At 41.2% G+C, this 144,179-nt stretch overlaps 1 protein-coding gene across 2 annotated transcripts; it reads left to right on the plus strand.

Moving 5' to 3' along the window:
* Positions 1-795: 795 nt before the first annotated feature.
* On the plus strand, positions 796-55,854 carry LOC124804729. Of its 2 annotated transcripts, XM_047265023.1 has the most exons (4): positions 796-1,252; positions 24,902-25,072; positions 53,532-54,862; positions 54,920-55,854. In XM_047265023.1, the coding sequence occupies exons 1-4, from the start codon at positions 1,093-1,095 to the stop codon at positions 55,613-55,615; spliced, it is 2,358 nt and encodes a 785-aa protein (XP_047120979.1). In that variant the 5' UTR covers positions 796-1,092; the 3' UTR covers positions 55,616-55,854. The 2 variants fall into 2 exon arrangements, with proteins under 2 accessions (XP_047120979.1, XP_047120978.1); XM_047265022.1 differs by having other exon boundaries at positions 798-1,252; positions 53,532-55,854.
* Positions 55,855-144,179: the final 88,325 nt, after the last annotated feature.

The raw sequence follows: 144,179 nt of genomic DNA on the forward strand, positions 1-144,179 counted from the left end.
CTGTTGAGCAACTTTTTATGAAGCCCCCTTGGTATTCACCTATTTGATGTGCGACTTGTTGCTCTCAACCCTCCAGAATGGCGAGTGAGAGAATTTTACAGATTCCCTGTAACAGGGGGATGTGTGTGTGTGTGTGTGTGTGTGTGTGTGTGTGTGTGTGTGTGTGTATAAAATAATTAATGAAATCATAAGCAAAACAAAAATTTTACTATTTTTTAATATGCTCCATATGCCCGACCAATTTCAGTTTTTGGTACAATGGATGAGACATAAGAAAAATTTTAAAGTTTACTCTTCATTGACACAGTACTCAAGCCACTGCTTTTATACTGCAAATATGCGTTCTTGTCGCAGAATTTGCACATATATATTTCGCCGCCCTTGCCCCACCTTTGATTAGTTTTTTTGCGGTAAACAGTCCACAACGACCTTTCTGTGTATTAACGTTTCCATAGTTGCTATCGAGTCAGTTGCGCCTATTTTCTTTATTAAAGATCTATAAGCAGCTGCTTTCTTAACTTGATCGCTGTATTTCTTGCTCTTAATTTCCCACAAATATGTGTGTCTCAGAATAGTTCAATAAATTCAGCAAGAAATTCTCTAGCGCACTGACGCGTACCCTCTACTTTCGAATTCACTGTGAACACACAACTGACTCGAAAACAATTTTGCTGTCATTATCTGTCCACACGATACGTTTTGTCTGCGCATTTGTTTTTGCGCAGGTAAAATGTTTCATTTGGGCCTGCGTAGTGAAAATGTAGTGTGAAGGAGCAAGGAATGTGTTTTTGCCATTATATACTTTCCGAATCTTATTAATATGAAGTGTAATTTAGGTATTACATATCAAATAATACTTAAAAATTAGATGAAGGTTAGTCATATAAGTTGTAGTTGCATATTTGAAATTGTTTGTGTATCTCTGATGCCAGTATTGACGAGTACCTAATTAATCTGACGTGTGTTGTGAAAGGGTGTGTTTGTACACAGAGTGAGTTTGGAAATTCCAATCCTTTGTGATCAAGGAAATAATGAAAACAGTTTGCTAAACTCTTATCACTAGTGATTGTGGATCATAGAGGGCATTATCAAATGGATGGAAGTGAGCAGGAGAGCACAAATTCCGAACTGTCGGACAGCTGGATGGTAATAAATGAAACTGCAACAGATAAGACTAAGGATAACGGAACACCTTCCGACGGAAGCGATGGTGAATCCGTGGAAGTCATCGACCAAGAAGAGTGTGATGAAGGTACGACTTTAGGAATATATTGTCATGCTTTGTTGTCAGAGTAGCAGTATGATTCCCAGATTAACGTTGTTATCAGTCACCCGATAAGTAACAGTCAAATCATCCATGTTATTGCTGTCATTCTGATCTTAAGCCCGAAGAATGGTTTGATGCAGCTCTATACATTAGTCTATCCTGTTCAAAACCATACATTTGTGCGTAACTACAGCAATTACATACATTTGTGCCTGAGTTCTGCATTCAAGCCCTGGTGTACCTCTACAAATTCCCCTCCTCCCTACTCTCTCTGTCTCTCTCATTACCCTTCCCCCATTACGTAGTTGCCGGTTCCTTGATGTCACGTTAGGCCTATGCCATAAATTTATTTTCTTCCCAGGCCAACTCGATACTTCCTCATTAATTACCATTAGCTATCTGACCATCAGCAATCCTATGTAAAGAACCACATTTCGAAAGCTTCGAGCCCTATTATTTTTTTTCTTTTCTTTGCTGTTTATTGCCCACATTTCACTTTCATTCAAGGCCACACTCCACACAAATACCTCCTAACTTCCTAACACCTAGGCCCTACATAGCAATTAAATTTGGTGTTAATAGATTTTACACTACACTATAAATGTAGGTTTTCCTTTCTTTAGAGTTTGCTCTGTGATAAGTCGTAGGGTCAGTATTGCTTCTTGTGCTCCTACATTTCACCGATACCCAAACTGCTTTTTTCATTTGGCCAGCTTCTATCGGTCTTGCCATTCTTGCATAAGTAATTGATGTTAATATTTTGTAGCCAAGACTTACTAACCTGATTGTTTGGCAGTGTTCACACTAGTCCACAGCTGCCATGTATTGAATTGGGATTATTATATACTTCTTGAAGTCTGATGGTATTTTTTCTATACCATGAACCTTGTGTACCAGGTAGAACAATTTTGTCATCGTATGTTCTCTAGAGACCTCTGAGTGAATATCGTTCATTCCAGGTAGGGGTCATGTTTCAACTTAGGTCTTTCAGGGTTCCATCAAATTTGTCTCATAGCATAATTTTTCCTGTCCCATCTACTACATCTCATTTTATAATATTGGCTTAGTCTTCCTGTATATTCCTATTATCTCTTCTTTGCTTAGTCCTGGATTGCTTTCTGAGCTCTAGTATTCACTTGTCTCCAAACAATTCTTTAATTTTCCTACAGATGGCATCTATCTTTCTCTTGGTGAAGTAGGCTTGTACAGCCTTGCATTTTTTCTTTGCCATCCCTGGTTTGCCATTTTGCACTTTTAGTCAATCTCATTTATTAAACCTTTTGAGAGAGCCAGAGTCTCGAAGATGATAAGACATATATGTAGGCCTATTCCCCTTTTGCGTGCAATTATATTTTCCCATATCATACATTCTATATCTTCTATATTATCCAAGGATTTGTAGTGAGCCTTGCCTTTTTACTTAAGTGAACCACTTCAGCCCCCACCATTTCATCTCTCAAATCTACCCGTTCATCCTCTGTTCTATCCCTTTTCTGATTTTCCACTCAGTTGTTGTTTAGTGCTCCCTCTGAAATTCTCCATAACTGCTGGTTCTTTCAATTTTTCCATCCTCCATCTCCTAAATTTCTTATCTCTTAAGCAGTTTATTTAGTTTTAAGCATCAGTTAATATTCCATAAACTCTGGCCAGAGTGCACATCTGCTTCTGGAAATGTTTTGAAGTTTAAAATCTGCTTTTGAAATATCTGTCTTGCTATCATACCATCTATTTGGTGTCTCTAAATCTGTTCCATGTACTGTCTGTGCAAATTAAGTTGACACTCTGCATGGCGGGTGATGGGAGTGACTTTAAAGGCATTTCCCATTTTTTTCTAGCAGGTTATAACTGTATTGATTTTCATCATTAAGATAAAATATTCACACCAACACGTTGGGGACAAATGCCATTTTGACACCTCAATCTGATTATGTAATAAAGATAACATCCTCCATCCTATATTACAAATGTAAATAATTTAATAAAAAATTTCACAGAAATCAGCAAATAATATCATATACATCACCATATGCTCTGGAACTAAATTGATCAAGTAATTAAATGAGCTTAGCTGAACTCTCACTGAATCACCATCTCCACTACACCTGTACAGGGTCTCTCAGGAAGATTGGTCAATATTTATTGATATAGCAGAAACACTCATTTGAAGCAAAAAAACTTTGTACATCCATAGGCATTTGCCATATTCTGCATGGTTTCCAAGGTACAACACATTTAATGTACATTTGTTTTTGGGCCAGTGGCGCATATCGTAATCGATGGATTAATCGTAAAACCCATGTTGTAATGTAAAAGATGTTTGATCTCGAAACAGGGCATATACCCATATGAAGTTTTTTGCTTCAAATGATCATCCCTGTCACATCCCCGAATATTGATCATTGCTCCTGTGACACCCTCTACAATACTAACAAACAACACAATCCAGCCAATCCACAGTAGATTGTTATTTCCGCTAAACCTGGTTAAGGCTAGTAAACAACACAATCCAAGTCACCCAGGCATGACGAGTGCCATCAACACCTGGAACAAGCTCCATGACACCAGTAACTCTGAAACTATTTTACACACTATTATATAAGAAACAAACATACATAAAAAATAAAAAATGACTCAACCACACACTCAAACCACTGCAATGGCATACAAAAAGCACTAAATGAATGTAGTAAACAGAACGTAAATTACATCTGCCAGAGCAACATATGAAGAAAAGGACATTTAATGTACTGAAATTATGGAAAGGATAGATAGCTACCCACCATAAAGATGACATGTTATGTTGCAAATAGGCATGACAGTAAGACTGACAATTAAGCTTTCACTGAAAGCCTTCATCAGTAAAGAAAACCACACAAACAAACTTGTCTCATACACCCGTGGCCTCTATCTGAGGCTGCTCAGGCCAAACTGAAACTGAAGCACTTCAAATGAGAGCAACAATCCGTAGTAGAGTGGGCAAAGGGAATGAATAGCAGGAAACAGTGCTGCCTGACGAAGTGTGCAGGGACTAGAGGTGGCCGACAAGGCTACCTGGTGCAGCATTGGGAAGGTGTGGGGGAGGGAGGGAAGGCGAAAAAAGGGTGTGGAAAGAAGATGAGTAGAGAAAGGGAAAGATTGATGGGTGCATTGGCAGAGAGCAGTGCACAGTGAGGATGATAAAATGTAAGTTGGGAGGAAGTTCTAACGGTCTTTGGACGACAGGAGAGACCGTGTGGTACTGGGGTGCAAGACTCACACCTCTCTCGCAGTTGACTCACTTATTGTGTGCAGCCAGTCTTGTTCTCAGGTCAGAGAGCTGTGTCGATCTTCACAAACACTTCTTCTCCGAAGAATCTAGGTTGTTAAGGGACTTTCAAAAAAAAAGGCTTATTTTCTACTCTTGAAATGATTCTGTACTCCCAGGATACTTTTGTTCAACTCTGTTATATTTTCATCTCCACAATAAAACAACTTCACAAGATTCAAACAAGCATTCAACTCTCATGAGTCAGCTCCGTCGTAGACCTTTAGAAACTAACAGATACAGTTATAATGTGTTTGGTTTCATAACCACTATAAAACCAGTTCTTACTTCTCGCAAGTCCAACATCCGAAAGTCAAATGTAAGTGTCTTTAGTTCAATACATGATTCATTTGTTCACAATAATACAGTCGTTACACCGTCAAGGACTAGAGTGTGCTTGCTCTTGTACTGGACATGCAGCTTCTCAGGCATGCGCTGCAAACAGTTGTCCACACCAATCCACCGTCACTATTGCCATATTCTCCCGATACGTGTCCATCTTGCACACACAAAATTGGCATTGAGGTAGACTCTCCACTCTCTCACTCTCGTATTTAAAATATTGGGTGTTCAAGACAGGGGAAAGCCGAGTGTCTCTAGAATTTACACTGAAATGCTCGAGGCACTACATATCCCTCCCCTTAGCTCGAACATGCAATATTTTATACATAGGATAATTCTTTACCTTTTAACGATGTCTCTCTTTCTATTAATAACCATTCATATTTTACTGTAATTATAATACATGACCCTTTCAATCCATATTGGAGTTAGCTCTGTTTTCTACTCCTCTTACAATCGAAAATTACAGGTGTTCATAACTCATGAATACTCTGCTGCATTGTTCTTACTTCCCGTACTACTTTTTCTAAGTATGTACTTTTTCATTATCTATTGTAATTTGGAGAAACTCTGGGTTGAATAAAAGTGTTCCCTTCTTGGATATTTGTAAACCCGAAACTTAATGAGGCTATTTATGCATAGAATTCAAACTTACCAGACTCATCCCGTTAAACGTGTGACTTCTATCATGGTACTGCCCTTTTTCGCTTTAGGAACAGTAGCTATATCTTACATAGATTGGTCCTAGGAGTACCCTTTCTCCTTCTGTTTTGGTGGGTACACCCTGTCCTCATTCCTATCCTCCTATGGTACAGGTCAATCCCCTTCTTGGTGCCCCTGTCCACGCAGTATAGGTCAGCCCTTCACAGGCCTGCCTATCCACCATTCTTCTGACCCACTAAATGTCGAGTGCGCCCTCCATATCCTTCTTGAGTAGGCCTCCTGGTTCATTGCCCTAGCATACATCTTTATGTATACTATACTTAAAGATTCTCTGGTAAAATTACAAATCTACTTTACACTCATATTCTGCTTTTTAATACTTCATCTTATACCCTAGAGTCCTCTTTCACTCCTCACTTTTACTGTATAAACAAATATCATGTCCACACATAGTAGGTGCTATGTCTGGCTGTATTTACCAACTCCCAGTAGATACTATGTCTTTTCTCAGAGGACTGGCACGGCACATGTAAATATACAGGGTGGTCCATTGATAGTGACTGGGCCAAATATCTCACGAAATAAGCATCAAACAAAAAAACTGCGAAGAACAAAACTCGTCTAGCTTGAAGGGGGAAACCAGATGGCACTATGGTTGGCCCACTAGATGGCGCTGCCATAGGTGAAACAGATATCAACTGCATTTTTTAAAATAGGAACCCCCATTTTTTTATTACATATTCGTTTAGTACTTAAAGAAATATGAATGTTTTAGGTGGACCACTTTTTTCGCTTTGTGATAGATGGTGCTGTAATAGTCGCAAATGTATAAGTACGTGGTATCGCGTAACATTCCGCCAGTGTGGATGGTATTTGCTTCATGATACATTACCTGTGTTAAAATGGACCGTTTACCAATTGCGGAAAAGGTTGATATTGTGTTGATGTATGGTTATTGTGATCAAAATGCCCAACGGGCGTGTGCTATGTATGCCGCTCAGTATCCTGGACAACATCATCCAAGTGTCTGGACCGTTCGCTGGATAGTTACGTTATTTAAGGAAACAGGGAGTGTTCAGCCACATGTGAAACGTCAACCACGACCTGCAACAAATGATGATGCCCAAGTAGGTGTTTTAGCTGCTGTTGTGGCTAATCCGCACATCAGTAGCAGACAAATTGCGTGAGAATCCGGAATCTCAAAAATGTCGGTGTTGAGAATGCTACATCAACATCGATTGCACCCATACCATATTTCTATGCACCAGGAATTGCATGGCGACAACTTTAAACGTCGTGTACAGTTCTGCCACTGGGCACAAGAGAAATTATGGGACGATGACAGATTTTTTTGCACGCGTTCTATTTAGCGATGAAGTGTCATTCACCAACAGTGGTAACATAAACCGGCATAATATGTACTAATGGGCAACGGAAAATCCACGATAGCTGCGACAAGTGGAACATGTGCAACCTTGGCGAGTTAATGTATGGTGCGGCATTATGGGATAATTGGCCCCCATTTTATCGATGGCAATCTAAATGGTGCAGTGTATGTTGATTTCCTACATAATGTTCTACCGATGTTACTACAAGATGTTTCACTGCATGACAGAATGGTGATGTACTTCCAACATGAAGGATGTCCGGCACATAGCTCGCTTGTGGTTGAAGCGGTATTGAATAGCATATTTCATGACAGGTGCATTGGTCGTCGAAGCACCATACCATGGCCCGCACATTCACCGGATCTGATGTCCCCGGATTTCTTTCTCTGGGGAAAGTTGAAGGATATTTGCTATCGTGATCTACCGACAACGCCTGACAACATGCGTCAGAGCATTGTCAGTGCGTGTGCGAACATTACGAAATGCGAACTACTCGCTGTTGAGAGGAATGTCGTTCCACATATTGCCAAATGCATTGAGGTTGACGGACATCATTTTGAGCATTTATTGCATTAATGTGGTATTTACAGGTAATCGCACTGTAACAGCATGCGTTTTCATAAAACTGAAATAAAATGTTCTAACGTACCTACGTTCTGTATTTTAATTTAAAAAACCTACCTGTTACCAACTGTTCGTCTAACATTGTGAGCCATATGTTTGTGACTATTACACTGCCATCTATCTCAAAGCAAAAAAAGTGGTCCAACTAAAACATTCATATTTCTTTACGTACTACACGAGTATGTAATAAAAAATTGGGGTTCCTATTTAAAAAAATGTAGTTGATATCAATTTGACCTACGGCAGCGCCATCTAGCGGGCCAACGATAGGGCCATCTGGTTTCCCCCTTCAAGCTAGACAAGTTTCGTTCTTTGTAGTTTTTTCGTTTGATGCTTATTTCATGAGGTATTTGGCCCAGTCACGATCAATCGACCACCCTGTATATTTGAGATCAACAAAATTAATGATGCAGAACCATCACAAATAAGAATAATACTCATAATAGTTCTTACATGTCAGTACGTACGTATATGTGATGCGGAACTGTCACCGCAAACAGCAATGTATGCATATTTTTGTGTGTGCAGATACTTTCCCCCTACAACACTTGACGGTTCTCACAACATTTCTATCTGTACTTTCCCTGTTTGAATCTTCGTGTTATGTTGTGTGTATGCTTAAGTGTGTTTGTGTATCCTGATTCTTCAGCTGACTTATGTGAAATAAGTTGAGGTTATAGTGAACCACAGAAATTGAGAAGGACTTCAGTGATAGAAGAAGGAAAGATTGATAGGTACTCAATAGAGAAGTAAGAAAGGAAAAAGTAGAGACGGTTGCTAAGAAGACAGCCTCAAAGACAAGAAACCCCCCCCTTCTCCAGGATCCATACTTCGCCTGTACTTGAGTGAGAAGCTGAAGGAGGTATGATGTTAAATGTATCCTACAGAACGGACAATTTCACTTTCACCTTTGAAGCCCCCGAAGAAAAATCGTAGCAACACCTATTGAATGGCAAATGGTGAAGAATCATTTACACTTGTCTGTGAGGGTGGTCTGAAAGGTGGGGTGTGTGGTTCTGCTTGTACTTACACTACCCACCCCTTCCAAAAGTGATACTAACCCTCCCCTTTACATTACATCTCACAAAAGGTATGAACTACTGTATAAAAATAGAAAATTATACACTACGATAATATAGTTGTTTAGTCATTCACTATATTTCATACACACATAAAGCACTCCATTCAGTTTCTGATGTTCAGAAGTTACTTAATTTGAATAGTACCCCGATATTACCTTTATACTAGTACTGTATTCTATTCATCTCATTTCATGTTTAGAGATCACTATTCATCTGTGATTCTCTTAAATTGGTCCTAATCTTGTAGTCATATTCGGTTTCAAAAGTATGGGATAGTTTAAGAATTCAAGAATACATTACAGAATAGTTTAGAATTGAAGGGAATCTGGTGCAGGAAAACTAAGTTTGAAGAAACACTGAAAACAACTAGGGATCAGATGGTCGTCACTCCGTCCATTAACATAGAACGTTAACATCCGTGGGGAATATACAACTTATGTCTTCTACATTGTATTTTCCTTTTTGTGACCCCGTTAGAGGGTCCACTAAAACTAAGGCTTTGGGATGTACCACCTTTTGCACTTGGTAAGGTCCCTCATACTTTTGGGAAAAAAAAAAAGTGTTTCTTTCTTCAGGACAGATCTCTGGAGATGCTGCCTTACTAAGACTAGGTCATTAACATTATACTTAGGTTCAACAGCCTTCTCGTTATATTTACTCACTAGTTGTCCAACTAAGTTCTTAGAAACTATTATTTGGTTAAGTTGGTAATCAACACTAGGTTGTTCCGGCCAAGTAAAATATTTAATAAGGGGTTCTCTCACAAAGGGTTTACCTATTCTTCCTAAGGAGTTAATCCAGTTGATAAATGTGGTAATTCATTTAAAATAAGCTCAAAGTCTTTAACTTTCGTTGCCCATGACGTATGTTTTTCGTGGCAGTATATACAGCAATAATTTCCCAATTTCTGTCATAACCCTTTCACATGGGTTAGAAGACGGATTGTAGTTGGAGATTAATACCTGACGAATATCTTTCTATGCTAAGAATTCTTTAAAGTCGTTACTAACAAATTGTGGTCCATTATCAGAGAGAAATCGTTTTGGTTTGCCCACCTCGAGAAAGTATTGTTGCAGACAGTGTATCACTGTTGGCGTATTTGCTTTCTTAATAGGATACAACATAACATACTTAGAATAACATTCTGAGAGAACAAAAATGTATGCAACTCCTCCTTTACCTTTTGGAATTGGTCCAAAGAAGTCCACTGCTGTAAGGGCGTGTAATGCCTTACGTATGATTGGATACATTTTGTATCTAACATGAGTGTTACTCTCTTCCACTTTTTAACAGGTTTCACAAGTTCTAATTAAAGATGCTACCTTATGCCCCAACTTTTTAAAATAATAGAACTTGTTCATGTGGGCTATACACTTTTTTCTTCCGAAATGTCCATACCCTGTGTGGACATACCGCACAATTTCATCCTCCATCAACTTTGGGATGCGTAAACGCCACTGTTGACAGGTTATACTATCTCTCCAAAATAAATTATTCCCTATAACTTTCCATTTGTCTGCTTGATTAGGAGACTTTCTTTTTAAAGACTTTCTAATACACATGGCATAGGCCTATATCTCTGTAAAATAGGTATCATGATGGATGTTATTCTTTGAGCCATTTCTTGTACCCTGTTGTGTGGATATTAATTGTCATAAAATTAATCACATAAATTATGTCTGTCTCATACATCTTGCTCACTAGATGGTAGAGTTTTGTTAGACCTGGCTCTTCCAAGGCTGTCAATACTTCTAACGGAATGTTGTCTACTCCCGAGCCTTGTTTCGACTCAGGTCTTTCAGTGCTCTGTCAAACTCTTCATGCAGTATTATATCTCACATTTCATCTTCATCTACATTCTCTTCCATTTCTGTGATATTGTCTTCAAGAACATCGCCCTTGTATAGACCCTATATATACTCCTACCACCTTACTGCTTTCCATTCTTTGCTTAGAACTGGGTATCCATCTGAGCTCTTGATATTCATGCAAGTGGTTCTCTTTTTTCCAAAGGTCTCTTTAATTTTCCTGTAGGCAGTATCTATCGTACCTCTAGTGATATGTGCCTCTACATCCTTACATTTGTCCTATAGCCGCCCCTGCTTAGCCATTTTACGCTTCCTGTCAATCTCATTTTTTTGGCATTTGTATTCCTTTCATTTACTGCATTTTTATATTTTCTCCTTTCATCAATTAAATTCAATATTTCTTCTGTTACCCAAGGGTTCCTACTACCCCTCGTCTTTTTACCTACTTGATCCTCTGCTGCCTTCACTACTTCACCCCTCAAAGCTACCCATTCTTCTTCTACTGTATTTCTTTCCTCCATTCCTGTCAATTGTTCCCTTATGCTCTCCCTGAAACTCTGTACAAGCCCTGGTTTAGTCAATTTATCCAGGTCCCATCTCCTTAAGTTCCCATCTTTTTGCAGTTTCTTCAGTTTTAATCTACAGTTCATAACCAGTAGAGTGTGGTCAGAGTCCACATCTGCCCCTGGAAATGTCTTACAGTTTAAAACCTGGTTCCTGAATCTGTGAATCTCTGTTCTACAATTATATAATCTATCTGAGACCTTCCAGTTTCTCCAGGTTTGTTCCATGTATACAACCTTCTTTCATGATTCTTGAACCAAGTGTTAGCTATGATTAAGTTATGCTCTATGCAAAATTCTGCCAGGCGGCTTCCTCTTTCATTCCTTACTCCCATTCCATATTCACCTACTACGTGTCCTTCCCTTCCTTTTCCTACTATTGAATTCCAGTCACCCATGACTATTAAATTTTTGTCTCCCTTCACTAGCTGAATAATTTCTTTTATCCCGTCATATACCGTATTTACTCGAATCTAAGCCGCACTTTTTTTCCGGTTTTTGTAATCCAAAAAACCGCCTGCGGCTTAGAATCGAGTGCAAAGCAAGCGGAAGTTCTGAAAAATGTTGGTAGGTGCCGCCACAACACTTCTGCCGTCGAATATATGTAGCGCTACACAGGAATGCTTTGTAAGCAAGACTGTTTGGGATGTTTGTCAATATGGCCAACTCTACGTTCTGAATTTTTTCCTACCTGTGAGAAGAGATGGTTGCTAATAGGAACCTGATGAAATGTGCATCACATGCAGTATTCTCTTCACCATAAGAATAATACGAATATAAACATTTTGTCATGTATTCTTTCGTGTTTGCTGCTATCTCATTTAAATCCTGTCTGCCTAATAAACTACGAGACTAGAGTGAGACAACAGCAAACGCGGAAGAATATACGTATCGTGTCATGCTTATATTCGTATTATTCTTAGGCCTAATAGTGATACAGTCAGAAATGAAGCACGGCAACTGACTAGATTTTTAAACCTAAGATGACTAATTTCTGTGCAGAATTTGATGTACTAAAGAAGCGGCCACAAAGATTTTCAAACTCAGAAAAATTTTCGCCTAACTCTTGTTCAGAACATGTTCTATCATACTCAGTCTCTTATTTGGTTCTTGTTGATCATTATCAAAGAAAGCAGCAGTGTAAGTAACAATAAATAGCAGTCTCTTGCCATTGTTTCGCTAATGAGACGATTCCTCACTTTTTTAAAAAAGCGCGGTAGCGCGCTCAAAAGCAAGCCATGCCGCGAGCGGCGACAGGCCGTAAACACGCACTATCCAGAATGCGACAAACAATGCATGACACAGTACAGTAATGCATTTTCAGCTTAGAGTGACGTAAACACCTGTAACAAAGAAAACGGCACTTATCAGATCAAAGCAATATAAGCAATCGATTCAAACCAGACGAAGCGGGTGAAAAAGGAAGGGTACCGGTATAAATACGGACGGAGCGCCTGACGCATAGCAATGGCTACCTGGTAAAGCTTAACTGCTAAGCTTACGACTCGAACCAAACTACTGTGGCTGTATCGTCATTCATTCGACCTAAATTGTCTCATATTACAATGGACCAACTTTGTTTCGATTTGGAGGTGCGGCCTAAAACTTTTCTCTCCCCTTGAATTTCGAGTCTCAAATTTCAGGTGCGGCTTAGATTCGGGAATTTTTTTTTTCCCTTTATTTCGAGTCTCATTTCTCAGGTGCGGCTTAGATTCGAGTGCGGCTTAGATTCGAGTAAATACGGTATTTCATCAATCTCTTTGTTATCTGTGGAGCTAGTTGGCATATAAACTTGTACTACTGTAGTAGGGGTGGGCTTCGTGTCTGTCATGGCCACAATAATGCGTTCACTATGTTGTTTGTAGTAGCTTACCCACATTCCTATTTTCCTATTCATTATTGAACCCACTCTTGCATTACCCCTATTTGATTTCGTATTTATAACCCTTTATTCACCTGACCAGAAGTCTTGTTCCTCCTGCCACCGACTTCACTAATCCCCACTATATCTAACTTTAACCGATCCATTTCCCATTTTAAATTTTCGAACCTACCTGCCCGATTAAGGGATCTGATATTCCACGCTCCGATCCATAGAATGCCAGTTTTCTTTCTCCTGATAACGACGTCCACTTGAGTAGTTCCCGCCCGGAGATCCGAATGGAGGACTATTTTACCTCCGGAATATTTTACCCAAGAGGACGCCATCATCATTTAATCATACAGTAAAGCTTCATGTCCTCGGGAAAAATTACGGCTGTAGTTTCCCCTTGCTTTCAGCCGTTCGCAGTACCAGCACAGCAAGGCCGTTTTGGTTAGTGTTACAAGGCCAGATCAGTCAATCATCCAGACTGTTGCCCCTGCAACTACTGAAAAGGCTGCTGCCCCTCTTGAGGAACCACACATTTTTCTGGCCTCTCAACAGATATCCCTTTGTTGTGGTTGCACCTACGGTACGGCTATCTGTATCGCTGGGGCATGCAAGCCTGCCCACCAACGGCAAGGTCCATGGTTCAAGGGGGGGTGGGGGGTCCAAACCGTAACACATTAAAATGATATGATTTCCCATCAAATAGAAACGCTGTAGTACACTTCTTTGAATCAAGATGCAGCCAAATTTGCCAATACTCAGCAGTCAGGACCATTGTGCTAAAATACCGTGATTTTTCAAATTTGGAGAGTAATTCCTCAATATTAATTGGTCTGTCTCGTTCTGTCTCTATGTGTTATTCAAAGTGCGTGCATCTAGCACTAACTGCACATCCCCTGTAGCCTTTTTTTACCATTACTAAAGGGTTATTCATAACACTCGTACTATGTGCTATTATTTTGCTGTCATTCATTTTATCTATTTCTTCTTTAACCGCCTCTCTTAAGCTCACTGGTATTGGTTACGGTTTACAGAAAAATGGAGTTTTATCTTTGATCTTAAATTTACATACGTAGTCACTAATACCACACGGACTATCAGAAAATACCATTTTGTATTCTAATAGAATTTTAGTTAAATCCAATTTCTGGTTGCTGGTTAAAATTGAGGATTCACTTACTTTATTTTGTATGTCAGCTCGGTGTGATGCATGACTTAAGTTTTCAATCTCTGGTGACATTTGTGCTGTCACTGTTAGTCATAAAAGCTGATTCTCAGTTATTTGTTTACTATTATAGGGGTCAGTGACAAACTTTACACAATATTTATCGTCACCTAGTCCAAAATAAAGACAATTGTCCTCAAAATTCAATTTGACATAAACTCTGATAGTCAGCCTAGACCAAACAACACATCCCTCTTGATATTTTCCTCTACTAAAAATGTCTGACGAAATGGGACAGTCCCAATGATGCAGTTTACCTGGGTTTCGTGTTTTACAACCTTACTTTTGGTCCCAATAATACCTACTATGTACACTCCTGTTACCGGTAATAGCGGTAAGTTATGTTTAGTTCCTATTGTATTAAAGAAATAATTAGAAATAAGTGACACTTCACTACCAGAATCAGTAAATATGTTAACTTTGAAATCTTCTACCCTTCCAACTATAATTGGTTGTGGATTAACGGTAGTTAAGCTAGGTTCTACTAGCAACAACCATTCTTGGGTCAGTACTTTATGCATAAAGCTAACATATTTATTATGAGCTAGGCCTCCTAATATATTTCTACGACTTGGGCCCCGGCCCTGGATCCAGATCGCATAACGTTTTTCTCATTGTTTGTAAGTACCGGCTGGTTACCAAATCGGGATATTGCGTTTTCATTTTGTACTCCACTGCCATTAGGTGCAAATTCCTGCGACATTACTGGGCGATGTACGTTCTCATTTCGGTCTTTATTCAAGGTGTCCACTGTGTCTACAAAGGATAACAATTCTTCTTCTGTCTTCCACCCACTACATAATATATCCTTCCTAGCATAGATAGGTAACCATCTTATTAAGATTCTAACTAAGCCCTCTTCATCCATTGGTTTATCCAAGTACTTTGCTCATGTCAGATGCCAGTCAAAATATCTTCTCCTTAAACTTTTTCTAGAAGTCGGCCCAAGACGAAAAATTCTGTGTTCACAGTGCCCCATTCTGAAGCTTCCCGCCGGCCGAAGTGGCCGTGCGGTTAAAGGCGCTGCAGTCTGGAACCGCAAGACCGCTACGGTCGCAGGTTCGAATCCTGCCTCGGGCATGGATGTTTGTGATGTCCTTAGGTTAGTTAGGTTTAACTAGTTCTAAGTTCTAGGGGACTAATGACCTCAGCAGTTGAGTCCCATAGTGCTCAGAGCCATTTGAACCATTTTTTTGAAGCTTCCCCTAAAAGGTACCCTACCGTGAATTCTATCTTTTTTGAGTCTCCCCAGTTTTTTGGCAAGGCTTGGTTAAATCGTTTCAGAAAATATGTTGGGTGTACGTCCCCGTCTGGCATAAATTTTGGAAACTGCCTCGATAGTCCTGAATTTGCTCCCCATCGTAGGTCGGTTATTGCCACAGTGGTTAACACCACGTTAGAAGAAGTCACTTTTTTGTTTACCTTGTCCCGGATAAGTTTGAATTCTTTCCATAAACTGTCTATGCCTTTTTTCGTATCATTAAGTTCCAAAGCTAAATCTGAAGAAATGTTGTTAGGGGTTACCCTCTCGGCCACTTTTCTGTCTATTAACTCTTCTACTTGTTCCTCCAGATTGCATATATTTAAGGTAGTGGATGTCGCTAGTTTCTCTTTAAAATCCCTTTCCATGGTATCAACTCGAGTGTTGACGCCTGCAATTTGTGATTGGACAAAAGGAATTAGCTTATCTTGTTTCTCAATACTATCCTTCAGGGTGTGCAACCTCTGCTTTACAGCATCGTAGTTAACATTGCATACGCTTTGAAATGATCCTAATTTTTCAACAAGTTCCTTTTCTACATAATTACATTTATCTTCAATGTCAAATTCTAATTTTTTAGTTAAATCTTGAAGTTGCTCATCCTTTCTCTGGTTAAATTCAATAAATAGTTGATTAACGTGAGTATTCAAAGATCTAGTGAGTCCACTCTTTAAATCTAACTTCAGATTTTCTACCTTATTATTAAGAAGGTCAAATTCAGTCTTTATTAAAACTATATTTGCAGCTTGACTATTCAAGGTTTCATGTTGATTACTTAAAATTTCACTCTGAGCATCTAATTTACTATTTAACTGGGTATTCACTGAATCTAACTTAAGGCTTAAATTCGCAATCAGTTCATCTCTCAATGAAGCGTTTTGAGCATTCAGTTCATCTCCAAACGAAGCATTTTGAGCATTTAATTTTTCACTTAAAGTTACACTTTGTGCTTCTAGTTTTTCACTTAAAATGGCAGTTATTAACTTTACTAACTCCGTCCAGTGTGGCACTCCCCTGTCGACTTCCCCAGCCCTGGCTGGCTCTGAAGTTGTTCCACGTTGTTGTTCCTGATCCATAGTTTTACTTATCTTAGATCTAGTGATCATCTAAAGAAAATTCACCACTGAATACAATAACTATAATAACAGTTTAACGTGCAATCGTCCCCTCAAGTCTACCAAAAAACTGTTGTTTTTTCACGCACCCAGCATAGAGTTCAAGCTGCATTGGTACGAAGATGTGCAATCAGCGCCGGTGGACAGAACTGGCGCCGGCAGCGCCGGACATTGGTTTCAGCGTTGTCATCAGCGAGTGGACACGGAGTCAGCACTGGTGAGCAGCAGCTGGTGCAGTCGGCATCGGTGGCTGGTTACGGCGACGGCAGCGGCGTGATGTATGTGTGTGAAGACTGCTTACTCTCCACACCCGACCTTCTTAGTCAAAAAGTTGAGGTCATCTCTCCAGTTCTCTCCGCTATTACTTTCTCATGTCTTTTACAGCGTTGCACTCGCAACTTTCTTCCATTTGTTCATTGGACTCTGCACGATTACTAGAAACAGTTCTCGTATGTTGTTAGACTTGGTTGCTATGGCAGCACCTAATATCTTTTTTCCGTTTCTGTCTTTAAATTCCAGTTTTCTTCGGGTCCTGTCACGTAGGTCGCCACGTTCTAACCGTCTTCGGAGGACAGGAAAGACAGTGTGGTACTGGGGTGCAAGACTCGCACGTCTCTCGCAGTTGACTTACATATTGTGTGCAGCAAATCTTCTTCTCAGGTCAGACGGCTGTGTCAATCTTCACAAACTCTTCTTCTCCGAAGACTCTAGCTGGTTAAGGGAATTTCAAAATAGACCTTTATTTCCACTCTTGAAATGATTCTATACTCTCAGGATACTTTTGTTCAACTTTGTTATATTTTCATCTCCACAATAAAACAACTTCACAAGATTCACACAAGCATTCAACTCTCACGAGTCAACTCCGTCTTGGACCTTTAGGTACTAACAGATACAATTATAATGTGTTTGGTTTAATAACCACTATAAAACCAGTTCTTGCTTCTCACAAGTCCAACATCTGAAAGTCAAATGTAAGTGTCTTTAGTTCAATACTGTGGTGTCACCGCCAGACACCACACTTGCTAGGTGGTAGCCTTTAAATCGGCCGCGGTCCATTAGTATACGTCGGGCCCGCGTGTCGCCACTGTCAGTGATTGCAGACCGAGCGCCGCCACACGGCAGGTCTAGAGAGACGTCCTAGCACTCGCCCCAGTTGTACAGCCGACTTTGCCAGAGATGGTTCACTGACAATTACGCTCTCATTTGCCGAGACGATAGTTAGCATAACCTTCAGCTACGTCATTTGCTACGACCTAGCAAGGCGCCATTACCAGTTTATATTGAGATTGTTATTAATGTATCAACAAGAGCGATGTTCTCCAATTATGTATTAAAGTTAAGTATTCAAAGAGCTTCGTCCTTTATTTATTTGCTACTATAAATTCCCTTAACTGTTCCAGACCTCACGCCAGTTGGCATGAGATTAAACGCGTGCATTTCGGCCTCCTTTAGCAACACGGTGTTGGCTCTTCTGCCAACACAACAAATACATAATTCATTTCTTCACAACAATACAGTCATTACACTGTCAAGGAATAGAGTGTGCTTGCTCTTGTACTGGACATGCAGCTTCTCAGGCATGCGCTGCAAACACTTGTGTGTGCTGATCGACCGTCACTATTGCCATATTCTACCTGCACACACAGAAACCGGCGGCAAGGTAGACACATCTCCACTCTCTCACCCTCGTACTTAAAATATCGGGTGTTCGAGACGGTGGAAGGCCAAGTTTCTCTAGAATTTACACTGAAATTCTCGAGGCACTACAAAGTGATAGGGGCAGAGTGGACAGAAATTGTTGGGTGGAGGGTGTGGGGACAGTAGCTTACCATAGGGTGAGACCGGGATGATTTCGGGAGTGGAGAATGTGTTGTAAGGATATATTTCATGTGCGCAGTTCAGAAAAGCTGATGGTGGAGGGAAGGATCCATATGGCCCATGTTGTGAAGCAGTCCTTGAAATCAGGCATGTTATGTTCAGCTGTATGTTGTGCAACAGGGGGTTCCACTTTGCTGCTGGCCACAGTTTGGCAGCGGCCATTCATCCTGGTGGATAGCTGATTAGTATATACCAATATAAAAAGCTGAGGAGTGATTGCAGCAAAGCTAGTACACAACATGGATGCTTTCACAGGTGGCCTGGTCTCTGAGGGTGTAGGATAAGCCTTTGATAGGACTAGAATAGGAAGTTCTGCATGGGTGGATTGGGTGGGTCTGCACCATTGTAGTATGCTGAAACTTCCTGGCAGATTAAAACTGTGTGCCCGACCGTGACTCGAACTCGGGACCTTTGCCTTTCGCTTGTCTCCTACCTTCCAAACTGGCAGAAGTAAAGCTGTGAGTACCGGGCGTGAGCCGTGCTTCGGTAGCTCAGATGGTAGAGCACTTGCCCGCGAAAGGCAAAGGTCCCGAGTTCGAGTCTCGGTCGGGCACACAGTTTTAATCTGCCAGGAAGTTTCATATCAGCGCACACTCTACTGCAGAGTGAAAATCTCATTGTAGTATGCTGTTCATTTTCAATACATTGACAAACACCTTAAACATATTGTAAATTAACAACATACTGCCTCATCTCAGTACCATATGTCTTAACACAAGAAATTGACATGTAACAGTAATTTTTCAGAAAGAAAATAAACCAACAAGTCCACTGAAGATAGTGCATAAAGTCCTGAAACGTGTTTGGGTGAAATGAAAATATAAACCAGTGTCTTGCATAAGGTGAAATTTTTCTTCAGTCTTTTCGTCAAAAGCGTGGCCATAAGAAGACCTGCAACATCCAAAAGATGACTAAAAACCATAAAGAACTGTGCAGTTCGTTTTTGTATTTTTCATGATAAATAACTCCATTTTGTTTGTACTTGACAAATCCTTTATTCTGGATAAAATCATACACATTACCCAGGTTAAAACGTATAAGTTCCATCTTCAAAAAAAAAAAAAAACAAACAAGGAAAACTAAGAGGGATTCTTCAAAAAATTAATTAACATTTAAATGACCCACACAGATGTGAAAATCGGTGTCATACCTTGATTGTGTACCGTACTAGAAAGTGGTACCAGTTATTTAAAAAATCCAGAAAATTGATCAAGTTGCATTTGAGATCCTGTGTGGGTGAGGTATGAAAAGGTTCTCTGAGTCAGTCACTACACACTGATAAATGGGGCCTAACTGAAAAATCTTGAATGTATCAGCAAATAAGGAGATATTGCCAGCCTAATGTAACCTATGAACCAACTGTGAATGACTAGATGTGTGATGTGGATGTAAGAAATGTAGGCATAACAACCATAAGATGACAATTCATGAACCTCAAAAGTAGCTTACCATACAAGTGCCCAGTCCGCCGCATGTTGTGGATGCTCAGCAAGGCCGGTCAACAGACTGCCGCATGAACTGCAGTGAGACACCTGTGTACACATACATCAAAGATAAGCTGCCACCAGAACTAATACTGAGGGCGGGAGGGACCACGAAAGAAATCATAGCTAGTAACGTGGTTGCACCCCTATGTTTTCTCATAAATGCCACCAGCTGTGAACAAAAACCACCTTACTTATGGATGGCATTATCTAAGATATGCCTGGTAACAACAAAAATGAGACATGCAGTGCATAATGCAATTATCAAGAAATAAAAATGTCAATAAAATTGTCAAGAAGTGAAATTAATAAAACCACAGTACAAAATATAAAATGAATAAAATCATTCTTTGAATGTCCTCAAGGTGCTTAGTTATTTTAAAAGGTAAGAATTCCAGACAGCAAGCAATACTCAGCGATCAATAATGTTGTTGCATCTCACTGTGCAGTCCTCGTGTAAAAGCCAAAGTTCTGTGTGTAGTCATTCTATCTTATGAACCTCGATTGGTGTCACTTTTGCTGGTATGTATGAGCTTATCATTTATTTTTGCACATACTGTAATGTCACCCTGGCCATCAGTTACTATGTACAGCTACTAATATTTGATACTAGTGGCTGCTAAGAGTTTGAATAAAAATAATGAGACATGATGGCAAAAGGCTTCTGGTCAAGGAAGTCATTCTCTGCCTCAGAGGATGTTGATGGCTCTCAGATTGTTGATGGAGTGGCAGACAGAGATTCCAAGTCCCTGCCCAACATTCTTCTACAGAAACTGCTCTAGGGCAAGGTTGCAGAAGAGGATAGAAAGTACTGAATTAAAGGCAGAGTCAGTGTATCCACAGAAAATGCAGTGGTGATTAACTCCATTTTTGCAGTATAATCCAAAGTGTATCTGATTTTATGCTTTTGTTTGGGTCTGTACAGGGTGGGTTTTCAGAAGTAGGATGAACGAAGATAACAATCTCAAAATGTGAACATATAATGTTAGAAATTATAGATGTCATGGAGAAACTGGTATGATAGTGAAATATTTACTAAGACTTCAGAGAAGAGTTAATTTGTTATTGGAAACAGTAGAAATGGGGGAGAAGGCGGAAGTGTTGCAGTAGCTAACAGATTACAATTTTGTAACAGAAAGTGTGCTACTGAATAGTAACCATGACTTAAGAGTGGCCAAATGCAATTAAAATATTCACTGTCTGGCCAAATAGTGCCTTTCTTTCTGATCATCTCCAGACACGAAAGTCATGCTCCACTCCTCACTTAATTGTTTACTGTAGAGGAAGTAACCATCACACCAGCTTCCAGTTCATGGAAGTTGTAGACTGAACAAGATTCTGATTGTATCTGATTTATTAAGTCACTCTCATATTCCAGCAACATGGAGTGAAAATAATTTTCATCTGAACATAATGCAAAAGTTGATTGAGCTACAATGATGTGGAATTGTGTGAACTTTCTCAAGATAGCACCACACTAAGCCTTCGAATAGAATCTACATCTATACCATCTTCAAGCCACCGTATTGCTTGTGGTGTAGGGTGTTTCTGGTCCCGCTATCATTTCTTCCTTTCTGCATTCTGATATTGAGTTGCATGAACAAGTTAGTGTCTTTGACACCTATCATGATGAGATTACAGGAAAAGTTTCCATGTTGCTGTGCATCCTGATGATGTACGTTAAGTATTGTCGTACTGCATATTCAGTCTATAGATGACATATTTTGCGGAGAGCTTATAGTTTGTGAGTGTGGCCAGGTTCATTGAAATAAGAGATAAGTATATGTCTATTGCAAGGAGATACAGGTACTCATTTTTTGGATCAAATCCATTTTCTGTTGTTTAGGGTCATAAATGTAGGCGCATATGGGATTTCACAGTGCATACATTGTTTCTAGTTATATTTTGCACAGAATATACTAGTCTGATAGGACTTCCTGCTTAGTCGCTTAAGAACGATGCAGAAGCTTCCCAATTGTTTATTTGTAATGCCTAAACAGCACTGATCTTACCTATTTGTGGAAAAAATATACTGCAATTTTTCCTTATCTTTCATTTAATCATTCATTCACATGTGGTGCCCAGCAAGTCCTATCATGAAGGAGAGCACTCAACTTTCAAAAAGTTTATTAAAAACAAATTGTGACTAGTGCTATTCTACCAACATTGTTAAACATGGTAATCACTTCTAGATTCCTATTTTTTATTTTATTTTTGTATGTTAGGAGAAGAACAGGTACTTTTGAGAGAAGCCACTGCTGCTCCTGTTATGCTACTCTGCTGCTGTTGTCAGAGATCAATGTAGTTCTCTATACATCAGAAAACTTAAAAACCTGTTTAAAGTGAACTTTAGTGTTAGTTGGAGTTCAAATATTCTGATATTTCCTACACTTCCCCCATCCTCTTAGTCTTCTGGCTTGTTTGATGTGGTTTAGCTTGACTTCTTCCCTGTGCCAACATCTTTGTCTCAGAATAATGTTCACACCCAATGTCCTCAAATAGTTGTTGGATGTATTCCAATCTTCGTTTTCTCCTGTAGTTTTTACACTCTGTTCCCTAATTCTTAACACTTTTCCTATCATCTTGTTCTGTCCATCAGATGCTTTTCCACACTGATTCTACATAGAACCTCTTCATTCCATATCTTACCAGTTCACTTAATTTTCAGCATACTCTAACATCTAACCCAAAATGCTTTGACTCTTTTCTGTTCCACTTTTTCCCCAGTCCACAATTCACTTCTGCATTGTGCTTTGCTCCAGATGTACTTTCTCAAGAATTTCTTCCTCAAATTAAGACCTATATTTGATACTAGTAGACTTCTTTTAGTGAAGAATTTGTTTGTTGCCTTTCCTAGTCTGTTTACTATAACCTCCATGTTATGTTATATTTTGCTTCCAAAGTAATAGAAATCCAACATTTAGTCTATTATGTTGCTCTCAATTCTGATTTCAAGTTTATCGTTATTGTTATTTCCACTACTCTTCATTACTTTCTTCTTTCGTTGTTCACTCTGTCTATAATCTGTGCTCAGTAGACTTTTTGTTCCATTCAACAGGTTGGGTAATTCTTTCACATTTTCACTGAGAATAGCTGTGCCATGAGCAAATCTTATCACTGATATCCTACACATTGAATTTTAGTCCTACTCTTGAACTTTTCTCTTATTTCTGTCATAGCTTCTTTGATGTACAGTTTGAACAGTAACAGAGAAAGACTGCACCTCTGCCTTACACCCCTTTTTTTACTGAGCCCTTGTCTCTATGGTCTTGTGTTCTTATTGCGTCCTCTTTATTCTTATATGTATTGTATGTAATCAATTTTTATCTCTAAATTATCCTTATTTTTCTGAAATTTTAAACATCTAACTCCATTTCCTCTTCTAGGTCAATAAATCTTAAGTAGGTATCCTGATTTTTCAAAAGTCTTGCCCCCATGATCAAATCTAGCATCAGAACTCTCTCCCTGGCGTGTTTACCTTATTCTTGTCAGCAACTTTGATGCATCAGCTGTTAAGCTGATATGTCTCCAGCCTCATAGATTCTATATGCTAACTAAAACAGTCATTTGTTTGCCACATCTCTCAATAATTTTAGATATTGTAAAGGAAAGTCATCTATGCCTTTTCCTTTATTTGATTGCAGACCTTTGAAAGCGCTTTCAAACTGTGGCTAATAGTAAATCCTCTACATCTTCCAAATCAACACCTATTTCTGCTTCTATCTTGTAAGTAGACTGTTCCTCCCCTTCATAAATTCTCCAATGTATTTTTTCCATTCTGCTGTCTTCTCTGTGTTCAGCAGTGGGATTTCTTTTGCACCCTTAATGTTGACAGATTTTCTTGTAATTTCACAGAAAGTTGCTTTGACTGATCTATGTACTGGGTCTGCACTTCCAGTGACCTTTTTTTCCCCGTTGTCTTCACATTTTTGCTCCAGCGACTTGGTTTTTCCTGTTAATTTCATTCCTAAATGTCTTATATTGCACTATTCCTTTTTACCCTGAACATTTTTGTATTTCCTGCTTTTACCAATAAAGTGAAGTGTTTCTTCCATCATCAAATTTTTCGTTGCAGTTATCTACATCTACATCTACATGATTACTCTGCAGTTCACATTTAAGTGCTTGGCAGAGGGTTCATCGAACCACGATCATACTATCTCTCTACCATTCCACTCCCGAACAGCGCGCGGGAAAAACGAACACCTAAACCTTTCTGTTCGAACTCTGATTTCTCTTATTTTATTTTGATGATCATTCCTACCTATGTAGGTTGGGCTCAACAAAATATTTTTGCATTCGGAAGAGAAAGTTGGTGGCTGAAATTTCGTAAATAGATCTTGCCGCGACGAAAAACTTCTTTGCTTTAATGACTTCCATCCCAACTCGCGTATCATATCTGCCACACTCTCTCCCCTATTACGTGATAATACAAAATGAGCTGCCCTTTTTTTGCACCCTTTCGATGTCCTCCGTCAATCCCACCTGGTAAGGATCTCACACTGTGCAGCAATATTCTAACAGAGGACAAACGAGTGTAGTGTATCTTGTACCCATATTTGACTGTTCAGCGTTTGTGGGTGCCCATTTTAATGATACCCATTCCAATTCACCAGGGCCACTTGCTGTATTCATTACTGTAGTTTATACAGCTTCAGAGAACTTCAAACGTATCTCATATTCCTTAGTACTTACTGTCCTACTGACTTACGCATTGCTTCCTCTTACCAGTTCTCTTACTCCTCAGTGTACTCTTTATTATTACAAAAGTGTGATCTGTGTCTATATCAGCCTCTCAGTATACCTTACTAGCTAATATCGTATACCTTATTCCTTATACTTGAATATCTTATTTTTGAATCTCTTTCTCACTATGTTACAATCCTGTTGATATATTCCTATGTCTCCAGGCCTTTTGCAAGGATACCTCCTTTTCTTGTGTACATTAAAGAGTGTATTTGCTATACTTAATTTTAAAAATGATGTGAACAAGAAACCAGTTTCACTGTGAACAATCTTTTCAGTTCTCTCTGGAGAGATGGACTATGATGTTGCACAGACAGATGAAGAGGTGAATGGACCGAAGAACAAAAAATATGTTCATCATCCCAACAAAGATGTTAATACAGCTCTCAACATACTGATGGTAATTGCAGCTTCAGTTGTTGTAGGACTTGCTGTAGGACATTACCTTGGTAAGATACCATACATTATAATCAATATAATAGAGGGAAACATTCCACGTGGGAAAAATATATCTAAAAACAAAAATGATGTGACTTACCAAACGAAAGCACTGGCAGGTCGATAGACACACAAACATACACACAAAATTCAAGCTTTCGCAACAAACTGTTGCCTCATCAGGAAAGAGGGAAGGAGAGGGAAAGACAAAAGGATGTGGGTTTTAAGGGAGAGGGTAAGGAGTCATTCCAATCCCGGGAGCGGAAAAGACTTACCTTAGGGGGAAAAAAGGACGGGTATACACTCGCGCGCGCACACACACACACATCCATCCACACGTATACAGACACACGTCTGCTTGTGTCTGTATACGTGTGGATGGATGTGTGTGTGTGTGCGCGAGTGTATACCCGTCCTTTTTTCCCCCTAAGGTAAGTCTTTCCGCTCCCGGGATTGGAATGACTCCTTACCCTCTCCCTTAAAACCCACATCCTTCCGTCTTTCCCTCTCCTTCCCTCTTTCCTGATGAGGCAACAGTTTGTTGCGAAAGCTTGAATTTTGTGTGTATGTTTGTGTTTGTTTGTGTGTCTATCGACCTGCCAGCGCTTTCGTTTGGTAAGTCACATCATCTTTGTTTTTAGATATACATTATAATCAGCTGTACGTGTTGTCCTCTTTGTGTCTTTTTTCTGACATCATGATTATACGGGTTATGGCAGTTAATAACAGCTTTTATGACTGTAATAAGGGTATTATTAAGACCAAATGTGATTTGCTTTATTTTAAAGCATTTTCAGTGGTCACTTTAACTTTTTTTTTTTTTTGCTAGAATCACAAACAGTTCTGAAGCCTCAACTTACTATTATTGTTACGTACAGTTTTTTTGTTACAGAATTCCTAACATTCTTCTGCACATATATGGTTGATTTTTGCGCACAGCACTTCCACTGATGACAAATATATTAATATTTTTATGTTGTGCAAGTCCACTGCCATCAGCTTAAATAGCACTTGGTTACTAGTGAACCATGGACCTTGCCATTGGCGGGGAGGCTTGCGTGTCTCAGCGATACAGATAGCCATACTGTAGGTGCAACCACAACGGAGGGGTATCTGTTGAGAGGCCAGACAAACGTGTGGTTCCTGAAGAGGGGCAGCAGCCTTTTCAGTAGTTGCAGGGGCAACAGTCTGGATGATTGGCTGATCTGGCCTTGTAACAATAACCAAAACCGCCTTGCTGTGCTGGTACTGCGAATGGCTGCAAGCAAGGGGAAACTACAGCCGTAATTTTTCCCGAGGGCATGCAGCTTTACTGTATGGTTAAATGATGATGGCGTCCTCTTGAGTAAAATATTCCAGAGGTAAAATAGTCCCCCATTCGGATCTCCGGGTGGGGACTACTCAGGAGGACGTCGTTATCAGGAGAAAGAAAACTGGCGTTCTACGGATCGGAGCGTGGAATGTCAGATCCCTTAATCGAGCAGGTAGGTTAGAAAATTTAAAAAGGGAAATGGATAAGTTGAAAACAATAGACTGGCTGGGTGAGATTAAGATATGTGAACACAAAATAAGCAGTCTTGCATATGTGAATGACTTAGTTGTGATGGCAGATTCGATTGAAAGTTTGCAAAGTAATATTTCAGAGCTAGATCAGAAATATAAGGACTATGGTATGAAGATTAGCATCTCCAAAACGAAAGTAATGTCAGTGGGAAAGAAATATAAACGGATTGAGTGCCAAATAGGAGGAACAAAGTTAGAACAGGTGGACGGTTTCAAGTACTTAGGATGCATATTCTCACAGGATGGCAACATAGTGAAAGAACTGGAAGCGAGGTGTAGCAAAGGTAATGCAGTGAGCGCTCAGCTACGATCTACTCTCTTCTGCAAGAAGGAAGTCAGTACCAAGACTAAGTTATCTGTGCACCGTTCAATCTTTCGACCAACTTTGTTGTATGGGAGCGAAAGCTGGGTGGATTCAGGTTACCTTATCAACAATGGTTGAGGTTACGGACATGAAAGTAGCTAGGATGGTTGAAGGTACTAGTAGATAGGAACAATGGCAGGAGGGTGTCCACAATGAGGAAAACAAAGAAAAACTGGGAATGAACTCTATAGATGTAGCAGTCAGGACGAACAGGCTTAGATGGTGGTGTCATGTTACATGCATGGGAGAAGCAAGGTTACCCAAGAGACTCATGGATTCAGCAGTAGAGGGTAGGAGGAGTCGGGGCAGACCAAGGAGAAGGTACCTGGATTCGGTTAAGAATGACTTTGAAGTAATATGTTTAACATCAGAAGAGGCACCAATGTTAGCACTGAATAGGGGATCATGGAGGAACTGTATAGGGGGGGCTATGCTCCAGACTGAACGCTGAAAGGCATAATCAGTCTTAAATGATGATGATGATGATGATGAATAAGTTAAAGTTAGATATAGTGGGAATTAGTGAAGTTCGGTGGCAGGAGGAACAAGACTTTTGGTCAGGTGAATACAGGGTTATAAATACAAAATCAAATAGGGGTAATGCAGGAGTAGGTTTAATAATGAATAACAAAATAGGAGTGCGGGTAAGCTACTACAAACAGCTTAGTGAACGCATTATTGTGGCCAAGATAGACACGAAGCCCATGCCTACTACAGTAGTACAAGTTTATATGCCAACTAGCTCTGCAGATGATGAAGAAATTGAAGAAATGTATGATGGAATAAAAGAAATTATTCAGATAGTGAAGGGAGACGAAAATTTAATAGTCATGGGTGACTGGAATTCAGTAGTAGGAAAAGGGAGAGAAGGAAACGTAGTAGGTGAATATGGATTGGGGCTAAGAAATGAAAGAGGAAGCCACCTGGTAGAATTTTGCACAGAGCACAACTTAATCATAGCTAACACTTGGTTCAAGAATAATAAAAGAAGGTTGTATACATGGAAGAAGCCTGGAGATACTGACAGATTGCAAGTAGGTTATATAATGGTAAGACAGAGATTTAGGAACCAGGTTTTAAATTGTAAGACATTTCCAGGGGCAGATGTGGACTCTGACCACAATCTATTGGTTATGACCTGTAGATTAAAACTGAAGAAACTGCAAAAAGGTGGGAATTTAAGGAGATGGGACCTGGATAAACTGAAAGAACCAGAGGTTGTACAGAGTTTCAGGGAGAGCATAAGGGAACAATTGACAAGAATGGGGGAAAGAAATACAGTAGAAGAAGAATGGGTAAATTTGAGGGATGAAGTAGTGATGGCAGCAGAGGATCAAGTAGGTAAAAAGACGAGGGCTAGTAGAAACCCTTGGGTAACAGAAGAAATATTGAATTTAATTGATGAAAGGAGAAAATATAAAAATACAGTAAATGAAGCAGGCAAAAAGGAGTACAAACGTCTCAAAAATGAGATCGACAGGAAGTAAAAAATGGCTAGGCAGAGATGGCTAGAGGACAAATGTAAAGATGTAGAGGCGTATCTCACTAGGGGTAAGATGGATACTGCCTACAGGAAAATTAGACAGACTTTTGGAGAAAAGGGAACCACTTGTATGAATATCAAGAGCTCAGATGGAAACCCAGTTCTAAGCAAAGAAGTGAAAGCAGAAAGATGGAAGGAGGATATAGAGGGTCTATACAAGGGTGACGTACTTGAGGACAATATTATGGAAATGGAAGAGGATATAGATGAAGATGAAATGGGAGATATGATACTGCGTGAAGAGTTTGACAGAGCACTGAAAGACCTGAGTCCAAACAAGGCCCCTGGAGTAGACAACATTCCATTAGAACTACTGACAGCCTTGGGAGAGCCGGTCCTGACAAAACTCTACAATCTGATGTGCAAGATGTATGAGACAGGCGAAATACCCTCAGACTTCAAGAAGAATATAATAATTCCAATCCCAAAGAAAGCAGATGTGACAGATGTGAAAATTACCAAACAATCAGTTTAATAAGTCACAGCTGCAAAATACTAACACGAATTCTTTACAGACGAATGGGAAAACTGGTAGAAGCCGACCTCGGGGAAGATCAGTTTGGATTCCGTAGAAATATTGGAACACGTGAGGCAATACTGACCCTACGACTTATCTTAGTAGCTAGATTAAGGAAAGGCAAACCTACGTTTCTAGCATTTGTAGACTTAGAGAAAGCTTTTGACAATGTTGACTGGAATACTCTCTTTCAAATTCTGAAGGTGGCAGGGGTAAAATACAGGGAGCGAAAGGCTGTTTATAATTTGTACAGAAACCAGATGGCAGTGATAAGAGTCGAGGGACATGAAAGAGAAGCAGTGATTGGGAAGGGAGTGAGACAGGGTTGTAGGCTCTCCCCGATGTTATTCAATCTGTATATTGAGCAAGCAGTGAAGGAAACAAAAGAAAAATTTGGAATAGGTATTAAAATCCATGGAGAAGACATAAAAACTTTGAGGTTTGCCGATGACATTGTAATTCTGTCAGAGACAGCAAAGGACTTGGATGAGCAGTTGAACGGAATGGATAATGTCTTGAAAGTAGGATATAAGATGAACATCTACAAAAGCAAAACGAGGATAATGGAATGCAGTCGAATTAAGTCGGGTGATGCTGACGGAATTAGATTAGGAAATGAGACACTTAAAGTAGTAAAGGAGTTTTGCTATTTGGGGAGCAAAATAACTGATGATGGTGGAAGTAGAGATAATATAAAATGTAGACTGGCAATGGCAAGGAAAGCGTTTCTGAAGAAGAGAAATTTGTTAACATCGAGTATAGATTTAAGTGTCAGGAAGTCATTTCTGAAAGTGTTTGTATGGAATGCAGCCATGTATGGAAGTGAAATATGGATGATCAATAGTTTGGACAAGAAGAGAATAGAAGTTTTCGAAATGTGGTGTACAGAAGAATGCTGAAGATTAGATGGTTAGATCATATAACTAATGAGGAGGTATTGAATAGGCTTGGGGAGAAGAGGAGTTTGTGGCACAACTTGACTAGACGAAGTGATCGGTTGGTAGGACATGTTCTGAGGCATCAAGGGATCACCAGTTTAGTATTGGAGGGAAGCATGGAGGGTAAAAATTGTAGAGGGAGACCAAGAGATGAATACACCAAGCAGATTCAGAAGGATGTAGGTTGCAGTAGGTACTGGGAGATGAAGGAGCTTGCACAGGATAGAGTAGCATGGAGAGCTGCATCAAACCAGTCTCCGGACTGAAGACCACAACACACTAGTGTTTGTATTTTCATTTATTATGTGTTTTGGAAGTTCTCTTATACAGTTCAAAAATGTTTCTTGCTACTGAATCTGACTATTTTCATGTCTGTTTTTGTTGTGGTAGGGCAGTGGGTGTTTTCTTGGAAGTGTTCTGCAAATGTTGAATGCTGTAACCTGCTGGTTACTACACCTTCTGCTAACAGCAGATGTAAGAGGGGCCACTGTGGCAAGATTAGTGTGTACTGAAATTCAAACTGTGTGCCCGCAACTACCTGAGATGGTCACCAGGAGCAGCCTGGTCACCAGGAGCAGCCTGGTCACCAGCTGCCATTATCAGATGCTTTGTGCACATCCAGCACTACACTATTGACACATGACATGTATAGTGTCTTTATAAAGGCATGAACGGGCCTCCATGCCCTCGGTTGGTAAATGGGTTTGAGACATGTAGACTACTTCTGTTGTACTCTTCTTGATGCCATTCCATGACCCAATAAATTGTATCTCTTTTACAGCCATGTATTTCCTTGTGTTCCTAATCAGAACACAAATGGCAACATTGAGGGTCAAATTTTTGTGTGTTTCGGATTCTGTGGTTTTTCTGGCATTCAGCTCCTCCATGGAGGCTTTATCCCCATAAGTTCTGCAACAACAGCAGGTGCATATGGCTATGTTGGAATGTTTGTTCGCCACGTTTACCCAGGCTCAGGCACCTACCACCGTTCGTCCCCCGTGATGAATTCTCGAAGGGCTGGGACATGTATGAGAAGAGACATAGTGAACATTTCATGGCATTCCAGGTGGTCAGCACAGAGGTCAATAAGGCTCTTTTATAGTGGTGCATACCTTGCGTGCCAGTTAGCTTCTCTGCAGAAACAAGCATCACTTTCTTTTGACGATATGCATAGTTTGCTGTCTTCCTTTCACCAGAAGTGTATGCAAGTGATTGCTGCATGTGTTGAATTCTACCAGTGTCACAAACAGCCACAGCAATCATATTGAGCTTGGACGGCCGAGCTTCACAGCCTCACTCATTAAGTGTTGGTTCGTGCCGGATATCTTATGCCGACAACATTGTCAGAGACAGTCATTTGTTTGGTCCCAAATAATGAGTTGAATCAATGTGCCCTTCAGCTTGAAGATGGTACATTAGAGGAGATTTTTATGGCATTGTTGACAGTGTGAAGCCCTGGTGCATGGAGCCTGGCTCACTGGGGGAAGAGGAGGGAGCCGCAATACAAAGAAGCCAACTGGGCTGACGTAGTAAAACATGTTACAAGCAGCAGGGAAAATGAACACTTCCATCATGCTCCTTTTCTTTTGCACAGTACCAGCAGGCGGCCTGCCCCAAGCAGTGGGCTTCTTAAATGTAAAAGAAAGGGCACGTGGCAGGGGTATTTCGATCTCCATCCCAACCTTCCACCCCAGGAGTCATTACAGGAATCAGTGAACATTGATATTCATGCTGTTTCATCATCGTTTATTATTGTCTGCAAGCCAGAACAAACTGTTCATTGAAGTTCGGGTGATAGCTAAACCATTAATCCTATAAGTTGACACGGTGACCGCTGTGTTGCCACTCAGCACATAGATGTAAGACAGGCTTGGGTTCCCACTGTTGGCACACATTGAATGTTGATTGGTAAGCTATGGCAAACAGCAGATTGCTGTTCCTGGTGAATTTACAGCCAAAACAGTTTACAAGTCAGTTCCATTACGTACTTGTTGGTTAACAATGCAAATACTGAAAATCTGTTTGAGTTAGATGCCTTTGCTACTTTTGGTTTTTGTATTGCAGATGCAGTGTACCTGGTGTCAGGCCAATTAACGTGTAACAAATTGGATATTTTGTGTTCTGAGCTTTTGGTTCTCTTTGCCCCAGGGTTAGGTTTTGCAAACAATTTCACGGGACCCCTCAACCTCAAACCCTCTGCCTGCCCTCCCTCTTTTTGGATGTAGCTGGTGCCAGTAGCTTCATGTGACCAGGTTAAGATGGAGCTGGATTGCTTAACATCATTGGGAATGATTAGACCAATTTCCTCAAGTGAGTGGGTTATGCTCTTAGTGATCGTATAGAAGCTGTCCAGTTGGCTTTGGCTCTGTGGTGACTTCGAGGTCACTGTTAATGCACAGTCAGTTGTAGATAGACCTTTGCAAAGTGGGCGGGGGTCAGTTCTTTTCGAAAATCAGCTTGAGTGAAGCCTACCGTCAGATCCTGTTGGATGAATCATCAAAACAGTTGCTTGTCGTTAATATGCCTTTTGGCCACTGTGAGTATCAACAGCTTATGTTTGGAGTTGCTAGTGCACCTGCCATCTTTCAACATCTTTTAGAAATTTTATGACTGTTTTCCCTCATCGCATTAACTCTCTTGATGATATTGTCATGACAGGTGCTATCATGGAGGGTCACCTATGTAACCTCCATTCTTTGTTACTATTTTGCAGACCACATGCCTTAAATGTAACCTAGCTAAATCCAACTTCTCCAAACCTTCCATTGTTTATTTGGGCCAAGTAATTCCCCAGCAGGAAGTGTGCCACTTGGAAGAATATGTTGCTGTCATTATGGCTATGAGAACTTCAGGCACTCCTTGGCAAAGTGGGGTACTGTCACAAGCTCATTCGCAGAGTGGGTACTATCACCCAACCCTTGCATCTGTTGCTTTGTGAAAGTGCTCCATTTGTTTGGTCTGCAGTCTGTTAGCATGCTTTTGTACAGCTTAGTCTTCACTAAGTGCCGTGTTTGGTCATATTTCAACCTGGCAAGCATCCAGTCCTGGCGATAGATGTGTTCCAGTATGTCCTGGTACATCACCATTCAGATGGCTCCGAACAGCCCATTGCCTTTGTGTCAGAAACACTCAACTCGGCTCAGCAACATTATTTTTTGATGGAGAAATATACTTTTACTATTGTCTGGGCCTTAAAAAATTCATGTGTGCGAAACTTTATTTAATTTCTAACCACAAGCCCTTACTTTCACTGTTTAGGCCATCAGTGCCTTACCGGACAAGGCCACTCATTGTCTACAGCATTGGGCTCTGTTCTTGTCCTGGTACAATTATGAGATCCATTGTCATCCCATGTCTCAATTATGCGAGTGCTGGTTCTTTTTCCCAACTCACGTGACTCCTTGTTCAAGCAGGAGGAACTACTTTGTTTCCAACTGGATATGGAGGCAATGCGCACAGTGGATGGCTTTCTCTTTATCAGTTCTGGTATTGCCTCTGCTTTGGCAGTGGATCCAGTGCTCCAGCATGTCGTATGCATGATACAAGATGGATGGCCCAATTTCTGCTGGGCCGGGCAGATCTGCTTCAGAATTTTTATGTGATCAGCCATTGCCTCTCCTTCTTGAATGTGTTATTCACCTGTCGATGGAAGGGGTTACTCCCCATGTTGTGGTTCATGCAGCTCAGAGATGGGAGGCTCCTCGCTTATTACATCAGGATGACTGGGGAATCTTTCACATAAAATTGTTGACACACTGTGATGTGTCATCGATCAGGATGATGTGTCATCGATCAGGAGGAGGAACGCCTCGTTGTGGCCTGCCCCAGTGTTCGGGTCGGGAAGCAGCGCTACACACTATTTTTTTCACCATGGCTGACCCCTATGCAGCCCTTCAAATATCTCCACTCATATGATTCTCTCTATTTCTTATATTTTCAGCCGCTTTAATTCTATTTAGTTAAATAAATTCTTTTTCTCCTTTAAACCTAATCTTATTAAAATAGCAGAAAAAAGAACAATTGAGATAAAAAAATCTAATCTGAAAATAACAACAAATTTATTCTCAACATTTGACCCATCTACTAACATCTACTAACTTATCGTTAAATTGAACTAGAACATTTCTAGGACTATTATTAATCCCATCAATATTTTGACTTACACCATCACGAATTAATATTATCTGAAATAAACTAAACTTAACCTTACATAATGAATTTAAAACATTATTAGGACCAAAATCATTTAATGGAACAACATTCATCTTTATTTCAGTTTTCATTATAATATTATTCAATAATTTCATAGGATTATTCCCTTATATTTTTACTAGAACAAGACTTTTAGCATTAAGATTCGCAATCGCTTTACCTATATGATTAAGATTTATACTGTTTGGATGAATCAATCACACTAATCATATATTTACACACCTTGTTCCTCAAGGAAACCCCTTGCACTAATATCATTTATAGTACTAAATGAAACAATTAGGAATGTTATCCGACCAGGTACACTAGCACTACGACTACCAGCAAATATAATTGCTGGGCACCTTTTATTAACCTTATTAGGAAATACAGGGCCATCTATAGCAATAAATTTATTTCATTTCATTCCTAATTATTGGACAAATACTTCTATTTATTCTAGAATCAGCAGTAGCTTTAATTCATGTTTTCTCAATTTTAAGAATTTTATAATCTAGAGAAGTTACTGAACTTATGTTAACAACTCCCTCAAACCACCCATGCCACTTAGTAGATTACAGACCTTGACCATTAACAGGAGCAATTGGAGCAATAGCTCTATATCAGGACTAGCAAAATGATTCCACCTATTCAATATTAACCAATTCATAATTGGATTTGGAATTACATTATTAACTATAAATTAAGGATTACGTACAGGATTTGTATTCATTGGATTACGATGAGGAATAATTTTATTTATTGCATCAGAAGTTTTATTCTTTGTATCATTCTTCTGAGCTTTCTTTAGCAGAAGACTGGCACCAACAATTGAATGAGGAATACTACGACCCCAAATAGGAATTCAACCTTTTTATCCTATACAAATTCAATTACTTAATGCAGCTGTTCTTTAAGCCTCAGGGGTAACCGTAACATGAGCACACCACAGTCTTATAGAATCTATTCATACTCAAGCACTACGAGGTTTATTCTTTGCAGTACTATTATGACCATATTTCACAACACTTCTCATCAAAAGAAAATCTTGAGTAAAAATTATTATCCCCAGATATTGAATAATAAAATAAATGAAAAGAATAAGAAGCAGAAGAACAAGTCCACATCGATTCTGCTGGTCCTTCTTTAGAAATTTTCGGGTTATTAGTAATTGATGCTTTGTCTTGTTTTCTGTATGTCACTCTGTGGCGGCAGATGCGAAAGTCGAGGCCCTTTTGAAGATATTCTCCATAGAAGACATGCCTTGCACCTTGGTTTTGGACAGTGTTTCTCAGTTTGTGGTGCAGTCTTTTAAGGATTTTTGTACACAGTGGTATTTGCCATTTCCATGTGAAGACAAATGGCGAATTGGAATACCTTGTCCAAACGTTTGAAATGAAGTTGCACAATTATGTGGAAGATTTCCTGGCTGAGTTGGCTCTCACATTTTTTTTAATTTTTTTTTATGCTCTTACAGAATGACAGCAATTGCGACCTAGAGTCCCACTGATTTCGTACACCGCTGTCAGCTGGATTCCACCTGTCATCCACAGCCAGCACAGTTGCCATATCTTTATGGTTTGCAGCGAAGATTAAGTCAAAGTATGCCACCAGAATCAGCTGTGTTCTAGGATGAGCACAGGGCCCCCCTCCTCAAGCTGTGGGCGCACCTCGTTCTTCATCGGCCCCGGCTGTTCCAAGGGTTGAGCAGGCCAATAGTCAGGGTTTCATCAGCACTGATGGCAAGTTTGCTTTCTGAGGCAGGTGCTGACACCTCCCACTGCACTGAGTTGGCGCTGCCTTCAGTGGCGACAGAAGCCAGGCCTCCATCAATAGTGCCTCTCCTTTCCATTCCGCCATCATCGCTGTCCATTCTGGTGCCCCTTGTTGTGGCTCCAAGATCTAAACTCCCCCCCCCCCCCTTCCCCCTCCCCACTTCCCCCTCCCCACTCCACTGTCGCCAGTCCTGGGGTCTGCGGGTGGTGGCGTGCCTTTCCTCCACTCAATTTTGTCTGTATGCATTATTCTGCACAGATCAGGAACTTCTCATGCCTTTGATGACCATCCCCAGCACCGCCATGGATGAGTCTTTGTGCACAGTGCACAGCATCATGGATGGCGACACCTGCTCCCCCACTGTCCCTTCCACCCACCCACCTACACACAAACACACACACACACACACACACACACACACACACACACACACACAAGGAAGGAGGAGTGTAGTAACCTGCTGTTTACTGCACCTACCGCCCACAGTGAACAAAGGCAGGCTACTTTGGCAAATGTACTGCACATCACCGTCAAACAGCGTGCCTGCAAATACCCAAGGCCACCATGAGGGGCAGCCCAGTCAGTGACTGTCATCACCAGTTCCACCGTGCACGTGCAGCACTACACGAACAACACTTTGCATTTTTGTTGACGTCACTCTGTGACCCAGTAAATTGTTTCTCTTTTACAGCTGTGTGTTTCTTTGTGTTCCTACATAGAAGATTAAATGGTTGGTGCCATATTTCCACGTTTTTCCATGTTCTTGCTTCAAATGTTCTATTGGTCTGCCCTAAATATAGATCAACACAACCATTACACTGGAGTTGGTACATGCCAGATTTTTTAATATCAGTCAGTGTTACCTCCCTTCTTTATGATCCTAGCAAACAAAATTGTAAGAAAAACCATATTGTTACATTCACCATTGAACATACGTTAAAATAAAGCAAAATACATTCAGTCTTAATGTGACTTTTATGACACTCAAAAAAGAAGGTATTAACCTATGTGACCAATATGAAGTCGCCTGGCAAAGACAAATAATTTTGACTGTTGGAAATATCAGTTTCAACTTTCTTCTCTTTTATGCATGTAATATATCTTATATATTTATTTTACACCAGTGAGTGGTCAGCATGACGGAATGTCATACCTAACAACCCGGGTTCGATTCCCAGCTGGGTCGGAGACGTTCAGGGACTGGGTGTCGTGTTGTCCTTATCATCGTCATTTCCTTCCCATTGACATGCAAGTCACTGAAGTGGCGTCAACTTGAAAGACTTGCACCAGACGATCAGTCTACCCGACACGGCATTTTCCATCCTGTACCAGTACCTTTCCCATTTTTTTCCTACAATTGACAAATTCATTTCATAACCTATTCTTGTTTCTCAACTTTCTTTATGAGTTGCATCTACCATATATTGTGTTACTGTTGAGATACAAGTGAGTGATGTGAAATATGACACTGCCCACACACAAATATCACAGATAACTCACTTTAACTTACCTGTCTCTTACCGGTGAAAGTTGACTGGGGTTCTTGCTGCTTCAGAATGTTTATGCTCATTGCCAGTCTCAGCTTTGTAACAGTATTGAATGCCATAGCAGTAAGTAGCCACTGTATCTTGTGTGGATTGGTGTGCAGTGTTGTTCATAGTGATTGATAATATTATTTACAAAAATAAGCAAAGTGTCTATACCTGGTCCTTCTAGCAACTTGCTATCAACTTTCATGCCACTCTGAGATGTATTCATCTATTACATTTTCGTTTTTTCTGAAAGCTAAAAGCTGGTTGCTCTGTGAGAGGGAGGTGGGATTGACCCCAACAGCCAATGCACCATGAGCCGATCACATGCTTTCACACCAAGCATCCTCTGCTGTAGGGCCAAGTTTAAGTGTGCAATCTGTACAGCAGTTGTAGGTGTCAGGTATACAACTAATTTTGTGTTTGTTAAAATTGTTGTTGTTGTTGTTGTTGTTGTGGCCTTTAGTCTGAAGATTGGTTCTTTTTAGCTGTCGGTGCTAGTCTATCCTGTACAAGCTTTTTCATTGCTGCATGATTATTGCAACTTATATCAGTTTAACTGTGCATACTGTATTTAAGCCTTGGTCTCAATTTGTACAACCCTCCCCCCCCCCCCCCCCCCACACACACACACACTTCCTTTCATAGTCAAATAGACAATTCCTTGGTGCCTGAGGATGTGTCCTATCAAGTTGTGGGGTGGCAGATAGAATTTTATCAATTTTATGCACAGGAAGTGCAAAATGGCTAAGCAGGGATGGCTAGGGGACAAATGCATGGATGTAGAGGCCTATCCCACTAGGGGTAAGATAGATACCGCCTACAGGAAAATTAAAGAGACCTTTGGAGATAAGAGAACGACTTGTATGAATATCAAGAGCTCAGATGGAAACCCAGTTCTAAGCAAAGAAGGGAAAGCAGAAAGGTGGAGGGAGTATATAGAGGGTCTATACAAGGGCGATGTACTTGAGGACAATATTATGGAAATGGAAGAGGATGTAGATGAAGATGAAATGGGAGATATGATACTGCGTGAAGAGTTTGACAGAGCACTGAAAGACCCGAGTCGAAACAAGGCCCCCGGAGTAGACAATATTCCATTGGAACTACTGACGGCCGTGGGAGAGCCAGTCCTGACAAAACTCTACCATCTGGTGAGCAAGATGTATGAAACAGGCGAAATACCCTCAGACTTCAAGAAGAATATAATAATTCCAATCCCAAAGAAAGCAGGTGTTGACAGATGTGAAAATTACCGAACTATCAGCTTAATAAGTCACAGCTGCAAAATACTAACACGAATTCTTTACAGACGAATGGAAAAACTAGTAGAAGCCAACCTCGGGGTAGATCAGTTCGGATTCCGTAGAAACACTGGAACACGTGAGGCAATACTGACCATACGACTTATCTTAGAAGAAAGATTAAGGAAAGGCAAACCTACGTTTCTAGCATTTGTAGACTTAGAGAAAGCTTTTGATAATGTTGACTGGTATACTCTCTTTCAAATTCTAAAGGTGGCAGGGGTAAAATACAGGGAGCGAAAGGGTATTTACAATTTGTACAGAAACCAGATGGCAGTTATAAGAGTCGAGGGACATGAAAGGGAAGCAGTGGTTGAGAAGGGAGTAAGACAGGGTTGTAGCCTCTCCCCGATGTTGTTCAACCTGTATATTGAGCAAGCAGTAAAGGAAACAAAAGAAAAATTCGGAGTAGGTATTAAAATTCATGGAGAAGAAATAAAAACTTTGAGGTTCGCCGATGACATTGTAATTCTGTCAGAGACAGCAAAGGACGTGGAAGAGCAGTTGAATGGAATGGACAGTGTCTTGAAAGGAGGATATAAGATGAACGTCAACAAAAGCAAAACAAGGATAATGGACTGTAGTCTAATTAAGTCGGGTGATGCTGAGGGTATTAGATTAGGAAATGAGGCACTTAAAGTAGTAAAGGAGTTTTGCTATTTGGGGAGCAAAATAACTGATGATGGTCGAAGTAGAGAGGATATAAAATGTAGGCTGGCAATGGCAAGGAAAGCGTTTCTGAAGAAGAGAAATTTGTTAACATCCAGTATTGATTTAAGTGTCAGGAAGTCATTTCTGAAAGTATTCGTATGGAGTGTAGCCATGTATGGAAGTGAAACATGGACGATAAATAGTTTGGACAAGAAGAGAATAGAAGCTTTCGAAATGTGGTGCTACAGAAGAATGCTGAAGATTAGATGGGTAGATCACATAACTAATGAGGAAGTATTGAATAGGATTGGGGAGAAGAGAAGTTTGTGGCACAACTTGACCAGAAGAAGGGCTCGGTTGGTAGGACATGTTCTGAGGCATCAAGGGATCACCAATTTAGTATTGGAGGGCAGCGTGGAGGGGAAAAATCGTAGAGGGAGACCAAGAGATAAATACACTAAGCAGATTCAGAAGGATGTAGGTTGCAGTAGGTACTGGGAGATGAAAAAGCTTGCACAGGATAGAGTAGCATGGAGAGCTGCATCAAACCAGTCTCAGGACTGAAGACCACAAAAACAACAACATGTTGTTTATATAAAAGTTAGGTTTGTAGAATGTTAAACCAATTCCTATTATTTAGAATGTTATTTATGCTGTCTTTCGCCGTTCTCAACACTGGCTCTCTAACTATAATATTGGCAACCAGAAAGTGATTAGTAAAACGTGAAGCCTGTAATTAGAATTCCTAGTGCCCACTTCATCTGAGAATACACTTATAGTTACAGCTTATAGCTCTGAGGAATTAGGAGATTGTCCGGGATTTATAATCAAAAACGATTTTCTAAAATAGTTGAGTATATTCTGAAAGTCACAGATGAAAAACAAAAGAATCCACACAACGTAACTAACAGAGCAGTTCAGAGTCTAATGCGCTGATGCAATTATTATTGTCCAAATTGAATATTTAAATGAATACTCGCCATAATTTGATGATTAGTTTCATCAAACGCCACGCTAAATAAAAGTAGAATGTTTGTCCCGCGACGGCACGTGAAAATACGACAATACGCAAACTGAAGATCGATAATTGAAGTCAACCCAGGATTAACACTTCACTCGCAAATGATTTCATGGTTACGCGTATCTCGAGTAACTTAATACGGCATCCGAGGCTGTTTGTAGCAATGATACCGACGCGACGCGACTCCCGACACAGATGACATGCTATTCAGCGTCTGGAGAGAACTGGGGCCTTGCCTCCTCGCGCAGCGTTCTTATATATAAAGCCGCGGTGCGGACGGCTAAGGGAACGCCTGATCAAATCGGCTCTCCCGAGTAGCCGCTGGGCTAGTAATGCACCACTTTAAGTCACTGAATAAATCATAGCTTCTCTTGCTGATGGCCGATGAAGCTCTTAATTTAAATGTGCATTCAGCACGCAGGTAAGTATTGATAATAAAATTTTGACATGGCTAAGTTAAATATTTTGGGCGAGAGAATTAATTTAATTACACTGCATGCAGTAGACGAGCTCTGAACTGGCCCTTTGGAAATACGCTATCGCTATAGTTTTATAGGTATTCAAATGAAACTTCTTACATCTTCATAGTTATAGCGGATCTCCAACCTACTTAAATATAAACATCCTAGCCTTCAGGGACTCACACCTAGTGAGTACGTGGCTGGCGACCACGGGGTCCCGAGCTGAGTCCTGGCATTGCTTCCACTTACTTATGCCAGGCTCCTCACTTTTATCTTTCCTATTTGGCCACCCTCGGCCAACTCTTGTTCTTTTCCGACCCTGACGCTATTAGGTTTCGAGGGCTAGGGGTCTTCCATTTCCAACCTATACTTCTACTGAGCCGAATATCTCCCGGGATAAGGAGATTACCTTCTGTCAAGTGCCAACGGCCTTCTAGGAGGGTGGATGAGCGGCTAGAAGGAAGGGCACTCTCTTGCCCTTGGGGTGGGAAACTGCTCCTAAAGGCGGAGGAGCCACAAGGTGGCCAACGGCATAGAATGGAGAAGGCAATGGGAAACCACTCCATTAAAGACCCGGGTGGGTATCCCAAGTATCAACAGCTTATGATGTAAAGCTCTTTGGTTAAATTCTCCGGAGGTAAAATAGTCCCCCATTCGGATCTCTGGGTGGGGACAACTAAAGAGATACCAAAACCCAAAAGCATTAATGTAAGAAGGATAGCAACATGGAACGTCAGCTCACTTCTTAAATGTGGTAGACTGGAAAACTTGAAAATGGAAATTAAACGAATGGATATTGATGTACTGGGAGTCTCAGAAATGAGATGGCCAAACGCTGGCGACTTTTGGTCAGGGGATTACAGAATCATACACACTGGAACAGCACAAGACAGTCCCGGGATTGCAGGCGTGGGAATTATCCTCAATAAAGAGATGGGGTTAAGAGTAAAAGGATTTGTTCAACATAGTGAGAGGATAATTTATGTCCGATTGGAAACTAAACCAAGAGACACAATCATAATCCAAGTATACATGCCAACTACGAGGCACGAGGATGATGAAATCGACATGATGTATGACCACCTTGAAGAAGTAATTGGCAGAATTAAAGGAGCTGAAAACCTTGTCATCATGGGAGATATGAATGCCGTTGTTGGGGAAGGTAAAGAAGAGGATGTGGCAGGGAATTTTGGATTAGGATTAAGAAATGAAAGAGGGGATAAACTTGTAGAATTCTGCCAAAGAAATAAACTTTGCATTACAAATACCTTCTTTAATCATCATCCAAGAAGAAGATATACTTGGAAAATGCCTGGTGACATTAACAAATACCAAATTGACTTCATATTACTGAAGCAAAGATTTAAAAACCAAGTTAAGGACAGCAGATCATATCCAGGCTGTGATGTGGAAAGTGACCACATACTCGTTATGATGACGACTGAACTAAAATTCAAGAACATTAAAAGAAGAAGTACATGTAAATGGGATTTGACAAACCTGAGAAACGAAAATACACTGAAGCACTATCAACTAGAAACAGACAAGAAAACAAATACACAGGGCTGCAATGACATCCAAAGCAGCTGGGAAAAAATAAAAACTGGTATTTTAGAAGCAGCAGAAAAAGTAATAGGAAAAGAAAGGACAGAGAAAAGGAAGGAATGGATCACTAATGACCTGCTAAATATGATGGAAGAAAGAAGGAAATTAAAAAATTCTGTGAAGAAGGAAGACCAAGAGAAATACAAGAGTCTGAAAAACAGAATCAACAGAGAGGCAAAACAAGCAAGAGAAAAATACCTTGTTGATCTCTGTATTTCAGTTGAGGACAACATGAGCAAGGGAAATATCGACAAGGCCTATAAATGTGTGAGACATTGCTTTGGAGACAGAAGAAACAAGTGTAGGGCTGTGATGGATGAAAATGGCAATATGTTGGATGACGATGATGAAGTTGCAAGAAGATCGAAACAATATATAGGAAAACTGTACAGCGGACCAGACCTGTCTGAAAACATCATGGAAGAAGAAACAGAAGTAGATGCACACAACATAGGTGAACCTATATTAAAGGTAGAGTTTGAACTAGCTCCGAAAAAATTGAAAAACAACAAATCGCCTGGTATAGACAATATCCCAGCCGAACTTCTGAAATCTGGAGGAGCAAAACTGAATCAGGAGTTGTATAATCTTGTTTTCAACATGTACGAGCAGGGTAAAATTCCTACAGACTTTGAGAAAAACATTATGATCCCCATTCCAAAGAAGGCAAATGCTACAAGATGTGAAAATTATAGGACACTCAGCCTAGTTACTCACGCCTCTAAAATATTAACCTCAATTATCCTAAAACGCATAGAACAAAAAGTCGAAGCTACACTCTGTGAAGACCAGTTTGGATTCCGGAAAGATAGAGGAACCAGAGAAGCAATATTTGCTCTAAAACTAATAATAGAGAAATGACTAGATGTTGTTGTTGTTGTTGTTGTGGTCTTCAGTCCTGAGACTGGTTTGATGCAGCTCTCCATGCTACTCTATCCTGTGCAAGCTTTTTCATCTCCCAGTACCTACTGCAACCTACATCCTTCTGAATCTGCTTAGTGTATTCATCTCTTGGGTCTCCCTTTACGATTTTTACCCTCCACGCTGCCCTCCAATACTAAATTGGTGATCCCTTGATGCCTCAGAACATGTCCTACCAACCGATCCCTTCTTCTGGTCAAGTTGTGCCACAAACTTCTCTCCTCCCCAATCCTATTCAATACCTCCTCATTAGTTATGTGATCTACCCATCTAATCTTCAGCATTCTTCTGTAGCACCACATTCCGAAAGCTTCTATTCTCTTCTTGTCCAAACTATTTATCGTCCATGTTTCACTTCCATACATGGCTACACTCCATACGAATACTTTCAGAAATGACTTCCTGACACTTAAATCAATACTGGATGTTAACAAATTTCTCTTCTTCAGAAACGCTTTCCTTGCCATTGCCAGCCGACATTTTATATCCTCTCTACTTCGACCATCATCAGTTATTTTGCTCCCCAAATAGCAAAACTCCTTTACTACTTTAAGTGCCTCATTTCCTAATCTAATTCCCTCAGTATCACCCGACTTAATTAGACTACATTCCATTATCCTTGTTTTGCTTTTGTTGATGTTCATCTTATATCCTCCTTTCAAGACACTGTCCATTCCGTTCAACTGCTCTTCCAACTCCTTTGCTGTCTCTGACAGAATTACAATGTCATCGGCGAACCTCAAAGTTTTTATTTCTTCTCCATGAATTTTAATACCTACCCCGAATTTTTCTTTTGCTTCCTTTACTGCTTGCTCAATATACAGATTGAACAACATCGGGGACAGGCTACAACCCTGTCTTACACCCTTCCCAACCACTGCTTCCCTTTCATGTCCCTCGACTCTTATAACTGCCATCTGGTTTCTGTACAAATTGTAAATAGCCTTTCGCTCCCTGTATTTTACCCCTGCCACCTTTAGAATTTGAAAAAGAGTATTCCAGTCAACATTGTCAAAAGCTTTCTCTAAGTCTACAAATGCTAGAAACGTAGGTTTGCCTTTCCTTAATCTTTCTTCTAAGATAAGTCGTAAGGTCAGTATTGCCTCACGTGTTCCAGTGTTTCTACGGAATCCAAACTGATCTTCCCCGAGGTTGGCTTCTACTAGTTTTTCCATTCGTCTGTAAAGAATTCGTGTTAGTATTTTGCAGCTGTGACTTATTAAGCTGATAGTTCGGTAATTTTCACATCTGTCAACACCTGCTTTCTTTGGGATTGGAATTATTATATTCTTCTTGAAGTCTGAGGGTATTTCACCTGTTTCATACATCTTGCTCACCAGACGGTAGAGTTTTGTCAGGACTGGCTCTCCCACGGCCGTCAGTAGTTCCAATGGAATATTGTCTACTCCGGGGGCCTTGTTTCGACTCAGGTCTTTCAGTGCTCTGTCAAACTCTTCACGCAATATCGTATCTCCCATTTCATCTTCATCTACATCCTCTTCCATTTCCATAATATTGTCCTCAAGTACATCGCCCTTGTATAGACCCTCTATATACTCCTTCCACCTTTCTGCTTTCCCTTCTTTGCTTAGAACTGGGTTTCCATCTGAGCTCTTGTTATTCATACAAGTCATTCTCTTATCTCCAAAGGTCTCTTTAATTTTCCTGTAGGCAGTATCTATCTTACCCCTTGTGAGATAGGCCTCTACATCCTTACATTTGTCCTCTAGCCATCCCTGCTTAGCCATTTTGCACTTCCTGTCGATCTCATTTTTGAGACTTTTGTATTCCATTTTGCCTGTTTCACTTACTGCATTTTTATATTTTCTCCTTTCATCAATTAAATTCAATATTTCTTCTGTTACCCAAAGATTTCTACTAGCCCTCGTCTTTTTACCTACTTGATCCTCTGCTGCCATCACTACTTCATCCCTCAAATTTACCCATTCTTCTTCTACTGTATTTCTTTCCCCCATTCTTGTCAATTGTTCCCTTATGCTCTCCCTGAAACTCTGTACAACCTCTGGTTCTTTCAGTTTATCCAGGTCCCATCTCCTTAAATTCCCACCTTTTTGCAGTTTCTTCAGTTTTAATCTACAGGTCATAACCAATAGATTGTGGTCAGAGTCCACATCTGCCCCTGGAAATGTCTTACAATTTAAAACCTGGTTCCTAAATCTCTGTCTTACCATTATATAATCTATCTGATACCTTTTAGTATCTCCAGGGTTCTTCCATGTATACAACCTTCTTTCATGATTCTTAAACCAAGTGTTAGTTATGATTATGTTGTGCTCTGTGCAAAATCCTACCAGGCGGCTCCCTCTCTCATTTCTGTCCCCCAATCCATACTCACCTACTATGTTTCCTTCTCTCCCTTTTCCTACACTCGAATTCCAGTCACCCATGACTATTAAATTTTCATCTCCCTTCACAATCTGAATAATTTCTTTTATTTCATCATACATTTCTTCAATTTCTTCGTCATCTGCAGAGCTAGTTGGCATATAAACTTGTACTACTGTAGTAGGTGTGGGCTTCGTGTCTATCTTGGCCACAATAATGCGTTCACTATGCTGTTTGTAGTAGCTTACTCGCATTCCTATTTTCCTATTCATTATTAAACCTACTCCTGCATTATCCCTATTTGATTTTGTGTTTATAACCCTGTAGTCACCTGACCAGAAGTCTTGTTCCTCCTGCCACCGAACTTCACTAATTCCCACTATATCTAACTTCAACCTATCCATTTCCCTTTTTAAATTTTCTAACCTACCTGCCCGATTAAGGGATCTGACATTCCACACTCCGATCCGTAGAACGCCAGTTTTCTTTCTCCTGATAACGACATCCTCTTGAGTACTCCCCGCCTGGAGATCCGAATGCGGGACTATTTTACCTCCGGAATATTTTACCCAAGAGGATGCCATCATCATGTAATCATACAGTAAAGCGACTAGATAAGAACCTGAAAACATACATAGCTTTCGTAGATGTAGAGAATGCCTTTGATAATGTTAAATGGGATAAGATGTTTGAGGTACTCAAAAAAGTAGGAATAGACCATAAAGATAGAAAAATGATATGGAACCTGTACAAAAACGAGACAGCAGTTATCCGTGGATGGACAAAACAAGAAGAGGTGCAGATACGGAAAGGTGTCCGACAAGGTTGCGCACTATCCCCTGTTATCTTTAACGTATACATTGAAGAGGTGCTGAAAAAAGTGAGGGAAAATTCACAGACAGGTGTAGTAATTCATGGCCAACGAATAGATATGATAAGATATGCCGATGATATAGCTGTCCTGGCTGAAAGTGAAGAAGATCTTGTAGTCCTACTGAATAGAATGGATAAAGTTATGGGTGAAGAATATAATATGAGAATTAATAAAGCAAAAACAAAAGTAATGACATGCGACAAAGAAGATCAAGTGAAAGTCCAAGTTCATGTAGGCAATGAACTGCTTGAACAAGTTGATAAATTTACTTATCTGGGCAGTAATATTACCAGGGATGGAAGGAGCAAGGCAGAAGTGAGAAGTAGAATAGCTCAAGCAAAGGCTGCTTTTAACAAGAAGAAAAACATATTAACATCTAATAACATCAGCCTTGAAACCAGGAAAAGATTTTTGAAATCATATGTGTGGAGTGTGGCATGCTATGGGTGTGAAACATGGACTCTCGGGACAGAGGAACAGCAGAAGCTAAATTCTTTTGAAATGTGGTGCTATAGACGCATGCTCAAAATATAATGGATCGACAAGGTCACCAACGAAGTGGTTCTGGAAAGAGCAGGTGAGAAGAGAAGCTTCTGGAGTTTCATTGTTAAAAGAAGAGTGCAATTTACAGGCCATCTATTAAGACATAAAGGACTCCTGAGCACAATCATAGAGGGATATGTCGAGGGGAAAAAGACCAAGAGGAAGACCACGACTGAGGTACATGGATCAAATCGTGAAAGATGTGGGATGTGACACCTATAAAGAAATGAAGAGAAAAGCTGAAAGACACACAGAATGGAGACAAGCTGCCATTGCAGCTGTTGCAAACCAATCCTTGGATTGACCACTACAGAAGAAGAAGAAGAAAGCCTTATTTATTAGCCTACTTAATCTATTTTGCTTCCTTAAGTTTTAAGACAAAAACCAGAAAATCATGAATTTCCACTAAAATTTTAATTTGTGAAACCCAAAGTACTGTTTTTATTAAATTATTATGAAAGATGAATATAATTATAAATTTTTAATTTTCTAGCTCTTTTCTGTTGCGCCAATGATTTTTACAGAAAAACGACCAAATTTCGAAAATGGCTAAAGTTATCGAACTGATATTCAATACATGTTGTTTTAGTATTACTCCTGACATGCTAGAAATGTTTTAGGTTATTTGCTTGAATTTTAAAGTATTGCGCAACATTTATGACGTCAGAGCTAGTTACAGCGGACTGGCTGGCACACAATAGAAAGACTGCTGTGAATTCACTATGGCACGAGTAGGCTGCTTCCCTACAAAGTGATACCATCTTTTAGTCAACTTGTGTTATGAATTTCTTTTTGTCCCCAATTTGAATCAGTACCTTGTCATTTCTTAATCGATATACCCATAAAATCTTGAACATTTTCCCATAGCACCATATTTCAAAAGATTCTGTTCTCTTCTTTCAGTTAGTTGGCGTATAAACGTGTACTGTGGTGGTATTAGCTTTGTGTCTGTCTTGACTGCAATAATGTGTTCACTGTGCTTTTCATAGTAGCTTACCCACATTTCTATTTTCTTATTCATGATTGGGCCTACTATTGTATTACCTCTATTTGATTTTGTTTTGATAGCTCTGTATGTACCTGACAAGGGGCCCGGTTCTTCTTGCCACTCCAATTCACTAATTCCCATTATATCTGACTTCAGCCTATCCACTTCCCTTTTTAAATTCTCTAACCTACTTACCCAATAAAGGTATCTAACATTTCACACTTCAGCCTGTAGAAAACCTAATTTGTTTTTAAAATGACTGAATCGAAATTAAGAAAATAGCTTGTTTTTTACAGGTTAAATATCATAATGGGAGCTAAAACTTCATGATAGGATGTTTATCACTGTGCTTGCCGGTTACTAAAATATGAAATTAATATAGAATTGTGTAAATAATTAACAACAGAGTTTGGTTGCCATCAGATAGAATCATGGGGAATGCCACACATATACTTCAGAGTCACACAAGTCCTGCCAGTTTTGTAGGAATACAACAGACATTTTTTGCAGACGTGGCTAACAGTTAATATTACAGCATTGGGAGGAAAAGGGGGGGGGGGGGAGCGGAGGCAATGGAAGATGGGAGCAACAATTGCATGCATGAAAATGTTACTATTGTGATGTGTTGCCACACTATGACTGCCTTGAGTAAACTCAGATACCTAAGTTTAAGAAATGGTTCCAGAAATCCAAAGTACCTTGTTAAGTTTTATCACTCATAGTATTGTCAGGATGCATAGCTCATCTCACTATGTCTTTGAAACAAAATACTATCATTTTTGTTCCAGGTTCCTGGAAGGAAAGTACCATATCTTTTTGTTGTTACTATTCATCCAGTAGTGCTTCTCAAGATCTTTTCCTTTCGTTTCATCTCTATCTTATTCTTTGATTGTATATCATCTTTTTGTGTAAAATTTCAGGTGTTCCATTTGTATCTTACCTTCAGATGTGAAATGATATGCCAGTATTTGTGATTGATTTGATTTGACACACACACACACACACACACACACACACACACACAGAGAGAGAGAGAGAGAGAGAGAGAGAGAGAGAGAGAGAGAGAGAGAGAGAATTGTTCTTGATGTGTGAATAAAATAATTTTATTTAGAGTCCATTTCATTTAAATGATACTTGAATATCTGTTTCCACAATTCTATGTGTAGAGGATGTCATAGCTTTGCATAACACAGATTAGATTGTTTCACATTTGAGCCATAATTTTTCCCAACAACCTCGGCCGTAAATCAGCCCTACACATGTATATGCGTGCCTGACATTAATATCACTGCTGATGTACAACAAATTACTGTTTAGTTCACTTTTAATTGGTCTAGTTGTAAGTACTCTGACCAGAAACGTTGACATTATTTTATCTAATTGCTGCCATACATTTCCCACAAGTAATACAACAATGACAAAATTTTAGTTATTTGTCCTAATGTTTTGCTCTCTGCACTTGCGTTAAAAGTCTGCAATCACGTACCAGTATCTTTTACTTTTTTCTTTCAGTAATTGGGTAATGATTTTTTTTCCCATTGAGGATGATTCATCGAATTGAGAAACGAGTGATTTCATGTCAAAGCGGGTCAAGAGTAAATGTGTCACATCACTATTTCAAACGTTGCTGAAAAAATATGTACTGAAGTTCCACGTGATACCTCTCCAAAACGACATTTTTTTAGTTTTTCTGATGATTTGTTAAAATGTTACAGACATCTCTAAATGAGAGTATTTGTGGAAATGTAGCAAAAAGGAAAATTGAAAAATTGTAATAAAGAAACCATTTTTTTAAATAAACTGCGAAAATTTGTAACTTTTTTGTGAATTTCAAAATTATATTTTGAAAATATGAATAGTCACAGGATGTTAACTGTCTTGCGAAATGATAAAGTGGAAGAACTGCAAACTGTCAGTTATGACATAAATGCATGAAATGCTTAAACTGTCAAAATAGGTGTACATAAAGATAAAAGAATCTGGTTTTTTTTTTAATTTAGAAATTATTTTCTCCAAAAACCCCATTGTAAATATTCTAAAAATTTCATGGTATGTTAGTTGGTCATTGTACTGAGGGAAAGTACAATAAGAGTGGACAATCCTTGTTTGTACAAAATGTGAGAAATTTTTTAGGTAGACCTAGCTCTACTCTCAAATTGATTGCTGAGTTTAAGTAAATATCATGCAAAACTAATATTTCTGAGTCAAAATAATTACTGTACAACATTATAAATGAGTGGGAAAACAATTCATAATTTTGTACGAGAGCATTTTATAACAAAAATGTGATACAGAATATTTATACCCATTTTTCTTTTTGAGATATTATTCACAAATTATTGTGATCTTCTGTCATGATTTCACTACTTCATGACTTTCCATACTTTGCCTACAATGTAACAATCAACACTGCATTGTTGAAAAGAGTTCATTTGTTTTTTTCATACAGTTCTCATTGAACCTTTGTAGCCAAGCTGAATTTGCATGTGGACAGGGATGATCCAACAACAGTAGTCCTTGGGAAATGGGAACTACACACAGATTTTTTGATGATGGCCATTTGAAAACATTAGCAGGATCATGAGGTGTCATAAGGAGACGGTTATATCTTGCAGCTCATGAGAGACACTTATTATCTGTCCCACCCACCACTGATTGTCATACACACAAGAAGTGAAGTAGCTCATTACAAAGTCTTCTAATGTATATTGTGATCTCTGCATTTCACATACAATAACATGCTGCATTTCGTGGAGAAATGTTCCTGCAATGTATGTGCCACTCCGGCATGCAACCCAGTAGTGACTTGATTGAATTCATACCACAGGCTTCATAAGAGACCACTCTTCTCTCTCTCTCTCTCTCTCTCTCTTTATTTTTTATTTTTTTTTTGAACAGAATTCCCTTAATGTACTTTATTTAGAATTAAGAGTTACATCTTTGTTACTAATTCCAGTAGCATTTCTTATAGCGTTAACAGCTTTGTGCTGTAGATTAATTCTTGTTGCAAGATTGCAAGATGTTTACAGAGACCTCCTACTTCATCACATGCACTTGTTCCATGACCTGTTCCCGAAAATATTCATCTCTTTTGTCTTAGTTCGTGTACTACAGTGTTGACCAAGCTTATAAAGCTGAAAACAGTTTTTAAAATGAGATGATGTACCATCAGTCACAAGCACATGTTTAGGAAATGCACGGCCTTGAGATGCTATGTCATCAATTATCATGCTGACAGTATAGCATGCATGTACACTGTCACGAATGAGATTATCACTGACAATAGCAGAACAGTGTGATTGTCAAGGAAGTGAGCAACACATGTGAATATTGAATACTGGAACCTGTGACGTGTGCTAGTGGAGACTTTGAATTTTACTCTGCAAAGCAACAGACCAGTTCTCAGCAAAGTGAAAATGAGGAACTAACGTGTCAGTATTCTGGGATGTGGCTGAGTTTGCTTCTGCTGTGGCCTGTCTCTGAAACCTCTGGATGTGATGGTGAGCTATTCCTTTCATGACCCAGTGACTAACCTCTGTAACAAACTTCTCTGGCTCTTCTGTCTTCTTCACCATCTCTTCCCCTCCCATAATGCATAGGTTACATCATTGGTGTAATGCTTCAACAGTCATCATTTCAGCACCAGGACACATTGCACACTTCTGCAGCCAGCATTTATCTTGCAGCTCACGACATATACACAAACGCATCAGGTCCATCTCTCTGTACTTCTTTCCTGTGACACTGCTTATGGCAAAACAGACAAGTTGGAAGTTAGTGCAGTACATACATGTGCATGCTTCCTTCACTGGCTGGCATTTTACCCATTTTGGTTTTGCCTGCAATAGGAATGTGGGCATGCCCAAATACCTTTTTCGTTCTTTATTTTATGAGCTTTTGAAATCAAATAATGTGAGGCGGTGGGCATGTATTTCTGTATCTGCTGGTTAAGGCAGCTACCTGGCGTCAGTGTCAGTAACTGTACCTTCTCAGTATAGGTGGCTGCTGGGATATCAATATTTAGGTTTTGAAACCACACATCACATTTCGTGTACATATCACTATCTTCAGGTTCTGCACCAGGTGCATCTGCAGCATGCACTTCACAAAGTTTTGAAGGTGTTGCTTGTGTAAAACTTATTTCAATTTCTTCCACTTTTCTTTTTACATACTGTTATCTTCTTGTGCTTCTTAGCTTCCCTGGACATTTAAGGGGGGACATAGAAGAGGCTATAGCAGAAGTGCTAACATTCAACGCATCAACAACTTCACATCCAGGAATATAAATGTCTGCACTGTCTTCTTCAGTTACACACTCAGGTGATGGTGATCATTCAGATGGGGTGTCACTAAATTTCTTCTTGTAGTGATTGTAACAATTCCTGCACAATGGATGTGATGCTAATACCATTACTTGAGGACCAATATATTTCTGCAATACCTCTGACAGATTTCCAACATTTTTGAAGTGTTTTCACTTTTCTTAAGCACCTTCTTTTGTCTATTTTTCATAGTACACACACTTCACTCTTTCACTGCTGTATTTCCTGACTGATATTGTATCTAACAGAAAGTTCAAACCAAACACAAAACTTGATGCAGAATGGTTTATGTGCAAGTTCTTATTCATTTGTGATTAACAGAAGAATGCTGGAAACAGTGGTGCCAATATGCGTATTTTACTCTAGAAATTCAGCGACGTGAAGTATGCAGAATGTTAAAAAATTTTTTACACAGAAAAATATTTCCCACATTTTCAGTAATAAATATTTATATAATGCAGGTATCTGGTGTAGAGAAGATACTATTTATAATTACTACAGTAGTGTCTGGTAATATGACAAGGTAGCATTCTGTGGCTTTCCAAATTAGAAAAACAGTGGAAAAATTAACTTAAATTTCGTATTTTCATCTTAAATTTGTAAGTTAAAGGAATCCCATAAGAGTGCAGGTGTCAAATAAATTTCAACACACTATGAGGGAGCTTTAATGCAAAACATGTGCCAGGTCTCTAGTACTTTTGGTCTACTAGGTATATTTTTTTTATTCTCAACTGTTTTAAGAGTTCTTTACAAAATATGCATTTTTCAAAGGACTGTATCATTTACAAAAATTAAGATAAACGAAAATACTTTATTTCTTAACACTTATGATATAGAGGTCTAATATATATTTTTTCCAGAAAAATTCATGACCACGGGTTGACATCACCTGTATGATTTGACATGGAACCACCCATGTGCTAATTGCTAGTGCCACTTTGCTGCAATTTGATGCAGTTATATTGTGTGCCTTTGAAGATCTATTTATTTCAATTATTAGTATTTTGTTTTAGGTTACTCAGAGGAGGTGAACGACATGGGCTCAAGAGTGAAGAAATTGCAAGCTGAGAACTTCAAACTAAAGAATCACATTTGTCTGATACTGAAAAACTATGACAATCATGTAATGCATATTACAGGTAATGCTTATACAGAACTGAAACATTTTAATGAAAATTATGGTGTGTTCCTCACAGTTTTGCTAAATCTTACCTGTCCACATACTGAAACTAAGGTGTCAGGCTTTGAAACATCTTTGGATGACTTACGGCAGGATATTCTGAATGGTCACATTTCTGATGATGAGCTTCATGACAGAATTGGTAATCTATTACGGAATCGCTCCAAGGGAGATGAAGTTATTGACTACATGAACTCTCCAGAGAAAGCACTTCAAACTGAGGGAGGAACTATTACTACACAAGGAAAGGGACAGACTGCCACAGCCTCGCAAACGACAGAAACTGTCACAGTCAAAGGATGTTCTTCACAAATTAATGCGTACACTGAAAGTGTAACAGTAAAAACACAAGAGGAAAGCACTTCTAAGAAGGAAATACATGGACACATGACAAGGACAAGTATCCCAGAAAGTGCACAAGTGAAGGTGGGAGGCCAAGCAGAAACAAGAAAAAGTGCATTGTCAGAGGAGCTGATCGGTTCACTAGCTAAGTCACCATCTAAAATTTTTATATCTACATCTACACACATTTCTGAAAGATGCCAAGCTGCCACTGATTCCAAGGACTCACCTGTTAGTACAGAAGATCCAAACAAAAGTATGTTAAAACATATTGTGAAAGATGTTGTCCAGGAAATCACCGAATCTGTACTTGCATTGCATCACGATGACATAAGGGATATAAGAAACGAAGCAAAGAAATTGATGCAAAGCTTTCCAATTTTTAAGTCAGCACTATTACTAAACATGGAAGCTACCACAAAACTTAAATCACATCTGCAGTATATTAAAGACATGCTTTATTCAGTCCTGGAAAACAGTCCTCATATGACTGACAAAAGAAAAATTGATGAAATTTTTAGCAGTGTTAACCTCCATGCACTGCACTTAGAAAAAGCTATGGATTCCCTGCAGGTAATTGAAGTTACCTTAAATCCAAAAGGAAGTGCTGTGTTAAATGTTGAGAGAAGTAATGTTTGCACTGTTTCTGATTTCATTAATGAGGTCTTTATTAATTACCACAATACACACCCCATGAAGCACTATAGAAAACATCCTAACAGCCCTCATGAGGAAAACAATATGTATGCTGCAACTGAAACACCATCACATAAAAAAGTCATAGATGATCCTACTGTGGAAGTTTTATCGCAGAAGAGTGCTATAGAAAGACATGTAAAGATTTCTAATTTCGAAAATTTGCCGAAGATAGAAACTGATGATAAATTTGTTACTCAGCACCACCTCCATTCAAAACTAAGTAAATATGACAAAAGACTGACACGTGAAATCAAAAAAGAGAAAAAGAAGAAAAAACAAGATCATGATAAGAAAAAGTACAAAAAATTTAAGCAACAGTCTGCTGAAACCAGAAGAAACAATGGAAAGGATGAATGGAAACATAAGGATTTTAAAAAAATGAAGGAAAAGCATCATGACCAAGGAAGAAATTTAAAGAAGCAATATCATTATAAAGAAGAAAAACATTTTAAAAGCAAACTGTATGACACAAGAAAGAAAAATACTCATAATATATACAAATGGAATAAAGATGAAGACTACAGGCATAGCAACATGTCTGGGGATTGGGTAATTGACATGAATAGAGCACGAGCAGAATCTAGAGAGAATGAACACAAAAGTGATTGGCTCTTTGAAAGAGCATATGCAAGGAAAGCTAAAAGAAATGGGAAGTGGGATATGAATAACTGGTATTTTCAAAGAGCTGAAGGTAGAAAGTCATGTCGTCAGAAATCTGGCAGTGAATACAGCAAAATTCCAGATCCTCCACCAAATGAGTCTGAAAAAGAATACCATGACAATAATAGCAAACAGCATCAAAAACAAAGGAAGTATTTTAAACCAAAGAGATGGATATCCAAAGCCTATATGACTGTTTCAAAATTCAGATTTTAAATATTTTTTTGTTAACATATATATTGACATGTTAATGATGGTTAACATAGTCTGATTTTTATATTGTCTTACATGACATGAATGGCTGTGTTAGTATGTAAACAGGCACCATGAAACCTTTGACTGTTTTCACATACCTAAGTGTAATATGTTTATACTTCTGTGATAATGCACAAACAGTATTGTTTTGAATACATTTTACTTTTTGGCTTTGTATTACTTCACTAATATAATTTCTGTTATTGATATGTAAATATTGTACATGTTAAAAATAAATCTTTGATTAAATCCCCTGTGTAGAACACTTAATCAGATCCAGAATCTTAATTGTCATTGACATTTCCTGTCTCATCTGTAAAAGATCAACTTTAGTTCATATCTTTTCAGAAAGAGATTTTCACTCTGTAGTGGAGTGTGCGCTGGTATGAAACTTCCTGGCAAATCAAAACTGTGTGCTGGAGTGAGACTCAAACTCTGGATCTTTGCCTTTCATGGGCAAGTGCTCTACCAGCTGAGCTACCCAAGCACAACTCAAGACCCGTCCTCACAGCGGAAGCAAAGCTGTAAGGACTATTCACAAATTGTGCTTTGGTAGCTCAGTTGGTAGAGCACATTCTCCCGAGTTCGCATCTCTGTCCAACACACAGCTCTGATCTGCCAGGAAGTTTCATTTTGTTCATATGTGTTAATTCCTCAGCACTAGATCTCCTCTTGTGCAATCAGCTGAGCTCTCCTTGTGCTGCCTCCTGAGATGGAAAGAGACTTAGAGTAATAAGTGTGACAAAAGCCAAAGTTGAAATTCTTCCCTTTATCTGTTTTCTTTCTGTACCTTGTAAATTCATTTCACTGAAGTAATAATGAGAGTGGTGTTATGGATATTGTTGCTTTGTGGATGATTTTTACTGGCCATTCACAGATGTGCAAACCCACTTGGCATAGTGCTGTACGTCTGGTGTGAATGTCAAACAGCACCACTCTGTGCAACAGTGAACAAGATCTGTGCAGTGTCAATACATCAAAGGAAATGGTTCACTCGTATGCACTGTGTTTGGATGTCATTTCTTGTTTCCCAATTTTATTGACAAGTACACACTGGAATACTGTTGTGCACTTACCAACACTGCTCCATTCTCTACTGGTCTGTGCCATTTTGTGATGCTCTAACATGTTTGTGTGCTGTGTGGCTCGTCCGGTGTGAACATTTCTTCAGCATGCAGTCACTGCAGCACGTACCACAACTCAGTTGTATTACATTTACCCAAGTTAGCAGCAGATCTATTTGGATGAAGTCTTGCTTTCCTTGTACACAATGGCTATGTTTATACACGCTGTACATTCTGTTCCTCATTTAATAACTTTCAGCAGATGCATCTTCTGAGGTCACTGTGTACAGTATATACATAAGACTTCCTGAAGAGTTTGCTCCAGAAACTCTTTCATTACTTTTCAGAAATAGTTGGCTTAACCATTAGACTATCCAAGCACACCTCGTGAACTGACTTAAATTCTTTTAATTTATGAATTTTAATGGTCAGAGATTCTTCTGTTACAGTCACTGCCATAAGTAGTGAGATTCATGGACTATAGGGTGTCCCACTTAAGCATTTCAATGCAGATATCTCTGGAGCCACAATAGATTCTGAAAATTGATTTTTAGTGGTAAGAATGTAAGGAGGGGCTCATTTATGTAAATACTATGAGATATTCTAAAATGTAAGCAAATATTATTTTCAACACAGACTTATGCTTTTTAAATGGATGTTGTTGTTGTTGTGGTCTTCAGTCCTGAGACTGGTTTGATGCAGCTCTCCATGCTACTCTATCCTGTACAAGCTTCTTAATCTCCCAGTACCTACTGCAGCCTACATCCTCCTGAATCTACTTAGTGTACTCATCTCTTGGTCTCCCTCTACAATTTTTACCCTCCACACTGCCCTCCAGTACTAAATTGGTGATCCCTTGATGCCTCAGAACATGTCCTACCAACCAATCCCTTCTTCTAGTCAAGTTGTGCCACAAACTCCTCTTCTCCCCAAGTCTATTTAATACCTCCTCATTAGTTATGTGATCTACCCATCTAATCTTCAGCATTCTTCTGTAGCACCACATTTGGAACGCTTCTATTCTCTTCTTGTCTAAACTATTTATCATCCACGTTTCACTTCCATACATGGCTACACTCCATACAAATACTTTCAGAAACGACTTCCTAACACGTAAATCAATACTCGATGTTAACAAATTTCTCTTCTTCAGAAATGCTTTCCTCCCCATTGCCAGTCTACATTTTATATCCTCTCTACTTCTACCATCATCAGTTATTTTGTTCCCCAAATAGCAAATCTCCTGTACTACTTTAAGTGTCTCATTTCCTAGTCTAATTCCGTCAGCATCACCCGACTTAATTCGACAACATTCCATTATCCTTGTTTTGCTTTTGTTTATTGTTCATCTTATACCCTCCTTTCAAGACACTGTTCATTCCGTTCAACTGCTCTTCCAACTCCTTTGCTGTCTCTGACAGAATTACAATGTCATTGGCAAACCTCAAAGTTTTTATTTCTTCTCCATGGATTTTAATACCTACTCCGAACTTTTCTTTTGTTTCCTTTACTGCTTGCTCAATATACAGATTGAATAGCATCAGGGAGAGGCTACAACCCTGTCTCACTCCCTTCCCAACCACTGCTCCCCTTTCATGTCCCTCGACTCTTATCACTGCCATCTGGTTTCTGTACAAATTGTAAATACCCTTTCGCTCCCTGTATTTTACCCCTGCCGCCTTCAGAATTTGAAAGAGAGTATTCCAGTCAACATTGTCAAAAGCTTTCTCTAAGTCTACAAATGCTAGAAACGTAGGTTTGCCTTTGCTTAATCTAGCTTCTAAGATAAGTCGTAGGGTCAGTATTGTCTCACATGTTCCAAAATTTCTACGGAATCCAAACTGATCTTCCCTGAGGTCGGCTTCTACCAGTTTTTCCATTCGTCTGTAAAGAATTCGCGTTAGTATTTTGCAGCTGTGACTTATTAAACTGATAGTTTGGTCATTTTCACATCTGTCAACACCTGCTTTCTTTGGGATTGGAATTATTATATTCTTCTTGAAGTCTGAGGGAATTTCTCCTGTCTCATACATCTTGCTCACCAGATGGTACAGTTTTGCCGGGACTGGCTCTCCCAAGGCTGTCAGTAGTTCTAATGGAATGTTGTCTACTGCCAGGGCCTTGTTGCGACTTAGGTCTTTCATTGCTCTGTCAAACTCTTCATGCAGTATCATATCTCCCATTTTATCTACATCTACATCCTCTTCCATTTCCATGATATTGTCGTCGAGAACATCGCCCCTGTATAGACCCTCTATATACTCCTTCCACCTTTCTGCTTTCCCTTCTTTGCTTAGAACTGGGTTTCCATCTGAGCTCTTGACAGTCATGCAAGTGGTTCTCTTTTCTCCAAAGGTCTCTCTAATTTTCCTGTAGGCAGTATCTATATTACCCCTCGTGAGATAAGCCTCTACATCCTTACATTTGTTCTCTAGCCATTTTGCATATTCTGTCGTTCTCATTTTTGAGACGTTTGCATTCCTTTTTGTGCCTGCTTCACTTACTGCATTTTTGTATTTTTTCCTTTCATCAATTAAATTCATTATATTCTTTTACCCAAGGATTTCTACTAGCCCTCGTCTTTTTACCTACTTGATCCTCTGCTGCCTTCACCACTTCATCCCTCAGAGCTGCCCATTCTTCTTCTACTGAATTTCTTTCCCCCATTCCTGTCAATTGTTCCCGTATGCTCTTCCTGAAACTCTGTACAACCTCTGGTTCTTTCAGTTTATCCAGGTCCCATCTCCTTAAATTCCCACCTTTTTGCAGTTTCTTCAGTTTTAATCTACAGTTCATAACCAATAAATTGTGTTCAGACTCCACATCTGCCCCTGGAAATGGTTTACAATTTAAAACCTGGTTTCTAAAACTATGTCTTACCATTATATAATCTGTCTGATACTTTTTAGTATCTCCAGGGTTCTTCCATGTATACAACCTTCTTTCTGATTCTTGAACCAGGTGTTAGCTATGATTAAGTTATGCTCTGCACAAAATTCTGCTAGACCGCTTCCTCTTTCATTTCTTAGCCCCAATCCATATTCACCTACTATTGCTTCTCTTCCTTTTCCTACTGTCGAATTCCAGTCATCCATGACTATTAAATTTTTGTCTCCCTTCACTACCTGAATAATTTCATTTATCTCATCATACATTTCATCAATTTCTTCATCATCTGCAGAGCTAGTTGGCATATAAACTTGTACTACTGTAGTAGGCATGGGCTTCGTTTCTATCTTGACCACTATAATGCGTTCACTATGCTGTTTGTAGTGGCTTACCCGCACTCCTATTTTGTTATTCATTATTAAACCTACTCCTGCATTACCCCTATTTGATTTTGTATTTATAACCCTGTATTCACCTGACCAAAAGTTTTGTTTCTCCTGCCACCGAACTTCACTAATTCCCACTATATCTGACTTTAAACCTATCCATTTCCCTTTTTAAATTTTCTAACCTACCTGCCCGATTAAGAGATCTGACATTCCACGATCCGATCCGTAGAACGCCAGTTTTCTTTCTCCTGATAACGACGTCCTCCTGAGTAGTCCCCGCCCGGAGATCCGAATGGGGGACTATTTTACCTCTGGAATATTTTACCCAAGAGGACGCCATCATCATTTAATCACACAGTAAAGCTGCATGCCCTCGGGAAAAATTACAGCTGTAGTTTCCCCTTGCTTTCAGCCGTTCGCAGTACTTGCACAGCAAGGCTGTTTTGGTTAGTGTTACAAGGCCAGATCAGTCAATCATCCAGACTGTTGCCCTTGCAACTACTGAAAAGGCTGCTGCCCCTCTTCAGGAACCACACGTTTGTCTGGCCCCTCAACAGATACCCCTCCGTTGTGGTTGTACCTACAGTATGGCTATCTGTGTCGTTGAGGCACGCAAGCCTCCCCACCAACGGCAAGGTCCATGGCTCGTGGGGGGTTTAAGTGGTTACCCTGTATTATTTCTTATGCAATCAGTAATGTGAAAAATCTTAAAAAGAATAGTGTTGGTTGCATCACAATGCATCAGTTACATACTCAGAAATTGCAAAGCAATGCTGACACTTGAAATAAATGAAACATACTGCTGTTGCACATCCTGAGATTCAAGTGTGAACCCCATGTTGCCCATAATTGTGATGTAATTCTTGTACTATTATTCAATAAACACTGTACTTATTGCTATTTATGGGAAACAGTACAAATGTCCAGTCACACACAATGATAAATAAGAAAAGGTTTTACTCATTTGTACTTTACTGATCTTTACTACAGTATTAAAATGGACATAATGGTAACGAAATACCAAATATTACTTGGCAGTGTAAATATAATTAATAGCTGACCAAGGATCCAACAGAGGGGTAAATGATAGTTGTATTTGTACATCAATTACATAATGGTACACAATAATTACAGGACATGTCACTGAAAATTTTCAATGAATACATTAGAATAAACATTTGCACTTGAAATACACAAATGTACTATAGTACCTATAAAACAAACATACATCTCCTCAGAAGCACACAGAATGTGCACTGATATGCAGCAACATTTCTCACAGCAGAGACGCTACATTGTATGTTTGAAGAGATTGTCATTTACATGGCAACATAATTGCACCCTCCAACACTGATTGACTCACTGGTGTCGGTGTTTCTGGTTTTATTGCGGCACATGCGGAGGTAATACTGGCTTTCATGTTGTCCATTGTTGTTTGAAACTTCTGATACACCATATTTTTCACATGTCCCCAGACAAAAAAGTTCATGGCGGTAAGGTCCAGTGGCTGCACTGGAAACCTCTGAACAGGACTGCCCCATCCTGTCCATTGATTTAGGAATTGTTGGTTCAATACACTGACGGGTTCTGTTCTGTAGTGTGTACATGGATAAATAAAAAACATGAGATGGTAACTGTTACGTACATATCAATGTTTGTGACATGAAACACTATTATTTCTTCTGGTCCGCATGATAACAGTGAAATTAATATTGCAAACGTCAATCAAATCACAATTATGAGCAGTGTATGGTTCAAACTTGCATCTTGGAATGTGCAGTAGCAGTGTGTTTGGTTTATTTCGAGGGTCAACTTCACTCTGCAGTTTCTAGAGGTGCAACTGATTTATTTCTATGCAACCAACGCCATTCTTTTTGTGATTATTCACATTATTGATTGTGTAAGAAATAATATGGAATGTCCATTTAAAGAAAACATGTTTGTGTTGAAATATTTGCGTATATTTCAGAATGTCTCATAGTATTTACTTTCACACTCACTAAAGTCATTTTTCAATATTCGTTGTGGTTCCAGATATATCTGTGCTGAAACGTTTATGTGGTTCACCCTGTATACATAACATTCTTTCAACTTTTTGTCCTTAAAAAGTCTTTGAACAGTAAATTCACATGTTGTACTTGGGATCCTAATCCCACTTGCCCTAATACTTGAATAGTGAGAGTAAACATGCCTTTTGGGCACAGATATGATATGCATTCAATATGTCACAAGCAGTTTTGACCTCAGTCGACATGTTCTTTCACACATCTGTCGTGGCTGCTGCTGGCCTGTGGGAAGAGAATGAAGATGTGTTTTCCAGTGACCACTTTCCACTCTGAACCTGTTTATGAACTGGGAAAGCCCTTAAAAGAAGGCAGACAGATAAATTTCCAGCAAGGTTGGCTGGATACTATTCAGCCAACTGAATTCAGGATGTTTCACGAAACTGCAGAGATGCCAACGTACCTGCCCCCTTGAAAAGTAAAGGGTGCCGTTGTGCAAACAGCTCAAGTGCAGACTATCTCAGACAAACTCTCTTAACATTTCAAGCATATCTCAGACTGTGAAACAACCTTTTGCAGACTTCATTGAGACATATCAGCTCATTGCATGACTTTCAATTTCTACATGGTGACAGTAGAATACAGAGTATTCTGTGGTTTGAAGTACCTGAAGCATTCTTCATTATTTCACATGGACTAAATGTTTCAAAGGCAGTACTGAAGAACACAACTAGGCCACAAGAGGATCATTCTGCAGTGAAAGGACACAGGTTGTTAGCATTGTTTGGGAGGATGGAGTATCTGAAATGAAATACTGAAGACATATTTGTGTAATAAGTTGATTCCTTTGCACTTTATGCTCTTCCCAAATCCTTTGTCAAACTATATTGGGGTGTTTTGCCAATACTTTCTTCAGAATAGGTACCATATAAATTTGTAAAGTTACTCTTTGTTGACACTGGCATACAGTAAAAATAGTTACTTCTTTAATAGCTATCTTGTTACAACTTATACTTTTAATTAAGTTGAAAACAGTTTGCACATACTTTGTAACATGTAGACTGCATAAGCAACATTCTCTCTCTCTCTCTCTCTCTCTCTCTCTCTCTCTCTCTCTCTGTGTGTGTGTGTGTGTGTGTGTGTGTGTGTGTGCGCGCGAGAGAGAGAGAGAGAGAGAGAGAGAGAGAGAGAGAGAGAGAGAGAGAGAACCTGATGCTAATTTAAAATTTAACCTATTTCATGATACCTTTGTGAGTATATTTGAAAACAGCTTCCCTAAGAAAACAGTGAAGTATAATTGTAAGAAACCATTTAAAAAGCCACAGCTTACTAAAGGGATAAAAATATCTTGTAAACGGAAAAGGGAACTGTATCTTATAACTAGGAAGAGTAATGACCAGAAACAGTGAAATGCTATAAAAACTACTGCACTGTATTAAGAAAGTTATTGAAAAGTCCAAAAGTATGTGCATTATGCCTGAGATTAGCACACCTGGAATATTGTTAAAAAGGAAACAGGGCAACAGTAAGTACAGGAAGACTGTATTTCTATCAAACTCAATGAAAAGTTTGTTAACAGAAGTAGAAAACATGTTTAATAATCATTTTAAGTGTTGTACAGAAAATAGGATCCAGCTATACATTATAAAATGCTAGGCAATATATGGAAGAGTCAATACTTATGTAGTTTGATAAAACTGAAATTCAACCCACCTCTCCTGCTGTGATTAGGAAAATAATAAAATCATTCAAAAGTAAAACCCACACATGGAACTGATGGCATTTCCAACAGAGTAGTAAAAGCTTGTTCCCAATAGATAAGTAGGGTTCTCAGCCACATTTGTAGTAGCGCATTGGAACAGGGCATTTTTCAGGTAGACTGAAATATGCTATTGTTACACCTTTGCATAAAAAGGGATAGGTCTTATGCTAACAACTACTGCCCAGTCTCCCCTCTGACAGATTTATCCAAAATTCTTGAAAAAGTAATGTATTCAACAGTAGTGTCATATTTGTAAAAATGAAGTACTAATAAAATGCCGATTGCAAATTACAACGAAATCCAGACCTTTTCGCTGCTTACAGGCACTGATAAATATCAACGGGGACAGTTGAAAATGTGTGCCCTGACTGGGACTCAAACCCGGGATCTCCTGCTTACATCCTAGACGCTTTATCTATCTGAGCCTCTGAGAACACTGAGGATAGTGCGACTGCAGGGACTTACCTCTGGCATGCTCCCTGTGAGACCCACATTTTCAACTTACTGTCCACACACTACATTTGTAGAGCCCACTATACTCATTACTCGTGGCAGTCAGTCTACCGATTCCTGTAAGAGTTCGGGCAATGTGAGTGCATCTGCACTGAAGAAGATCATTGGCCGGTAAGCCTTATCTATATGAAGATGATATTTGTTCTTCCTGACATGTCTGAAAGAACAGATATCATCTTCATATAAAAGTCAATTTGGTTTTCAGAAGGGCTATTCAACAGAAAATGCTGTATATGCTTTCACTGATCAAATATTAAATTCATTGAATAACCGGACATCACCCATTGGGCTATTTTGTGATCTCTCAAAGGCTTTTGATTGTTTGAATTATGAAATTCTTCTAGATAAGCATTTCCAACAGAGTACTAAAAGCTTGTTCCCAACAGATAAGTAGGGTTCTCAGCCACATTTGTAGTAGCTCACTGGAACAGGGCATTGTTGTATGCGTGGGACAGTGCAGAAATGGCTTAATTCATATTTAACTGGAAGAATGCAGAAGGTTGATGTATTAATGAGTTGCCACACTGTATTCATGAAGATGCAAAGCTAGTTCTTTTTTACTGATGATACAAGTATAGTAATCACACCCAACAAACAAGAATCAGCTAAGGAAAGTCTAAATAATATCTTTCAAATAACTATTAAGTGGTTCTCCACAAATGGACTCTCACTAAATTTTGAGAAAACACAGTATATAAAATTCTGTACAGTAAATGGCATAACACCATTGATAAATATAGACTCTGAATAGAAGTCTGTTGCTAAGGCAGAATATTTAAAATTTCTGGGTGTGTCCATTGATGAGAAATTGAATTGGAAGAAACAATCGATGATCTGCTGAAATGGTTAGGTTCAGCTACTTACCGCAGTGCCCCGTTGTATCTTCTCTAAAACTTAGAGCCGCACTCCTTGGACTATCAGTGTGAACTTACTTGAATGCCAGATACAGGCTCAGCTTCCCTGCAGCTCTGGAGTCTTCTGCTTGCATCAAACTCTTCTCCAAAGATTTTATATTCAGATGAAGGTGAAAATTAATCTGCTATTCCAAAATCCTATTATCTACTCCAAATAAAGACTCTCTCAAAATTCAGTTGCTGTTACCATATTCTATATTCAAAATTTAATACACCATTTCACTGCCACATTATATAGTAAGCCCACACTTTCTTACGGCATTCGACCCGACTGAATTCAACCAAATTAAAAAACATTTTTTCTCAACGATACAATACTAATGTACATGTCCGTCTGCTCGAGACCAAGTCACTATTAATAATAGTTTTTTCCTTCCGTTGTCTCTCCACAACACACAACAATCACCAATGTTTTTCGTGCATGAAATTCGTCCACGGAATTCTGGCCCGGAAGTTTTTCTTTTCTCTTTGCTGCAACCGAGCGTGTCACTTGTTGACCCAGTTTTGCTCTTCTTTCTCGGTTAGCCTGCACAAATAACATTCTGTGGCAGTGTGCATCTGTTTATGCTACAACCCACTACAAAATAATGTGTGTTCGAAGCGGCTGGTACATAAGTGACTCCAGACTTTCGTAAAATTCTGGGGGCACTACATATCTCTCCCCTTAGCTCAAACAGTCGTTATTTTAGATACAACATATGATATCTTGTGCGCTTATTATTCACACAAAACCAATAGCACAGAAATAAAAAATACATTTGTCTCATTGCTATCGTTCCCTCAGATGGTCAGTCATTTTACCAATAGACTTAGTAGTACAAGCAATTTACGATACAACAAATCTTGACCAGTTAATCAAATATAAGCCTTCCTTCGAGGCTATTTTAGGATTGTGCAAAATAAATCCCTCCCCTTAGCCAGTCACAAATATCAGGTGTTGTCTCATCAAATAACTCTTTCCTTCTTTACTCTACAGTTGCAACAGAAACCACCTGTTCTTTCAGAATGCATCGTCTCTAGATAAGGAAAAAAGAATTCCAAGTTACCAGGGGAAACTTTTCCACAATAAATTAGAATTATAATACCTCCCATTTCCTGCGGGTACAGTATCTATACATGACATAAGGTATGATCCTATGAACATAATTTTCTTCCTCACATACAGGTAGTACGCCCCTTCCACTTACTTAAAACTATGGTACAGGTCAATCTCCTTCTGGTGCCCCTGCCCGCACAGTATAGGTCAGCCTCCGGGTCTGCCTACCTGTCATTTTCTCTCATTTCAACAATATCGGGTGCGCCCTCCTTATCCTCTCTCAACAGTGTACATAGTCACTCCTCTGGCATATACCTCTTCATACAATTGTCTTTAATATTACCTGGTCAAACATACGTGTCCTCCTTGATTCCTTTTTCTTACAGATTGCTTCCATAGCTTTAACACTTAATTATCCTCCACCTATTTTTTATTACTCTATTGTTTCTTATCAGGCTATTCCGGATGCACAATCCTATTCTTATCCTCAGAAACGTATGAACTCCATCTGTTGATACAGGTTCTGGTAGTGTTTTTCTTCTCTGGCTTAACTTTTATCTTCCCTTAGCTCTACTTATTCTACAAGGTACTACGATATCTAGGAACAGTTTATTTTAACTTACTCTAAATGCATCATTCCCTCTGAGAAGTGCAACCGTCATCCTTATAACCAAGTGCTCTAGTTCTTGACTAGCACTACTTCCTCCTCTTACACGTGACGGTTGTCACCTCTTATCTGGTGTTTCTTGTCTGCGCGTTTGTCTTCAATTGTCTTAGTGATAAAGTGTGATCGTGTGTCCCGATTCTTCGGCCAGCTAAGGTTCTTAGTTGAAGATTTATATAAATCATGGAAAAGAGAAGGACTTCAGCGATAGAAGTAAATGAATGTGGATAGAGGGAAAGATAGATTGGTACTCTAAAGAGAAGTAAGAAAGAAAATAAGAGTTGGTTGCTAAGACCGAAGAAAGAAAGAAGATAGCCCCAAAGACAGGAAACCCTTCCCTCTCCCCTTCCCCAGGATCCCCACTTCGCCAGTACTTAGGTGAGAAGCCGGAAGAGGTATGATGTTCGGCATCTCCTACAGAACGGATGTTCTCACCGTCGCCTTAGAAGTCCCTGAAGAAAAGATCTTAGCAGCTCCTATCGAATGGCAAATGATGAAGAACCAGTCCCACTTGTTTGCGAGGGCTGTATGAAGGGTGTGGTGTTTGTGTAGTGTTGGTCGTGTCTATGCCTACACTACCCACCCGTTATACAAAATTGACCACAAACCCTCCCCCATCACATACTTTACAAACTGTACAAAACATTTTGTAAAAATTTAAACATCATGTAACACTGAATTATGCCGTTTCCCTCAACACTGGCGTTTATAATGTTCTATCTAGAAGTACAGAGACTACCAGATAACACTCTCGGGAACACAGTCCCTGGGTTTTACCCTTGCAGAACTCACAAATGAGATTACCCTTCTGTTTTCGGCACGCTTCCTCAGCGGAATATCTCGAGATCCCAATGCAGTTTCAAAGTTGACAAATTTATGTCAAGTCTGTGAGGGACCTAGCCTTCGTAGATAACATCTACGGGTTTTACCTTTTCAGAACTCGAAAATGAGATAACCCTGAACCTAGTTGTCAGTACAGTCGTTTCAGGCTGACGTGAAAACGACCGGTTATAGATTTGTAGTATGAGAATAGATGACAGCATAGTTGAAGAAGTGAAGGGGATCCGATGCAGGAAAACTAAAGTAGAAACAACACCGAATCCAACTCGGGAACCGGTGGTCGTAACTCCGCCCATTAACACAGAATGTCAACGTCCCTGGAGGTTTTGTACATATCTCTTTATATCTTGAACGGTATACATTCCTTTCTCCTCTGTTGGTTTGTCTAAATACTTGGCCTTCGTCAAGTGCCAGCTGAAATACTTACGCATCGAAACCCAGGCGTTGCTGTAGTATTTCGGGTCCCATAAATCTGAAATTAACTTCTCTTATGCACTGGAAGACCAATATTTTTCTTTGAAAGTCTTCCCAGGACGTAAAGTTCTCTATGTTTACTGTGCCCCACTCTAAAGCTTCACCCTCCAAATAACCTATCGCAAATTCTATTTTCTTAGCCTCTTCCCAACTTTTAGGCATGGCCTGATTAAATCGTTTTAGGAAACGGGTGGGGTGTACCTCCCCGTCTGGTTTAAACCTAGGGAACTGTCGGGAAAAGCCTGAATTCGATCCCCATTGCAAATCGTTAATTATTTCTTTATTTAGAACAAGATTTTGAGACACTGTACTCTTTTCAAGTTTCTCTTGAATAATTTTGAATTCCCTTCTTAGGTTACCTAAGTCTTTTTTAGTATGATCTAATTCGGAGGTCATTATAGGCAAAGGAATGTCAACGCTTAATTTTTCTTCCACTTTTCGTTCTATTAGCTCATCCACCTGTTCCTCTATACCGGTTAGATTGACCTACTCAGTTGTAGTTAACTTTTCTTTGAGATCTTGTTCTACAGTTTCTAAACGTGAGCTAACTCTTGAAATTTGCGCCTGAACTAATGGGAGCAATTTATCTTGTTTATGTACATTTGTTTTAATGTTACTTAATTCCTGTTTAACCACATCAAATGTGACCTTACAGACATCTTTCAAGGAATCAGAATTTTCGTTGACTCTGGTTTCTAGGCTGCTACATTTACAGTCGACATCATACTCTAATTTCTGGGCTATTTCCCGTAAATTTTTCTCCTGTCTCTCCTCTAAGCCTTTAAACAAAATATTTACTCTTTCGCTTAGAGTCAGACAATTCTTTCTTCAAGTCTAACTTGAGGTGTTGCATTTGAGTGTTCTCTAAGTATAATTTAGACTTTAATTCTGAGTTCTGTAAATCTAGTTTAGAATTTAGTTCTGCCTTCAGCTCCTCTTGTCTTGTGTTCTGTGAGTCAAACTGAGTTTTGATAAACCTCATTAATTCACCCAAATCAGGTCCTGGGTTTCCTATCCCCATAGCCCCAACATGCTCTTCTGATTGTTGATTATCCCCTTTCATGTTATTCTTCTTAGCCTTAAGTAGAGTCAACATTCACAGTACCCCCTACTCACAAGTCTTACACTGCACAATTGAACAAAAGTCAAAGTTCGCTCACCCGGTGTGACTTGACGATCTGCTACCGGCGGCGTTGGTGTTGGTGTGGACGGCGGCGTCGGCGTTGTAGACGGCGGCGTCGGCGTTGTAGACGGCGGCGTTGGCGTTCGTGAACGGCGGCGTCGGCGTTTGTGAATTAATGGATTGGGTGTGGCATTCGTTCTACTCGATTTCCTTGCTTCTATCACCATTACCCAACAGGACAATGTTCGATAAATATTTTCGAATCTTGTTCGTTGTTACGGCAACACTCGTCAACCTTTTCAACTTGATTTCGTTAATCTTCCACCTTCTTCATAGGTCCTTTCTTTACCGTTCGCCACGTTATGCGGTGCCCCGTTGTATCTTCTCTAAAACTTACAGCCGCGTTCCTTGGCCTATCAGTGTGAACTTACTTGAATGCCGGATACGGGCTCAGCTTCCCCGCAGCTCCGGCATCTTCTGCTTGCATCAAACTCTTCTCCGAAGATTCTATCTTTTGAAGAAGGTGAAAATTAATTTACTATTCCAAAATCCTATTACCTTGCCCAAATAAAGACTCTCTCAAAATTCAGTTGCTGTTAACATCTTCTATATTCAAAATTCAATACACCATTTCACTGCCACATTAAACAGTACGCCCACACTTTCTTACAGCATTCGCACACGACCGAATTCAACCAAATTAAATAACATTTTTTCATAACGATACAATACTAATATATATGTCCGTCTGCTCGAGACCAAGTCACTACTAATAATTATCTTTTTTTCCTTCCGTTGTCTCTCCACAACACACAACAATCACCAATGTTTTTCGTGCATGAAATTCGTCCACGGAATTCTGGCCCGGAAGTTTTTCTTTTCTCTTTGCTGCAACCGAGCGCGTCACTTGTTGACCCGGTTTTGCTCTTCTTTCTCGGTTAGCCTGCACAAATAACATTCTGTGGCAGTGTGCATCTGTTTATGCTACAACCCACTACAAAATAATGTGTGTTCGAAGCGGCTGGTACATAAGTGACTCCAGACTTTCGTAAAATTCTGGCGGCTCCACATTACGCTATTAGGGTTGTTCCAATTTTTTCTGATAAACTTGTCAGTAAATTAGCCTATTATGCCTGTTTTCATTCACTGCTTTCATATGGTATCATATTTTGGGGTAATTCATCATTGAGAGGAAAAGTATTCATTGCACAAAAGCGTGTAATCAGAAAAATAGCTGGAGCCCAGCCGAGATCACCTTGCAGACATTTATTTAAGGAAATCGGAATATTCGTAGTCCCTTCAGACTACATATATTCACTTATGAAATTTGTTATTAATAATCCATCCCAATTCAAAAATAACAGCGAAGTGCATAGTTACAACTCTAGAAGAAAGGATGATCTTTTCTGTTCTGGGTTAAATCTGACTTTGGCTGCCACAAAAATCTTGGGTCATTTGCCAAATAGCATTAAAAGTCTGGCAGATAGCCAATAAAGATTTAAAAACATATTAACAGAACTTCTGAATAACAATTCCTTCTACTCAATAGATAAATTTAAAGATATGAAGTAGTAAATAAAAAAGATTATTTTATGTAAAGAAAACTTACGTTAAAGTGACATGTTCCACATCATTACAGAATGTCATATTCATGAACTATGGAACAAGTATTGTGTATGTAAATCGTGGTTTAATAAAACAGAATTACAGTGACTGTATTCTTCAAACATTTGAAAACATAATTTTTTTGTCAGCGATCTGTTTTTACAGTTTTTATAATACTACATACCGTGGCAACATAAACAGTTCTGTTATTTTCAATTCGTAACTGGTGACAGTTGATTTTGACTCAAAAATTTTGACAGTGGGGTTGTGGGGCCCCTGACAGAATGGGGCCCGTAGCATGTGCTATAAACAGGGATTGAACAAAAATATGGAAACACCACAAACGTGACACATTACCATGCGTAGTACAGTGCAGGAAACTCTCATTCAAAACAGCTTCCACTCACCTTGAAATGGATATATACAGGGTGTGTCTGGTTTTAAAGGGTATCTTATACCATTCTTTCCGCAAAGTAGTGGCAGTTCAGGTAACAATGGTGAAGGTGGATAGCAGTTGCATCCCCCTTCTCTCCGAATTAGACCACAAAGGCTCAATAAATTGTGATCTCGACTGTGATGCCCAGGAGTGATACAATTTATCCTCCTACTGAGAAAACCAGCTTTGGATGATGCGAGATGTGTGGGCAGTGACCCTGTCATCTATGAACACAGCATCATCATTGGGGAACAAACATTGTGTCGTGGGATGGACCTGACCAGCCAAAATGGTCACATAAACATTGGCAGCAATGCGCCCTTTCAAAGTAGCCCTGGGGCCCATCGAATACCACAAATATGGCTGCCCAAATATTACCAAACACCACGTTTCACTCTTGGGACATAACCTTAGCCAGAAGTTGGTAACAATGTGAAAGAAGATTCTTCTGTCTAAATGACTTTGTTCCATTGCTCCATAGTCTAGGTTTTATGGCTTCAGCACCTTATTTTCCTGTTAGGGGCATTTGCGTCACTGATGAGTGGTTTTGGAATTCCAACTTGCCCTGCAATCCACTGTTATGGAGCTTTCTTCTTCAGGGGCGATTCTAGAAGTCAGTCAAGGGGGGGGGGGGGGGGGGGCAATGGCGTGTTGGGTGTGTGTGTGTGTGTGTGTGTGTGTGTGTGTGTGTGTGTGTGTGTGGGGGGGGGGGGGGGTTTGGAGGAATGGTATATCGCTTAACAAAAGAAGAGTTGGGGTCATCCACCGACAAATTGGTGAGATCTGGTGTTGCTTAAAGTAGTTTTTGGTAACTGTATTGGAGTTCAGGGTAAAAACGTGTCTACAGTGTGTGTGTGCCCAGGAAAATAATAAAATTTGACCCAGGCGTCCGGCGATTTAGAAATTTTTGTCTGGGGTCAGCAATTTAAATGTTGGTAGGCATACCCGTCGTATTTAGCTTTCTTGATTACTGGATGTGGTACTCGTACATTGATATACATCCAATGTATATTAAGAAATAATAAGATGCCCATTTTAAGTTAAATGATATTTATTGGTTTAGATAGTAAGATACTTGCCACTCTTACTCTTTTGTTAACATGTGTTTTAAATACATTGCAACCTATATTGCTACATAATTATAAAAAATGATTGAATCTGTTGAAGTAATATACTCACTGATTTCTGAAGTCATTTTATCTAGTGTAATATGATATTCCATTGGGGGGGGGGGGGGAGGGTGAGGGCTACAGCCCCCCCTCCCCTTGACACCACTACTGTTCTTGTTTTTGGTGCTCACAGGGTTCTTGAGTGTGACATTCAATTATGTAGGGTTTTTGGAACTGTCATCCTCTTACGTTTTGTTACAGTCCTCTTCAATGACTGTCTGTCATAATCACTCGACACACACTTCTGTCCGCATTGTGATGTAGTGGGTGAAGTTTCTCACTTTCTCAGTATGCAGCATAAATCTTTGATATGCTGCCTCTCCAAGCAGTTTGACTTCCTTAGTTACTAAAGCACCCACCATACAAACAGGAACCATCTGCCCACATTCAGCATCACTTACCTCTAACGCAATGCGTTCACAACTACATAGAGTCTGTTCTGACTGTGACAGACACTTGCAACGTATTGAAGACATTGCACAGGTTCCATTAGTGATCAAATACAACAGCACAACCTGTAGGCATGGCTGGCACCTGCATTTATGTGCAAGCATGACTTTCTTGTGGTGTTTCCTTATTTTTGTCCAAACCTTGTAGATAAACCACCCTTACAGTTGACCAACAACACACCATGTACGTTTAGCTCACCTCTCAAAAAATTAGTCACTCCTAGAAAACTCATTACAAGCATCATTTAATATGGTCTAATTCCACCCCAGGTCTTGGTAAGTGCTAAGAATCGTATAGAAAGTGAGTCCATAGGGTTGTGCAGGTACGTTGCATCCAGGTTCAGTCACTCACTGAGGATTTGCTTGTACAGTTCCACCAAATTACAGGGATGCTATTGTTGGCGTTTTACCCCCCCCCCCCCCATCCCTCCCCTTCCCCCCCCCCCCCCCCGCCCCCGCCCCCCGTTCCAACACGTCCCTCAAATTTTCGTGCGATTCAAGTCAGATGATTTTGCAGGCCAATCAAGATCTCATAGGGTGGGGGAGAGTTCAGAAAACTTGTTGCATATTCCCCAGCCCGATGAATTTTGCTTTCGTCATGTTTATGTGCCTGTGTCAGCAATGGCCTCTTGCGAGGTGACCAACGCACGCAATGGTCTCTCGCCAACAGGCCCTCATACACTGCGTGCAGAAACTCCTGTCGGATCTGGATGCAATTGTGATTCACAAGCCTTAAAACACATATTTGGTCCCTCTCACTCAGGATTATTTTCCGACAACAGTTCTGACATTGTGTTTCGTGGCCACGTGTAATGCATTACTGCTTATAGATACATTGAAGACTCAGTCACGAAACACCAACAAATCCAGCACTTCACATAGCGTGTGGCCATGGGCATGGCCAAACACGGTTGCCCTTTTTGCCACTCTGTCACGTCCTTACATACACCGATACCCAGGTTTACGTAGAATGCCTCACTGATCGCTACTGCTTTATGCTCATGTAGAGGCAGTGCACGTGCAGTTAAAAACGGACTTGACTGCTACACCATGTGTAAAGTCTTAACGATTCACTTGTGCGTGTGCGCTGGGGTGACTAATGTTTTGTCTAGCGAGCTTACGTCAAAACATCTCTTATTTTCTGTTTTTTTACTTTAATTTTTCCTATTTGTTTCTTCTTTGTTTTTCCTGGGCACTAGGGCCAAATTGGTTCTCGATGACACTGCACATCACAGCAGCTTGTTTCTGCCCCTGCAAGACATTGTGATTTAAATCTATCAAAATCAAACCCGAACACATTTAATAGAATACACTTTCATGAGAAGCAGAATATTGTGGCGTGCTGCATCCACATTAAAACCCTGACTTATCACTCAATGATTTTCATCTTCAGCCAAACTTCATTAATATTTTCTTGTAGTAAGGGTCCACAGCTTCTATAAATTTTTAAAGGGTTTCATTTTTACTTCAGCTGTTAGAAATTAGTAGTTGGAATTAGAGTTAGAACCCACAAAATGCAATATTAAAGCTGAAAGGAAGATAAAATCCTTTAAAAATAGAAGAAAAATAAAAAAATTAAAACGCTTCATTAATATGTTACAGAGTTGGCTAGTTTCAAAGTGAAGCAGAGACTAGACTAAGGCCCGAAAGTTTCGACAGAGAGTTTGTGTAAGTTAGCATTGCATTGACAAAGATGCCTAAATGCATTTGGTGATTGTCTACAGAAAAATTATATTTGTGACTCAGAATATATCTCTGCAAATGAGAGATATATTTCACCCTAGAAAATTATTTGCTTGTTTTGGTATGGCTGTGCGAAATCCGAGCCATTCAGAATAGATCTTGTTACAACTACACAGATTCTATAATAAATACTACTAAGAAGGCCGGGAAGATATCACACGTCATGTTTCACAATGGAAATTTCTAAATTCTTATATTAATGCTCGCCATTAAGGCCCCATTTCCAATGACTGTTATGCGTTCGGCAAGATGCACTAATCGCACAAAGATTTTTTAAATGCGCAGTAACTACACTGACCGGCATGATGTGTAATTATCTGTTTAATCAAAGTGAAGCACTTCAACCAATCGTTTTAAATGGAGTACATTACTGACACTACTTTGTGAACTAACGAAGAAGAGTTGATTGTTTATTGCACTAGCCTCAATTGTTTCCCGTGCAACCTGGAAAACACGTCACTGAATGTGGGCGAATTATGTTTTCCCGCTGTTGTAGCGCATAATGTTGTACCCTGAATTATTCGCCCTCCAATCACACGTGTTTGTAGGATCTTTCTGTGATTGTCGTAATCAGCTTTGTGGAGTAAACATGCCCTTAAGCCCTGAACAAGCTGCAAAACCTGTTGCTTTGGTGGAAGATGACCGGAACATGCATTACATTGCATAAGTGTTGAGGACTACACGATTTCTGGAACTGTACGAAGGCACAAGGAAACTGGAGGTTTTGCAGGGAGACCATGTACAGGCCTGAGAAGAGCAACACCAGAGAGAAATAACCGCTTCTTATAATTTCAAGGTCTCCTCAACCCCTGCTGAAGCACGAAATCGACTCCAACAATTCGAGGGAGAGAACCATATGAAGAAGACTGGAAGAAGCCAATCTTCAATCCAGAAGACCTGTTACGGGTCCGGAACTCACCAGAGCCACTGATGTCTTCACCGATGATTTCCGAACACTACTACCGGAAATTGTCCCACGGGGGATAGCACAAATGGGTGAATGAGTGTGGTGGAATACTGTGGCTTACCAAACCACAAGGGTTGGATATCTCTAGAAGGGAGACACACTTTGCACAGATAGCAAAACAGATGATCACCTACCACAGAAAAAATAACATCAAATTTGTAAATACTCAAGTTCGTCGGTTAAAGAGAGATAAGTGCGTATTAAGGTGTCAGGTACCCAGTAGCGAGCTCTCATAAATAATGGTACCGTATTCACGCGAATCTAATGTAGCATAGAATGTAATGCGCACCCCAATTTCAAAAATTAAATTAATAAAAAAGTAATGTTGGCACATGGCTGTTAGGGTATTTTTGTACTGTTGAAATTTATTTTACAGTGCTAACTTCATTTCAAACAATAGTGAATGTATACACGAAATATAAAAAACAACAATACTTTATTTTTTAGTTAGTGATTACAGTAATAAGTGACATTTCCATTGTTAAAATAGAACACCCAACATGATTACCTGCATGACATACAAAGAAACATACCGTAAATTACAGGCGTTACTCATCATTATTCACTAATGTCATCATTACTGGCATCGTCGGAAGAGTCTACATCAGAAATAGATTCATTTCCTCTTTCCCCGCCATCTTCGGTATCGTTCCTCAACACATCATCTTCACTGCCATCCAGAGTACAGGGTGCCCATAAAGTAAGTATCCATTTTCATTTTCCAGATGTGCTACATCAAAAACATTATATTTAGAGAGAGTAGCTAATTCTGTTCAGCATGTCCACCTTCCTTGTCAGCACACTGTTCCCATCGCCCTGGGTTGCATGGCCGGCCGGAGTGGCCGAGCGGTTCTAGGCGCTATAGTCTGGAACCGCGCTTCCGCTACGGTCGCAGGTTCGAATCCTGCCTCGGGCATGGATGTGTGTGATGTCCTTAGGTTAGTTCGGTTTAAGTAGTTCTAAGTTCTAGGGGACTGATGACCTTAGAAGTTAAGTCCCATAGTGCTCAGAGCCATTTTTTGTGGTTGCATGGAACACGCGCTGTAACATTTCAGGGGTTGCTATGGATGCCTCTCGTATTCGCCGTTTCGGTTCATTCAAATATGGCACCCTGGTAGCATAAACTCGAGTCTTGACGAAACGCCACGCAAAAAAGTCCTCTACACAGATCAGGCAATTGTGTTTGTTGACGACGCCGCAGACATGAAATGTCGCCTCGTCGCTGAACATAACAAGATTCATCAGGTCCCCCTCGGCTACAGCCTCCAACAGATAATGACACATCGCTGCTCGTGCCACGTAGTCTTCATCCTCTAGCTGGTGAAGAACCTGGATACGATACTTCTTTTTAAGGGTGTAGTGAAGCACTTTCTACACTGTGGATTTCCGCATGGCTAGTTCACGACTCAGCCAGCGGGTAGATGCCGTTGGACTTCTTTTGATAGCTTCCCCCACACGCTGTACAGATTGTGGGCTGACCGGTGGTCGGCCAGCGCTTCTCTCATCAGCTACAGATCCTGTACGCCGGAATTTGTTGACGAGCTTCCGAATGGCAAGTCTTGTAGGGCATCCTTCCGATATTTTCTCTCAAACAGCCTCTGGACCTCAGCATAGGTTTCACCACGTAAAAACGATGTTCCAGAATTGCGATTCTTTCGGCAATTGTTAACATTTTGATGTCTCTTCACAGTACCTGTAACAGAAGTAATGCACATGTGCGTTTTCCGCAAAATAGATACTTACTTTATGGGCACCCAGAATTTGAAATACAACATTTCTTGAATGATTTTACGATCATCGGTGCTTCGACGCGTTTCCAGGCAGCCGAAACCCAGTGCGCAATAATGTAGGGTGTAGCACGTTTAATTTTTCCTCTCAGAGTCAGTTCACGATTTGGTTCGAAAAAAGATTTTTCGTACTGTTCCTGAACGTAACAGTTGAAAGGTATATTTGTACTAACGTCCAGGGGTTGTAATATAGAAGTCATTCCTCCAGGAATAATAACAAGGCCACTGGGTAGGTTGTGGATCTCTTTTTTACGTCACCTGTGAGATGACCACGAAATGCATCAAGACAAATCATTGATGGTTGCTCGGAAAGCCCACAAGAACAGAATTCCCACACGTTTCGGAGCCAGTCAAGCATTAGAGTTTCAGTCAGCCATTCCTTCTCTTGATTCCGAATAACGACATCAGGGAATAGCTTTTCATTTTTTGGGATCTTGGGGCTTGTTTTTCGCTTGAAGATTAAAAAAGGGGAAAGTGATTGCCAGCATTACTGTAATCCGCTGTTTTTTTACACCCAGATGTTTTAATGGTAACTTCTTTTGTACCCTTCTCGTCAGTGGTGTAATTACGTAGCATATCAAACCAAATTGAAGTCTCATCAACGTTGCCTATTTGGCCCATCGAAAAATTCTTCTCTTTCCGAAGTGTGATAACATACCGCTGAAATTCTTGAAGTTTCTTCTCAAAATCCTGTGGAAGTTTTTGGCATATTCTTGTGCGGCGTCGCAGAGATAGGCCCGTTCGTTTCATAAAGCAATCAGTCCATTCTTCCTCCTTTCTCGGACGAATTCAAAAACATTTACTTCAAAGTCAGTCCAGTCCAGTCCAGTGAATTTCTTTCTAGTGGCGGTGGTTGCAAATAACCCCGATTTCTTTTTCTTCTGCACGCAAACGTTACTCTCAGCTACATTGAACTCTCTTCCTGCCCTTCTGTTACCATATTTTTTATCATAAAGAATTACTTTACCCTTGAAAGTAGCTTCATACAATATTCTCCTCTGCTTGTCTTCCATTTCCTGAGTGCCTAATGCAAACACAATGCGAAGTACTATAGTAGACCAACAATAATGAGACGAGGTTGAGAAGTACAATAATGCGTTGTAATGTACGGGACAGTACCTAAATTTCAACAAGCAAATAAAAAGCAAAGAAAAGAACGACAAGTTCTATTTAAACCGACGACTATAGAAAATTTCCTCTCGTGGCAGTATTGGATTTTGTTCTGACGCCTACGAACAGAATTCAGAACTGGAAATATTTAACAGCTCTTTTAACTCGATAACCTCTTACCCGATTTACGTCTTTCTCTTTTAATTCACAGATACGGTACCTATATTTTCTTGCTAGAGTTTAATAAATGTCTTGCTACTTCAGATCACATATGGTAAGAAATACCGCTGAGCGGTTCAAGTTTTTACTCGAATCTAATGCGCCATCGAATCCCAATTTTGAGTATTTCGCGCGGTAAAAAAAAAAGTGCTCACTAGATTCGCGTAAATACGGTATATTTCGTTTCAGCTACGAAAGTAACACGCTCGGAGTATTAAAATAATTGGCTCGCGCATGTGTGCGATGTTTTGATCCAGCCTCATTGACAGCACTGTCTAGTCGCAAGACTTTCTTGTATTTGGAGAGCTTCATTGCTAGAGGAGTGCACGAGAGCGGTCGTGAGTTCTGGCATGGGTACTTCTAGCACTTATGATGTAAGAACTTTGGTCTCTGCGCTGATTGTCACAACTCTGGGCTTGGCAAGCTTTTCATTTAGAATGAATGTCAGTGGTAGACTCAAAACTGGCGAATAAGTGCTAGTTGTGCTCTGGACTGTCTATTTTTGACAGTGTTTAATGATAGGGACTTTGAAAGAGTTCCATTAGAAATACACTGACAGGCACTAAAAACGCTACACTTCAATATCTTACAAAAACTGAAATTAATTTTAAATTTGTGACACTTTTATGACACTTATCCACTATCTTATGATGGGATACTGTGGTACCGGTACGGTTCCAACAATGAAAAACGAAAGAAGACTATAAACAAATTTAACAAATTAAGCCAGAAATGCACACTTCAAGGAAATTTTGAATAAGCTCATAAAGGTAATGCATGTCTGTTTTGACGTTACACACTTCGCACTTTACTTCACAGACCTTGAAATTGAGGAGGCGTCTGTTCGCAACTTCAAAAGCGTGTATTTCCACCCGTTGCACCAATCACGGCATTCAACCTTTCAGGCATGTTCCTTATTAATGTGGTAATGTGCTGTTGATGAATCATATCCCCTTCTTCCAGGAGAGCGTTCCGTGGGTCCTGTGGGTTCTCTGGATAGTGCTGACAGGCTCTTCTCCCTAGCCAGGAGGCGTGTCCAGATAGTAGGGAATCCAGGTCCAAGCCCCACTCTGGTACAAATCGTTAGTCACAACCCATTCATTACAAATAGATTGTGTTTGTGCAGTTGACTCGAACACAGAATGTCGAGAATTGAGATTTGTCACCAATTGTTACAAAAATTATGGCAGTTCTATTTATGTGGTATCAAACTGGAGTTAGAACTCTTAAACGACCAGCTCAAGCCAACTCTCTGCACTGCTATATTACTGAAATAATTTTTTGTATGGGTTGCCAGATTCGTTTTGAGCTGCGAGATAAAGTTAACAGTCGCAACTTTGACACTAGGGATCATTGACATTTAAGCAAACTGATGCTCTCACATGGCAAGCACACACCCAAACGCTCACTGAATTTGCTGACATATCGCACGATTGTAGTTTATACCCAGATGTGACGAAAGCTGCTCAAGTACTCTGTGCTCCTACAGCGTTTCCGGGAAATCGGCGTTCAAAGTTTTCCGAACCTGTTAACAGCGTACGAGAGCGCCAGCCGTCCATTAGCGGCGTTAACGTTTCTTCGGAAAGGAATCATAATAAGAATGACAATCATCTTGATTTTTCGTGGTGATGTATAACCGAGGTTGAATAAGAAATCGTGATGAAAAGAGTGTTTATATCTCGATGTGTTAATGTGTATACCGCAAATACACTCTGTACATTATTGAAAGCGCGTACAGCCGTGTAGGACTTCACTGCCGTATACGCACGCATGTACCGATAAATTAATGTTCATTTCATCACGATTCATTATTATATCTCGCCACGAATGTACCAAAATGACTATCATTACTACTGTTCCTTTCCAAAGAGACATGATTCGTTTTAGCTGCACACCACTAACTTCCAGACCCTTTGAACGTTTAAAGAATAGCACTGCCATGTATGAAACATGTGTTTCACGCATCGCAATATGTGCGACGTACCTCCTGAACTGTGTGTCGTACAACGATATAATGTTGCAGATACGTTCAGCGGTATATGAGGATACTGTCTACAAAATATGCTGCGAATGCCCTTAGCAAAGAAGTGATAAATTAAAACGTCATGCCATCTGCTAAGTTTTACTGCACGAACGGCGAAAATGTGATAAGCTTCCTTCCTTTCATTATTTGTGGGACATGTCAGCGAGAAAAAGTTTCTTATGTGTAAAGTTGGTCGGAAGCCGCTAACCGCTCCTATCCTCAAATGCTGGACGAATATAGGCTGGGTAATTTGCCTGCCATGGCCCCATGAATTACTATGCCTCAAGACACATGGGCAGACTCGAACTGGGCAACTTTCAATGACCGCAAGAAGGGCGCTATGAAAGGGTCAGTCAATCTCACGCTCGAACTCGGCACCTCCATACGGCCAGACCCTAGCCAGGTATGAGTCAACCAGGACGGTGTTCAGCGCCCTCACCGAACTCGTCAGTCCTGTCAACGACAGCAGTTCGCTAACATCTGTCCAAAAAGCAACGTTTCGTCGTGTACTTCAAGTTAATCACCGATGCGAAAAATGTGGCAGAAAGTCACGTTTTGCATTTTTAGTGATCGTGGTAATATACTTTTGGCCTGTGGTAATTATAAATTCAAAGCTTACAGAAGGGTTCTAGGAACTAAAGAACGTGGATAGTTACACTGTCGTAAAAATTCGCGGTATTCTGTTAAATTGTTTTGCAATAGGCAGCGAAAGCTTATTTTAGCGTTTGGAAGGCACTTATGACCACACACCAGTTCCAGAATATTTGTTAAAAGCAAAGGTGAGGCCTTGAATGAAAGATCATCAAAGCTTATACGCAAGGAAGTAGACGACAATCTGACAACTGTGAACACATTAACGAGGAAGGATGTTTGGTATAATTGGAAGAATACTTCACATATGCTGAATAGGTCACTTAGTAAAACATCGTAAGCTGGTGAATGAATGACTTTATTATTACATTTTAACTTTACAGTCATTCATTCACCAACTGATGACGTTTTACTAAGTGGCCTATTCAGCATTTGTGCAGTACTGTCACAATTACATAATATGGTCGCATGCTCCCTGTAGGACTTCTTGTCTCATTTCCGATTTTAGGTATATTCGCAACAATATTACTCACGCTCGTTTGAAGAATATGCCAAAACTGCCAACTGCGTTTGAAATGCAGGTTACCTTATCGCAGATGGAAGTGACAATTAGAAACGATTGTCCATAATAATGATGTGTAAAATTGTCATGTTTTTTTTTCCAGCCAATCTACATACCTATCTTAGCAGGAAACTACGTTGAAGCGCCAAAGAAACTGGTGTAGGCGTGCATATTCAAATACAGGAATATGTAAACAGGCAGAATAAAATGGTTCAAATGGCTCTGAGCACTATGGGAGTCAACTTACAACTACTTAAACCTAACTAACCTAAGGACAATACACACATCCATGCCCGAGGGAGGATTCGACTTTAGTGAATAGAGATACCACGTCGAAGCTCACCAGTATGTAAGATTTCTTAAGCGCAAGGTTGTTGATGCGTCCCAGGAAATCCACGGAGCTACAGACATGGTGTGTACATCTCCCAACGTAAGGGCTAAGCAGTTGTTTGAGGTGCTTGGCGAGAAGGTACGTTGGGGCACCAATATTGCTGACAGTGGGACGTAACGGAAACGATTCCTTGTGCACCTTCGGCTGTCCGTAAAGTCTAGGAGGAACAGCAGCCCTCGGGCGTAGCTTCGTGGTAATCTTGTCAGGGAAGCCGGAATCCTTGAGAAGCGTCAGAGTCTTCCTCTCGACCGTCTTGGTAGGATCAGTGTCAATCTTGCAGTATGCGCTGTAACCAAGTCGGCCCCGCATCTTCTCAGCATAATCCTGTCGGAATAGGATCACTGTTACGTAGCCCTTGTATGCAGGTAATATAACTATGTCCGAATCTTCTCTTAGCTCCCGTATGGCGGCCCTCTCCCTGTAGGAGATGTTCGGTTTCATCAGCCTTGTTTTGGTTAGAGCTCTGCAGGTTTCGCGACGAACTTCTTCAGCAGCTTCAGGTGGAAGTCGAGCAGCTGTTTGTTCCACTGTGCTAATGATGTCAGCAATGGGTACATCTTTAGGAGTCGGAGCGACATTCAATCCTTGTTAGTGAGATTGATGATGGTCTATCCGCTGCCATCAGGAGGGTGTTTCTCCGATATAAGGTTCAAACTTGGATGCCTGTCGTTCGGCTGACTTCCTCTGGGTTGAGTCCGCTGTGGGCCATGTGACACCATCAACCCAATCCCACGTCCAGGGGTTGAACCAGTTGGCCGGTTGTAGATGTAAACGTAGGAGTTCTTTGTTGGTAGGGTCCAAGCGCGAACTCTCTCTCGCACCAAAGCCACGCTGGCTGGCACGTTTCTTGATTCTTCCGGCCGCCGCTGAGTCGATGTGGTGCTTGACCTTAGCAAAATTCGGCACCACACGTTCTTCTCGGAACATCATAAGAAAAACAAAAGAACTCAGTAGACGACTTCTCTGATGACGCAGCTTGTCGATCCTTTACATGCTGCGATACATCTCCTCCCTGCACAGGTATGTGATATGATTCTTCAATTTCTCCAGGCGTATTTTATGATGAAATAAATCTCGGGTGAACAGCCTGGTATGAGTGTGCATAGGACACAATATTTCAGCAATCGACCACGTTGCCATCATCAGGTGCGCTGATGTACTAACCGGCGGAAATATGTACATGGAACATTTCGACGAGGAAGCTCATGAATCAGCACATCTAAAAACCACCTGTTTCTTTAGATATATGATGGATGATACCTTTGTTATCTGGCCACACGGAAGAGATAAACTGGCAGACTTCCTCACACATCTCAACTCAAGACACGAGAATATTAAGTTCACCATGGAAATGGAAACGGATGGGATGCTCCCTTTCCTATATGTTTTGATTAGAAGAGGAGCTGACAGCACTTTGGGCCACAGCGTGTATAGGAAGAAGACGCACACCGATTTGTACCTACATGCGGATAGCTACCATCACCCGGCACAAAAGAATGGCGTGCTCAAAACTCTTGTACACAGAGCTCACACCATCTCCGACAGGGACAGTCTTCGACAAGAATTGGACCATCTGAAGACCGTGTTTCGGAGGAACGGTTACAAAGAAGGGCAAATTCGGAAGGCTCTACATCCCACACCTGCAGCACCGGCGGAAACTGAGGATGAGCCTCACGAGGAGGCGGCCGTGGCTATTATTCCGTTTTGTGGGGCTTATCCGGAAAAACATTTCCCAGAGTGTACCGACTTCGGGGGAGGAGGGAAGAATAACGAGAGCGGTGCCGGCAGACGCCACTGAAGGAGAAGACCTAGGACGCAGCGCCCAGACGGCGGGAGAACGGACGCTGTACCTGGACCGCACCGACTCATAGGAAGCGCCTGAGGCGGCAGCGGGAGGGGGAGGGGGATTGTCCTGTATGTACATGGCGCCGGCCCACCGCCGAAATATTGTGTCCTATGCACACTCATAGCAGGCTGTTCACCCGAGATTTATTACGTTACTACTGGCCTCCCAGGAAAGTTTCCAAGCATAGAACATTTGAAGCGTTAATCACCTGGACAGAAGTCGGCATGGTGCCTGTTGTATTCAATCCCGATACAATTTCTGTGCTTCATCGTCACTGTGAAGGTCAAAGGGATACAGTAAACATGCTCTGGAACATCGGAAATTACTACTGAACTCCCATGGAAAGTTCCAATCACTGTTGTATTCATTCCCGATGCAATTTCTGTGTTTCATTTCGTTGTGAAGGTCGAAGTGTTACAGACAATCTGTAGTAGCGCATCGGAAACTAGTACTGAACTTCCAGTAATGGTTCCAAGCACAGTTCGTTTGAAGCATTACTAACCTGGACATAAGTCGGAATGATGGCTGTTGTATTCAATCCGACGCAATTTCTGTGCTTCATTGTCACTGTGAAGGTCAAAGGGAGACAGTAAACATGCAGTGGAACATCAGAAATTACTACTGAACTCCCATGGAAAGTTCCAATCACAGATCGTTTGAAACATTACTCGCTTGGACAGAGGTCGGCGTGATGCCTGATGTATTCAATCTAGATGCGATTTCTGTGTTTCATAGTCATTGTGATGGTCCAAGGGTTGCAGCAAATCTGTAGTTTTGCATCGGAAACTAATACTGGTCTCTCAGGAAAGGTTCCAAGCAGAGACCGTTTCAAGCGTTATTAGCCTGGATAGCAGTCGGCATGGTGGCTGTTGTATTCAATCCGATGGAATTTCTGTGTTTCATCGTCAGTTTGAAGGTCCAAGGGTTACAGTAAACCGGCATGGTGCATCGGAAACTACTACTGGACTCCCAGGAATGTTTCCAAGCACAGACCATTTGAAGCGTTACTCCGTTTGACAGAAGGCGGCATGTTGCTTGTTGTATTCAATCTCGATGGAATTTCTGTGTTTTGTGAAGGTCCAAGGGTCACTTCGAAGCTGCAGTGGTGTATCTAAAATACTCTTGGACTCCCAGGGAAGTTTCCAAGCAGAGACAGTTTGAAGCGTTACTAGCCTGGACAGAAGTCGGCATGGTGTTTGTTGTATTCAGTCTAGATGCGATTTCTGTGATTCATAATCATTGTGATGGTCCCAGGGTCACTGTAAACATGCTTTGGTGCATCGGAAATTAGTACTGGACTCCCAGGAAAGGTTCCAAGCAGAGTCCGTATGAAGCGTTACTATCCTGGACAGAAGTTGGCATGGTGCTTGTTGTATTCAATCCGATGCAATTCTGTGTTTAATCGTCAATCTGCACTTCCAAGGGTTACATTAAACCTGCAGTAGTGCATCAGGAACTCTTACTGGACTCCCATTAATGGTTCCAAGCACAGACCGTTTGAAGCGTTACTCCCCTTGAGAGAAGTCGGGATGCTGCTTGTTGTATTCAATCTCGATGCAATTTCTGTGTTTCATAGTCATTGTGACCGTGCCTGGGTCACAGTAGACCTGCTTTGAGCATCGGAAACTACTATTGGACTCCCAGGTTACGTTGGATGGACAGCCCGTTTGAAGCGTTACTCGCCTGGACAGAAGTCGGCGTGGTGCCCGTTTTATTCAATCCCATGCAATTTCTGGGTTCCATATTTCATTGTGAATGTCCAAGGGTTATAGTAAACCTGCAGTGGTGCATCGGAAATTACTACTGGACTTCCAGGAACTTTTCCAAGCACAGATCGTTTGAAGCGTTACTCCCCTTGACAGAAGTCGGCATGGTGCTTGTTGTATTCAATACGACGCAATTTCTGTGTTCTGTCGTCAATGTGAAGGTCTAAGGATTACAGTAAACCTGCAATGGTGCATCGGAACGTACTACTGAACTCCTAGGAAAGTTTTCAAGCACAGACAGTGTGGTGCGTTACACGCATGGACAGAGGTCGGCGTGTTGCCTGTTGTATTCAATATAGATGCTGTTTCTTTGTTGCACTGTCAATTTGATGCACCAAAGGTAACAATAAACCTGAAGTGGTGCATCGCAAATTACTAGTGGGCTAACACGAAATGTTTAAAACACAGTCCGTTTGAACCGTTAGTCCCCTGGACAGAATTCGTCATGGTGCCTGTTGTTTCAATCTCGACTCAATTTCATATTCATTGTGAATGTCCAAGGGTTAAAGTACATCTGTAGTGGTGCATAGGATTCGCCTGGACAGAAGTCGGCGTGGTGGCTGTTGTATTCAATCACGATGCAATTTCTGCGTTTGATCATCAGTGTGAAGGTCCAAGGGTTACCTGCATTGTCCATCGGGAACTACTACTGGTCCCCTAGGAATGGTTCCAAGCACAGACCATTTGAAGTGTTACTCGCCTGGACAGAACTCTGCGTGGTGCCTGTGGTATTCAGTCCAATGCAATTTCTTAGTTTCATCGTTAATGTGAACGTCCAAGGGTTACAGTAAACCTGCAGTGGTGCACTGGAAAGTACTACTGGACTCTCATGAAAGATTCCATGCAAAGTCCATTTGAAGCTTTATTCCCTTGGCCGGTATGGTGCTTGATGTGAGTAGTAGGGCAAGGAGAGTGCGACGACACGCTGCATTGTTGCCAAAATGATTCAAGATGGCGGCGATGATGTTTTCCAAGACAGCGGCATGTAGACTTGGCAACAGCGCATGACGTCATCCAAGATGGCGGCTTTTCGCGGGAAAATAGGCCAATTTTGTCCAATAACATAAACCCCAAGAAAAAAATGGCGGAAAGTTTGAATTTTGGCGACAAAGAAGAACAATTAGCAGTCTCGCATATGCGGATGACTTAGTTGTGATGGGAGATTTGATTGTAAGTTTGCAAAGTAATGTTCCAGAGCTAGATCAGAAATGTGGTGGTGGTGGTGGTTAGTGTTTAATGTCCCGTCGACATCGAGGTCATTAGAGATGGAGCGCAAGCTCGGGTTAGGGAAGGATTGGGAAGGAAATCGGCCGTGCCCTTTCAAAGGAACCATCCCGGCATTTGCCTGAAACGATTTAGGGAAATCACGGAAAACCTAAATCAGGATGGCCGGAGACGGGATTGAACCGTCGTCCTCCCGAATGCGAGTCCAGTGTGCTAACCACTGCGCCACCTCGCTCGGTATCAGAAATGTAAGGACTATGGTATGAAGATGAGCATCGCCAAAACGAAAGTAATGTCAGTGGGAAAGAGATATAAACGGATTGAGTGCCAAATAGGAGGGACAAAGTTAGACCAGGTGGATGGTTTTAGGTACTTAGGATGGATATTCTCACAGGATGGCAACATAGTGGAAGAACTGGAAGCTAGGAGAAGCAAAGCTAATGCATTGAGTGCTCAGCTACGATCTACTCTCTTCTGCAAGAAGGAAATCCATACCAAGACTACGTTATCTGTGCACTGTTCAATCTTTCGACCAACTTTGTTGCAGGGGAGCGAAAGCTGAGTGGATTCAGGTTACCTTATCAATAAGGTTGAGGTTATGGATATGAAAGTAGCTAGGAAGATTGCAGGTACTAGTAGATGGGAACAATGGCAGGAGGGTGTCCACAAGGATGAACTCAAAGAAAAACTGGGAATGAACTCTATAGATGTAGCAGTCAGGGCAAACAGGCCTAGTGGGGGGTCATGTTACACACATGGGAGAAGCACGGTTACCCAAGAGACTCATGGGTTCAGCAATAGAGGGTAGGAGGAGTTGGGGTAGACCAAGGAGAAGGTACCTGGATTCGGTTAAGAATGATTTTGGAGTAATAGGCTTAAGAACACAAGAGGCACCAATTTTAGCACTGAATAGGGGATCATGGAGGAATTTTATAAGAGGGACTATGCTCCAGACTGAACGCTGAAGGGCATAATCAGGCTTAAAGGATGATGATGACAATGATGATGATGAATAGACCAATCGGGCTATGGCCACTAACCTAAGCCTCCAGAAAAAAGAGGCTCGAAATTTAAATTCCAACAAGATAATGCATGCAAAACCTTACTTTTGTTTATTATTATTCATTATCATTTAATAACATTCATTATCTTTTATTATTATTTATTATTACTATTGCCCTATCTCCACTAGAAAATTCGCTCCAAATTCAATTCCATCACGATAATCGCTTCAAAACTGTACTTGTCTTTATTATTATTGATCATTATTCATTATCATTCTTCATTTATTATTATTTATTTTTATTATTGATCTACCTCCACTAGAAAATTGCGCCAAATTCAAATTCCAACACGATAATGACTGGAAAACTGTACTTCTATTTATTATTATCATTATTATTTACTCTGCATATCTGATTTCGGTGGGAAGAAAAGCCATTTGCATTACATCCATAGCAAAAAATCTGTCACAAGTTCAAATTCCAACACCATAATCTATCACACGTACGAGCTTTCGCCGTCAACTATCATTTTTCACTGGTCACATATCAAAATCACGCCAAATAATAGTGCACTTATAGTAACCTACGTCACATCCTTTGATTTTGCAGGGGGAAAGGGACTGAGGTCTTTATTTCAAGCAGTACGGTCATCTCTTGTTCTCAACACAATCAGTACACACCTTCGAGATCGCAGTGCAGTCGCCACAACATCCACACTAGAACTGAATTAGTTCATATCGTCGACACCCCCGGCCCCGACCCCGAGGCGCCACGGTCGCCGAGCGAGCGGCCACATTTCGCCGCATGCCACAGGTAATCGAGCTGACTGCTACTAACGGCTGTCATGGGAGGCAGCTGCTCGGGCACTTGGGGCCGGCCCACGCTACCTTCTGGACTGGCGATCGCTTCCACGTCGTAAACGTGTTTTCGCCGGACACGCTGGAACTTGCCAAGTTTGACGTCACAACGGTCCCTTGTCCATTCACCACGTGTATTCATTGCCTCCGCACGTTTCCGGCCAAAATTGTTTGCCTCGGAGCTGAATACACAACGGTCGGCTGGTCCACAAAGAACGCCCTACCACACTTTTGGCGCGAAAGCTGTTTTCCTGGGCACGTTCAAACCTGTCGATGCCAACCGTTCACCGTCCACCACATGTCTTTGTGCGACCGAGAACTTTTGGCGCCAAAGTTTGCTCGACATTGGACTCTGCCATCACTGTATAACAGTACGTTTGGTCGGCACTGGTAGGCTCGCTAATTGTCTCTCGCTCGCGCACGCATTACAACTGGACACTCGCAGCGCCGCCGCCCCGCTCACGTCCGACCGCTTACGTCACACACCGCCTCGATCGCCCCCTCCCACACGCGACGGACATAGTCCTCTGTAAATATGCTAACACCCACATCGCCCATCTAACCTATCAGTTACCTAAGTACTTAATGCCACTTCAATTTTAATCATATAAAATAATTCAATTTACAATTTCATATACGTTTGCAAAGGTGTTCAACTAGGACCAGACCGCCACCTCTTCCCACAGATCCTCACCGAGTTTGAATTCTGTCAGTAAAAGATAAACGTCGCTTGCGCTTTCACTGCTAGCCTAAGAAAATTACGCTTAAAGAAAGGGCACTATTACTAACCTCATCCACCTGACCACCACCTCCTCCTAGGAACCCGTGCCAAGTGTGAAATCTGCCAGTAAACAAAACGCACTTGAGCCACCAACCTAAGAAAACTGCTGCAAACGAAGCTCATCACCACTAAACTAAGCCACCAGGACTCAAACTCTTCCTATGCATTTCGGGTAAAAGGACTCGCCATGCACTAGGCCAATGCATGCAGGAACGAATTTACTTTATTTGGCGATGGAGTATATGTATCACAGAACACATGCACCGACATGTCCCTCACCATACAGACCTGCAAACCCTCCTACATAACCCATTTATAATGCTGTAGACACACGCTTGCTAATTGTAAACAGTTAAAAATAATGCATAGCACAGCCTACAGACATGCGAACCGCTCGTAAATAATGCAAAACATTTGCGATTGGTTCAAATGGCTCAAAAATGGTTCAAATGGCTCTGAGCACTATGCGACTTAACTTCTGAGGTCATCAGTCGCCTAGAACTTAGAACTAATTAAACCTAACTAACCTAAGGACTTCACAAACATCCATGCCCGAGGCAGGATTCGAACCTGCGACCGTAGTGGTCGCCCGGTTCCAGACTGTAGCGCCTAGAAGCGCACGGCCACTCCGGCCGGCAAAACATTTACGACCAAATAGCCAAACAACTCTTAGTTTTCGGAAATAATTTCGGTGCATAGGCTGATAGAAGGAGTGTACTTTATTTATTTGGGACATATCTTTTTGAAATTTTTGCATCTCATAGGTTTCGATATGTAAGGCTGACCTAAGGCAGGTTCTGAACTCCAGTAGTGCACTACACTTGACAACACAACCACACCCATCAAGATATTCATTCCAATCCAGACCTGTAACTCCTCTACAGATAAATTTTTCCAGTTACTTGTTGACTCACTCACAGTCTGACCAGATTGCCGTTTTTGCGCCAAAACCGCTCAGACTGCATTGTGTTTCTCGGAGAAGTAAGGAAGGACAGCATTCCATTTATTTTGAACCCTTTTACTTAGTCGTGGAGTATATTTGTCACAAACCGCCTGCACTGATCCGACTGTGGTCATCTGACACAGCCCACAAACGTAAACAACTCCTTATTTCACCTCACAATAGCAAACTGCTCTTAAATAATGCAGTACACAATATTCGCAGACGAGCTCTGTACTCTTAAACTCTCCAAATAAAGCGCAGCACAGTGCACAGACATGCTCGCAAAAAAATAGTCCAACAGACGCGCCCAAACACCCTCACCCAATACCCTACCCATGGCTGCCAAACCGACCAAAAGTCTCTGCTCGACCTACCCCAAACATGACCTCCTCACAGTCGCATTCGTGCCTAACACCTGAGAAAATTCATATCACCTCTACGCCTTAGATTACGCTCCATGCCAGACCGTGCGCGCGTGCGGTGGTGGGAGGAGGGATTCCAGACCCTCCAGCCCATTTCAGCTTCTGCACTTGCTCGTGACAGCCGACCAGAAAGGGCGCTCTCCTCTGACACATGTGAAAGCTGCATTGTTCTTCTCATGTTTACCGCCGGCGTCTCAGGTCTGGACCTGCCTTTACATCTATTGTCAGAATAGCCCATAGCTCGTTGACACACACGATTAACGCCACCACGAAAATACTTACTATGGTGATGGAAAACCAATCACTCTGATCTGCGCTGCAGGGGCGTGTAATGTGTGACAACATTCTACTTATTTTTTCAAACAGCTTATTTAACCATACAGTATATCCATCACACTATCACAACACACCCACCCAGATTTGCAGTAAGCCATGTCGCACAGACCACAGTCACGCACCCAATGCACCCAATCATAATTTCAGTACACACAATAGCAAACTGCTACTAAATGATTCTTCTCAATGATGTGTAGATATACTCAGTACTCGTAAACTATCCAAATAACGCATAGCAGAACCTGCAGCCCCCTCTGCACCCTGGCCACAGGATAGTGAAGTCACGCATCCATCTAATTACAGACCACCCACAGCCCCTGCTTGGCCTCCGCAAGTGTGAGTTGGTGCTGTCGACACGCTCTTCAGCTGTCAAACCACACACAGACAAAGTGCAGCCTCCATACACTAGACACATCGTAGCAGCAGCACACGTCTTTACCTCCTATGACACACTGCACATTGCTCCTGACACTACATTACACGGCCCTTTCACTAAACATAACTACACATACCAGCACTCGCCTCGTCGCGTGACCAGCCATCTAATATCTTCTTAATATTATTCTTACCTTACAACATTTTTTAAAAAATAAGATCTAATTTACTCCTCCCACCTCACACCCGCCCCACCATCAAGATACACAAACGTCCTCAACCCTATCTTGACGCTCATATATCACCCCACAAATCATGTCCATCAACCAATTCACCATTCTCATCCCCTCTCTTCAAATTACAAATGTAGCCTCTATCTTAACACCAATCAACTCATCTGTCTCCCACTTTCAAGAGTAAAATTAATTTTACATACACCCCCGAAATACCAAACCCAATTAAAGGGTGTAACTTTTATACAGACCATCAAGCACATATCAGACTCACACCAGTATTCAAAGCATGGTCTGTATTTACCACCTCCAACTTGAATTAAATATTATTACCATGGCCCACACATTCTGCCAGCGCTCGATTTGGAGCTATTTTTCCACTCTTAACTGTCGTCACTAGCGGTCGAATATCACTATCTATAGATTTCATAAATATCCACATAAAAAAAACTCACGCTGCTGTTTAGTCTCTCCTATATCCGAACACATACCATCAACAATCATTACTTGCTCTTATCTAATAACTCATCCATCAGGTCTGGGGGGGCAAGGTCACCCATTTCCTTCTTTCTATCATTCTTTCTTTCAGCAGCAGACAGCTATTTTTTACAGTGGTAGCTAAACTGCACCATCAACTTAACATCACCAGTCACGAAACATATCTTCAGATTCGTAAACACTCCTACTCAATTATTTAATATTTCTGCTGAAGACATGACCTTCAGTATTACAGTTCTTAATCCAATAATCACCAAAACAAGTACTAAATGCTCAAACTAATCCCTTAGCACCTTACAAAGCGAGCGTCCAAGCGCTGGCGGCGGCATGTCAAAGCCACATATCGATCCATCTAAACAGCCATCCACTCAGCAGGACCAGCATGCTGAAGTGGGCTCTCTCTATACCTGCTCTCTAGCTATTGTCTAACGACATACAGTGCACAAATGGATTCCTGAAAAGCGCAGATCTCTATCACCCCCCCCCCCCCCCTTCATCACCAACTGGACATGTAGACAGTGTCTGCCCCAGCCAGCGAACCCGACGTCATTCACCCTTCGCTGACAATTTCCACTCACAAATCTTAAATACTTGTGTATATAAAACCATATTCACTCCAGCCAAAACTCACTTAATAATAAAAAAGCATTCTCCCTCTCTAAGCTTAGATGAGTATGTATTTATCTTCACCCATCTGATCTCTCCAATTTAAGTCGGAGAAAGACATATCCATTACCTTCTGAAGCCTGTCTAGAAACAGAACGACCTCAGTTACTGCAACAGGACCTTGTTGTGACCATTCGCCGGAAATGCGCACAATGTTGTATGTCCCAAACTAGATACAAGTAAAACAGATCCTCAACACCCTATCATTTTTATTCTCTACCATCAAACAGTGAAAAAAAATTACCAGCTATAAAAGCTCATCATACTTACAAGTCACAAAGGCACCAATGCGATCCACCTCCAGTGCGGACAAACGGAATTCACAATACTCTCCCCGAATTACTCAGAGTGCGACCATCCAAGAATTCCTAATGGCTCACCAAGTCCTACACCTCAAACTGTATCTGCCTATATAAACAAGATCATATTAAATATACAGATGTGGCAGAGATCACTTTATAGTTTGATCACAAACACTCTAAGTGAATGAGAAGCTACCTCTGACCCTTGTTCAAACAGTGTTTTCTAATACGCTTTTGCACTCTGCCGAACAATTAATTTTCCTGTGACGACTTCGAAGTCCATGTCTGATTCTAAACAGACATTAACACAGACTGATGCACGGCCTCTCACAGGAAACTATACATTGCGCCTTGGAAATCATATTCTTACAGTCGATAGCATAGCACTGAATGATTTTAAATAAAGGACAGCCACAACACTAGGAAAGTAGAAGAGCCTGGTGGCGTTGTGGCGACTTTCCAAACTACCCCCCGTAATTGATTGACCATCTATACATTTAAACTCATGTGTCACAGTGACTGAATTGTTGATAACTCTGCATTCCATTTCTAGTGATTGTTCATTTTGAACACTAGTACAGGATCACCGTTTTCAGTGCTAGCAACCCTGGAAGATGTGGTCCATCAACCAAAATTTGTTCCCCAACTCAAACAAACATTGTCAGTCAATCATTATGTCGTACCCAATACACGAATGGGATGGATAAGACACCACCGATCTGCTGTAATATTATCCATCACAGCTGATATGGCGAAAAATTTTACAGTAAGTCCAACACTAAACAATCATGTGACAGCATGTTTTCCTAATTTCAGTATCATAGCTAAATCATACCTCCTCTACTTTGCAAGTATCATTGCGAACATTCATAGATGACTGCTCAGTATATCCATTCACACTTGATACTCGAACACATAAAAACGATCAAAGTATACCAGACAATGCTATACATATTTCAAAGACCTCGTGCATAGTACTCGATCAATCTCTCTGCGTATGGTGGTCACAGAGCAATCTCGTCCTCTTATGTTAAAAGACCATCCTCACCTCGGCATTGACCAACCTACCCCGCAACATCGCTACCCAACTATTCATCAATCGCTCAGCGACCGTGGCACCTCGGGGTCGGGGCCGGGGGTGGCGACGATATGAACTAATTCAGTTGTAGTGTGGACGTCGTGGCGACTGTACTGGGATCTCGAGGATGTGTAGTAGATTGTGTTGGAGAACAAGTGATGACTGTACTGCTTGAAATAAAGACCTCAGTCCCTTTCACCCTGCAAAATCAAAGGACATGACTTACGTTACTATAAGTGCACTTTATTATTTGACGTGATTTTGATAGGTCACGAGTGAAGATAGATAACTGACGCCAAAAGTTCGTACGTGTGATAGATTATGGTGTTGGAATTTGAATGTGTGACAAATTTTTTGCTTTGGAGATAACGCAAATGGCTTTCTTCCCACCGAAATCAAACATCCTGAATAAATAGTAAATGATAATAATAAATAGAAGTACAGTTTTCCAGACATTATCGTGTTGAAATTTGAATTTGGCGCAATTTTCTAGTGGAGGTACATCAATAATAACAATAAATAATAATAAATGATGAATAATTATGAATAATAATCAATAATAATAAAGACAAATACAGTTTTGCAGCGATGATCGTGTTGGAATTTGAGTTTTGAGCGAATTTTCTAGCGGAGGTAGGGCAATAATAATAAATAATAATAATAATAATAACAATAATAATAATAAATGATAATAAATTATAATGAATGATAATGAATGTTAGTAAAAGATAATGAATAATAATAAAGGAAAGTAAAGTTTTGCATGCATTATCTTGTTGGGATTTGAATTTCGAACATACTTTTTCTAGAGGCTTAGGTTAGTGGACACAGCCCAATTGGTCTATTTTGCTGCAAAGATTCAAACGTCCCACTATTTTTTCTCAATGGTTAGGATAGTGGACATAGCACAGTTAGCCTATTTTCCAGCCAAAAGCCGCCATCTTGAATGACGTCACGCAGTGTTACCAAGTGTACATGCCGCCATCTTGGATGCCGTCATCGCCGCCATCTTGAATAAATGTAGCAACAATGCAGCGTGTCGTTGCACTCTCCTTGCCCTACTACTGTTGTGTTCAATCCAATGCAATTTCTGTGTTTTATCGTGAATATGAAGGTCCAAGGGTTACTGTAAAACTTCAATGGTGCATTCGGAGATAAAAACTGGACTCCAAGGAAAGGTTCGAAGCACAGACCGTTTGTAGCGTTAGTAGCTGGGACAGAAGTCGGCATGGTGCCTGTTGTATTCAATCCCGATGCAATTTCTTTGTTTCCTCGTGAATTTGATGCACCAAAGGTTATCTGAAGTGGAGCATGATAAACTACTGAGGGACTAGCAGGAAAAGTTCGAGGCACAGACCGTTCTAAGTGTTACTCCAGTGGACAGAAATCGGCATGGTGCCTGTTGTATTCAATATCGATGCAATTTCGGTGTTTCACATTCTTTGGGAAGGTCCAATGGACATAGCGAACATGCAGTGGTGCATCGGCAACTCCTCTTGAACTCCCAGAAAAGGTTCCAACCAGAGACCTTTCGCAGCGATACGTCACTGGACATAAGTCGACATGGTACCTGTTGTATTCAATTTCGATGTAATTTCTTGGTTTCATATTCATTGTGAAGGTCCAAGGGTTACAGCAAATCTGCAGTGGTGCATCCGAAACTACTACTCTACTCCCAGGAAAGGTTCCAAGCAAAGACCTTTTGCAGCGTTATTCGCCTGAACAGAAGTCGGCATGTTTGCTGTTGTATACAATCCGATGCAATTTCTGTGTTTCATCGTCAGTGTGAAGGTCCAAGGGTTAAATTAAACCTGCAGTTGTGCATCGGAAACTACTACTGGACTCCCAGGAGTGGTTCCAAGCACATACCGTTTGAAGGGTTTCTAGCCTAGACACAAGTCGGCATTGTGCTTGTTGTATTCAATCCCGATACAATTTCTGTGTTTCATCGTCATTGTGAAGGTCGAAGGGTAGCAGAAAACCAGCAGTCGTGCATCGGAAACTACTACTGAATCTCCAGAATTGGTTCCAAGCAGAGACCGTTTGATTGGTTACTCCCCTGGAGAGAAGTCAGCATTGTGCAATTTGTTTCATATTAATTGTGAAAGTCCAAATGTTACAGTGAATCTGTAGTGGTTCATCGGAATCTACTAGTGCACTCCGAGGGAAGGTTCGAAACACAGACCGTCTGAAGCGTTTCCTGCCTGGACAGAAGTCGGCAATATGCCGGGGGTTCCATCGTCATTGTGAAGGTTCAAGCTTTACAGTAAACCTGCAGTAGTGCATCGGAAACTACTACTGGACTCTCACGAATGGTTCCAAGCACGGACCGTTTGAAGCGTCACTCACCTTGACAGAAGATATCCTGACGCCGGTTGTAGAGAAACCGATGCAATTTCTGGAACTGATCGTCAATGTGAAGGTCCATGGATCACACTAAAACTGCAGTGGTGCATCGTAAGCTACATACCGAACTCCTAGGAAAGGGTCGAAGCACAGACCGTTTGAAGCGTTACTAGCCTGGGCAGAACACGGCATGATGATTGTTGTATTCAATCCGATGCAAGTTCTTTCCTTCATCGTCGATGTGTAGGTCCACGTGTTACAGTAAACCTGCAGTGCTGCATCGGAAACCACTATTGGACTCCCAGAAACGGTTCCAAGCACAGCCCGTTTGAAGCGTAACTCCCCTGTACAGAAGTCGGCATGGTTCCTGTTGTATTCAATCCGATGCCATTACTTTGTTGCTCTTTAATGTAAAGGTCCGAGGGTTACAGTAAGCCTTCAGTGGTGTATCGGAGACTACTACTGGTCTTCCAGGAAAGGTTCCAAGCACAGACCGTTTAAAGCGTTGCTCACCTGGACAGAAGTCGACATGGTGCCTGTTGTATTCAACCCGATGCAATAGCTGTGTTTCATCGCCAATCTGAAGGCACAAGGGTTACCGTAAACCTGCAGTGGTGCATCAGACACTGCTACTGGTGTCCCAGGAAAGGTTACAGCAAAGGCCGTTTGAAGCGTTACTCGGCTGGACAGGAAGCTGCATGGTGTCTGGTATATTCAAACCGATACAATTGCTGTGTTTCACAGTCAATGTAAAGGTCAAAGGGTTACACAAAACTTGCAGTGGTGCATCGATAACTCCTACTGAACTCTTAGGAAAGGTTCAAATCTCAGACGTTTTGAACGTTACTCGCCTGGACACAAGTCGACATCGTGCACGTTGTATTCAGTCTCGATGCCATTTCTGTGTTTCATAGTGATTGTAAAGGTCCAAGTGTTACAGTGGTGTATCGGAAAGTACTAATGGACTCCCAGAAAAGGTTCCAAGCACAGTCCGTTTGAAGCGTTACCCCCTGGACAAAAGTCGGCATAGTGCCTGTCGTATTATAAACCATGTAATATCGGTGTTTCATCGTCAATTTGAATGACCAAGGATTACAGTAACTCTGGAGTGGCGCATCGGTGACTACTACTGGACTCCCAGGAAAAGTTCCAAGCACAGACTGTTCGAAGCGTTACTCCCATGGTCAGAAGTCGTCATTGTCCCTGTTGTATTCAATAACGATGCCATTTCTGTGTTTCATATTCACTATGAAGATCCAAGGTTTACAGAAAACCTGCAGTGGTGCATCGTAACCTACCACTGAACTCCTAGGAATGGTTCCAAACACAGACCATTTGAAGCGTTACTCGCCTGTACAGAAGTCGGTATGGTGCCTGTTGTATTCAATCACGCGCCTGGACAGATGTCGGCTTGGTGTCTGTGGTATTCAATACGATGCGACTTTTGTATTTCATTGTCATTGTGGAGGTCCAAGCGTTACACTAAACCTGCCGTGGTGTATCGTAAACAACTACTGAAATCCCAGGAAAGTTTCCACACACGGACCGTTTGAAGCAATTTTCGCTTTGACAGAAGACGGCATAGTGCCTCTAGTATTCAATCCTGATGCTTTTTTCTTTATCCTGACAAGTTTTACAGTAAATCTGCAGTGGTGCTTCGGACACTACTACTGGACTTCCAGGAAAGGATCCAAGCACAGACGATGGAAGTGTTACTCGCCTGGTCAGAAAGCATCATGGCGCCTGTTGAATTCAATCAAATGCAATTTCTGTATTTCATCGCCAATGAGAAAGTCCAAGGCATACAGTAAATCTGCAGTTGTGCATCGGAAACTACGACTGGGCTCTCAGGAAAGGTTTCAAGCGCAGACAGTTGAAGCGTTACTCTCCTGGACAGAAGTCGGCATGATGCCTGTTGTATTAAATCCGATGTAATTTCTGTGTTTGATCGTCACTGTAACAGTAAACATGCATTGGTGCATGTGGACTCCCAGGAAAAGGTTCAGTACACATTCCGTTTGAAGTATTACTCCTCTAGACAGAAGTCGCAAGATGACTGTTGATTAAATCACAGTGCAATTTCTATGTTTCATATTCCTTGTGAAGGTCCAAGGGTTACAGTAAACCTGCTGGTGTGCATCGGAAACTGCTACCAGACTACCAGGTGGGTTCCCAGCACAGACAGTTTTAAGTGTTACTCCCCTGGGCAGATGTCGGCATAGTGCCTGTTCTATTGAAACAGATGCATTGATTGTGTTTCAGTGTCAATGTGAAGGTCCACGTTTTACAGTCAACCTGCAGTGCTCTATCGGAAACTACTACTGGACACGGAGGAAAGGTTCCAAGCAAAGACCGTTCGAAGCGTTACTCCTCAGGACAAAAATTGGTATGGTGGCTGTTGTATTCAATCTCTATGAAATTTCTGTGTTCCATAATCATTGTGAAGCGCCAAGGTTTACAGCAAACCTGCAGTGGTTCATCTGAAACTACTACTGGACTCCCAGCAAAGGTAGCAAGCTCAGCCTGGTTGAAGTGCTACTCGCCTGGACAATAATCAGCGTGGTGCATGTTGTATTCAAACCGGTGCACTCTCTGTGTTTCATTGTCGATGTGAAATACCAAGTTTTACAATAAACCCACAGCAGTGCTTCGGAAACTATATTGCCCTCCCTGGAAATGTTAAATGCACAGACAGTTTATACAATTACTCATTTGGACATAAGTGGGGATCTTCCCTGTTGTATTCTAAGCCCGATGCAATTTCTGTGTTTCATATTCGTTGTGAATTTCCAAGGGTTACAGTAAACCTACAGTGGTTAACCGGAAGCTACTACTGAACTCCCAGGAAAGGATCCAAGCACTGACCGTTTGAAGTGGACATAAGTCGTCATGGTGCCTTTTGTATTCAATCCGATTCAATTTCTGTTATTCTTGGTCAATGTGAAGGTCCAAGGGTCACAGTAAACCCGCTGTGGTGCATCGGACACTACTAGTGGACTCCCAGGGAACGGTCCAAGCATAGATCGTTTGAAACGTTACTCCCCTGGACAGAAGTTGGCATGGTACCTGTTGTATTCAATCTCGATGAAATTTCTATGTTTTATATTCATTGTGAAGGTAAAAAAAATGGTTCCAATGGCACTGAGCACTACGGGAATTAACTTCTGAGGTCATCATTCCCCTAGAGTATAGAACTACTTAAACGTAAAGGAAATCACACACATCCATGCCAGAGGAGGGATTCGAAATTGCGACCGTAGCGGTCGCGCGGTTCGAGACTGTAGTTCCTAGAACCGCTCGGCCACTTCGCGCGACATGTAGGTCCTAGGTTTACAGTAAATCTGTTGTGGTGCATCGGAAACTACTTCTGGACTCCTAGGAATGTTTCAAAGCACAGACCGTTTGAAGCGTTATTCGCCTGGACAAAAGTCGTCATGGTGCCTCTTCTATTGCAACCAATGCAATTTTTAGGATTTCAGACTCAATGTGAAGGTTCAAGTTTTATAGTAAACTTGCAGTGGTCTGTCGAAAACTACTACGGGACTCCCAGTAAAGGTCCCAAGCACAGACCTTTTGAAGCGTTACTTCCATGGACAGAAGTTGTTATGGTGGCTGTTATATTCAATCCCTATGAATTTTCTTTGTTCCATATTCATTGTGAAGGTCCAATTGTTACAGCAAACCGGCAGTGGTGCATCGAAAATACTACTGGACTCACAGGAAAGGTTGCAAGTACAGACTGTTTGAAGCGTTACTCGCCTGGGCAGAAGTCGGCATGTTTCCTGTTGTGTTACATCCGATGCAGTTTCTGTGTTTCATATACATTGTGAAGGTCCAAGATTTCCAGTAAACCTGCAGTGGTTCATCGGAAACGACTACTGGACTCCCAGCAAAGTTTGCAACATCAGACCGGTGGAAGCGTTACTCGCCTGGACGGAAGTCTGCATGGTGCATTTGTATTCAACCCTATGCACATTCAGTGTTTCATTGTCAGTGTGAAATTCCAAGGTTCACAGTAAACATACAGTAGTGCATTGCACTCCCAGGACATGTTCAAAGCATAGACAGTCTGTACCATTACACCCCTGGGCAGAAGTGGACGTCTTGCCTGTTGTATTCAAACCCGATGCAATTTCTGTGTTTAATATTCGTTGTGAATTTCCAAGGGTGAACCGTAAACTACTACTGGACTCCTAGGAAAGGTTCCAAGCACTGACCGTTTGAAGCGATACTTGCCTGGCCAGAAGTCGTCAAGTTGCCTTTTGTATTCAATCCGATTCAATTTCTGTTATTCATCGTCAAAGTGAAGGTTCGAGGGTCACAGTAAACCTGCAGTGGTACATCGGACACTACTACTGGACCCGCAGGAATGGATCCAGGCACAGACCTTTTGAAGCATTACCCGCGTGGACAATTGTCGGCATAGTACCTGTTGTATTGAATCACGATGAAATTTCTATGTTTCATATCCATTATAAAGGACCACAAAAAATAGTGCAAATGGCTCGTAGCACTATGGGACTTATCTTCTGAGGTGCCCAGTCCCCTAGAACTTAGAACTTCTTAAACTTAACTAACCTAAGGACATCACACACATCCATGAGTGAGGCAGGACTCGAACCTGCGACCGTAGCGGTCGCGCGGTTCCAGACAGTAGCGCCTAGAACCGATCGCACACTTCGGGCGGCGTGAAGGTCCAAGGTTTACAGTATCCTGCAGTGGTTCATCGGAAACTACTATTGGACACCCGGGAAATTTCCATGCAAAGACCGTTTGAAGATATACTCCCCTGGACAGATGTCGATATGGCGCCTCTTGTATTCAATACCGACGTAATTTCTGTGTTTCATATTCATTATGAAGATCCAACGGCTGTAGAAAAGCTGCGTCAGAAACTACTACTGGACTTACAGGAATGGTTCCAAGCAAAGACCGTTTGAAGCGGTACTCACCTGGACAGAAGACATTATTGTGCCTGTTGTGTTCAACCCGATGCAATAACTGTTTTTGATTGTCAATGTGAAGGTACAACGGTTACAGTAAACCTGCAGTGGTGTATCAGAAACTTTTACTGGAATCCCTGGAAAGGTTCCAAGCACAGACCGTTTGAAGCGTTACTCCCCTGGACAGAAGTCGTCATGGTGCCTGTTGTATTCAATCCGATGCAATGTTTGTGTATAACTTTTATTATAAACGTCGAAGGGTTACAGTAAACCTGCAGTGGTGCATCGGAAGCTACTACTGGACTCCCAGGAAAGGTTCCAAACACAGATCTTTTGAAGTGTTACTCCACTGAACAGAAATCTTCACGGTACCTGTTGTAATCAGTCCCGATGCATTTTCTGTGTTTCATCGTCAATTGCAATGTCCAAGGGTTACAGTAAACCTGCAGTGGTGCATCACAAACTACTACTGCACTCCCAGGAAGTGTTCCATTCACAGACCGTTTAAGTGTTACTCGTCTCGACAGAAGTCGGTATGATGCCTGCTGTATTCAATCCGATACAATATCTGTTTTTCATCGTCAATGTGAATTTCCAACAGTTACAGTAAACGTGCAGTGTGCAACGGAAAATAATACTGGACTCCCGGGAGAGGTTTCAGGTGCAGAGCGATTGAAGCGTTACCCGCCTGGACATATGTCGGCATGGTCTGTGTTGTTTTCAATCCCGATGCTATTTCTGTGTGTCATATTCATTGTGAAGGTCCGAGAGTTTCAGAAAACCTGTAGCGGTGCTTCGGAAATTACTATTGGACTCCCAGGAGCGGTTCGAAGCACAGACCGTTTAAAGCGTTAAACACCTAGACTGAAGACGGCGTGGCGCCTGTTGTATTCAATACCGAGTCAATTTCATCGCCAATGTCAAGGTCCAAGGGTTATAGTAAACTTGCAGGGCTACATGGGAAACTACTATTGGACTCCCAGGAAATGTTCCCAGGACAGACCGTTTGACGCGTTACTCCCCTGGACAGAAGTCGGCATGGTGCCTGTTGTTATCGATCCGATGCAACTGATGTGTTTCATTCTAAATGTGAGGGTCCAAGGGTTATAGTTAATTTGCAGTGGTGCATCGGAAACTATTACTGGACGGCCAGGAAAGGTTCCTAGCAGAGACGTTTTGAAGTGTTACACCCCTGGACAGGGGTTACAGTAAACCTGCAGTTGTGCATCGGAGGCTACAACTGGTCTCCCAGGAAAGGTTCCAAGCACAGACCGTTTGAAGCGTCACCCACCTGGACAGAAGTCGGCATGTGCGTGTTGTATTCAGTCCCGATGCAATATCTGTGTTTCATCGTCAATATGAAGGTCAAAGGGGTACAGTAAACCTGCAGTGGTGCATCAAAAACTACTGCTGGGCTTCCAGGAATGGTTATTAGCACAGACCGTTTGAGCGTTACTTCACTGGACAGAAGTCGCTATGGAGCCTGTTTTATCCAATTCCAATGCAATTTCTGTGTTTCATAATCATTGTGAAGTTCTAAGGCTTACAGTAAACCTGCACTGGTGCATCGGGAACACCAACGAGACTCCCAGGAAGGGTTCCAAACGCAGACCGTTTGGAGTATTACTCGCCTGGACAGTATTCGCCATGGTCCCTGTTGTATTCAGTCCCGATGCAATGTGTGTTCGATATTTGATTGTAAAGGTACTAGGGTTACAGTAAACCTGCAGTGTTACATCGGAAACCACTACTTGTGTCCCAGGAAAGGTTACAATCAGAGACAGTTTGAAGCATTATCCTCCTGGGCAGAAGTCCTCATTGAGCCTGTTTTATTCATTCTGATGCAATTTCTGTGTTTCATTGCCTATTGGCGTGTCCAAGGGGTACAGTATACCTGCAGTGGAAACTCAGAAACTACTACTAACTCCCAGGAAAGGTTCCAAGCACAGACCGTTTGAAGGGTTACTTTGCTGGACGGAAGTCGACATCGTGGCTTTTCTACTCAATCCGATGCTGTTTCTGTGTTTCATCGTCAAAGTTAGAGTCCAAGAAGTACATTAATCCTTCAGTGGTGCATCGGAAACTACAATTGGATTCTCAGGAATGGTTTCCAAGCACAGACCGTTTGTAGTGTTACTCCTCTGGACAGAAGTCGGCATGGAGCCCGTTTTATTCAATCCCAATGCAATGTATATGTTTCATATTCATTGTGAAACTCCAAGTGTTACAGTAAACCGGAAGTAGGGCATCGGAAACTACTACTGGACTCCCAGGAGTGGTTCAAGCACAGACCGTTTGAAACGGGACACGCCTGGACAGAATACAGCATCGTGCCTGTTGTATTCAACACCGATGCAATTTCTGTGTTTCATCATCAATGTAAAGGTCTAATGTTTATAATAAACCTGCAGTAGTGCATCGGTTAACCACTACTGGTCTCCCAGCAGAGGTTCCAGACACAAACCGTTTGATGCGTTACTCACCTGGACAGAAGTCGGCATGGTGCCTGTTGTATCCAATCCCGGAGCAATTTCTGTGTTTCATCGTCTGTGTGAAGGTCCAAGGGTAACAGTAAACCTGCAGTGGTGCATCGGAAACAAAAACTGGACTCCAGGAAAGGTTCCAAGCACAGACCGTTTGGAGAGTTACCCGCCAGGACAGTAGTGGGCATGGTTCCTGGTGTATTCAGTCCTGATGCATTTTCTGTGTTTCATATTTGATTGCAAATGTCCAAGGGTTACAGTAAACATGCAGTGGTACATCGGAAACTACTACTGGTCTCCCAGTAAAGGTTCCCAAGCACAGACCGTTTGAAGCGTTACCCTCATGGACAGAAGCCGTCATGGTGCCTGTTGTATTCACTCCCGATGCGTTTTCTGTGTTTCATCGTCAATGTCAACGTCCAAGGGTTACAGTAAACCTGCACTGGTGCTGTGGAATCTACTAGTGGACACACCTGGAGAGGTTCATAGCTCAGACCGTTTGGTGCGTTATTCGCCTCGACAGAAGTCGGCATGGTGCCCGTTTTATTCATCCCCGATGAAATTTATGTGTTTCATATTCATTGTGAAGGTGTAAGGGTTACAGGAAAGCTGCAGTGGTGCATCGGAAACTAGTACTATACTCCCAGGAAGGTTCCAAGCTCAGACCGTTTAAGTGTTACTCGCCTGGTTTTAAGTCGGCATACTGCGTGTTGTATTCAGTCCTGATGCAATTTCTGTGTTTCATGGTATATGTGAAGGTCCAAGGGTTACAGAGTACCTGCAGTAGTGCATCCTTAACTACTACTGGACTCACAGAAGTCTTTCCAATGACAGACTGTTTGAAGCGATACTGCGCTGAGAACAAGAGGGGCTGATGCGTGTTGTATTCGGTCCCGATGCAATTTCTGTTCCTCATCGCCAATGTTAAAGTTTAAGGGTTACAGTAAACCTGCTGGTACGCTTCGGAAACAACTACTGGACTCCCAGCAAAGGTTTCAAGCACAGACCGTTTGGATCGTTACTCGCCTGGACAGTAGTCGGCATGGTCCCTCTTGTATTCGGTCCCGATGCCATTTCTGTGTGCCATATTTGATTGTAAAACTCCAAAGGTTACAGCAAACGTGCAGTGGTAGATCGGAAACTACTACTGGTCTCCCAGTAAAGGTTCCAAGCACAGTCCATTTGAAGCGTTACCTTCCATAACAAGTCTTCATGGTGCATGTTGTATTTAATCCGATGCTATTTCTGTGTTTCATCGTCTACGTGAAGGTCCAACGGGTACAGTAAACCTGCACTGGTGCATCTGAAACTACTACCGGACTCCCAGAAATGTTCCCAAGCAGAGAACGTTTGAAGTGTTCCTCACCTGTGCAGAAGTCGGATGGTGCCTGTTGTATTGAAACCGAAGCAATTTCTGTGTTTCGTCTTTAGTGTGAAGGTCCAAGAGTCACATTAAACCTGCAGTGGTGCATCGGAAACTGCTACTGTACTCCAAAGAAAGGTTCCCAAGCACAGGCCGTTTGACGCGTTACTCCCCTGGACAGATGTTGACATGGTGCCTGTTGCATGGAGTCCCGATGCTATTTCTGTGTTTCACATTTGATTGTGAAGGTCCAAGAGTTAAAGTAAACCTGCAGTCTACTGGACTCCCATGATAGGTTCCAAGAAGAGACCATTTGAAGCTTAATCCGCTGAACAGAAGTAGTCATGGTGCTGTTTTATTCAATCCCGATGTAATTTTTGTGTTTCATCGTCAATGTGAAAATCCAAGGGTTTCAGTTATAATGCGTTAGTGCATAGGAAACTACTAGTGGACTCCCTGGAGTGGTTCAAGCAGACAGTTTGAAACGTTACACACCTGGACAGAAGTCGGCATGGTGCCTGTTGTATTCACACCGATGCAGTTTCTGTGTTTCATCATCAATGTGAAGGTCCAAGGGTTCCAGTAAACCTGAAGTGGTGCATCGGAAACTAATACAGAACTATTAGGAAATGTTCACAAGCAAAGCCCTTTTGTAGCGTTACCCTGCTGGACAGAAGTTGTCATGGTGCCTGTTGTATTCGATCCGGTGCAATTTCTGTGTTCATTGTCAATGTGAAGGTAAAAAGGTTACAATAACCAGCAATGGTGCATCGTAAACTAGTACTAGACTGCCAGGAAAGGTTCGAAGCGGAGACCGTTTGAAGTGTTTCTCACCTGGGCAGAAGTCGGCATGTTGCCTGTTGTATTTACACCGATGCAATTTCTGGGTTTCATCGGCAATGTGAAGGTGCAAGGGTTACAGAAAACCTGCAGTGGTGCATCGGAAACTACTGCTGGCCTGTGATTCTTCGCTTTCTACAGGCGTATTTTTTGACGTAATAAATCTCGGGTGAACAGCCTGGTATGAGTGTGCTTAGGTCACAATATTTCGGCAATCGACCGCGTTGCCGTCATCAGGTGCGCTAGTGCACTGACCGGCGGTGGGCCGGCGCCATGTACATACAGGACAATCCCCCTCCCCCTCCCGCCGCCGCCTCAGGCGCTTCCTATGAGTCGGTGCGGTCCAGGTACAGCGTCCGTTCTCCGGCCGTCTGGGCGCTGCGTCCTAGGTCTTCTCCTTCAGTGGCGTCTGCCGGCACCGCTCTCGTTATTCTTCCCTCCTCCCCCGAAGTCGGTACACTCTGGGAAATGTTTTTCCGGATAAGCCCCACAAAACGGAATAATAGCCACGGCCGCCTCCTCGTGAGGCTCATCCTCAGTTTCCGCCGGTGCTGCAGGTGTGGGATGTAGAGCCTTCCGAATTTGCCCTTCTTTGTAACCGTTCCTCCGAAACACGGTCTTCAGATGGTCCAATTCTTGTCGAAGACTGTCCCTGTCGGAGATGGTGTGAGCTCTGTGTACAAGAGTTTTGAGCACGCCATTCTTTTGTGCCGGGTGATGGTAGCTATCCGCATGTAGGTACAAATCGGTGTGCGTCTTCTTCCTATACACGCTGTGGCCCAAAGTGCTGTCAGCTCCTCTTCTAATCAAAACATATAGGAAAGGGAGCATCCCATCCGTTTCCATTTCCATGGTGAACTTAATATTCTCGTGTCTGGAGTTGAGATGTGTGAGGAAGTCTGCCAGTTTATCTCTTCCGTGTGGCCAGATAACAAAGGTATCATCCATCATATATCTAAAGAAACAGGTGGTTTTTAGATGTGCTGATTCATGAGCTTCCTCGTCGAAATGTTCCATGTACATATTTCCGCCGGTTAGTACATCAGCGCACCTGATGATGGCAACGTGGTCGATTGCTGAAATATTGTGTCCTATGCACACTCATACCAGGCTGTTCACCCGAGATTTATTTCGTCATAAAATTCGCCTGGAGAAATTAAAGAATCACGTATCTGGAATGCATTGCAACATGCTGTTCTGAAGAGATGTCCACACCTTCGTACTCTTACGGATTTATCGACAGCCCTGAAGGATCCATGGTGTCAATTTCTCCAGCACTACTTCAGACATTTGTCAAGTCCATTCCATTCCATATCGCGTTGCGACTCTTATGCATTATCGCGAATGCCCTACACGATATTGGGCAAGTGCACCAGTTTCTTTGGCTCTTCAATATATAATTCGTTAATATAATAATGATAATAATAATAGTAATGTTAAGCTGGGAAAGAGAATATTGTATATTGATGGATGATACTTTTCAATATGCAGCGAAACACTTTCTCCAGTTATTCGCGATCCACTGATACTCTGCGGATTTTTACTTGCTACTTGCGTTCAGCTTCATAAGAGATAAGAAGAAGGAAACATTTCTGAAAATTATACGGCATGTTCAAGATGAGTGTAGGAATAGGCAAGTGTCTTTTAATCCAAATCCGTTGGCATTTGATTTCAAACCGTTCATCCATGGGAGTATCAAGGTTGCCTTGACATCAGTAAAGATTGCTGGCTGTCGTTCTCACCTGTTCCAAGCTTGATAAGTACAATTGTAATTGTTATTTTAAGAAAACTGTATAGCTGTTGAACGATAAATGGTCATAATTAGTATAGAATTTTATTTGCTTTTGGTAAGCAAGGTAGAATACAATTATTCCTAAAGTTATGTTATTCCTAAAATTAGCTGTACATCGGGCATACTACAAAGAGTTGTGTATATTGCTTAAGTTGCAGCTGTTATAAATCTTTTGCCTTTTAAATTTTCACAAATATTATTTTTTCTACGTATTTCATGTGGCAAAAACTACGAATGCTTGGTTTGGCTACAATGTACGAAGACTAGAACAGTAAAAAAGATCAGTGGCTGCAGTACATCTTTGTGCCTGGTTATTTAAATCTTCTAAATAGTCCTGGTGTCTTGCTATACTGGTCAGCATGCAGCCACAAGACGAAAAACTCGCCAAATTTGCGGAGTATACAGCTGAAAATTACACTGATGACGAAGAAGGTACTCTATTTCCACCTCAAGATTGGGCAACAGATTGCACTTCCTTATGGAGAACGACTACCGGCCTCGGTGGACGAGAGGTTCTAGGCGCTTCAGTCCGGAACCGCGCCATTGCTACAGTCGCAGGTTCGAATCCTGCCTCGGGCATGGATGTGTGTGATGTCTTTAGGTTAGTTTAAGAAGTTCTAAGTTCTAGGGGACTGATGACCTCCGATGTTAAGTCACATAGTGCTCAGAGCCATTTGAACCTTTTTTTCTTTTTTTTTTTTTTTTTTTTTTGAGAATGACTAACGTTTCTAAAAGCCTTCTTTTTCTTTCCCGTTTCTGTGCTTTGTGCATATCGCCTCACTCAAACAGCTTCAAGTTTGTGGAGAGTCTGAAGCATGAACAAACTGATAACTATATCGTATATAACTCTGCAAAAAAACAGCTTTCCTGCAACAGAAGTTACATTTACTCAGAAATGGTGAAATTGTCAAATCAGAATTTTTAAAGTGCGTTTATACAAAGTAGCCATCAGTAGAAGATAAAAGAAGTGCAGTCGTTTCCAGGAAATATCTTTGTGTGTGAAGTTTGTAATAAAATCATTGTGTTAACGTATAATTTGTTTTATAATTTGTTCGTTGGTGCAGTGTTTACAATATTCTGTAAGAGCGCTGTAAGCAGCTGCGGAGGTCGTGCACTAGCTACAGTCAGGTTTGGAAGTGCTTGCCGAGTTTCTCTGTTCTCTACGACGTCAAATACAAGTTGCCGAGTTCGTGTGCGCCGCTCAGAGAGCGCCTGGGGAAGAATTCGAATGTTTCGTTTTCCACCAGCAGGTAAAAGTTGCCGAGCTCGGGGGAGTCGAGACACATAAACAGTTGCTAACTTTAATACTTGGGTTATTGTCTTAAGCAATTAACGTAAGATTATACATTTTCTACTTTAAATTTCTAAATTTGATCAATAATTAAAAGAAATACTGGAACTGGTGACCAGGCGATCGTTTTAGCTATTTACTCGTAGTTATACACTGGTAAGCCAAAACGTTATGACCACTGCCCATCGCTAGGTCGGGTAGGCAGATTTATGCTTCGACTCCCCAAACTTAAATTCTGAAACTCATAATCACGAAAATGCGTCACGTAGTTCGGGCTCCCCTGTATATGGCACTGAACAGTCAGACCAACCTATAAATTTAACTGAACAGTTATCCCAATTGTTGGATACTAAATGGTTAGACCATGGCAATAAAGTAGAAAAAATGTTAATCAGAACATAAAGAATGTTAATCAGAACAACTTTCAGAAAGTTTATGCACGTTTAAACTCTTTCAAACAGAATTTAGATACAGCCAATACGAAATTGCCGACACCAACATTCGTGTCGACCATATTGAAACAAAAGCTGATTGTTTAAGTCAAGTTACCGACTCAGAAATAGAAGTAATAAATGATAGGATTGACGTCGTTGAGGGTCGGGTCAGATTCACAGAAACATATGTTATCGATGAGTTGATCAAGAACAGAAAAGCTGAAATTAAAGCTATGCCGGAATATGTTACTTCTGAAAGTCAATATGTAGACGAGGAACTGAAATTGAACTCTATATTAGTTGTAGAAGAGATTAAATTCGCGTCAAATTAAGAGTAAATAATTTAGAAAATAACCTTGTTGCTAAATGTTACAATAACAACAATGTTTGCAACCCATGTAACAATGTATTGTTAAAACGTTTCTCTGGAGATGTCAAGTTGCATCCTATAGATTATATATGTCAATGCAAAGACAGTTTCTCACCTGGTATACCAGAGCCATCGAAAGTGAAAGCAGCTAAACGTTTTCTGGATGGTGAAGCTTTAGCCTGGGAAAATCAGAATGTCAGCCCTGAAATGACTTTTGATCAATCCGAAACATTGTTTTTCAATAAATTCTGGTCGGAAAGCAGACAAGCTACGACAAAGGCTGAATTTTTGAGCGACAACAAATATAGAGAAGGAAATTTAAGCAGGTGTGAGTTTTGTGAAATACAGCTATGAAAACAAACGCACCTAGACAAAACTTTAGACGAGTTAATTCAGACTGACGCACTGAAATGACGTCTACCAAATTAGGTTCAGTCGGGCCTAGTTTATGGGCCAGACGACTCGATTGAAGTATTTTTGAAGTATGTGGATAGGCTAGACTATGCATGGCGAGTCATGACAAGTCAGACAATCAAAATAGGGGAGAGTACCAACACCCGGGTGATGGGTTCTCTCAAAATCAAAATTATCTAACTGTACCGGTAACATTCAAAATAACTACAGTAACAGGAACAGTTGTCAAAATAGCAACAATTACAGACAAATCACCAGCTCAAATAAGGACAGACAGTATAGAGAGGAAAACGAGTAGCCACCTCATTCTGGACGTGTCAGTTTGAGGTGAGGAGAAAAACTCATAACGAGGCTAAGAGATGGAGAAACAGACACAGCTCACACCACCAACATCACACAGATGACAATAGGAACTACCACATTAATAATGTAAGTAAGCACTATGAATTTTGTAACTATATGTTAAAAGAAATGAGTAATGATGACACAAAGACACAAAATAGTTATAAGCTTAGTAAAGAGGACTTGACAAATTTATTTGACAACAATTGTGTATCCAAGGACAGTAACAATGATGATAACAGTAGTGCTAGTTTGTTTGTTAGTGATGATGATCCAATTTTCTTCGATGCAGTAGTAAGCCAAAATGATAACCTTGTAGCCAAAAATATTGGTGGAGTAGCTGATTCAGATGATGATTTAGCGGTAGAGAGATTTAATGTTATAGCTGAAGTCCATGAAGAAGCATGTGACTCAGGTGGTGATGATGATGATGTTAATGATGACATTAATGGTATTTTGTTTAAAGAGGAGCCTGATGGGGTGATTTTTGTAGAAGTATTGCGAAATGAAGTTAATAATAATCAATTAATAGGTATTGATTATTTGATGAGTGATGATAACGTTCATGGAAGTCAGTGGTCTTCTGATGATGTCAGGGAGATTTTGGCTAAGAGTAATGATAAGAATGAACAAACTAAGCAGATAGGTTACAATGTTTTAGAAGTTTTAAATAAGAAAGAAGTCAGTGAAGCAAAATGTAGCAGTGATGATGATCATTTGGAATTTGAGAAAAATGAAGTCACGAAACACACACAAATAAACAATGAGGCAGATAATAATTCCAGGCAGTCAGCAGGGTATAATTAGTGAGCCCTCTTTCACAGAAAGCAGTAGTTTGTAGATCCAGAAGAAATTCAGTTTGATGGAATGAAATGTCATGTGACTAGGGCCTCCGGTCAAGTAGATCGTTCACTGGGTGCAAGTCTTTCAATTTGACAGCACTTCGGCGACTTCCGCGTCGATGGGGATGAAATGATGATGATGATTAAGACAACACAACGCCCAGCCGGGAATCGAACCTGGGTCCTTAGGATTGACATTCTGTCGCACTGACCACTTAGCTACTGGGGGCGGACTTCAGTCTAATAGTGATATGTCTTGTGTAATTTACAAACAGCTTCAGTGAATAAGCAACAGGCATGCATTAATTTAGATTTTTTTAAGAAATAGAAGATGATTTATTAACAGAGAAAGTGAAAGTTGATAAACAAGAGGTATCTGGTAGTCCATGTTTTGAAATAACAATTGAGAATTGGAAAGGCATGTGTCCAATAGACACGGGTAGTCCTATTTGTTGTATATCTGGTAAATTAGGAGAAAGGTAGAAAAACAGTGCTTCATACATAGAATTACCTGTAACAGATTTTAAGATTAAGGAAGCTACAGGCAAGTGCAGCAAACCAATTTCCAAACAGGCTTTTATTTCATTTTTGATTGGGGATTTAGTGTTTGAACAAGGATGTTTTGTGGTCATAGACCTAAATGAAGATATTATGTGAGGCATGAATTGGATAATAAAAGCAAATGCAATTTTTGATTAGGAAAACCAAAAATATGTTTCACAGAACGAAAATCTGGTAGTTCATGTGAGGCCAAATTACATTTAAAGTATACAGAAAATTGCAGTAATCAGATAAGTGAAACTGAGGTTTCTGGTGACAGGTGCATTGAAGGTTTAGAGCAGGAACAGGAGGACAATTTTGATAGTAATGGTTTTTCACAGTCAGTGATAAAGTAAATATGGCAGATAGCTTATGCAATTCTGAGAGAGAAGATTTACGCGTAGCTCAATTTCTGTGGGAATATTGTGACATTTTTGTAATAAGCGAGGAAGAGTTAAAAATTATGTCGGAAAATTAAAAATGAAAAAAGAATGATCCACTTTTTATCAAAGCACATGGGGTCCCAATTTGTAAAAGAAAATTAGTGGACAGAGAATTTCAGAAGATGCAAAAATGGAGGATAGTGGAAAGGAGCAGCAGCCAGTACAATAATCCACTGGTTCTTGCTTCTAAGAAAGATGGAGGTGTTACGCTTGTTTTGGGTTCTCATCATCTGAACAAATTTCTTGAACAGGAAACTGACCATCCTGAATCCATGGAGGAATTATTGGTTAAATTCAGTGACACATAATATTTTTCTGGTCTAGATTTGACATCAGGGTTTCACCAAATTGTTTTGGAGCCAAATTCAAGACAGTATACTGCATTTTATGTAATGGAAAAAGCTGTCAATATTGTGTGGTGCCATTTGGACTTCAGTTGCTGAATTTATCTGTGCTTTAGATTATGTCTTAGGTAGGGAATTATCGTCCAAATTGGTAATTTATGTGGATAATATTTTACTTACTAGTAACACATGGGAAGAACATGTTAAAACTTTAAGGAAAATTGGGAAAAAATTTAGATGGGGAGGGGAGTGACTTTGAAGTTAGAGAAATATAAATTTGGAGTGACAGAATTAAATTTTTTAGGCCACACTATTAGTGAAAAGGGGATTCTGCCTGACAAAGATAAACTCATGGCTATAGAGGAATTTACGATACCCAAAAATAAAAATCAGCTTATGTCATATTATGGTTTGGCAAGCTTTTATCGAAAATATGCACTATGTCTCAGAGAACTTCTTAAGAAAAATTAAATTTTGGAATGGGCAAATGAATGTCAAGAAACATTCAATGAAATTAAGAAACAACTTTGCAACAGTAAAATCCTTTATAGGGCTGTTTGGGCATTACCATTCTGTCTTATGAATGATGGAAATGATTATGGGCTTGTGGTACACGTTTTTCAGCAGAACGGAATTAATGGGACTACAGAACACTTTTAAATCAGGTTTGGTAGTATATGATTACAGAAACACGAGGGAAATTATACAGTCACAGAAAAAGAACTCTTAGCTATTGTCTGGAAATTTAAAAAGTCTAAGAGGAGCTAGAACGCCCTATCCCGACAATGTTAAATATAGTGACTTGGCTTCTATGAATTTCAGGCACCACTGTAGCCATGACATGAAACTTGTACAGTACATTAAACTGTATGTTCTGAGTCTACTGAATTACAATGATTGCATTTCACCCACTGCTTTCGAAAATACAATTTTTTAATTACAAATTAAAAATTTTATGTACTTTTTGTATGTTATTCTAAATAATTTTAATTATACATAACATCAGGTTCTTCTTTGAGTTCAGTATACTCAGGATATGTATGTTATTACTCCTTGAAAAATGGAATACTCTGAGATTTAGGGAAAAATGCAACAGAAAATGTAAATTTTCAGGAATGGCTTCTAAAGTTTCAAAAGACTGTAATGCACTTAATATATGCTTAATTTTTTTTTTATTTTTCGTCACTCTGAAACACCCTGAACCATACTGTATATCATCCTTTTAATCTTTTTCCAAGTTTTTTTCCTTTTCTTCTTTCTGGACCACTAAGTGGCCAACTGTGCTGCACACTCTGCTTTATCAATGTAAACATTGTCCATCAGTTCAAGTTCTCTGATTCAGTTTGCTCCAGGATTAATTCACATATGTTGTAGCACTTTTAACCTACCAATGTGGCCACCATTAAAAGCAATAGCAGTATCACTGACCCCCCCCCCCCCCCGCCACTTAAGTGTCTTCATTCCAAAAGAGACATTTTTTGATAAGCGAGTCCGTGTAAGATTATTGAATGACTCATTGGGATTCCTACCCCCATGAACCATGGACCTTGCCGTTGGTGGGGAGGCTTGCGTGCCTCAGCGATAAAGATAGCCATACCATAGGTGCAACCACAATGGAGCGGTATCTGTTGAGAGGCCAGACAAACGTGTGGTTCCTGAAGAGGGGCAGCAGCCTTTTCAGTAGTTGCAAGGGCAACAGTCTGGATGATTGACTGACCTGGCCTTGTAACAATAACCAAAACGGCCTTGCTGTGCTGGTACTGCGAACGGCTGAAAGCAAGGGGAAACTACGGCCGTAATTTTTCCTGAGGGCATGGAGCTTTACTGTATGGTTAAATGACGATGGCGTCCTCTAGGGTAAAATATTCCAGAGGTAAAATAGTCCCCCATTCGGATCTCCGGGCGGGGACTACTCGAGAGGATGTCGTTATCAGGAGAAAGAAAACTGGCGTTCTACGGATCGGAGCGTGGAATGTCAGATCCCTTAATCGGGCAGATAGGTTAGAAAATTTGAAAAGGGAAATGGATAGGTTAAAGTTAGATATAGTGGGAATTAGTGAAGTTCGGTGGCAGGAGGAACAAGACTTCTGGTCAGGTGACTACAGGGTTATAAACTCAAAATCAAATAGGGGTAATGCAGGAGTAGTTTTAATAATGAATAGGATAATAGGAATGCTGGTAAGCTACTACAAACAGCATAGTGAACGTATTATTGTGGCCAAGATAGATACGAAGCCCACGCCTACCACAGTAGTACAAGTTTATATGCCAACTAGCTCTGTAGAAGACGAAGAAATTGAAGAAATGTACGATGAAATTAGAGAAATTGTTCAGATAGTGAAGGGAGATGAAAATTTAATAGTCATGGGTGACTGGAATTCGTCAGTAGGAAAAGGGAGAGAAGGAAACGTAATACGTGAATATGGATTGTGGGTAAGAAACGAAAGAGGAAGCCGCCTGGTAGAATTTTGCACAGAGCACAACCTAATCATAGCTAACACTTGGTTCAAGAATGATAAAAGAAGATTGCATACATGGAAGAAGCCTGGAGATACTGACAGGTTGCAGATAGATTATATAATGGTAAGACAGAGATTTAGGAACCAGATTTTAAATTGTAAGACATTTCCAGGGGCAGATGTGGACTCTGACTACAATCTATTGGTTATGAACTGTAGATTAAAACTGAAGAAACTACAAAAAGGTGGGAATTTAAGGAGATGGGACCCGGATATACTGAGTAAACCAGAGGTTGTACAGAGTTTCAGGGAGAGCATAAGGGAACAATTGACAAGAATGGCGGAAAGAAATACAGTAGAACAAGAATGGGTAGCTTTGTGGGATGAAGTGGTGAAGGCAGCAGAGGATCAAGTAGGTAACAAGACGAGGGCTAGTAGAAATCCTTGGGTAACAGAAGAAATATTGAATTTAATTGATGAAAGGAGAAAATATAAAGACTCAGTAAATGAAGCACCCAAAAAGGAATAGAAACGTCTCAAAAATGAGATCGACAGGAAGCGCAAAATGGCTAAGCAGGGATGGCTAGAGGACAAATGTAAGGATGTAGAGGCTTACTAGGGGTAAGATAGATACTACCTACAGGAAAATTAAAGAGACCTTTGGAGAAAAGAGAGCCACTTGTATGAATATCAAGAGCTCAGATGGAAACCCAGTTCTAAGCAAAGAAGGGAAAGCAGAAAGGTGGAAGGAGTATATAAAGGGTCTATACAAGGGCGATTTTCTTGAGGATAATATTATGGAAATGGAAGAGGATGTAGATGAAGATGAAATGGGAGATATGATACTGCGTGAACAGTTTGACAGAGCGCTGAAAGACCTGAGTCACAACAAAGCTCCGGGAGTAGACAACATTCCATTAGAACTATTGACAGCCTTGGGAGAGCCAGTCCTGACAAAATTCTGCCATCTGGTGAGCAAGATGTATGAGACAGGCGAAATACCCTCAGACTTCAAGAAGAATATAATAATTCCAATCCCAAAGAAAGCAGATGCTGACAGATGTGAAAATTACAGAACAATCAGTTTAATAAGTCACAGCTGCAAAATACTGTCACGAATTCTTTACAGACGAATGGAAAAACTAGTAGAAGCCGACCTCGGGGAAGATCAGTTTGGATTCCGTAGAAATATTGGAACACGTGAGGCAATACTGACCTTACGCCTTATCTTAGAAGCCAGATTAAGGAAAGGCAAACCTACGTGTAACCTCAACCTTGTTGATAAGGTAACATGAATCCACCCAGCTTTCGCTCCCATACAACGAAGTTGGTCGAAAGATTGAACGGTGCACAGATAACTTAGTCTTGGTACTGACTTCCTTCTTGCAGAAGAGAGTAGATCGTAGCTGAGCGCTCACTGCATTAGCTTTGCTACACATCGCTTCCAGTTCTTTCACTATGTTGCCATCCTGTGAGAAGTACTTGAAACCATCCACCTGTTCTAACTTTGTTCCTCCTATTTGCCACTCAATCCGTTTATATCTCTTTTCCAGTAACATTACTTTCGTTTTGGAGATGCTAATCTTCATACCATAGTCCTTACATTTCTGATCTAGCCCTGAAATATTACTTTGCAAACTTTCAATCGAATCTGCCATCACAACTAAGTCATCCGCATATGCAAGACTGCTTATTTTGTGTTCACATTTCTTAAACTCGCCCAGCCAGTCTATTGTTTTCAACATATGATCCATAAATAATATGAACAACAGTGGAGACAGGTTGCAGCATTGTCTTACCCCTGAAACTACTCTGAACCATGAACTCAATTTACCGTCAACTCTAACTGCTGCCTGACCATCCATGTAATGTCCTTTAATTGCTTGCAAAAGTTTGCCTCCTATTCCATAATCTCGTAGAACAGACAATAACTTCATCCTAGGAACCCCGTCATATGCCTTTTATAGATCTCTAAAGCATAGATACAATTCCCTGTTCCACTCATAACACTTTTCCATTATTTCCCATTAGCTAAAGATCTGGTCCTGACAACCTCTAAGAGGCCTAAACCCACACTGATTTTCATCCAATTGGTCCTCAACTAATACTCGCACTTTCCTTTAACAATACCTGAGAAGATTTTACCCACAACACTGATTAAAGAGATACCTCTGTAGTTGTTACAATCTTTTCTGTTTCCATGTTTAAAGATTGGTGTGATTACCGCTTTTGTCCAGTCTGATGGAACCTGTCCCGACTCCCAGGCCATTTGAATTATCCTGTGTAGCCATTTAAGACGTCACATTCCACTGTATTTGATGAGTTCCGACTTAATTTCATCCACCCCAGCCGCTTTATTGCTCTGCAATATAGTGACCATTTTCTCCACTTCCTCAAATGTGATCCTATTTTCATCATCATTCCTATCCCATTGTACCTCGAAATCTGAAAAATTACTGATCGTATTTTCACCTACATTGAGCAACTCTTCAAAATATTCCCTCCATCTGCCCAAGGCCAGCAGTTTTCCTGACCTGTCCAAAATACTTGTCATTTCCTTCTTACCTCCCTTTCGAAGACTGCTAATTACATTCCAGAATGGTTTTCCAGCAGCTTGACCCAAAGTCTCCAACCTGTTTCCAAAGTCTTCCCAAGATTTCTTCTTAGATGCTGCAATTATCTGTTTGGCTTTGTTTCTTTCTTCAACATAAATTTCTCTGTCTAACTGAGTTCTAGTATGTAGCCATTTTTGATACGCCTTCTTTTTCCTTTTACAGGCTGCCTTGACTGTGTCATTCCACCAAGCTGTTTGCTTCATCCTACCTTTACACACTACTGTTCCAAGACATTATTTAGCCACTTCTAGTACTGTGTCCCTGTACCTTGTCCATTCCTTTTCCAATGACTGTAATTGACTACATTCAATTAACTGGTGCCTTTCGGGGATCACTGTTATGTACTTGTGCCTGATTTCCGTATCCTGAAGTTTCTCCAGTCTTATCCTCCTACATATGGAACTGACCTCCTGCACTTTCAGCCTCACAATCCCAATTTCACTGCAGATTAAATAATGATCAGTGTCATCAAAGAATCCCCTGAATACACGTGTGTCCCTCACAGCCTTCCTGAATTCCTGATCTGTTATTACATAGTCAATGACAGATCTGGTTCCCCTGCCTTCCCAAGTATACCGGTGAATGTTCTTATGTTTGAAAAAGGAGTTCGTGATTACTAAGCCCATACTGGCACAGAAATCCAAGAGTTGTTTCCCTTTCCTGTTGGCCTCCATATCCTCTCCAAATTTACCCATAACCTTTTCATACCCTTCTGTTCGATTTCCAATCCTGGCATTAAAATCACCCATGGTTCATGGTTCTTGGTGTGGGTTCCTGTAGTCATGTCCTAGTTCATGAACCACAGGCAACGTATGAGTGGCCAAGTAAGTGGTCCCGACAGTCGGGATACCAGTTACTTTGGAATAAGGCTGGGCATCTCAGACATATTCTGAGTCCTGGTCACCTTTGTGCTCATACGGCAAAGACTACCAAATCCACCAGTTAGTCCCTCAACCGTTACGGATAAAACTCAATGGGACTCTGAGCAAGTAAGACTAGCAACCTGCTTCCCTGGTACTTTAAATATGATGCTGGCAACAATCAGAGCAAAATGCCTCGGACCTTTGAAGGTGACAGAGTCCCACCTCTAACTGACAAACCAGGGACTCCTAAGATACCACTTGGAAAGCATTTCTGAAGAAGAGAAATTTGTTAACGTCGAGTACAGGTTTAAGTTCCAGGAAGTCGTTTCTAAAAGTATTTGTATGGAGTGTAGCCACGTATGGAAGTGAAACATGGACGATAAATAGTTGGGACAAGAAGAGAATAGAAGCTTTCGAAATGTGGTGTACAGAAGAATGCTGAAGATTAGATGGGTAGATCACATAACTAACGAGGAAGTATTGAATAGGATTGGGGAGAAGAGAAGTTTGTGGCACATCTTGACTAGAAGAAGGGACCGGTTGGTAGGACATGTTCTGAGGCATCAAGGGATCACCAGTTTAGTATTGGAGGGCAGCGTGGAGGGTAAAAATCGTAGAGGGATACCAAGAGACGACTGCACTAAGCAGATTCAGAAGTATGTAGGTTGCAGTAGGTACTGGGAGATGAAGAAGCTTGCACAGGATAGAGTAGCATGTAGAGCTGCATCAAACCAGTCTCAGGACTGAAGACCACAACAACAACAACATCATTGGGATTTAGAATCTGACTATGCAGACACTTCTTCAGTAATTCAGGATTTGCCAGGTCTCTGTAAATAAGTACGAGGTGCATTCAAGTTCTAAGGCCTTCGATTTTTTTTCTCCAGACTGGAAAGAGATAGAAACATGCACAGTTTTAAAATGAGGCCGCGTTCATTGTCAATACATCCCAGAGATGGCAGCACCGTACGGCAGATGGAATTTTACCGCCAGCGGCGAGAATGAGAACTGTTTTAAATACTTAAAATGGCGACGTTTTCCTTACTTGAACAGCGTGCAATCATTCGTTTTCTGAATTTGCGTGGTGTGAAACCAATTGAAATTCATCAACAGTTCAAGGAGACATGTGGTGATGGAGTTATACATGTGTCGAAAGTGCGTTCGTGGGTGCGACAGTTTAATGAAGGCGGAACATCGTGGGACAACAAACTGAAACAACCTCGGGCTCGCACAAGCTGGTCTGACGACATGATCGAGAAAGTGGAGAGATTTGTTTTGGGGGATCGCCGAATGACTGTTGAACAGATCGCCTCCAGAGTTGGCATTTCTGTGGGTTCTGTGCACACAATCCCGCATGACGACCTGAAAATGCGAGAAGTGTCATCCAGGTGGGTGCCACGAATGCTGACGGACGACCACATGGCTGCCCGTGTGGCATGTTGCCAAGCAATGTTGACGCGCAACGACAGCATGAATGGGACTTTCTTTTCGTCGGTTGTGACAATGGACGAGAGGTGGACGCCATTTTTCAATCCAGAAACAAAGCACCAGTCAGCTCAATGGAAGCACACAGATTCACCGCCACCAAAAAAATTTCGGGTAACCGCCAGTGCTGAAAAAATGATGGTGTCCATGTTCTGGGACAGCGAGGGCGTAATCCTTACCCATGGCGTTCCAAAGGGCAGTACGGTAACAGGTGCATCCTACGAAAATGTTTTGAAGAACAAATTCCTTCCTGCACTGCAACAAAAACGTCCGGGAAGGGCTGCGCGTGTGCTGTTTCACCAAGACAACGCACCCGCACATCGAGCTAACGTTACGCAACAGTTTCTTCGTGATAACAACTTTGAAGTGATTCCTCATGCTCCCTACTCACCTGACCTGGCTCCTAGTGACTTTTGGCTTTATCCAACAATGAAAGACACTCTCCGTGGCCGCACATTCACCAGCCGTGCTGCTATTGCCTCAGCGATTTTCCAGTTGTCAAAACAGACTCCTAAAGAAGCCTTCGCCGCTGCCATGGAATCATGGCGTCAGCGTTGTGAAAAATGTATACGTCTGCAGGGCGATTACGTCGAGAAGTAACGCCAGTTTCATCGATTTCAGGTGAGTAGCTAATTAGCAAAAAAAATCGGAGGCCTTAGAACTTGAATGCACCTCGTTTCTTGATATCCATGACTGCTGCTAGGATGGAATGTTTATGGCTGTATGAACTGTTTGAGTACTGGTCATTGCGGTAATTGCATCATGAATCAGGTCCAGGAGGGCAAAGGTGGTGTACTGGCTTTTCATCAGTTGACAATCTGTGGAAGAAGATAGCCCATACTGCCTGCTTCATTTTCAACAAATTCTCAGTATTATTTCTAATGGCCGTCCCATAATACTGCTGAAGTTCATCACTCATTTTGTCCGTCAGCCTGCCTCTTAAGGTTTTACCATCAGAAACTTTCTTGTCTTTCAAACTTTGTTTTAACTTCCTCAACCTGGTGCCCATTCTCTTCTGGACATAAACTATATAAGACAGCAATCCACAGTCTTCTATATAAAAAAATTACCGATTTTATCAGATCTTGAAGCAATGTACACAAAAATTTTATCATTTTCAAATGGTACAGACTATATTTAAAAAAATGAAAAAAACTTCTCATGTGAGTTTATAAGTGATATACAGGGTGTTCAAAAAGGTACGGCCAAATTTTCAGGAAACATTCCTCACACACAAATAAAGAAAAGATGTTATGTGGACATGTGTCCGGAAACGCTTAATTTCCATGTTAGTTTCGTCAGTATGTACTGTACTTCCTCGATTCACCGCCAGTTGGCCCAATTGAAGGAAGGTAATGTTGACTTCGGTGCTTGCGTTGACATGCGACTCATTGCTCTACAGTACTAGCATCAAGCACATCAGTAAGTAGCATCAAGAGGTTAGTGTTCATCACGAACGTGGGTTTGCAGTCAGTGCAATGTTTACAAATGCGGAGTTGGCAGATGCCTAGTTGATGTATGGATTAGCACGGGGCAATAGCCGTGGCGCGGTACCTTTGTATCGAGACAGATTTCCAGAACGAAGGTGTCCCGACAGAAAGCCGTTCGAAGCAATTGATCGGCGTCTTAGGGAGCACGGAACATTCCAGCCTATGACTCGCGACTGGGGAAGACCTAGAACAACGAGGACACCTGCAATGGACGAGGTAATTCTTCGTGCAGTTGACGATAACCCTAATGTCAGCGTTAGAGAAGTTGCTGCTGTAGAAGGTAACGTTGACCACGTCACTGTATGGAGAGTGCTACGGGAGAACCAGTTGTTTCCGTACTATGTACAGCGTGTGCAGGCACTATCAGCAGCTGATTGGCCTCCACGGGTACACTTCTGCGAATGGTTCATCCAACAATGTGTCAATCCTCATTTCAGTGCATATGTTCTCTTTACGGATGAGGCTTCATTCCAACGTGATCAAATTGTAAATCTTCACGATCAACATCTGTGGGCTGACGAGAATCCGCACGCAATTGTGCAATCACGTCATCAACACAGATTTTCTGTGAAAGTTTGGGCAGGCATTGTTGGTGATGTCTTGATTGGGCCCCATGTTCTTCCACCTACGCTCAATGGAGCACGTTATCATGATTTCATACGGGATACTCTACCTGTGCTGCTTGAACATGTGCCTTTACAGGTACGACACAACATGTGGTTAATGTACGATGGAGCTCCTGCACATTTCAGTCGAAGTGTTCGTACGCTTCTCAACAACAGATTCGGTGACCGATGGATTGGTAGAGGCGGACCAATTCCATGGCCTCCACGCTCTCCTGACCTCAACCCTCTTGACTTTCATTTATGGGGGCATTTCAAAGCTCTTGTCTACGCAACCCCGGTATCAAATGTAGAGACTCTTCGTGCTCGTATTGTGGACGGCTGTGATACAATACGCCATTCTCCAGGGCTGCATCAGCGCATCAGGGATTCCATGCGATGGAGGGTGGATGCATGTATCCTCGCTAACGTAGGACATTTTGAACATTTCCTGTAACAAAGTGTTTGAAGTCACGCTGGTACGTTCTGTTGCTGTGTGTTTCCATTCCATGATTAATGTGATTTGAAGGGAGTGATAAAATGAGCTCTAACATGGAAAGTAAGCGTTTCCAGACACATGTCCACATAACATTTTCTTTCTTTGTGTGTGAGGAATGTTTCCTGAAAGTTTGGCCGTACTTTTTTGTAACACCCTCTGTGTGTGTGTGTGTGTGTGTGTGTGTGTGAAAATTTTGTAATGAGATAAAATCCGAAAAATGTGAAAAATAATTTCTGTTCTAACTCCCCTTAAGTACTAGCTAGTTGGTCATAAAACAATAGTTTTCTCTGACCACAAAGCGTTGAATTACATACAGGAATGCAAACTTTTTCATGACAGAATTACCAGGTGGGCTATTTTCCTACAACAATTTGACTACTAACTACATTACATAAAAGGAGACCAAAATGTGATAGCGGATGCTGTATCTAGATTACCAGTGGGGGGGGGGGGGGGGGGTAAACAGGAAAATGAATACTTAGAATACTTACAGAACAACAAAAATTTCAGGATCATCTACAATCAGGGAATAAAAGGGAAAAAGGAAATTGCTAATATCTGTAAGCAATTAAGATGTAACCAAAATCAAGATGAGGAATGGAAATTAGTAAAGAGTTATATAAGTAAAAACAGGTATGAAGAAGTGAAATTATATTATCAGGTTTTTTAGTGATTCTATTTCGAAGAAGTAGTCTTGACTCAGACAGCTGGAAAGTATGTTGGCCCAAACAACACATAGATACATTAATTAAATACATACACCAAAGTTATGGACACTGTGGCATAATGAAATGTATATAAAAATTGAAGGAAAATGTATATTTCAATAATATCTCTAGAAGAGTTAGGAATTGCCTTAACTTGTGACCAATGTCAGAGAGTTAAAGTTTCCAATCAAAAGCATCAGGGTTTTATGCAAAGTATATGCCCAAAAGGTAAGTCTGAACTAATTTTCATTGATTTATTTGGAAAACTATCTCGCTCCAGAGATTGTTATTGTTATATTTTAGTTGCAATAGACATGCTTTTAAAATTTATAAAATTGTATCCATAGAGGAAAACAACCAGTAGGAAAATTATCCAGTGTTTTACTAAAGATTATTTCCTGAAAGTGTGTAAGCCACAAGCAATCTTATCAGATAATGGCAGTCATTTCACTTCAGCCATATGGAAAGAATTTATTAGCTACGAAAAGGTAAAACATATTTTTATATCTATTTTTTCACCATTGTGCAATCCAACAGAAAGGTACATCCACGAAATAGATAGACTTTGTAGAACATACTGTGCAAAAGATTACACAACCTGGTCTCAGTATCTGAATCAATTTGAATATGTACTGAATAGTTCACAACACACTACCACAGGTTCAGACTATTTGAAATACAGTATAAATAAATTAGTTGATTATCCAGCTCATACTAAAATCACTGCAAATGATAGAAACAAAATTGCACAGAAAATATGGAATTATATCAGAAGAAAAAGAAACAAAAACATGATAAGAAACTTAAATTCATTCAATAGGTAGGTAGGGGATACTGTATTAACGAAGAGTTATGAAAAATGTAAAGCCATCAATAAGGAAAAAAGAAATTTCTGATATTTACATTGGACCATTTGAAATTCTAGAGATAAGCATCCTAACGCTTACCATTTGATATATCCAAGGTCAAAGAAGTTGTTTGGGTTAAGAAATATTACTCAGCTGTAACCATATTTTCAATAACTGTAAACCCTCATGTGGGTACACAAACACTGTACCATGCATGTGGCATACGCATGGTGCCCCAGAAAATGTGACTTTTGCTTAACAGAAACACACCAGTGTCACATTTCACATACACAGCTTAATTACACATCTATCAATAACTGAAGATAAATATCAAAATTTTTCTGAACATAAGTATCACATCATGAATTATGTTACATTATATGAATGAGAGAAAATCTGAAAAGGTTTTCTTATTTTAAGTCATATGTAAGTAACTATTTGAGTGCACAAGCTTATTTTAAAATTTCGCTAGATTATTGAATACAACATTGAATTTTCTGTACTAAATTTCAGTTTTACAAACTCAAGCATTTCCAGTATTTTATCTGATGACTCAGCATTTTGTTGATTAATTTTCAAACAAGTAGAGGATAACATTTACTGTGAAGTGATGGATTGAGAATACTATGATAATAACAATGAAAAATTTATCTAAAGTTGGACTTCATTTGGCCATGTGGTGTAATTTTTTTTTCAAAAGCTGTCTGGTTTGTCACTGGGTTATCAGATTTGCCCTACTGCTGTCAGGTGTTCTCCTAATGATGTCAGATTTTATCTTAGTGTTGTCAAAGAGGAAGGGCCTTGATTATTTTATGTTAGAACAAAAGAGGGTCTGGCACACAGCTTACAGTGAAAGTCGTTGCATTGTTAAAATGTGGATTGTAAATTAACAGAGACTGTACAAGTGAAATACTAATGAAACTAACCTACATTTTGTAAACCAATACTTTGTCACCATTTTGTCCAAGACAGATATTACACTATATCACAATGAATATGACTGAGACTCAGGAGATGAGCAACATGTGATTAAGAAACTATTCTTGTGAATACTGTAAAATAATTTCTTGAAATAATCGAATTATATAATTTCTCATATTTTTTATGACATTTGATCTTTTCTTATGTATATGTCTTCTCTTATGTACAAGTATGTAGAAGTATGCAGATTGGAACTTTTGGGTCAATTGTAAAGCGATGCCTGAAAAGTAGTTGAAGGACTCTTGTATGAAATGAAGTGACATGGAATGTGAAATGCAAGAGCCATAAAATGGGGGACGTGAAAGAACACTTGGAAAGCAATTTTATGAAGACTGTACACAAGAATTAAAACCATGTCACTGAACTCATCTTTAAAGAATTTCATGTATATTAATTGTAAGGTTAATTCTTTTAGTAGCACTTATGATTATTCTCCATTTGAAAGCATACCCTTTTATTTCTGAAGAACAGCTTTGGCTCTCGCTGATACCCAAACCTCTTCGGAGAATTATTGAAATAAAACAACCCCTTGTTTTACATTCCTTTTTCGATACCCTAATAAAATACTCTCCTAAGAGGTAATTTATTGAACGTTTCGTAATTCCAAATGTAGCTAGTATACCTGCACAAAATAAGTGATTTCATATAATACATTAAGTTTCATAAAATTTATTATTTTATTTGGTCACTTGTATGTCATGTTCATCCAATATATGCTAATATTATTTTGCATTCACTAATTAAGTCACAATTAAGAAAAATTAGGTTGGCATTGTTGTTTTTCACTATTTTGTATAATGTGACGTATATCTTATGCAAAAATCTTTTGTGCTGTATACGCCAGATTGGGCATAAAATACGAAACTTTTTGTGTGTAGTCATTCATAATAACTTGGAACTTTTAATTGTAAATTTAATAAATTTGCACTATAGTTTTGTTGACTTTATTGTTAAGAACATATAAACAAGGAGAGCAGAAGGCTCAGAGAAGGCTCAGTTGGAGACAGTTCACAGACGCGACCACTTTGGCGCACGTCAGTGTAATAATATAATTGTTGTACTACGGTTTTGGTGACTGTGTAGCGTGTTACATGGAGTGGGCTCCCACCAAGAAGAAGCTGTGCAGCTTGTCAGTAATAAAGCACTATAAAGCGACTTGCTACCTGGCTTATTTCATGGAATTCAACCAACTAGATCCAGTTTGCAGATGAAATGGAAAATGGACCGGTATGACGACTTCAGCAGCAGCAGCGGCAGGAAGCAGATTACTCCAAGTTACACCAAACTAAGATATGTATAAGCAATGAATTAAACTTTATATGTCACAGCAGAACTAATTACTGAAGTGTAATGTTTGGAAACTGCTCTAGCAGTAAACTCATGTATTTGTCTCAAAGTTTTCTTTGAGTGATGGAGGCCAGAGTGATCACTAAAAAAAAAAGACACCCCCATAATCACACGTTCTTGATGTCATCGACACAGAGGTATAAGAACAAACTTTTCTTATTCTCTGTTTAATCAAACAATCTTCCAATGATTAATATTTTTTGTATTTTTGGCACAATTCCAGTCTCCTTCCCCCCTGCCAAAATTTCGCTACAAAGTGCACCAGATACGGATGGGGGATCATCCTAGCGAAGACACGGGCTGCAAAATGGGGAAATCCACTGAGACAAGCGACGTTGTCAAAGGACAGATTATTATTACGCAAAGCCATTGACGAGTACCTCAAACACCGCGTAGATGGTAGAATGTTCAAGTGCTTCTGTAGTGCGCATCCACAGAACGAGGTAGAAAAACAGGGAAACTAGCACTAGGCGCCAAATGGTTGGACGTCCACGACTCTTGCCAGAGCGTGGGGTCCAGAGGCTTGTCTGCTCTCTAAAGTAGGATAGATGGTGATCTGTGGCATCTCTGCCGAAAGAGCACAATGCTGGTGCACGCACGAGTGTTTTGGAGCACCCCATTCATTGTACATTGTTGAACACGGACCTCTGCAGCAGACCACCCTGAAATGCTCACATGCTGGCCCAACATCATTGTCAGTTACGATTGCAATGGCCACAGGATCATCGGGATTCGACCGTCTACCAATGGAAACGTGACGGCTCTTCGTACGAATCACATTCTTTCTGCACTAGGTCGATGGTCGTCTCCACAAAATGCCGTCACCGAAGAGAACGGTTGCTCGAAAAGTGCAGCGCTCCACGGACGCAGGCTGGTGGGCGCAGTATTATGCTAAGGGAGACATTCTTCTGCGCTGGCATGGGACATGTGGTAATAATCGAAGACCAACGGCACCCCTGAATGCCTGATGTCTTCCCCGACGACGGTGCCATATTTCAGCCGTATACTTGCCCGTGTCTCGGAGCCAGAACTGCGCTGTAACGGTTCGAGGAGCATTACAGACAACTCACGTTGATGTCTCGCTGACCACATTTGGCTGATGTAAATCCTATGGAAGCCTTCTAAAGAATGACAAACAAGTTATTAAGCAGGTGGTCGTAATGTTTTGGCTCATCAGTTGTAGGTATGTAAGGGAAAAAAAGAGTAGAGTGGAAGAGAGAGAGAATAAGGAAATGATGACTGTCACGCTGCAGTGGTACGGTGGTCGACAGGCTCGTAAAACCTTCAACCCGAATTTCTCCGAATCGCTGCACGATCACGATGATCTAGAGCATTATTCGTCACATCTGGTTATGCACTACAATGGTGCAAAACGTGAGCGAAATCAGTGACCATCTGAGCGTTTACTTGTCTTTTGAGAGCAGGAGATTGCTGCAGCACTTATCACTAGCGTCAAAGTTGCGATTTTTAACTTTATCTCGCCGCTTAAATGGAATCCGGCAAACTTTATCAAAACCTACTTCAGTTATACAGCAGTCAAAAGATTCGACCCAAATCGGTCGACCGAGCGAGGTGGTGCAGTGGTTAGTACACTGGGTTCGCATTCGCGAGGACGACGGTTCAATCCCGCTTCCGGCCATCCTGATTTAGGTTTTCCGTGATTTACCTAAATGGCTCCAGGCAAATGCCGGGATGGTTCCTTTGAAAGGGCACGGTCGACTTCCTTCTCCGTCCTTCCCTAATCCGATGAGACCGATGACCTCATAGTTTGGTCTCTTCCCCCAAACAACCAACCCCAAATCGGTCGATCAACAGTTCCAATTCCACTTTGATTTTGAATAAGTAAATATAGAACTTTAAACCGCGATTTCTCGAAAAAGATGAAAAGCGCAGGGAAAAAGAGTAAGTTATGTCAGTGACACGTTGTGTGTGTGTGTGTGTGTGTGTGTGTGTGTGTGTGGTGCCAACGTAAGGCACCACACTAGAGGTTGCGATAATCGACGGCGGTCCAGCACTTGCAACCCCTCTGGACTCGCTGGCTCTTTCAGCTCCGCCGTATGGCATCGACATAGACTTGCAGATCGCTCCGCCCGAGTCAGCTACAGGTCGTGAGCGAAGTCAGAATAGCCTTCAGCCTGCTAGGTTCGCAGCCTCTAGTTCGCGCATGTATTACACACGTAATACCAGAATTGTGTAATCTTGCTTGTTGTATAATCCAGTTAATGTTTGTTAATGAGTCATTTGTATTCAAGGAAGATAGTTGTTATTTGTTATGTTCCTGGAGTTCAAATGGTTCAAATGGCTCTGAGCACTATGCGACTTAACTTCTGAGGTCATCAGTCGCCTAGAACTTAGAACTAATTAAACCTAACTAACCTAAGGACATCACACACATCCATGCCCGAGGCAGGATTCGAACCTGCGACCGTAGCAGTCGCTCGGTTCCAGACTGTAGCGCCTAGAACCGCACGACCACTCCGGCCGGCAGTTCCTAGAGTGCAGTAGCAGGACAAAGCTAAGTAAAAGTTATTTACTAAAGTATTCCAGTACTAAATATTATAGCATGTTCCAGATTCTTACAACCACCCCACTCGTGCTAGCCTCTATCATCCCACTGCAAATGCCAGGGGTACCGATCCAAAAGCGTCCTGCATTTGTTTGAGGTCATGACATGCTCCCATCGACCTTCACATCAGTGTGCTCCCCTTATTATAGAAGTTCCAAGATCCGACCGTAGAACAGGATTCATACAGCGGTAACAATTTTAATTTAACTTCCATTTACTCTTTGCAACACCACTGCTATCTCAACAAAGAAAAAACTCTCGGCACAACACTAAGAAGATGTTACGGTCATAGAATCACACTGGAGCTTCCCTGTGAGAAATATGGATTAGTCCGGTTTTAATGAAGCTCACAATGTCCTTTTCTGGAAAAAGCTTTTCCTCCACTTAAGCATCAGCGCCCTGATCAACCACAAAACTCCCGCCAGCTTGAAATAAATTAGACGTTAAATGTCACTACATCCCATATGCTATTACTACAGCAAAAACACCGCTGTAAGATCTTGCACGCCTACTTTAAAATAGCATGTCCTCTATGAACCTCAGTATGGCAAATAATATTCAGCATCCAGGTTCCACTGGACCTGCGTTCTACTGGCTATAAAGGTGCAACACAGACTCCCAGATTTTGCGATCTCCAATTAATTCACAAAATTCTATAGACATTTAGGCTTCTTTTTAAATCATGGCTGTACAAGAGAGTGCTTTGCTTACTTTTCTCCTAGTGTCATTCTCTTTGGCTGAGTCCTCTTCTACAGCTAATAACAGCGAACTCCCGATCAAATGTGGCAAACTAACCACAAGGAAAAGTTTACATGAAGTCACAGGAAACACACTGAACTCGCTGTACCGCAAAAGCATTCCTGAATACGCTCAGATGTGAGCAAAATCCTCAAAATTCTCGTGTAGGGTGGGCAAAATACTCGGTCCAGTCACATTATGGAGCCATGCCAACACGAGTCCCTTGGCCAGCTGTACTAGATTTTTCAGTTGATTATCCACGACTTGAGCACCCAGATTGACGTGGTCCCACATATTATCGACTGGGCTTAAATCCGGGGAGTTTGGTGGCCAGCGGAGTGTGGTAAACACTTCTTGCTGCTTGTCGAATCACGCACGTGCACAGAGCTGTGTGACACGTTGCACTGTCCTGCTGGTAGATGCCATTCTATCGAGGGAAAACAGACTGCATGTAGGGGCGGATATAGTCCCAAAGGATAGATACTTGTGTTGATCCATTGTGCCTCGCGGGATGACGAGGTCACCCAGGGAATCCCCCCCCCCCCCCCCCCCTCTGGCCTGCACCCTTCCGACGATTGTTGCAGGGTGTTTACTTTCGGACGTTTCGCACCGGACACGTCAACAGCCATCTGTCCTAGGGCGCATGAAGCGTGATTCATCAGAAAAGGCCGCCTGTCACCACCCTGTGGACGTCCAGGTAGAGTACTGGCGTGCGAATTCCACCTTCATCTTCGCTGAACAGCACTCGCCATGACGCACGAACCAGATGCCTGCTGCGAAGGTCCATAAGTGGCAACATTTGCTGAATGGTTATCGAGGGAATATTGCTCATAGCCCCACAGTTCAAAAAAATGGTTCAAATGGCTCTGAGCACTATGGGACTTAACATCTGTGGTCATCAGTCCCCTAGAACTTAAAACTACTTAAACCTTACTAACCTAAGGACATCACACACATCCATGCCCCAGGCATGATTCGAACCTGCGACCGTAGCAGTCACGCGGTTCCGGACTGAGCGCCTAGAACCGCTAGACCACCGCGGCCGGCCCCCACAGTCCATCTGGGTGGCCAGTTGCTCAACAGTTGCACGTCTACTCGCCCGCCCACCCCTCAGCAGCTGTCACTCACTACTTTGATCTATGGCCCTTGGTGCAGCACTGCTGTCTCAGCGCTGGATTTGAATAGTGCCATTTTTCCATGCATGCCATACTTTAACCACGGTGAACCGCGAATAGTTTATAAACATAGCCGTTTCGGAAATGCAGCCACTCTTGGCTCAAAAGCAAATGATCGTGCCCCTTTAGACATCAGATAAATCGATCCGTTTCTGCATTACGACAATGACTGCACTGTTTTCCGCATCCCCGGACAGGCTTTACATGCCCTTCATTGCTAGCATTACCACCTATCATCTGTGAGTGGTCGTCGCACATTGACGTCGAACATAGGCGGTGGTCACATTAATGTCAGTGGACCGTGGAAAAGTGGCCCGGAAAGTATTTCATGCACCTTATATGTGATAGGCAAGCCAAATTTCATTATCTTTACCCAGGGAAGGTGACATACTGGGTTGCAGGAAATATTTTCTGGGCGTTTTATTTTGGCCACCAATGACCGTGCCACAGTCCTGGGAAACGTCCACGATATATATATATATATACACAGACACACAGAAAGCAGAGCAAACGCTCTCCGAATCTGGAGGTGACTGGATACAGTGGAGTGCAGTGCTGTATTACACCTCCCGATCAGTGCATTTGGGCTAGGTGTGCTACATTTACAATAAATTTTAGAACATAGAACGAGATGTGTCACGATCGCATACAGAGGGTCTTACAAAAAGGTACGGACGAACTTTCAGCGAACATTCCTCACACACAAAGAAAGAAAATATGTTATGTGGACATGTGTCCGGAAACGCTTACTTTCCATGTTAGAGCTCATTTTATTACTTCTCTTCAAATCACATTAATCATGGAATGGAAACACACAGCAACAGAACGTACCAGCGTGACTTCAAACACTTTGTTACAGGAAATGTTCAAAATATCCTCCGTTAGCGAGGATACGTGCATCCACCCTCCGTCGCATAGAATCCCTGATGCGCTGATGCAGCCCTGGAGAATGGCGTAGTGTATCACAGCCGTCCACAATACGAGCACGAAGATTCTCTACATTTGGTACCGGGGTTGCGGAGACAAGAGCTTTGAAATGCCCCCACAAATGAAAGTCAAGAGGGTTGAGGTCAGGAGAGCGTGGAGGCCACGGAATTGGTCCGCCTCTACCAATCCATCGATCACCGAATCTGTTGTTGAGAAGCGTACGAACACTTCGACTGAAATGTGCAGGTGCTCCATCGTGCATGAACCACATGTTGTGTCGTGAAGGCACATGTTCTAGCAGCACAGGTAGAGTATCCCGTATGAAATCATGATAACGTGCTCCATTGAGCGTAGGTGGAAGAACATGGGGCCCAATCAAGACATCACCGACAATGCCTGCCCAAGCGTTCACAGAAAATCTGTGTTGATGATGTGATTGCACAATTGCGTGCGGATTCTCGTCAGCCCACACATGTTGATTGTGAAAATTTACAATTTGATCACGTTGGAATGAAGCCTCATCCGTAAAGAGAACATTTGCACTGAAATGAGGATTGACACATTGTTGGATGAACCATTCGCAGAAGTGTACCCGTGGAGGCCAATCAGCTGCTGATAGTGCCTGCACACGCTGTACATAGTACGGAAATAACTGGTTCTCCCGTAGCACTCTCCATACAGTGACGTGGTCAACGTTACCTTGTACAGCAGCAATTTCTCTGACGCTGACATTAGGGTTATCGTCAACTGCACGGAGAATTGCCTCTTCCATTGCAGGTGTCCTCGTCTTTCTAGGTCTTCCCCAGTCGCGAGTCATAGGCTGGACTGTTCCGTGCTCCCTAAGACGCCGATCAATTGCTTCGAACGGCTTTCTGTCGGGACACCTTCGTTCTGGAAATCTGTCTCGATACAAAGGTACCGCGCCACGGCTATTGCCCCGTGCTAATCCATACATCAATTGGGCATCTGCCAACTCCGCATTTGTAAACATTGCACTGACTGCAAAACCACGTTCGTGATGAACACTAACCTGTTGATGCTACGTACTGATGTGCTTGACGCTAGTACTGTAGAGCAATGAGTCGCATGCCAACACAAGCACCGAAGTCAACATTACCTTCCTTCAATTGGGCCAACTGGCGGTGAACCGAGGAAGTACAGTATATACTGACAAAACTAAAATGAGCTCTAACATGGAAATTAAACGTTTCCGGACACATGTCCACATAACATCCTTTCTTTATTTGTGTGTGAGGATGTTTCCTGAAAGTTTGGTCGTACCTTTTTGTAACACCCTGTATAGATCTGACCTCAAATGGATGGAACTGCGAAAAGTGTCGGGGGAATAGGTATATATTGACCGGATATAGAGCCTAATGCGGTGAAATTGAGGAAGTACTTTGCTATCTTGTGGCTCGCACCAAACAATTTGTATATGAGACCAAGTATGCTGCAACAGGAGAAATCCCAGAAAACGTGGACATCGAAATGAAGGGAATAAGGGGGGCAGTCAATTTTTTCCCATTGAGGCTGCATTATACTGTATGTCTATTGAGGTACTAGTGATTACTGATGCATCAGTCAGGTGACATAGCCTCGTATAGAGCTACGTGTTCGGTAAGTGTTTTAAAGCGCTGTCTACTTGCGATCGTTAACGGTAAACCTGTCGATCATCAGAGGACTTCCATCTCATGTCTGAAGAAACTTGACACACTCCTCTGAAGGAGCTTTCATTTATGCGATCAGCCCTGTCGCATCTTGGGTGTCATATCGAGACCAGGGTCATAACTAACTTAGCGGTAAGAGCTTGTGATGCGCTGCAATCCGTGTGTACACATTTGTCCGACTGATGTGCTGTTTACAGAGTTAGGGATTAAATGACTTGTAATTTTCACATGTCGGATCTTGCTGCTATGCGTTTATCTGTTTCCTTGTAGAATGTATCCCCCGCTACTATCATTTTATGTAGGCCTTATGCAGGCATAGTATAATTTCTGAATCACGATCGGATGTGAACAGTGGACACTTTACGTCTCCGCAAAGCTACATTGTGCTCGTATCATGCAAAGCAAATGTTTTACGATTCGATAAGATAGTTCAGCGTAGAGATACAGTGAAGAGGGATGTATGTCTGATAGGACTGAAGGGTATTCGATCTAACATTATAGCCCGTTTTTAAGTGCAGAACGTTGTAACCTTAGGAGTGTGTCTGTGTTTATGTTCTCTGTCTTACCAATACCTTCCAGGTACAGATCCTAGACTCTAGAACAATAATTTAGAGTTGATAGCTTCGTTGATTTAGGTAAAAATGTGTCCAACTCAATTCGTCTCGAACTTCATCACATATAAAAATAAGTCTTTTCTTGTTCTTCTGAACTGTATGCTATTACATTAGGGCACTTTCAAATCTGTTACTATACATCGATAAGGAGTGCTAACCTCCTGGAAATGGTCACATCTCGTGCACTTGGATGGGTTTGGGCTTGGAGAGCTATATTCATTCACGAGACGTGGAGTGTAGTGCTCTTCTCCTGATCGCTTGGAGATTAATTCTCTAACCATGCTGCAGGGTGGGTTGGTCAATGACTGTGTGAGGTTGGTCTTTTATCCTAAGACGGCGACAATTCTCTGTGACTCCCATACGCAGAGAGATAGATCGTAAATTAAACACTATGCTTGAGGTGATAGAAATATGTAGAGCACTGTCTCGTATACTTTGATGATTTATGTGTTCGAAATAAAGAGTTAATGGGCGTACTGCTCAGTCATCTATCGATATTCGCAATAATACTCGCAACGTGGAGGGGGCCTGGTTTAGCTACGATACTGAAATTGGCGAAACGTGCTGTCACATCATTGGCAGGTGCTGAGCTTAGTGTAAAATTCTTCGCACTATCAAGTCTGTTGCTTAATATTACAGTACACTGATGATGTCTTTTCCATCACATCCGCGCGTTGGTTACCACATGATTGAGTGACATAGCTTGTCTGAATTGGGGAAGAAGTTTCGTGGATGGGTGACAACTTCTAGGGGATGCTAGCAGCTAAACAGCGATCGCGTACGTGAGCGCAAAATTACGAATAACTCGAAATGGGACGCCGAGCCATCATATCTTCCGTCACAGTGACATATGAATTTAAATGTGAAGGTCATGAATCACTTTCGGACGGTAGTTCGGAAAATCTCCACAACGCTGACAAACTCTTCTAGTTTCTTTATGTTGTAAATGTGTTTTATTTAAAAATCATTCAGAGTTATGCTATCTGCCGTAAGAATATAATTTACATGGTGTGATGTATAGTTTTCTGTGAGAGGTCGTAGATCAGAGCGTCTTAATGTCAGTTTGGAATCTGACACAGACCTCGAAGTCGCGGCAGAAAACGAAATCTTTGGCAATGTACAAAAGCGTGTTAGAAAACAGTGTTTGAAACAGTAGCAGGGGGAGCGCCTCATACGATAATTCCCTTAGAGTATAGGTGATGAATAAAGTGGTCTATGCGGTGTTTGTATATTTAATATGATCGTCTCCATATAGTCAGCTGTGGTTTGATGTGTTAGACTTGGTGAACCCTTAGGAAAGCCGGGGTGGGTGCGCGCTGCACTATTCTGGAGAAGTATTATGAAATGTCTTTCTTCGCGGTGGAGGCCCACTGTAGCTATGCGTCATTGTGCCCACATCGACACCAAGGTGACTTGTAAACAGGATGATCGTTTATAGTTAGTAAGTTTTCTATGTTGGGGTGAGTATAGAATAACGGAGATTAGCATGTTGGGGATCTGTAGTACTTTTATCTAGTTTGGGTACGCACCACACTGCGCGCATTTCCACCGAATGCTCAAAACACGGTCCTGTTGCAGTAGCTCAGCTCGAACTGTTTCTACAAGGGTTGCAGAATGTATTGGATATGTCTTTCTCCGACTTAAATTGGAATGAGCACTTGTGGAAAGCTGTAGAAATTGGCACGACTGGAGGATGTATAGGGTGTGGTTAAAAGGAGGTTCTAATTTTTCTGTAGCTGACATTCGTGGAAGGTGACTCGTTTAGAGATATGAGAGTGCGTGAAATATGATTGACTTGTGGGTGTGAGCCTATGCAAGCATGTGTTTGAATGGACGTAATTTCTAATATATAGCGTAAGGCTAGAGATCTGGGAAGTTTGTGTATATTTTTCGTCTTAGGACCTCAATCAGCACATCATCTACTACTACTGTCTGCCATCGCCTATAACTCAGCGGATATATCACGGAACGTCTGATATGGTCTCGAGACAGAATGCGTTGCAAAAACTAATTAATTATGCAGTTGCGTGCTGTGTGATGGAGTCGCAAATAGCCCTTGCATATGACGTTCCTTAGCCGAATGACTTTAAAAGTTCATTGAGTTCATCGCGAGGTTGCATCGTTCGCTCTTAATACACACATTTCCACGATCACGGTTGTCCAGAAAACACCACTTCATTCAGAGGTAATGTCTTATCTCGATTCGTAAAGCAGTTATAGGTTTCAACATGGATACTTGGGTGCACCGGTAGAACGATGAGCGCTTGCGAGAGTAATTGTTGGGATCGGGATTTTCTCTTTAACATGTGCTCGATTGCGTCTTTGACACGGTGGTATGACTCACAGGAAGAACGTAAGAGACATGCACACACATTGCTGATTTTTGGTCAGTATTATTTGGTGTCGTATGAATCCAGTTATTGAGGAGGTAATATTATAGTTAGTGTTAGTGCTGGGTGTGTCATATGTTGGCATTGGAGCATCAGGTTTATAAAGTATATCTGTTTGTGTAAAGGAAATGTCTATGTGCTGTTGTAAGGAAGGTAAGGATTTGACTTGGAGTACTGTGATATCGAAGGGAAGAGTGTGTCTAGTGGTAAGGAAGGTACAGGTACTTCCAGAGACACAGCGGTCAACAGAGTGTATTTCCGATACTTCGCTCATTGCCGAATACCGTTCAGTTGAGACCTAAATCGTAAGATTTAATTGTAAGTATAATGATAGAAGGAATATGTGAGGGGTTTTCTAGAATGTGTTCGTGTATGCAAAGTCTGTGGTGGTACTAATTCGCGTTCCCGTGTTAATGGTGGAGGTCTTCCAAATGCAAAAGCCTGTTGGAGTGTAGGAATGTATGATAGTTAACTTTACCATCTTCTAGACGACCAAATAGCGAACTAAGTACGTGCTGGGCGGCTTTCGTCATCAAGTGGAACTTTGAGATGATGGTGCGTTTGCGGTTGAGCGTTAATCCCTCCCATGTAAATTGTTCAGTCAACTGCTTCTGCACATTTCGTGCCTTTATTTAGTTGAGGGAATATCGATTCTGGTGTGCTGGACACACGTTTGCCTGTTCTCTAGACGTGGGAAAGAGCCTAGTTGGTTTGTAAACAATATTCATCATCTGGAATCTGTTAGATGACCGACTTCGGTATTCGAGAGTGCGAATATCGGTTTACTCTACTTGTTTGTAGTTAGTCGATGGTTTACAGCACGCTGCACCTCGCTAAAGTTTGGTGTTTGTGGAGAAATAATTTACAGTGTATATCTTGTGCATTATGTTGTGTTAACGATCGGGAGGCTAGTGCGGTGTTCTTGATATCGAGAAGTACAGTGAAAATTGTATAATACTATGGGGAAAATACTGGTGTTCTTGTAATCGACGAGGCTAGAGATGTCTGTAGAAATGCGAGCAAGAAAGTGGAAAGAGTACCGCGTTTGTGCCAAGGGGAAAAGAGCCTGTCTTTGAACATCAGTTCTGAGAGTGACTTCGGTTCGCTGATGTAAAGGGGATGATTTGGTATGGTGAGGGATATGAAATACATGTTTACTAGATCAAGACGGTACTAGGTGATATATTCCCTGGTTTGAGATCGGTTTGATGCTCCAATATTCTTACTAATATCGTATGTATTTGATGACTTGTAGACAAATTTCCCATGTTCAGTTGTCGGTGCAAAATGGTGATCAGTGTAAAATAGTTTATTACCGCTGAGTGTAGCGTCTGTAGAAAGAAAGAACAGGTTGGGATTGTACAGATTGAGAGAACTGTCTGTGCAATTTAGCAATCTTTCCAAAATAACGACAGAAAGCCTCAGAAAGAAAAGGTGGATGGTGCTTCGATACCGACGGCGTTAGTAATTCGACTGGTAAATTCGATAAGAGCCAATGAGAATGCTCGATTGATTGTGGTGGGATATAGGAGCGGTGAGAACATTTGCGTATTTTGAGAGCAGGAAGGCTGTCACGTTATGTCTGGGAGGAAGACTGGATTAGGCGATATTTTGGTAAACAGGTTCTGTTAGGGTAAGAATTTCCGTGCAGACAAGCTGAGGCATCAAGAAAGCAAAGATTAACTATTTCTTGGACAGGTCGACTTGGCTCTTATTTTTTTTTACAAAGCGATGTGACGTAAGAATAAGATTGGGAAGGTTGTTAGATGAGTTTGTAGTTATGCGCGTGCACTTGGCGGTGTTGCGCCGGTCATGCTGGGGCGGGTACGTGCTGTTGAGCTCGTGTGTCAACGCGCTCCGTGCTGTTCCGCCTTCAGTGGTAATGACAAGTGGCGCGTGGAGATGGCTCGAATACGAGGCTGGCGTGCACGCGCTTTGGAGTGCTATGAGAGTATAACGGTGACTGTACAGAGGCACGCAACCCTCACCGGTGTTCGGGGGCGGCGGCTGGCGGGTGCGGCGGAGCGCGCGGGACCCGAGTTGGGGGCCGCCTCACTTCACGGGGGTTGTGGCGCGCGCCGCCCTAAATGGATGTCTGTGACTGCTTCGACAGGTGACGGCCACCTCGACCATACGTGCGATCGCGTCATCATCGGTGTTAGCGGATAGGAATTTCTCGTGTGTTATGTATGAATGGAGGTGCTGCCACCTCGTGCAGAGCAAGGGGCTGTGCGCATCACTTATCGCTACCTCCTGTGTACTCAACTGGACAGGGGGCAGTGGACTGTGCTTGCGCGCGTCGATTGCATTATTTCACGAGCGGCTCTGTAGGCTGTGCCATGCGCTATTTGGACAATTTACGAGTACTGAGCGTGCCTACACATCAGTGTGAAGAATTATTTAGGAGCAGTTTACTATTGTTGTTGTGGTCTTCAGTCCTGAGACTGGTTTGATGCAGCTCTCCATCCTAATCTATCCTGTGCAAGCTCCTTCATCTCCCGGTACTTACTGCAACCTACATCCTTCTGAATCTGCTTAGTGTATTCATCTCTTGGTCTCCCTCTACGATTTTTACCCTCCACGCTGCCCTCCAATGCTAAATTTGTGATCCCTTCATGCCTCAGTACATGTCCTACCAACCGATCCCTTCTTCTAGTCAAGTTGTGCCACAAACTTCTCTTCTCCCCAATCCTATTCAATAGCTCCTCATTAGTTACGTGATCTACCCACCTAATCTTCAACATTCTTCTGTAGCACCACATTTCGAAAGCTTCTATTCTCTTCTTGTCCAAACTATTTATTGTCCATGTTTCACTTCCATACATGGCTACACTCCATACAAATACTTTCAGAAACGACTTCCTGACAAATCTATACTCGATGTTAACAAATTTCTCTTCAGAAACGCTCTCCTTGCCATTGCCAGTCTACATTTTATATCCTCTCTACTTCGACCATCATCAGTTACTTTCCTCCCCAAATAGCAAAACTCCTTTACTACTTTAAGTGTCTCATTTCCTAATCTAATTCCCTCAGCATCACCCGATTTAATTCGACTACATTCCATTATCCTCGTTTTGCTTTTGTTGATGTTCATCTTATATCCTCCTTTCAAGACACTGTCCATTCCGTTCAACAGCTCTTCCAAGTCCTTTGCTGTCTCTGACAGAATTACAATGTCATCGGCGAACCTCAAAGTTTTTATTACTTCTCCCTGGATTTTAATACCTACTCCGAATTTTTCTTTTGTTTCCGTTACTGCTTGCTCAATATACAGATCGAATAATATCGGGGATAGGCTACAACCCTGTCTCACTCCCTTCCCAACCACTGCTTCCCTTTCATGCCCCTCGACTCTTATAACTGCCATTTGGTTTCTGTACAAATTGAAAATAGCCTTTCGCTCCCTGTATTTTACCCCTGCCACCTTCAGAATTTGAAAGAGAGTATTCCAGCCACATTCTCAAAAGCTTTCTCTAGGTCTACAAATGCTAGAAACGTAGGTTTGCCTTTCCTTAATCTCTCTTCTAAGATAAGTCGTAAGGTCAGTATTGCCTCACGTGTTCCAACATTTCTGCGGAATCCAAACTGATCTTCCCCGACGTTGGATTCTACCAGTTTTTCCATTCGTCTGTAAATAATTCGTGTTAGTATTTTGCAGCTGTGACTTATTAAACTGATAGTTCGGTAATTTTCGCATCTGTCAACACCTGCTTTCTTTGGGATTGGAATTATTATATTCTTCTTGAAGTCTGAGGGTATTTCGCCTGTCTCGTACATCTTGCTCACCAGATGGTAGAGTTTTGTCAGGACTGGCTCTCCCAAGGCCGTCAGTAGTTCCAATGGAATGTTGTCTACTCCTGGGGCCTTGTTTCGACTCAGGTCTTTCAGTGCTCTGTCAGACTCTTCACGCAGTATCGTATCTCCCATTTCATCTTCATCTACATCCTCTTCCATTTCCATAATATTGTCCTCAAGTACATCGCCCTTGTATAGACCCCTCTATATACTCCTTCCATATTTCTGCTTTCCCCTCTTTTGTTAGAACTGGGTTTCCATCTGAGTTCTTGATATTCATACAAGTTGCCCTCTTTTCTCCAAAGGTCTCTTTAATTTTCCTGTAGGCTGTATCTATCTTACCCCTAGTGAGATAAGCCTCTACATCCTTACATTTGTCCTCTAGCCATGCCTGCTTAGCCATTTTGCACTTCCTTTGCTATTGTGTACTGAAATTACGAGTTGGTTGCGTGTCTGTGGGCTGTGCAGCATGACTGCAGACACATTTGGGAGGATGTTTTGTATCAGTGTGATAGATGTACTCTATCACTAAATAAGTCAATCGTTACTGTCCCCAGCAGACCAGAGCAGGCTGAGTCGCTTTCCCTCACCATCTTGGTTTATGTCACGAAAAGGACGACAGCTTTCTCTGCTGGTGGTACTGAGTACTAGACCTCCTGGAGAACACACTGTTTGCCGCCCTCACGGATAACTATACTTGCGTCATCAGCTGGTGTCACGGTGGCGTCCTCTGGCGGCGACGAAATGTACTACGCCGGTTGGGCTCTGGAGCTCGTGATGAATCCACCAGGTGGCGCCAGCTTAGATTACGGTACTTGCATCGTCACCTGACGTCACTACAGCGTTTTCTAGTGGCAACGATATGGACTAAGTCAGTTGGGCTATGGACTCAGTGGCGAATACACTTGGTGGTGGTGCTGCCTCTGATTGTTTAAATAAAGACTGGTGAATCATTTGGAAAGTTGACGATTAGCAATCATGTTTGCAGAGTCTATTATATGGATTATTATTTAGACAATTTGCGAGTTGTTTGGCTCTATCAAAGTAAATGTATTGCATTATTTACGAGTGGCTCGCATGTCTGTAGGCTGCACAGTGCGTTATTTATGACTGTTTACAATTAGCAAGCGTGTGTGTAGAGCATTATATATGAGTTATGTAGGAGTTGTTTGCAGGTCTGTATGCTGTGGGACATGTCAGAGCATGTGTTCCGTGATAAATATACGCCATCGCTAAATAATTTGCCCCAAAATAAATAAAGTACAATGCTTCCTCTCTGCATCAGCTAAGTGCGGGCTGAGTCCTTTTACCACCCATCCCTAGGAAGAGGTGGCGGCCTGGTGACTTAGGTTAGTGGTGGTGGTGAGCTTCGTTTGTAACAATTTTCTTACATTGGTAGCGAAAGCGCAAGTGACCTTTCTTTACTGCCAGAATTCAAACTTGGCGCTGGTTCCTAGGAGGAGGTGGCGGTCGGGTGGCTGAGGTTAGTACAAGTGTCCTTTCTTTCCCACAATTTTCTTATGTAGAGTCACGTGACTATTGGTACAGCATTCTGGGGGGGGGGGGGGGGCATGGGGGTGGTAGGTCATAAATGAACACCGCATTGATACTGGGAAAATGTGGCACTTCTCATTTGATCATTGAATATTGAAATTGTTAACTGAATTATTGAATATGATTAAAATTGAAATGGAATTAAGTACTTAGGTAATTGATAGGTTAGATGGGCGATGTGGTTGTTACTTTATTTAGCATATTTACAGAAGACTATGTCCAGAGCGTGTATGGAGGCGGCGGTCGAGGGTGTGTGACGTAAGCGGGCAGACGCCCGAAGGCTGGTGGCGAGATGTGTGTCTGGTTATAAAGTGCGCGCACACGAGAGAGAGCAGACGATCTTGCGTCGTCACCTGACGTCGCAGTGGCGTCCTCTGGTGTTGACAATATGAACTACGTCAGTTGGGCTATGGAGCTCACGGTGCACACAGTGGCTGCCATCATCTAGAATACCGGTACTTGCATCACGGACATCAGCAGAGCACCCTCTGGTGGCACTAACATGAACTAAGCAAGTTGGAGACCAGACCCAGTAGAGAATACATCTGCTTGAAACTGGTTAAATAATAAACACATTTTCTTTGCTTAGTAGAGACAACTGGGGCGTGACACATTAACATGTTGGAATTTGAACTTCCTGCTATTTCCTGTGAGGAGCGAGTGGGAGGTTAGGTTAGTGGAGGTAGGCCAATTGATCTTCTTGCTGCCAAAATTCAAACTTCCCGCCAAAATACGCCATCTTGGATGACGTCACAGTGGCGCTCTCTGCTGGCGATGATACCAACTAAGCCAGTTGGGCTGTAGAGCTCGTGGCGAACACAAGTGTTTGAAACTGGTTACATACTAAAGACATGTCCGTTTTTCCCGACATTTTCCTAGGTGTGACGCATTATCATTTTGGAATTTGAACTTTCCCACCAAAATTCAAACTTCCCACCAAAACCCGCCACCTTGAATGATGTGACAGCCGCCATCTTGGATGACGTCATCGCCGCCATATTGGATAACGGTACTTTGCGCTAGAAACGGCCTAGTCCCAATAGTCACAACTTCCTCTTCTCTGTCAATCTCTTTATCTCAGAGTAGCACAGACAGCCAGCAGCCACATTTTGTTATATATACTCCAATTTCTAGCTTACACTATAATTTTTGTCCTCTACAGCTTCCTCTAGTAACATGGAACTTATTCCCTGCAGTTTTAATACGTGTCTTATCATCCTGTCCTCTGAATATTCCTTTCCGTGATGAATCTATGGAAAATCTTTCTCATTCATTATAACTGTGCTTAATTTTCAGTATCCTTGTGTAGCATCACAATTCATCCGTTTCGATTCTCAATTCCGTTTTCTCCACAGTCCA

The sequence above is a fragment of the Schistocerca piceifrons genome, chromosome 7 (assembly GCF_021461385.2).
Source record: "Schistocerca piceifrons isolate TAMUIC-IGC-003096 chromosome 7, iqSchPice1.1, whole genome shotgun sequence".
Lineage (NCBI taxonomy): Eukaryota > Metazoa > Arthropoda > Insecta > Orthoptera > Acrididae > Schistocerca > Schistocerca piceifrons.

Coding starts and splice junctions, on each gene's coding strand:
- LOC124804729 (XM_047265022.1), top strand. CDS start 1,093: ATGGATGGAAGTGAGCAGGAGAGCACAAATTCCGAACTGTCGGACAGC. Junction 1,253..24,901: donor CCAAGAAGAGTGTGATGAAG/GTACGACTTTAG, acceptor CAATCTTTTCAG/TTCTCTCTGGAGAGATGGAC. Junction 25,073..53,531: donor TGCTGTAGGACATTACCTTG/GTAAGATACCAT, acceptor ATTTTGTTTTAG/GTTACTCAGAGGAGGTGAAC.